The sequence below is a fragment of the Enhydra lutris genome, unplaced genomic scaffold (assembly GCF_002288905.1).
Source record: "Enhydra lutris kenyoni isolate GAN:26980312 unplaced genomic scaffold, ASM228890v2 scaffoldscaffold51, whole genome shotgun sequence".
NCBI classification, from domain to species: Eukaryota; Metazoa; Chordata; class Mammalia; order Carnivora; family Mustelidae; genus Enhydra; species Enhydra lutris.
Window position 1 is genome coordinate 9,929,796 of NW_019154135.1, and position 144,179 is coordinate 10,073,974.

General features: G+C 48.7%; 1 protein-coding gene across 5 annotated transcripts; it reads right to left on the minus strand.

Moving 5' to 3' along the window:
• Positions 1 to 25,347: 25,347 nt before the first annotated feature.
• Positions 25,348 to 118,341, minus strand: LOC111156986 (IKAROS family zinc finger 1). 5 transcript variants are annotated; one of them, XM_022518169.1, is made up of 8 exons: positions 117,967 to 118,341; positions 104,081 to 104,134; positions 97,084 to 97,203; positions 52,250 to 52,510; positions 46,678 to 46,845; positions 42,580 to 42,705; positions 38,152 to 38,256; positions 25,348 to 28,439 (listed from the first exon to the last, which is right to left on the minus strand). In XM_022518169.1, exons 2-8 carry the CDS (start codon positions 104,118 to 104,120, stop codon positions 27,733 to 27,735), a joined length of 1,527 nt encoding a protein of 508 aa, XP_022373877.1. In that variant the 5' UTR covers positions 104,121 to 104,134; positions 117,967 to 118,341; the 3' UTR covers positions 25,348 to 27,732. The 5 variants fall into 5 exon arrangements, with proteins under 5 accessions (XP_022373877.1, XP_022373876.1, XP_022373879.1 ...); XM_022518168.1 differs by having other exon boundaries at positions 38,122 to 38,256; positions 117,967 to 118,340; XM_022518171.1 differs by lacking the exon at positions 117,967 to 118,341 and adding an exon at positions 113,905 to 114,070 and having other exon boundaries at positions 38,122 to 38,256.
• Positions 118,342 to 144,179: the final 25,838 nt, after the last annotated feature.

Consider the following 144,179-nt stretch of genomic DNA (forward strand, 5'->3'; position numbering starts at 1 on the left):
CGAAGGATCGTTTTTTTCCAGCTGCTTTAGGTGGCTGTTGACTGTAGCTTGTTCGGCTTAATAGTCGTGATATTTGTCTTTGATTGCAAATCTTGTCATCTAAACTTAGGCAGTAAATCTAATTAAAAGAAAGAAATATCTTTTAGTTTTGTTTCCCTTCAAGACGTAAGAAGTTTTTGATAGATCCCAGATTACGATTTTCCACTTACTCCTCTTTAAGTCTTATTTATTGGTCTCCAGAATTTTTAAGGGACATTTATTGGTCCCCAGTGTTTTTAAGGGGCATATTAAAACCCACCTCCAGAGATCTGATTGCAAGAAGGATTCTGTTTGGGTCCATGGTAAAAGGGCAGGTCAGATAAGGATACTTTTTTTTTTTTTTTGAAGTTTTTATTTAAGTTTTAAACTTCTAGTCAGTTAACATACAGTATAGTATTAGTCTCGGTTGTACAATACAGTGATTCAACACGTCCCTACATCACAGCAGGTGCCCTCCTTCAACCCCATCACCTGTTTCCCCCATCCCCCACCCACCTCCCATCTGGTGACCAGCAGTGTGTTCTCTAGAGATCAGAGTCTGTTTTGTGGTTTATTTCTCTTGAAGATACATTTTTTAGCTCCACGGATTCCTGGCTCTTGACCTCAAATCTGGATTGGTGGTGAGCAGGCTGGTGGGACAGCTGTTTAAAGTTTGCTGCAGCCACCTGGCCGAAGGAGGGTATCTTATGTGAATACATGAATCACCACTTACAACTCCTGTCCTTAAATAAAACTTACCAGTGGGCTTTATAAACCAGCACTGATGAGTGGACAGTCTGTAGTACCACCTCAGGCGACAGCTTTCTTAGCTCTAAGAGTTAGGATGTTGTATTAGATAATCCTGAAGACACACCCCGATTTGCTATTCTGTTATCAGTTACCAAGTAGTCATCAATCTGACAAGGGCTTACAGGGTACCAGGTGCTGGCACTGTGCTAGATACAAAAAAATATATCGTTCTGTATATGTTACCTGTCTTGGTGTTACTAATTTGGCACATGATAGAGAAACGGGGAAGGAGCGCCTGGGTGGCACCATCAGTCCAGTGTCCAACTCTTGGTTCCGGCTCAGGATGTGATCTCGGGACCGTGAGGTTGAGCCTCGTTTTGGGCTCTGCGCTCAGCTTGCTGTCTGCTTGAGATCCTCTTTCCCTCTCCCTCTGTACTCCCACTTGCACTCTTCCTCTCAAAATAAATCTTTAAAAAGAAAGAAAGAAAGACACTAGAAGATATGAAGGGAGAGCTTTGGTGAGAAGTTAAGTCAGCATAAGGTACCACTGAATATATGAATCATGTAAGAAATGGGGGGAAATTTTAAAAATTAGGAATTCCACATAGGGTGGCATTTGAACTGCAGTTAAGGATGCCCCGGACCCTGGGAGCTTGGGAGTCTCAGCCACAGCAGGGAACCTGTGACTGAGGGGGCCTATCCACCTCGAGAAGGTCCTAGAGCTCTCCTCATCCATTCTTCCCAGAAAGTTACAGACTCGGGCTAAAAATTGGAGTCTCCTCTTCCTGGGACATGGTCAGAGCAGCCACCCCATACAGCAGAACCTGTCATGCCTTGTCTCCCTTCCACCCACAGCCCTGGACGGGTGACAAGTGTGCAGCCCCAGAGAGGGACTCATTCTCCTGGGGTCCCATCCTTTGGGATCAGAGTTGCTCCTTATGTATCTAAGATGTGCTACCCACTTGCTCCTAGGGGAAAAAAAAAAAAAACTATACCAGCTTCTTTTTCTCCCAGAGCAAAATATCCGCTTAAAAAAGGAAGGTCTAACACGGAACTTCCCATTTACAATAGTGGCTAAGCCGTGCATTCACCTTTTCCACATGTGCTGAATCTTCACTTAAAGGAAGAAATAAAAAGACTGACTCCATTGCAGTGGTATGGGGGAGGGGAGACACCGTTTTCAAACAAGACTTTCTTGAAGTTATAGGGCAAGTGGCGTTGGGTTGCAGGACCCCTGAGCTGAGACCAGCAATCCAACAAGGGCGTGGGAGGCCAGCGGGGCTGGTTTCCTGGTGTGCAGGTGGTTCCGGAGCTCAGATGGCAAAGCCAGCTGTGGGCCGGGCCGGGGGTTGCTGGACGGGGCAAGGATGTGGAGACCAGTGCAGAGCCATACCGTGTTCACATGGAGCTGTGGGCAAGACAGGTTCCCTGAATCAGAGAGTGATCCGTGGCCTGCCTCCTGTGGGCTCTGTGGCCTGAGTCGTGGGGCAGAGTGGCGGGTTATTTCCAGTGGCCATGTTAGGCGAAAGCACAGGAGAGAACTCCCAGCCTTCTCACCCCATCCCACTGTGAGACTTGTTGCCTCTTGATCAGTCTGTGGGCGTCGGTCCTCCTCCTTACAGACCCCAAAGCAACGCCCCTCCCTCCCACTGACCTGTGCACACGCATTAACATGCACATACACACACACTACAGGCTCTCGCAGGAGACCACACACACACCAGGCTGCCACGTCCCTTCCAGACAGGCCCCATTGCGCAGGATTGCTAGAGAAGCGTCCCCCACTCGCCATGCTGGGCAAATTTCAAGTATGAGTTAGTTTCTGCTTCACTCTCCTGTAAAAAATCCTATAACAGATTCCCACTGAAATCAAAGATCCAAATTCCCAGCTAGAGCTAAATGGCCCCCGTCTTCACTCTTTGCTTCATTGCACTGGTTCTTGAAGACTCAACAAACTTTTTCCCTGTACAGGACGTGTGGTGGGCAGAATTCTGATGGCGTCCCCCCAAGCTTCCTGTCCTCCAGTTTTCGATCAAACGTGAATCTAGGCACTTCTGGAAGGGACTTGATAGCTTCAGGATAGCTGTGGACCGAGATGGTGAGGTTATCCTGGATTAGGATATGAACATCAGACCGTAAAAGCGGAGAAGGTTCTCTGCGTGGTTAGAGAAGAAGCAGAAGTTCGCTGTAGTGTACGTGGACGTCGGAAATGCCAGGCATGGGAAGGACTCAACGTGGGTCACCATGCTCAGAGGCAGGGTCCAAGAGCCAGCAGAGAAACAGAGAGCCGGCCTTAGAACCACAAGGAACTGATTCTGCCAATGACCTGAATGAGCCTGGACCTGAGTTTCCTCACAGAGAGCCCCAGGGAGAGCCCAGACGAGCTGACACCTTGATTTTCGGGCAGAAAACCTAGCAGGGCCCACCAGACAGGCACCCACCAAACAGCAAGCCAGTAAGTGTGAGTGTTTCTGTCTGAGTTTGCGGTGCTAGGGCTGTGCTATGGCTGCCATTGGACACGCGTGCAGGGACGGAGGGCCTTTCCACTCCCTGTTCCCTGAGTCTCGAGATCTGTTCCCCATCTCCTCTCATGAGCTGCCTCATGTCCAAGGCCCTCCCTGACCACTGAGTAGGGTGCGTCCACCCATCCCTGTCCCACCACCCCGGTTTTAATTGGTGACTATTGCTAACTGGAATATATATGCTTACTGCCCTTTTGTCCCTGACACCCCTGCCTTCCTGTCACATCCACGAGGGAGTTCCTCACAGCCAGGCACTTTCTTGTTCACCTCTGAACCACGCCAAGATTCACCAGGCATCTCAGAAAACCCAACGGCTGGGGAGGTCCCCAGCGAAGAACAACTCATCTCAGAGAAAGCTGTAAGTCCCAGAGACTGAGCCCAATCCTGAAAACTCCTGATCCCAGAAGACGCCGTGGCCATGAAACCAAAATCGGCAGCGACCGTAGGAGTTACTACACTGCAGCAGCAACCTCGGCGCAGACACAGCGGCATAAAACAGTCCACGTGAATGGTCTCCAAGTGTCTGTGGGCCAGGCGTGACCAGGCTTCTGTGTCGGGGGCTCCCACAGCTGCCCCGGGGGTGTCGGCTGGAGACGAGTCTCAGCTGAGGTTCGACCGGGGAAGGGGCCACCTCCAGGCTCACATGGCCGCTGGTAGCAGGCAGGACCTCAGACCGCAGTGTCTGCTGTCCGCCACTGCTTGGCATGGAAGGCCTTCCCAAGCAGCCTCTTGCTCCCCGAAAGCCAGCAAGGGAGAATCTGCCAGCAAGACAGGTATCAGAAGTGTCCACAGCATGGTGACACAGGCCCCCCCCCCCCCCCACCTCTGCTGTATCCTGTTGGGTAACAGGCACCACGGCTATGAAATTCAGACTCAGGATGCAGGAAAGGGTCCTAACTGTCAAAATTAAAATCTCAGTGGAGGGACCGAAATATAACTGGAAATGGTCGAAACCAACTATTGATATGGAAGAATGACTTGCAGGTTGATTTCAGACCACGAAGCAGAAGGACGAAAAGAAGGAATGGGTGAGTTCAGTGGTAGGAAGGATAGATTCCAGGAACTTTATCGGTGTGGCGGGAGTCTTACAGAAAAGGAACAGGAGAGAGGAGACAATAGCCACATTAATAAGAGCGGATGATTTCCTGAGTAAATAGCTGAGAATTCACACAAAAAACAAAAAGTCCATTGAGCACCCAGCAGGAATTGAGGATGGGGAAGAAATACTGAGAAACCTCCCGGTGTATTAAGGCTCTCCGGAGAAGCAGGCCAAGAGCATACACAGTCAGAGTGCACTAGGGAAGATTATTATGGGAACTGCTTCCTGGTCAGGGAGGCCGAGACATCCCGTGACAAATGGCCAGTCTAAACATTCGTCCATGGAGAATTTTCAGTCTGCCTGTGGGGTTGTATGCTGGGGTCTGAAAGACTCAGTTGGCTGTTTGTTTATACACTGATGGGGGGGGGGGACAGCTCCAGGCACTGCTGGTCACTGACACGTGTGAACTGCCCGATAATTCACACATACAGTGTGTAAATACAGGAATGAGAAAAGGTTAGGAGAGTCAGCAGCAATTAAGAGGGCTCATCCTCAGGGCGCCTGGGTGGCTTAGTGGGTTAACCCTCTGCCTTTGGCTCAGGTCATGATCTCAGGGTCCTGGGATCGAGCCCTGCATCGGGCTGTCTGCTCAGCAGGGAGCCTGCTTCCTCCTCTCTCTGCCTGCCTCTCTGCCTACTTGTGACCTCCCTCTCTGTCAAATAAATAAATGGAATCTTAAAAAAAAAAGCTCACCCTCTGGGGGTGGGAGTTGGGGAGTGAGGGGTCTCCAGGTCTGACTTGACACACACAACACAGCTGTTCTAATTGTTTTACTCTTTCCATATTTTTAAAAACCCAGTGAAATCATATTTTTAAAGTACCAAACATAGCTTTGTCGAATAACTAAAGCTTTAAAAAAAATTTTTCCAGCAGCCATCAGGTTTGTTAGTAAGTACTGGAGAGACAAGGGAAGAGTCCTGGGACCCCTGATTGTTAATTACTCTTAGAAAATGTTTCACATTGCATGTGGAAAACAGGGCTGAAAAATATTGAATGGATTGAAAATAAGCCTTTAAAAAATAATTTGAGAGCATCGATGTTTTGCACATAGATAAGATGGTATTTAGAAGTAAACCTCTCAGGATCAGAATCCATAGAAAATAGCCATTCATTCAAATCCAAATTGAGCAAAGCTGTCAAAATTGCTTCCAAAGTAGCTATGAGGCCAAAGGAGATTTCATCTGCATTTTAAGGAACTGAATGTTCAGAAACCCATTTTATACAGAAGTCTGGGAGCAAGCAACATGTATGAATAACATTATACCTGTGCCCACAGAAGTGGATAAATTCTATTTATCAGAGTTTGGGGCGCAGATAATGTCGAGATCTCACATCTGGAAGAAATGGCATGGCCGCACGCATGCTTCTGACCCGGTGCACCACCGCAACCCCCAAGGTGTGATAGGCTTCTGGAGACATCATTTCACAAAATGCAGAAAATTGCTGTGGAGCTAGGGCATGATTGCAATTTAAGGGAAATGGTGCAGATAAATCTATTTTAATGGATAAGCTTAGTAGATACAAAATAAATATGTCAGTACTTCATTATTTATTCCTTTCAACTGGTTTAAATTAGAGTGGAAAATACACATGATATCCAATTGTATATATCTGCAATTGTATACATGAAAATGAAAAAAAATTGTTTCTCCTAAGCCACGTAAGTAGTTTGGAGAAACTTCTTCCCACTGCATAATTAATTTCAAAGACTCTTTCTGACTCTTTCAATTCCACTGCACGGCCTTCCATGCACTTCTTGGGTGTCACCCATTACCCAGGCCATCAAGGTGCTCACCACTGAATGGAGTTCACAAATTCTCTCTCTCTCTTTTTCTTTTTAATGTTATGTTAGTCACCATACAGTACGTCATTAGTTTTTGATGTAGTGTTCCAAAATTCATTGTTTACATATAACACCCAGTGCTCCATGCAATCCCTGCCCCCTCCTTAATACCCATCACTGGGCTCACCCATCCCCCCACCCCCTCTGCTCTAAAACCCTCAGTCTGTTTCTAGGAGTCCACAGTCTCTCATGGTTCATCTCCCCCTCCAATTCCTTTACCTTCATCTTTCCCTTCATTCTCCTAATGTCCTCCATGTTATTCCTTATGCTCCACAAGTAAGTGAAACCATATGATAATTGATTCTCTCTACTTGACTTATTTCACTCAGCATAATCTCCTCCAGTCCCATCCGTGTTGATGCAAAAGTTGTGTATTCATCCTTTCTGATGGCTGAGTAATATTCCAATGTATATATGAACCATATCTTCTTTATCCATTCATCTGTTGAAGGACATCTCGGCTCTTTCCATAGTTTGGTGACTGTGGACATTGCTGCTATGAACATTGGGGTATATATGGCTCTTCTTTTCCCTATATCTCTATCTTTGTGGTAAATCAAGTGGGTGTCTTTGGACTCTAAAGGCCAGTATTTCCATTCAGCAAAAAATAGGTTAGTAAGATTGGACAGGAGCGCTCTGCTGGCATCACTGCCTGACAAAAGGGAGGTTGGTGGTGGACCCAACCCAAGAGCCCCCAGAGGCTGTGACACCCCCATCTTGGTTACTCTTGGTTTATTGAGCAGTGTTATTAAGTAATGAGCAAGGCTCACTTTTCTTGCTGTCTACACCTGTGTCTACACTCTGGACCCATAGACATGGTGTTGTTTTGAGCTGCTAGGTTTGTGGTAATTTGCTAAGCAGCAGCAAATAGTAACACAGACTGTAGCATCTGGAAGTGAATGGTTGCTGTCACAGATGCCTGAAAAGGGGGGAATGGCTTTGGAAGCAGACCATGGTGGGGGGGCTGAGGGAATTTTACAATAATGCCTAAATCACCTTGAACAGACTATTGTAGGATTTATGCCCCAGACACTGCCACTGGGACTCCCACAGAGGTGAAGGGTATGTTATTATGAACCAGAAGAGGGGGGGCTATGCAGTGGCACTCAGAAAGCTGAGTGAAATCGTCTCCTGAAGTTCTACAGAAGGCAGGGCCTGTGAGCGACTGACTGCCTGTGTAGCTCAAGAGATTTCCCAGCCAAGTGTGGAAGGGGCCCTCTGGGTTCCTACTGCTGCTCGCAGTGGAATAAACACAAGGGAAGTGGGTTGAGAGAACCAGGACTTCATGATTTTGGAAATCCGCAGCCTCTCCAGACAGCAAAGGTGTTACAAGGAAGAGATTTATTGTCAGGAGAACGTGTCTTGGGACAAAGCAGAGGGTTGACCACACAACCTTTTGGGAAAACCTCAGGAGGATGGAAAGCTGAGAATATTCACTCACGCAGAAGACCCTTTGGTGTCTCACGGAACAGACCCTCTCGATTGAGCACGAGGGCCTCTGGGAGGTTTCGGGATGTGGATCTTCAACCATTCTATGGCGGCCATGGATGATCTGTGGGGACGCCTTTCATGCAACAGAGCGAACTCATGACAACCACAGAAGGCCCATAGACATTGGAGAAAACTGTTTTAGCAGAAACTATCAGCTCAAACTAAAGGGGGCAAAGGGAGTAAAATGGAGAGGTGGATCTCAGACTCCCAAAGTCCCTCCGGGAAGAACAAATGACTCACCCGCCATCACCATTCATGGAAAAGAAAGGCATGAGGGCATGAGCTCAGACGGCAGAGCTCCAAACTCAGAAGGCAAAGCCAAGAGTCAGAGGAACTTATTCTCAGGCCTTGAAACTTCAGACACTCCCAATATTTGCCTGATGGAATCTCAGGGCCACTGTGGACCAGCGACCCTGCCTGCCTCTCCTGTCTCCCTGATTTGAATGAGAATGCGAGCAGCTGCCATCCTGTGTCTATCCTGCCCTTTCTGTGGGAGGTGGTGGGGGCAGATCCCTCGCTGGTCCACACATCAAGAGAAGATGTGCCCCCGGAACTGCACTTAATGAACCATCCCCAAGGGCCTTTTCTGGACCTGGGCTTGACGTAGAAGATAAGATTTGGGACTTGAGTGGTGGCATGAATGGGATGAGGTACATGGGAGGTGAATGTTTCTTACAGGTGTCAGGATAAAACCACTGGGGCCAGAGGGCAGATGCTGGTGGACAGACACCGCATCCTGATTTGTTTTGTTCATGGTTTCCTAGAGTGTGAATTTCTTCTAATGAACCACATATAGAAGGGATGGAATGTCATGTCCACAAATGTCTCAAGGGAAAGATCACAGCTTCCAGCTTCCTCTCCTTTCCTTTTTCTCTCACTTGCTCACTCGGATGATGTCCAGCTGCTGTGTTGTGAGCTGCTCTATGGAGAAGCCACAGGGGAAGGGCAGAGGGAGGTGTCTGGTCAGTACGGAACTGGCGTCTTCCACCCAACTTCCTGAGAGTAACAAGATCTTGGTGGTCACGTGAATGAGCTTGGAAGTGCCTGCTCCCCCAGCTGAGACGTCACAGAAGACTCTGGTTCAACAAATTGAATGTGTTCTTGTGGGACACCTTGAGCCGGAAAACCCAGCTGAATTGCACCTGGATTCCTAACCCCCAGAAACTGTTGGATAACACATGTTTCCTGTGTGAGGCCGCTAGGTCTGGGGATCTGTTGTATGCAGCAATAGATAACCAAGAAGGAGAGTAAAATGACATTTCACACAGAACCTAGGCCCTTTGGGGAAATGGAAGCTACCACACTAAAAACAGCAGCAGAAGCAGCAAAATGGAGAGTAGAGGGAAGAAGGGCGACACTATTTCAGGTCAAGATGTAACAAATGTCATCTCAATGTACCCAAGGACGTCCCAGGCGTGTGACTTCCTGGGAGTATGGGTGAAGTTCTTTCCACTAAATTACGGATTTGCTCTCTCGATTCACACATCTCAGAATGGGCAAGAGCGCTTGTCTATGATTCCCAAGTTTAAAATTCCATAGGGATGTTTCATTTAAGATGAAGCTTGTAGTCAAACAAGCGCAAACCAGCTTTCGGCAAAAACGTAGACAGTGTTAACGTGGTCGAGCAAGAATGGTAGGTACCATGTAGGAATTCTGCTTGGGGGGAGAATAATGGGCTCTTTCTCCAGTATACAGACGCCATCCACATGGGGTGAATCAGCTTACAAGATGCAATGAAATAAGACATTCACTTCTTTGGTTGTGCTAGTCAGGCACTGAATAGCACCATGTCTGTGGGTTCTACTCTGGACAGGCAGAAGCAGAACATTTTCATCATCACAAAAAGTTCTGGTCTAGAGAATGCCGGAATCTGAGAGGGGTAAAGGAGAAGGGGCCGTAACACATATGTGAAATGAGATATCACGTGGTGTGGCAAACGCAGCAGGGTCCTTCCTCTCAATGTTGTTAAAGGTGACAATGGTATTTAAATGGATTTTTTCAAATAACTCACCAATTCTCTCAGCAAAATTTTTTGAACACTCCATACCACTGATATTTCTAATTCTTCCTTTATTTGTCTTGGGGGACTTTGGCCAATCCCGACCTTCTGGCACCTGAACTCCTGGCCATTCACCATGGGGGTGTTTTTCTTTCTTGAAGACCAGTTGGACCTGAAATGCTGCCCTGGGGAAGCGTGGCCCTGCAAGGTTGGGTGCTTCTCTGCACAAGAAGCATGTTGTGTAGCAAAGATAAGATAAGGTAAAATTAAAAAAAAAAATTAAGACAAAGCATGAGATGATCTTAGCTTTTCCAACCTGTTCTCCAAGAACAGAAGACTGTGCTTGCTCCCACCTCGCGATGTCCCTCTAAGTGTAGAGCAGATGGTCCAATGTTGGAAATTCCCTAGGATTTGGCCTAGTGAAACGCATGCCTAGAGGCATTCATTCGCGTCAGTCTTTGGAATCATCTGTTAAATACAGTGAAAAATGACGCTGGCCTCTCTCCAGAGGGAAGGCAGCCCACACGACCAGGTTAGCGTGGAGTTGTGCCGGATCCCTGGAGCCTCGTTCCCTGAAGACAGGTGGTCGGCAATTTGAGGAAGTGGTATTGCCCTCAGTCCCCATCTACTATGTGGGGTCAGGTCTCTCCCACAAGACCCCATGGCACATGAAGACCCAGCTGCGGAGTTTGACTGGACTTTGTGTAAAATATGGGGCCAAGAGAGGAAGTAATGAAGTAGAACGGTATATGCAATATGACTGCTCCTGGAGCTCACTGGCCACGGGCTCCATGGGGCTTTTCAGATGGCCCCTCTCCTCACACCCCGCCTGTCTCCATGGTGCAGACACTGCTGACCTCCAAACACAGGATGCTTTTCCCTTGTCCCTGGTCCAGCTGCTCCTGGCCCCCGAGAGCTCTTCCCTGTGCTGTAGAAGTTCTTCCTGCACGGCATGAGGTGGCTACGGAGGTCACTGTAGCTCCCTTCAGGGCAATTCTCCCCGCCAGGACCCTGGCCAGGCTGTGCTGAAGACTGAGGAGTGTTTTCCTGCTTCACCAATGTCAGTGTAGAAACTCTACCAGTCATCCCACTACATTAATAACAGCAATCATAACAGCTGATGAATTATTTCCTACTGTCTAAAATGCTGGCTCCCCTATCCCCTTCTTCTAGGACTTCACTCAAACATGGTGAAGTTTGAATTTTCTTTGTATTTTATTTTGCATAGTTTCTATTGTTATACTTTTAAGTCTGCTAATCCTTTCTCAGGCAATGTGTAATCTCCCTTAATCCTAGTTTGGAGTGTGTGAAACAGAATAGGGGTTGAAAAATTGTTGGAAAGGAACCCTCCCTCTCTGAGTGTCTCCTGTGTCCTGGACACCGTGCCTTTCCCATGCTGTCTTCATGACAACCTTTTAAGGCAGGGACTGTTCCCATCCTGTCTTCACAGATGAATACAGGGAGGCCTATAGAGAGCAGATAACACGCCTGAGCTACCCTAAGTCCAGAACAAGAGCCCAGAGGGGCTAACCTCAGTGTGCACTCATTCACCTACACTAAACAGGGTCCTCTCTGTCTGTGGTCAGTGGGCACTGGAGCAGTGGCAGGCAGAACCAGGGTACCCAAGACCAGAGTGCAGCACCGTCTAATACGCCACTCTGGGATAAGGATTATTTTGAGCCAAAAGCTACTGAGAAAACGTAGTTATAGGGTGAGCTCTCTGCCCTCCCCCATCCTCCCCCATCCAGTTTAAGCAGAGCATAAGTTCTCCCTGTGAAGGCATCCTTCCCCGGCCCAAGCAGAGAATCCTCATCTGCCACAAGCTTCCCATAATGTTTTTCATCTTATAAATCACTGCCCCTGAAAGTTCAGTCTCTTTTCTTTGTCTTTCACTTCTCTCTAAATATGTCTTCCTTTGTCCGAGGAGCACAAAAGCCTTCAAGCCTAGGCATTTCTTTATTTCTTCCATGTCATGCAAAACTTTTAACATCAGATAAAATCACACACCTTCTCTCCTGTTGATATGTCTATTGCCTCTTCATTCCTCAGACCCAGACATTGAACCTCGGAGGGCAGGAAGAAATGTTTCCTCCCCTGCAAGACATCAGCAATCTTGGCTCCAGGAACCTGGGGGCCAAGGAGTGGAGGGCCAGCAGTGAGAACAATCATCATCTGAGTTACATTCTTGTTGCCAGTGACCTTCTTATGCTCCTTGCCTGGCTCAGGGCAAAGTCCAGCAGAGGTCAGGGTGGCTCCCCAGGTAGACACAGATTAAGAGCATCCATCAAGGTTAGCAGGTTCTGGACCACAGCAAGGGCGAGGGCGATCCCTATTCTTGGTGTTAACAGAGTTTATGCAAAGATTGATTTCAGGAGGCATCATGGCTGAATGAGATGCAAAGGGGTCATTTGAAATCAACCCATAAGCAAATGATTCTGATATTTACCTGGCTGCAAGATGGTTTTCACCTTTACCTGGATGAGAGAGTAGGGTATGTTTTTACTGTCCCAGGGCTTAGCTTCTCCCTCCTGCAGTCGGGGAGCTGGGCTGGGTGAGGAGTGGCTCACCCCTACCCCCCAGCAGGTGCAGCACCTCCTGGAACCAGGAAGTTGGTTGTCAGCCGCACAGATCCTGTCCAAGCCCACATCTGTTCACCACTAGATGGAGAGCTTCTCCCACCTTTCCCTCAGGGCTCCAGGAAGGCCCTGGAGGCAGCAGTCTGCATCCCTTCGAATGCTGATACCATTTAAAGGAATTCCAAATCAGATGTCAGAAAATGTTCTCCTAGTTAATGTGCTAAAACCTCAAATTTTGGGTTTATTCACTTGTCTTGTTTAATGTACTGTACTTAACATTTTAAAAAATGCTTAATTAATTGGGCTTTCAACATGCTCCGGTCTGTATTTTTCAGAAGGAGATTTCCGGCAGAACCTTCACTGTGCTTGTTCCTATATAAATTGGAAGTAGCTGAATCCCTTTTAAGTAAGCTGTTCTTTCCTGGGTCAACCAGACATGCTCTCACCGAGTCTGTCTGCTTACAGTGAGCATTTTTAGCTCTGATTTGAAGAGGAGGCCGGTCAGATTGAGTTATTAACCGGCAGGTCCAACTCCAGCCCAGTACACAGAGACTGGGATTAGGAATGGTCTTGATTTCCTTCTCGTGGCCTTGAGTGTGTGACAGTCTGGTGCACACAGCCCTGTATTTTGCAGCCTGATGTCGGCTAGAACCTTCCAGAGCTGTGTCCTGGCACTGAGGCCCAGCAGGGACCAGCACACTCTACTGAAGGAAGAAGCCACTGATCTGAGTGGGCACTTGTCTTCAAGCCCAGATGCAAGGAGCGAGGATGTAGCCAGGCAAGGGGAGGGTCCCGAAATGCAAGTGCCTCCCAGAGCCCCGCTGTGTGAATGTGTGGAAACAGCCACTTTCACAAGGAACATTTCTCTAAGTGCAAAGGAAATTAGGCAAGCAGTTTATTTAGGAGAAGCAGAAGCAAGAGGAAAGTGATTTGCCTTCTTTTCCTCTTTTTCTCCTGGGAGGAGAATGATCCTGCAAGAATGTACCAGCGGCCTATAACGAGCCCTTCCCTATTTTGCTGGAAATCCCACCCTCCCGCCATGGCTCCTCAGTTTCTATTTTGCAGCTTGTGGCTTCGGGAAGGGGACTGGAGGTCACAGAAGCAGCCAGCCAGGGCTCCAACACAGCACCGGGAACAGGGAGGAAATCAGGCAGGTCCCCGAATTCCAAGGCACTGGTGGGGGAAAAGCAGTCCCCACTTAGCCAACACCTTGAAGGCCCCAGTGAGCCTGCTTTATACAAAGCGCATGTCCTCAGGCAAATGTCATGTCCCTGGCTGGCAAAGTGAAAGCCCTGGTTGTCAAAAGGGAAATGAAAGTTTCTGCATAATTTGAATATTGAAGGGAGGGTTTGGGATCCAGTACCCCAGGGCAGGCTTCAGGCGGAGCCAGCTGGGAGTGCATGGTTTACTTGGAGAGGGAATCAATGTTTGGCAGGTACCACCTTTTCTGGGCACCAGGCTGGATGCTGGGAGGCTTCTCAGAGCTATGCCCAAGAGCTTTCCACGATGTGGAGAGCTTCCAGTATCTGCGCTGTCCAGTGTGGTAGCTGTGGGCATGCGTGGCCTCCTGAACACATGGAATGTGGCTGACACCACTGAATTTTCTAGTTCTTTACATTTCAATGAATTTAAGTGTAAGTAGCCATGTGGGCCACTAAGCTACTAGTGTATGGAACAGTGATGTTCTACTTTGAGCCTCTGTTTTGGGTTCAACACAGGTAGGCCATGATGTAGGCTGTGGCATCTCCGTGCTACAGGGAAGGAAAGGGAAGCTCTGGTCCTCCACGCAAACAGTCAAGCAATCAGCTATGCTCTTTGCTTCTGAATGAGGTGACTTTTCAGCCAATCTATGTTCACATTCTCAACCCCGCCTAAATGGGGGTGTGCATGCACCCAGGGTGCCTGCCGGTGACCAAGTCATCCTAAGGGTGAGGAACTATTCTCCTTCTGTTTGCTTCAGGTGATTCTGTACACGAGGCCCAGCCCCACTCACCATGGTGTGGTGACAGTTGTGGCTCTCACCCGCTGAGGGACCTCAGATGAGCGAGGTCCAGGACTCTCTTGCACGTAATCTCTAAGATAGGAGGTGGTGGCACCTCCGTCCCAGGCTTGCTATGCACGTTGCCCCTGCCATATTCCTTGCTCTGTGCCCGACCCACCGAATATTAATTCAGTGACTATTCAGTGATGGTGTCTGTGGGCCTGCTGGGGGAGGGCTGCATTTAGCCACCCAGGGGGATGGTTGTTGTCCTCCTTCGTAGGAAGGCCTGGCATTGAGCTCCACGGGAAACGCTGGAGGAGCCTGTGGGCTCGGCATGGTGGTTTCCTCCCCCTCAGATAGCAGGGCAGAGTGGAAGGCTACACCTTTTTTTTTTTTTTCTATGTAAATTTTTTCCCAGTCAGCTTTCTACTACTTCTGATTCTCTTTCTGAATCATTAGTCTTTCTCAACACATGTCTTCATCCCATCATTCAAATTCAGGCACGCCCTATGGATGAGAATTTTTGAGTTTCTTTATTGTTTTTTCCCCAAAACTGTTTTCTGTCTGCCTGCCTCCCACCCCGAGCTCCGAACATAAAGTGTTGTAAGCAAGATTTACATCACCCAAGTGAAACCGTTTCGAGGGCTCTTCCTCATAATTGCTGGTTGGCAGAGGTGGGGGCCTGGCATAGGAAAAATGGGTGAGGGGGGTCCAAAGGTACAAACTTCCAGTTATAAAATAAATAAGTCACATGGGGGTCATATGCAGCCAGCGACCATAGTTAATACTGTATTACATAGCTGAGAGTTTCCAAGAGGGTAGGTCTTAATCGTTCCCACCACAAGAAAAGAAACTCTGTGTGTGGCGATGTATACAAAATATGACTGAGTCTGAACTGAAAAGTCCGGGTACTGAAAAACAGAAATGTGAATGATACCTAACGGCAGCCAGTCATAGGAAAATGTTTGCAAAACGAAGAATAATTTATCGGTGTAAGTGATATCTTTCCTTTTCTCTTACATGCAACATAACAGAGTAGATCCATTATTAAGAAGTTGTGTTACCTCCACACTGGTGTATTGCTTCTATTTCGCTATTGCAAATTGTGTTATCCTGGGTATCTGGGGTCTGCAAACGTTGCGTGACTTGGGGAAATGACGCATCCTGTCTGAGCTGTAAGGTAGGTGTGACGGGAGATTGCAAAGATCGCATCAGTACCGTGCCTGGTATCCGGGACCAGCTCAGCACATTTCTGTCTTTCTTTTGTTTTCCTCAAGTGTTTTATGGTTGGTCTAGTGGTGTTTTTCACCAAGGCCTGAACCAGGAAATAAATATTGAAATGGTGTGTTGCTCCTTTTCAAATGTCAACACAGGCTCACGGGACCTCACCGTGTTGGGAATCATCCAGGCCCAACATCAGGTCCTACGTCTCGAAGTTGAGTGGAACCGTAGGCTGAGAAGACGAGTGTCGTGCCTCTTTTTTTCCTGACATAAAGAGAATGAGACTCCCCCAATCTCACCTCTGAAATGCCCCAGCTATACCCCTGCTGGCGGCAGAAGACATGTCCCTGAAGCAATTCCACTCTCACAGAAACACCGACCTCCAGAAGGCAGGAGACAACTCATACAAGCACCCTCAGTTTCACAGAGGACTTGGGGGGGACACCCTCTGGGGCCGGGGCCTATGTTCCCATCCTGGCCTCACTTCTGGATGAGGACGTCAACCAAGTCATGGAACCACACCTAGGTCTTCACCCATGACCCCGGATGCTAAAGACCACCAAGCAGGGTGACAGGAAGAGTAGGAGAAGCAGGGCCTGGCCCCACACGAATAGTCTTGTTGGGCAGTGGTCCAGACCTCAGTACTGGGGCATGGCTGGAGGGCTGTTCCTGGAGCAGGGACAGGCCGCGAGCTGTTCACCACATCCTCCTACAGCAACTTGTATGTTGACAATAAAAAAGAGGTGGTGGGGATTTGGGGGCATTAAATCCATTTGTGGGAATCTGGATTAAAGAACCTATATTCCATTCTTCTTGGAGCCTTTGTTTTTAAGATTTTATTTATTTATTTGAGAGAGAGAGAGAGAGAGAGAGAGAGAGAGAGAGAGAAAGCACAAGCAAGGAGAGCAGCAGGCAGAGTGAGAAGGAGAAACAGACTCCATACTGTGCAGGGAGCCCGATGCAGGACTCGATCCCAGGATCCTGGGATCATGACCTGAGCTGAAGGCAGATGCTTCACTGACTGTGCCACATAGATGTCCCTCTTGGAACCTTTCAAATGCTACCATACAGCTTAGCTCTCTGAGAGGGGGCAGGGGTGTATGGCTTTTCCCAAAACACTCTGTTCCATTCTTCATTTTGTATTATGCATAATGGGCTTTAGGAAGTATGCTCAAGGGTGACTCTCTGTGACCTTGAAAAAGTCACTTTGCTTCCCTGGCCTTAGTTTCACTACCTGAAACTGGTGCACACACCCACCTCTGCCCTTCCTCCCCAGCAGCCTGGCAGTTCCGGAATCACAACAGGGCTCATTTTCCACTCCACTCTGGGTCCTGTTCAGCTTTGGTGCTGAGAGGATGCTTCTGGAGCTAAACATGGTTCTCCCTTCTGCTTATCCCCCACCCCACAGCAGGGCTAGCTGGAGGCCGCAGGCCCAGAAAGCCATCCCAGGACACTCTAGCCAAACTCTGGACCCAGATTTTCCTCAAACACCACTTCCACACTCAAGCCTCTTGTACCTGTATGCATGCTGTCCTTTTGCATTGAAATTTTTTGCTGTCTTTCTTCACTCCAATAACCCCTTCTGTCTTGCAGGCTCCTTGTGTCCTTGTTGACTTTCTGCCTGCTGGATCTGGCTGGTTCCGAGAGCCTCTGACTGCAAGCATGGGTTCCTCTCTTCCCCCTTGCATGTCTATCAGTTCAGCTGATACTATGATGCTCTGTTAAGCCCACACATATACAGGCTTGCTACATCTTCTTGAAGAATAGACCCCTTTATCATTAGGTAAGGCCCCTCTTTGTCCCTGATAACTGTCCTTGCTCTGAAGTCAGTTCTGTCTGAAAGCTTAATATAGCTACTCCTGCTTTCTTTGGATTAGTGCTAACATGGTGTCTTTCTCCACATTTTTCTTTTTAGCTTACATGTCTTTATATCTAAAGGGGAATTCTCGCAGACAATGTATAGTCAGGGCTTGTTTTTGGGTCCACTCCGATAATCTCTCTGCTTTAATTGGTGCCTTTGTTTATTTTTTTTAAAATATTTTATTTATTTATTTTGGGAGAGAGCCAGAGAACTCGCACATGGGGGGAGGGGCAGAGGGGGGAGACTCTCAAGCAGACTCCCTGCTGAACACAGAGCCCAAGGCAGGGCTTGATCCCAGGACCCTGAGGTCTTGACACGAGCCAAAATCAAGAGTCAGATACTTAACCAACAGCACCACCCCAGGGGCCCCTTTGATTGTTGCATTTAGACAAATGACACTTCAAGTATTGATACACTTGGATTAGTGTCCACTACATTCTTAATCTTTTCATTTGTTCACTCCTTCCTTCCTTCCATCTGTCCGTCCGTCACTTCTTTTTTGTCTTCCACTCTTTCTGTCTTCTCTGGTTTTGACTGGATACTTTGCATGACTCTGCTTCTCTTCTCTGCCTTTGTCTCTCAAGGTTTGACTGAGATGCGCTCGTTCCGGAGGATCCCGGCAGGCTGCCGTCCCTGCTTCTCAGCCCCTCTTGCTCCTCAGCAGCTTCCGCTCGGACAGTTCAGTCTGTCCCCCGGACGGTACCCCTTACAAGGGCCAAAATGCTAGGATGCAAGACAGGACCCTCCTGGAAAGACTCAGGGACCCCAGAAGCCTGGGCCCTGGGTCCCATTGCCTTGTGCCTGTCTCCAGGGAGAATGACAATGGCCCTGAAGCAAGTGGAAAGATGAGAAGAGGCTTCAGAAAGAGGAGTCATGGGGTAGGGATCAGGTCACCATCTAGGGCAAGATAAGACCTCAAGGAGCCCAGGTAGCAGAATTGAAGGCCCATTCCACATATCACACAGCATTCTTAGGACTGTGAGTGCCTGACTTTTTTGCTGTTGGAGGTTTGGGGATGATGGCAGCAGCATGTCTGCCCTCCAGAAGCTCACAATCTGATGGAGGAGGAGGACACTTGACACACAGCATCCTGAGAGCCCCCAGCATGGACTTAGCCAAGGACTCCAGGAGCACAGAGACCTGGTCTTGAGAGAGTTCTACAAACCAGCTCAGTACAATGAGCTCAGGCTTATTGAATGACTAGTTCAGCAGCAGTGAGGCTGGAGGGAACCACATGGAGTCACGTGGTGGTCCGCCTGGATGCCATTCGGGAGGAAGTGGACTTGAAGCCTAGACCAGGCTCCCTGACCTCTCAGGGTTGCAGTGGTGGTGGCAGACCTCCCAAACTCACACTGGATATAAACATGCAACTGATTTCCCACTGGGCGGCACACCCGCGGTTTTGAAATGGCATCCTCCTGCTTTCAGGGATAGGATCTGGGGGGACCCACAGCTGGTCTTGTGAGTGGCAGCACCCAGAGGGAGGAGGCCCTGAAAGGGGAGTCAGATGAGGGCCCCAAAACCACAGACCCTCCTTGCTGTGGGGCCTGGCCTGCCCTCGCCCACAGGAAGCGGGAGGGAGATGTGATGAGGAAGCTGCCACAGGTGCCGGGTGGGCTGAGATGCCCCAGAGGTGAGGCCAGCCCAGCGTAGCGGCCAGCAGGACTCTGGAGAGCCTGGGCCCACCCTGCTATGTGTAGGTGTGGGTGCATGTGCTAGGGGACATGCAGGGAGGGGACCCCTGCATAGGAGGCTCAGGGATGGGCAGCACAGAAGGGAAGCCTGGAGCTGACCCATGGAGGGACAGGCAGAACATTTTGGGACAATTCACACGCTCAATGTCACATCTAGTTGGTCTGACAAAACATGGGAAAGAAGAAGTGAAATTTGTTAGCTGTACCGAGATCCATGTAGTTCACTTCAAGGGACAGTTTTGGTACCAAATTATCCTTGTTATGCAAATTTCCTCCCCAACTGGCTGGTTCCCAGTTGTGCACAGGGACCTTGGTGGTTGCATCTGCTTCCCGTCGTGCCGATTCACTGGGTAGCCACAGCCCATCTGCTCTGTGGGCCAGCGCCCTGCTGCCGGGGAGGAGGGACACTTGGGAAGGTTCTTGAGCAGGGAGGGGACAAGCAAGGGGACTTCACCACAAGGTCTGTACCTGTGTCCATAGGAAATACTGCCCGGCACTTGCCATTTTTAAAGCAGCAAGTTGTAGCCAAGGCCTGAGGCCTGTAGTGTACAGGGTTCCTGTCTTCTCCTCTGCCAGACCCCCATGGGGGTGCTTCAGGAATGTCCCTGTGGATGTCCTGGACCCTCAGGCAGCAGCTCCTTCTCTGCCCCTTCTCATTTCCACTGCTTTCTTCGACCCAGTTGTGGCCTCTCTTTCTGCACCGAGAAAATCTGGGGTGCTGCACACAGCCGGCTTTCCTTTTGTGGGCTCTTCCTCCCCCTATCCCTCCTCAGGCACATGGCGCATCTGTCACTTTCCTTACCATCAGCCATCCACATGTTGGTGACGCTCAGGTCTCGGACCTCTCCCTATAGCTCACCTGTTCTCACCATCCTGTCGCTTAGATAAGACCAAAACCACACTCCCCACTTCGAGCCTTCTGTGGTCTTAACGGGTCCTCTAGGATCGGAGACTGTTATTCCTGCAATGAACAGTGGATTAAGTCGCCTTAAATAGAGGATAATGTAGCCTATGTCCATGGAGCTCCACCTTCACCCATGGGGCCACCGTAACAACATGGCACAAACTCCAGGAGCTTGGAAACAACAGAAACTACTTCCCAGAGTTCTGGAAGCTGCACCTGTGAGATCAGAGTTGGACTGAGGGCCCTCTTTTGGGTTGTACCTTCATGCTGTGTCCTCACGTGGGGACAGGAATATTTCTGGGCCCCTTTTATGAGGGCCCGAATCTCACTTCTGAAGGTTGGGCTGGGATTTCAGCACGAGGACTTGAGGGGACACGACCGTTCAGACCAGAGCAGGCCCCCAGCCTATTCCAGGCCCTCCTGTTGACACCGAGGATGTGGCACTTGGTACATTTAAAAAATAAATAAATAAAATCCCAGGGGCGCCTGGGTGGCTCAGTCAACGTCCTACTCTTGATTTCAGCTCAGGTCATGATCTTGAGGTGGTGGGACCGAGCCCCATATTGGGCTCCACACTCAGTGGGACGTTGACTTGAGATGCTCTTTTCCTTCCCTCTGCCTCTCCCCCAACTAACTCATGCTCTCTCCTTCTCTCTTTAAAATAAATAAATAAATAAATAAATCTTAAAAAAAAAATCCCAAACCACTCTGTTCATGGAAATCGCATCCTAGTGGCAAGAATCCAATTCCTCTCCTCTTTGCTTCCCTCTTATCTGGACTCCCCTCCAAGGTTAGTAGCTTGACCCCCACCAGGACATGCCTAGGTCCTCCTGTCCTCCCTTGTTCCCACTGCATCTCCCCTCCATGCTGTCCAATGTTTGGTCACCTCTTCACCCTCTTCTGGGGGCAAGAACTGAGCACACTTTAGCTCTGCTGGGCTGTGCTGCCTGCTGAGTCTCCTGTCCCCCGTTCCCACAGGGCCAGGGCTCAGTCTTCCTGGGAGTGCGTGAACTTAAATGCTGCCTGTGTCCAGGGGAGCACACTGGTCTAATTCGGGGCAAAGGGTTTAGCAAGACTGCTGTGGTCATGCACTGAAGTGTGTCCTCTAATCTAGGTTGTATGCGTAACATAGCAATTTATTTTGGTTTTCCACTCTCTGATTCTCTTGTCTCTGAGTTGTTTCAGACTCCAGGGGAAGAGAGAATCATGATTGTTCTTCCTCTCTTAAAAAAAAAATAAGTTTGGGCAGAGGAAGAGGGCTAAGCTGTGAATTGTGCTGGGGGGAGAAACAGGTTGGGGAATCAGCTTCATTGGTCTGGGGGAGCTGGTCCAATGCCTAGTGGGTGGACTCCATGCAGACCTCCAGTTAGAATGATCAGGACCAGGGCTCTGGAAACTGCATTTTTAATGACCACCCAGGTGATTCTGAGCTGCATTTGAAAACCAGGGTCACAGGAGATCTCTGGAAACACTGGTGCCAGGGCAGGGGGTGGAGGACAAGGAAGCCTTGAGGCAGCTGGGGATTGGGAATTTGGGTTCAGGGCAGGAGAGGCCAGTGGGAGGACAGCAGCCTGGCTGTGAGGCAGCACTGTCATCCTCAGAGCCAAGGGACTCCACTTTCTCCTGTTAGATGGTTTGAGGGCCAGGGCATTTGGAGATAGGCAGGTAAGACTGCCATGAAACAGGCAGAGCAAGGAACAGTGATGCTTTGGCAGGATCTCTGAGCAGGCGGGGTCTGTGCCACCTGATGCCGCTCTGGACTCTGGTGCAGAGAAAGCCCAGAGGCATCAAGCAGATCCTGGCCTGCAGAGGAACTCACCCCCCAACCCCCAGTCTTGTACCAATCACTGGGTCCCTTGAATTTCCTCTTGTGCTTTGCTCTGTGTTTGGAGTTGAGAAGCCATACAAAAAAAAAAAAAAAAAAAAAAAAAGCACAGGACTTTTAGAAACTGCCATGGGGATTCTGTTCCTTGAGAGTCCATGTGTTTTTGATGAAAATGCATGCTTTCACCAAGGAGTCACAAAACCTCCAAGATGTTCAATTTTGATAAAATAATATGGCTAATTAATTAGCAATGGGATCAGGGATCTTTGGCTTCTGGATCTGCAATCCTGGTCTTTAGCTCCCCCAATGTTAGTGTTTCGACCTAACATTTAAAATATAGAGTGACTTTGGGGTGTCTGGATGACTCAGTGGGTTAAGCCCCTGCCTTTGGCTCAGGTCGTGATCTCAGGGTGCTGGGATCGAGCCCCACGTCAGGATCCTCACTCAGCTCAGTGGGAGTCTGCTTGTTCCTATGCCCCTCCCCCCGTTCATGCTCGTTTGCTCTCTTTCTTAAATAAATAGAATCTTTTATATATATATACATATATATATGTGTGTGTGTGTGTGTGTGTGTGTGTGTGTTTGTGTGTGTGTGTGTATGTGTGCGTGTGTGTGTGTGTGTGTGTGTGTGTATGGACTTGTATATTTATGGCCCTCACCAGGAACAGAAGCAAAGGGTACAAGAGCAGCAGTTTCCAGCAGGAATGATAAAATCATGCAGGAAAACTCAGCAGCAGCCCTGGGGGCTCCCCGTGGAATACAAAGAGGGTGGGGGTGCTCACAGCTGCTCCAGAGGTCTAGGAACAGTGGCAGGGCACCAAGAACACATCACGTCTACTTGGCCTCCGGTCCTCTGCTCCTGCCGCCAGCTTTTCCCACCTTGCAGCATCCCACCTAAAATCCGGCGCTGTCCTCCTGGGGCCCGCCAGGCACACCTCACTGTCAGCCCACAAAGGTGGACCCCCTCCGGGGCAGCCTTCCCAGAGTGGGACTCATCATTCGGGCCCATCAGGTAGATGCACCATGGACTTGAAGGGTGTAGGGACCAGGGACGGCACAGGAACACTAAAGGTTCAGTGTCAGAAGGATGAGCTGAGATAATCATTCTTAGGATTCTTGGTGAAAACCAAGAAATGGAGTTTATCATCCTACCGATGGCTTTTGGAACTGAGATTGGAAACCTCTCTCTCACCCACTGGTCACATTTGGGGCTCCAGGATGAGACTCCAGTGTGCAACTGAGAGCCGGGGACCAGACGTCTGGGAGGGATTAGTGCCAGCGATGATTTGCCTCTCGATTCCTTCAGGTTTCATTTATTAAGCTTTGTAAGGCTGTGAGCTGCACGGATGCACACAGACACATTTGTCACTCTCACATCAAACTCATCCTTTTGAGTGACTTTCCTCCCTTCGGCTGCTCTCGGTTTATCTGTAAGTAAATGCAGATACTCCTGATTCTCCGGATCTGTGATCACCGAGAAATAACAAGGCACAGCTGTAACATGGTCGAACCGATTTCTAGTGCATCCCATCACATCAGTCCGAGCCACACGCTCCAGAAGTGAGCTCACTGGAGGAGGCTGAACATTTCCTCAAAAGATGCTGCCTTGTCAGGGGCTGGTTTTGAAAGTCTCCTTTGGGAATTGACGGCCGGGGCTGACGGGGAAGAGCGCGGTCTGCTTATTCCACTAGCGTTTCACCTTGCTCCAGTCAAATGTTGCATCATGCAGACCTGGCCTACCCCATCTTGTTCACTAGGTGTGAACCTGAAGTCTGGTTCTCTCTCCAAAAGGGACAGGAGCCTTCTGGCAGCGCCTGGCCCTGGTCTAAGAGCACAGCTTTGTAGGGTCATGACACGTGGCCACTGGGGTCAGCCACTGTCTCCCGCGCCCCCACAGCCACGGACCCGCCTCCCGTGGTATCATGCAGTGGGCTGTGAAGAGTGTGGGGCGCACCGATTATTGTTCGCCACCTCCGCCTGCCTCAAATCCACATTTTGAAGCCAAAGCCAAAGCCCCCGCCCCCAAGCCCAGCGCAGCCGCGGAAAGGTCAGTGTGCCGCCGAGCCACACTGCTGTGTTGTGAAAACCACCCATGCCCACGGTCACGTGGCTCCCCACCCAGGCTCAGCCGCCCCAAGGCCCGCCCCCTCCTCCGGCGGGGAGGAGTCTGCAGCAGGTGGCCTCGCCTCCGGGCCCCGGACTTCACGGGAAAGGAACAAAGTATTTGTTGCATTTATTTGTTCTATCACTACAGAAGAAGCATTTTCAAAATGTGTACAAAAGGATCCTCTATTCCTCCAGGGGGTACGCTACCCCTTGTTCACAGCTAAACAGAAATAATTTAACATCACCAGAGAAGGCGGTTGGGAAATACAAGTGCATTTTCTCATTTACAATCCTGTACACGTATTTTCCAGAATGGCGTTCGGAGACCTGAAGCTGCACCGGGATGCAAGCAAATTGGATCTTGAGGATCCCCACAGACAACATTGTAAAAAAGTGTATTAGAAAGTATTTGAAACAATATTGCATATTAATACCTGGTTACATCTGTTCACAGTGAAGGCGACCGTACCCACGTGTGGATGTGCTTCTTTCTTCTGAGGCCTGTCCATCTTAAATAGATCTGACTGTGGCTCATTTTAAAGTTAAACACACACACACACACACACACACACACACACACACACGCTGAGCTGAATGAAAGCTGACTGGATTTTAAGTACAGTTGACCCTTCCTTATTGCTGAAACTCAAAAAGTGCAGGTAAAGAGAAATACATTTGCTTTGTGATTTGTCTCTGCAAGTCCATCTGATTCCGCTTCTGTTTTGGCAAAAATACCACACTATGAGAGCTACATGGTAATCAAAACAACAAGAAAAAAAAAAAACCCACAGAAATAAAAAGAACCTCCCCCCAAAAAAACCCCCAAACTCACATCTCCATTAACAGTAGCTTCCTTTGTCAATAAAGATTCTAGGATTTATTTTTGTGGACGCTTCTTGATTGGAAGTGGAACATGCTGGTCTCTGAAGTGACTGGTGCGGGGATACGTCCTTTGGTGGCAAAACAATGACACCTCAAATCTTTTTAGTGATCCTTCCAATAGGACAGCCCGCGCTCTGAGGTCCATGTCACAGAAGGGACCTGGGTGAGGAGCAGGTGTCCAGGCTTTCTGTTGGGGGAAGCTCAGTGATGGGGATGGGAGGGGAAGGGCAGTGATTTCTTACTGTAATTGACACATCGACCCAAAACTAGTGACCCTCCTGTCTCTGGTGTTTATTTTGGGTGTATAAAGCCTAGGCACCCTTCAGGACACAGCGGTTCCCAAGACACACACTCACACTATCCAACAACAGAACAGACCACAGGACATAAAGAGGTGAAGTCATGCAAAACCCTACTTTAACCAGCTAGAAGAGAAAACATCAACAGCTTTTGGTACAGAATAGGACCACCTTTGTAACATAATTTAATTACTTGTTGCCATTCTATGGGACCTTACCTTAAACACAATAATCTCAAAGAAAAATGGTGTTACAATATAAAACCACAAGAAAAAGTGTGTAAATAGACTGTTATATTGGCTGGAAAAGGCAGTGGTGGGGGGAGGGGATGGGGAGCATTTTAGGAAAGAACATCTGTGGCCACTATTTACAGTTCGGGGTTCAGCTTTGTCTGAAGCCACGTGGTGGGAAAAACTAACTCCTTTCCACCAACTGGCTGTGTGGTATGGATGGAAAAGAACAAGGCAGGTTCACTGCCAGCAAACCGGCAATCTCTGAAGTCTCTCACCTTGACCATGTTCGTTTGGATGAAATATAGCTTTCTCTGTGACAGCGTGTGGAATCACAGCCGTCAGCAGCCCTGTCTCTACCTGCCTCAGCGCATCCAAGCACCTGAGTCTCAATTCCTGTGACTCTGTTTCCCATTTCAAAACACCACAACGTTTCATTAGCAAAGACACCCACACCTCAAGAATGTCGTGTGGGCTCTGTCCTTTCAACAGAACTCAAATGCACACGAGAAGATTTGCTTCTGAAGAATGAGAGGGACTATTTCATTTATAGGATTTGCAGTGAGTACAAAGGAACACAGGTCAGGAGCTAGACCCCCAGAGGGGACAATTCTTCCAGTACCCTTGCTCTTGGGAAGGGTTCCCAGACCCCTGACTGGTTTAAGTGGAGCAGGGGTTCTCAACTCGGGATGACTTGCTTCCCCAGGGGACATTCGTCAAAATCTGGAGAGATTTTTGGTTGCTACTGGTATCTGTTGGGTAGTGACCTGGATTGATGCTAAATATTGTGCAAGGCACAGGGGGTTCCCCCATCCGAAACAATGATCCAGCCCCAAATGTCAAGGGCACCATGACTAAGAAACCCAGATTTAGATTACATGCAGGGGTGCTTATAGACAATTTTTCTTCTTCTTCTTCTTCTTCTTTTTTTTTTCATGTTCACCTTGGTTCACTTTCGGCAAAGACATGTAAACATTGGAAACTGTACCGCTCTTACTTGCCTAGGTGGTTGGGATTATTATCTTTAATGATAGGATTAACCTTGAGGGCTACCCCTTCCAGTGGGGACAAGAATGGCCAAACACCTCAGCGGGGCTCCCGGCAACATGGCTCAGGAAGGTTCTAACTCCAGAACCACCTGCCTCTTTCCCGTCAGACCTCGCTGGCGGGTTTCATGGTCGCTCTGCACCTTCCAAGCCCCGGGTGAGAAAGGACGTTCCTATTTATGGGTGGGCACATAGGGGCTGCTCTGTCCTTACAGGGGAGTTTAAGACTGTTGCAAAGTTTAGTTTCTAACAAGTAGGTTCAGCATGTTAGCCACATCTCCTGGGCTTTGCTCATCACAGTTCCTTGCTCTGAAAACGACTGATCATACTGCATGCTCCTTTTATGGATTTTAGGACAAGAATAATGTAGCGTGAGAGCAGGGAAAGAAATGTACCAACAAACAAACCAGTGACATTGTTGAAATGGGGTCTAGGTTGGGCCTCGGAGGGGAAACAGGCTTCTGGCTGTCAGTGGAACCAGCCAGGGAATGAAGGAGTATGGAATCTGGAATAAAGCCTTGGTTTCTGAGGAATGTTACCATTTGAGAGGTTCAAAGGAATTAAGGTCAGCACTTCACGATGGATGTTCAAACTGCAGTGTCGGACTCTGGGTATGAGAGGCACAGATGTGAGAAGGCAGAGGGTGGAGGTCTCCAGACGGACCTCCGGGAGTGTGGAGTTGGGAGCGCCTTCCACCTGCCGGAAAGCTGGAGAAGGCTGAGAAATGCTACAGCAGTTTGGAAACTGAGATGGAGACCACCAGGTCCTCCGACCCCTCCTTGTGCCCTTTGCCCGGGGAGTTCAGCATTGCTCCAACAGTGTACTTTTTGTTCAGGCTGTGACTTACAATCACATCTTTTACAAACTGCAGGCTTCCAGACCTAGATGCACGCGATCAGATGCTCCGGCTTGGGTTTCTCGGCCCTGCTGTGTCGGGGGGCACCTGCCAGGCTGAGGACCAAGGGCTGTGCTCACTGCATCTGGGGCCTCGGCAGCCACATGGGGTACAGGGGACGCTCAGCACAGCTCATTCCTTCCCATGCCCTGACCTATTTTTACCAAACATTCTCTAAAAATGAGCAACTCTTTGGAGGAGGGGAATTCTAGGAAGCGGGGAAGGGGATTTCGGCTAACAGTCTATGAGCACATCTAGTAACATAGCAGTTTGGGGGGCGGGGGTGGGGGTGTCCATATGTAACCTTGTCTTTAACAATAGAAATCTCGGGTTCCAAAGCAAATCAAACCCCAGCCAACCAACCGACTTAAAAAAAAAAATACAAAACGAAACGAAAAACCACCTAGAAATCAAAGCACAAGGTTCTGGTCCAGTCCGGGCTGCTGGCAGGAGGGGAGGGCCTGGGCCCCGCGTGCCTCTCTCGGCCGGCTTAGCTCATGTGGAAGCGATGCTCGCCCCGCGTGATGTGGGACGAGAACTCGTAGCGGTCCTGGCTGTGGTAGCCGCACATGTTGCACTCGAAAGGGTCGCGGAAGCCGTGGCAGCCCATGTGGATGGTGTACATGACGTGGTCCAGGAAGAGCACCCGGCAGGGTTCGCACTTGTACACCTTCATGGGCTCCCCGCTCGTGCCGATCACGCGGAAGGCGTCCTGGGAGCTCTCGGAGGCCGCCCGAAGCACGTCGTAGGCTGGGTGCTCCTCCTTGATGGACAGGCCGTTGCGCGCGTGCGGGTTGATGTGGTTGGTCAGGTAGATGAGGCCCCGCTGCTCCCCGTTATTGCTCTCCGTGTCTGTCGAGTCTTGGCAGCTGTTGCTCGGGGACGCGTCCCGCTCGGAGGACACCGACTTGGCCTTGGAGAGCAGCAGCAGGTTCTCCACGGCGCTGTCCTGGGCCGAGTGGTTGGACCGCGGGGGGCCCTCCGCGTGGGGCTTATGGAGCTGGTAAATGGGGTTGATGACCGGCACCGCCTCCGAGCTGCCCGGGGGCGTCTGCACCAGCGGGCGCAGGGACTCTGCCCCCAGGTAGCTGATGGCGTTGTTGATGGCTTGGTCCATCACGTGGGTCTGCATCATCTCGTTCTCTTTCTCGTAGCTGGCGCTGCTGTCATAGGGCATGTCCGATAGGCACTTGTCCCCTGTGGGAGGTGGGTGACAGTCAGTGAGGCCAGATTAGCTCTGTGCATGACAGCGACAGCTGAAATCGACACGGGTGGGGGGAGGGGCGGGGGACACCCCACCTCAGGGCGTCCCAGTCCTCCCGCAGAGGACAAGCCTCACAATCACCTCCCAGATGGGGAAGGTGGCGACGTCCCTGCCTGTGGTCACCCAGCAGAGGGACCTGCCCAGGGTCTACACTTAAACAGAACCGACCTGACAAATGAATCCCTGAACCAGAATGAACGGGGGTCAGTATAAACAGCACAGCTTCCAACTGAATGCTCACCCACTCCCTGCGTCTCTTCCTCTGGAGGGTATAACCAGACGTTACTATATTTAACTTAAGATTAATATTTAAATGATGTATTTTCAATAGAGCATTCCAAATGATTTGCTGTAACTAGTGAATCTCTCGTAAATTTAATCAAAGTATATTAGTGTATAATTATTCACGACAGAATGCAATGTAGTTATTTAAAACAGTACTAGGCGGGGGCACCTGGGTGGTCAGTAGGTTAAGCGTCAGGCTCTTGATTTCCGCTCAGGTCACGAGCCCAGGGCTGTGGGACAGAGTCCCACGTTGGGCTCCATGGTGGATGTGCAGCCTGCTTGGGATTCTCGCTCTCCCTTTTCCTCTGCCCTCCACCCCTGCTTGCAATGTCCCCTCCCAAATAGACAGACAGACAGACAGACAGACAGATAAAATAGTATTACATGACAGAATTTTAAATTCAGGGTGCCTGGGTTAAGCCTCTGCCTTCAGCTCAGGTCATGATCTCAGGGTCCTGGGATTGAGCCTCGCATCTGGGCTCTCTGCTCAGCGGGGAGCTTGCTTCCCTCTCTCTCTCTCTCTGCCTGCCTCTCTGCCTACTTGTGATCTCTCCTCTGTCAAATAAATAAATAAATAAATAAAATCTTTAAAAAAAAGAATTTTAAATTCATAACTTTAATACTCAGAATAAAATTTAGTCAAAAGATATGATTGACAGTAAAGTTTACCGAAAGCTGAGTTTGGGCTCTGAGAGTAAAAAGATGCTCAGGGTCCACTGCCCATACCCTCCTCACTTCCCGCTCCACGGACCTTTCCATCACTGGCAGCCCCAGAGCCACGTGCCACAGAGGTATGTGTGGGGAGGCTGGAGGCAAACCAAGGAAGCTCAGGGGAGAAGGTGCCATTCATCTGATCTTTCCAAAAACTACGAGGCAGGAACGGTGCTTGAGGGACCACTGCCGAGGACTCTCAGCACATGAGCTTCACCTCAAGAAACTTCTTTCTGGTCCAGCAGCCGGGTTTGCAGCTACAGGCAAGCTTGCTGCCTGGGAATGGTGAGCCCTGAGACCAGCTCTGGCTGCTGAGTAAATATTTTCACCAAGATGCACCTTCTTGGGGCACCTGGGTGGCTCAGTCATGAAGGATCTGCCTTTGGCTCAGGTCATGATCCCAGGGTCCTGGGATCAAGCCCCACATGGGACTTCCTGCTCACTGGGGAGTCTGCTTCTCCCTCTCCCACTCCCCCTGCTTGTGTTCCTTCTCTCTCTCTCTGTGTCAAATAAATAAAATCTTTTTTTTAACTTTAATTTTTTTTTAAATTTATTTGACAGAGATCACAAGTAGGCAGAGAGGCAGGCAGAGAGAGAGAGAGAGAGGGAAGCAGGGTTCCCTGCTGAGCAGAGAGCCCGATGCGGGGCTCCATCCCAGGACCCTGGGGTCATGACCTGAGCCGAAGGCAGAGGCTTTAACCCACTGAGCCACCCAGGTGCCCCAATAAATAAAAACTTAAAAAAAAAAAAAAGATGCACCTTCTCAGAATATTGGTTATAGGTTCAGTATGAAACCACGGCTTAATTAGCAAATTCCCTAACTGTTTGCACTTTACTGTCAGGACTACTGGTTTGTTTTCCTTTCAGGGCTGGTTTATGAAACAACAAAGCCCCCGAGGCACTCATGAATTGTTTACATTTTACCCCTTACTCTGTTTCTTTTCTTCTTCTAACACATCTTCATCGAGCACTGAGTATCTCCTGGACCAGAGAGGAGGGACAGACAGGTGAGCTAGTAAAAAGCTAGCTAACAGGGGACTGATATTAAGACAGGGCTGCACAAATAGCGTGCCCCAGGCTGTGAAGTTCGATGAAGAAAACAGAAGGCTTGTGTCACATGGGCTTCTGACCTAGGAAGATTCAGCCAGGTGAGTGGGGCTTGTGTCCCACACTGGGAGAAGCAAGGGGAAAGCAAGGGCAGAAGAAGCCTGGAGCTTCGGAGGGACAGATTAAAGGTGGTGGGGCCAGAGCCTGGGTGCAGGGCCAGGTGGAAATGGCATCTAGTCAGACGATGGGACTAGACTGAGAGGAAGCTTCTGTCCAGGGGAAAATGGGGAGCCCCTGAAGAATCTGAAGGAAGTGCCCTTCTGGGTAACGGGCAGAAGAACAGGTTGAGAGACGCAGAGGTAAGTGAATTTAGGGACTCTCCCAAGACTCCAGGTAATGGCCTCTGGTGAGGGCGTGGCACTGGAGGGTCCCCACACTGCCCACATGGACACCTGACATCAAGGTCTCTTGCTAGCTCTTACCAGCAGGAGAACAAACTCCCTGGTAGTTCAAAACTTAGGAACTAACCCTTTTAGAAAAATGTTTCTGACCACTGATAATTGCCCAGGCTTTGGCCCCATCGTGCTACAAAGTATCTTTTGGTCTCACTTCTTGCTTGCAGAGATTTATCATGAAACAACTCAGCCTGCATTCAGTCTAATCTGCTGGTGGTCAGGAGGGGCACATGCCCTGATAGTGGAACAGTGTGATCCTCAGATTACAGAGAGGAAAACTTGCTGCTGGCCAGTCACACCACTGCAGAAATGGAACAGAATGGATGGAATCTCTCCACGAGGTGGACGGCAGGGAACACAGAGGTGGTGTTTCTCTCCATGGAGAGTTCAAAGAAGTAATTCGATAGCATTACTAACATCACAGAGTTCTCCTCGTGCTGGTGTTGAGGTGGTAAATATCTTGTTGCTCTAACCCCGGAACAGATGGTTTGTAGGGACCCCGGTAAGGAAAAGATGAGGCACAGACTTTGAGGCTGATTTAGGTACGTATCAAAGTGTTTATAGCCCCACCAAAAATGGTGGTTTCCCACCTAGTCATCCTGCTTCTCCTCAAAGTCGTGATTCCCTGGTTTCCCAAGTAACCATTAAAATCCATTGTTTTTAAAACTTGGTCTCAACAACAAATGGAGAAAAAAATCCATATATTGCAGATTACCGTGGCATATTGAAACCCACAGAATTTCTCTTCCCCAATACTCCACAAAGTGAGAAATATAAAAACCCACACAGTTCACTTTGGCAATCAACTAAATAAGAGAATGGGTTCTAATGAAATAGTTAAAAAAAAAAAATCAAGGACCAAGGAAAGGCAATTCTGTCCTGAGACATATGGTAAAAGGTGGCTGCAGGTCTGACCTCTAAAAACCTTAAGTATGAGTCAACAAAATCTTCAGCATTCTCCCTAATCTCCTCATATTTGTAGAGAACCAATTCAAATAAACATCTTCTTCCACTTCTGATCAAAAAAAATAGTGGAAGACATCTTGCTAGCAAGAACCAGGTGGGACAGGAGAGGTGAGCAGTGAAGTTGGCTCTCTTGATAGGAGTCATGTCCTCTATGAGGGGAAATGGCCCAAAGCGTCTGGTGTCCCCTTGTGGGGCTGGGAACCACTCCCTAGCCAAGTGCAATGAAAACCAGTTCAGGACATTTAACCAAATCTCAGAATGAGGGAGAGAGAGCAGAGAGAAAGTCTTAACAAAGACCGCACTTTGCCTCACCTGAACTCCCCCCTCCAACCCATCCTTGGCATTCTTTCAGGATTTAGAAAATTTGATAGCTCTCACAGGAAAAGAAAAAAAAGTCTCACATACAGTGGGAAGAATGTCGAAATGTCAATCAGGTTATATCAGCCCAAGCAGAATAACAAGATGAAAAGAAATGCCATGGTTACAGTGAAAATATTTTCTAGCAATACAAGGGAGGAAAGGAAGTAAAACAGACCAATAAGCCCATCCTAGGAAAAAAGCTTAACTCAAGGAAGAGAGGTATCTCATAATTACTTTGTGACATGGACTCCATAAAAACAAGTACTGAAAGACGGCATGCTAAAACAACAGAATGAGATGAAAAAAGGAGATGTCAGATCTCGGGAAACATAATGAGGTCCCCAAAAGTTTTATTACAGAATGAATCCACAGATTTAAAAGCAGTGAGTAACAGAACATAAGCTACTAAAAGTGGAATGATTGACATAGAGGAAAAACACAAGATAATAAGTGTGAATGAATGGGAAAAAGACCAAAAAAAAAAAAAAAAACTTAAGGAAATGCTAACAGATATGGAAGACAAATTATCCAACACAGGACAACTGGTATCCCTGACAGAGATTACAACAGATGGAACAAAAAATTCTCTATAAGGAAAAGAATTTATCAGAAATAGAGAGAGATAAAGGGATTCCCCAGATTAAAATGGCAGGAAATTTTTATTCAGAATACAAAATACCAAGACACATCCTAGTGAGGCTATTTAACTCTAAGGTTACAGAAAGAACCCTTCAAGCATTCAGAAAGAAAATGGAAATCACTTTTCAGAAAAAAAAAAAATATCAGATTGACCTTAGAGATCTTCACAGCAACATTCAAAAAGCAATGCCATCATGGCACCACACACTCTGTCAAGATAGAATGGCAGCAGGTAGACAACCTTGAACACAAAACAATCATGGAAATAGAACACCTATAGCACCTTCTTTTTTCTTTTTTTTTAAGATTTTTAAAAAATTTATTTGTCAGAGTGAATGAGAGCGCACAAGCAGTGGGAGTGCCAGAGGGAGGAGCAGCCTCCCCACTGAGTGCAGAGTCCAACATGGAGCTCCATCCCAGGAACCTGAGATCATGACCAGGGCCAAAGGCCGATGCTTAACTGACTGAGCCACCCAGGGGCTCCTTATAACACCTTTCATGTTAAATCCAATCAGTTATGAGATTAATCAAAATAAATAGAAATGGCAGTAAAAGGACTGAGTCTGAGCCTTGAATCTGTTTAAATATAGAATTAACAATAAGTAGCTAGACTTCTGGGAGAATTAGGATTATGCAATAGAATGTGAATATTAGGAGGCAAGACCATGTAAAAATAATGTAACTGGCCACAGGGGAATAAAATCATGTCCTTATTCCCCAAAGCTACAGGTCAGTACAAACTGCCTAAATGAAACAAATGGATTAAAACACTGATTTGAAGGTCTTCACATTTTACCTGTCATCCTTGCGCAGGGGCCATGCTAATCTTCTCTGTATCGTTCCAATTTTAGTATATGTGCTGCCGAAGCGAGCACGGTCTTCACATTTTAAATAAAGTAGTATATTTCTAATCTTGGAAAAATCCTTTAAATAATATCTTTTGTGAGAAAATATTTATTTGAAGATCAGCCATGCCTCCAGTTTTGTTTTTTGTTTACCTCTTAAATTTAAGACAGCTACAGAAGTGATACTTTCAATTTGAAAGAGCATCTGTAATACGATAGAATCTTTACATTGATTTCACACCTGTCTATCAATCCACCTGTTCATCATCTAGCCCCTCACATACATAGATATGGATAGAAAGATATTTAGAATAATGCTCAGCTACTCTTAATACTGGCAATTTCTGGATGTTGGGGTTTGGGGGTGATTCTAAAACATTCATCTTTCTATTAAAATTCCTTATATTCACCATGTGTCATTTTAATAATGCAACAGGGTTGTGTTTTTATCTCAAAAAAAAAAAAACTAAACCAAGATAATTATAATCGATAGCAAGAATATTGATCGTTGTTATTCTTCCCTATCTCCTCTTCTGTATTTAAAAAGCTTTCTCAGCGTGCTTGGGTGGCTCAGTCAGTTAAGCACCCAACTCTTAATTTCAGTACAGGTCATGATCTTAGGGTCGTGAGGTCAAGCCCCATGTTGGGCTCTGTGCTCATCATGGAATCTGCTTGAGATTATCTCCCCCCATCTCCCTCTGCCCCGCCCCTCCTCTCTAACAACAACAAGAAACACTTTCTCCCTGTAACCGCCCAGCCCAACAGACTAAGAACAATGAGTAGCATTGTTACGTAACATTATTATCCCCTTCGTGATGGGCTTCATTGATCCAGTGATCTCAGAGGATGAGATCTTTGATGACACAATTGGTGAGGAATGTTGCCGGCAGAATCAATACCTACTTATAGTCATGCCAACGTGCAAGGCAAAAATTTTAATCATAGATCATGTATGGATTAAACAAAATTATAGACCATTCTGAACAATGTACCACAGGAAAATAATGTCACCTTACATTTTTTAAGTGCTTTCTCTAGTTGAGAGCAGTGCCACACCCATTGTCCCTTTGATCTTCAGAATAGCACTGGGAGGATGCAGGGCAAGAGGCATCACATCCATTTCACAGATGGGGACACTGAGTCCAGTGACATGCTCAAGGTCACCAGTCAATCATAGCTGGAGCTGGACCTGAATTCAGGTCTCTTGAATGCAGACCTGGAGCCTTTCAAGAGCACCACCCCTGGCCTGTGTGTATGATCATGTATGAAAACAGGTGCATTCCTACACACTTTCTAAATTTATATAAAGGATAAAATTAGCATCTAGAAGTTAAGAAGGACCCTAAGAGATCCTTCTTTCCTTTTCTTTCGCTCCCTCCTTCCTTCCCTTCCTTCCTTCCTCTCTTCCTTTCTTCCCTCTTTTCTTTCTCACTGTCTCTCCCCCTCCCACCCTCCCTTCTTTTCTTTTCGTTTTTATTTATTTATTTATATTTTTAAATTTTAGCGATGGAGAAGCTGTGACAAGTCAGAAGCGGTTGACTGAAATCCTATCACAATGAAGTGAGGACAAGCTAGGCATTTGGGTGTAGAAAGAGGTATTATTTTATAAATAACTCATCAATCACCAAATTCTTGGGAAAACACCTAACAGAATATGCAGCCATTCCTGAGCCCTTTGTTCCAGTTTCTACGCTTCTCTCCTTGTCCTACTGTTCCCATCACATCTCTCCTATGTCCCCCCTCTCCCTGCAGACTTCTTTCTAACCCTGGTTTGGCTTGGTTAGAACTTTTGTCTTGTTGTTGTTGTTGTTTTGAACACAGAAGCATCTGAATCTGAAGATAATACCCAACTCGCAGCCTCCTCCCGGGTGGCTCAGGAGAGGTTCACAGGTAGTCTCATTTGGTTGGAAGCCTCCAAAAGCTGACATGAGTTGCAAAGATTCATTGATAAAATCCTCAGCAGGACTTGTACAATTTCCCGACGTGAAGGAGAAGTCGTGCCCAGCTTCTCAAAGTCAGTGACCACTAACAACCCTCGGGCGCATTTGTTACCAGGTCTTTGCTCCATCTCCGCTCCTGGTTACCCGGCTCCTCTGCCTCACCTGCCGCCTGCTGACCTCTGCACCCTGCCCACTGTGTACTGCACCCTGCACACTGCTCAGCACCTGTGAGTGCTGAGTTCTCACCTAGACCAGTGTGACTTGAAATCCTAGCACAACCGCCTGTTCTGTGCTCAGGACCTTGCTCCTACTCTGCTCAGGAAATGCAGGGCCTCCCTCATTCCCACAGTCTAAGCCTGCATATTATGTGGGTGACTCCCCACACAGTGTCTCCAGCCAGTGGCTTGCAAAAGTTTTTGAAACTGGATCCTTCTTTCCCCAAACTCTCCCACAGGTTGGATCCCCCCAACCTGTGACAAGCCTCTAAAATATGATCCAAACGGAGGCTTCAGTGCAAAAGGGAGGCTGGAGCCCCAAGAACGTGACCTCTCCTTTGTCCTCCCTGCTTCCTGCTGTCCCATCTGTCCTCTGGACCCCTACGCCTCATTAACCATTAACCCCATTATAGACCCATCCTCTCCCAACACACGTTTTCCACGCTCCCATGTGGCCTCAACCTCAGAAAGCCCTTGAAGATGAGCAGATCAAAACCAGAACTCTTTTTCCAGAAAGTGGCTTTATCATTTCTGTAAATGGCACCCTCCTCTACTAGAACTGCAGTGACTCACGGCTTCCACCCCACCATGTCCCTGCCCTGACCCCCAACGCCTGTCACCAAACTCCTCTGCTCGGCTTCCTCCTCCTTCCCTGCCACCACTGACTCTCTCCTTTTCCAGTCACCTTCTGGCACTTGTGGTCTTATTTTCTAAGATGTGGCTCCCGTTAAAATTATGCCAGTGCTTTTTCCTGCCTCTTGAGTTAAGGAGACATTTTCTACCTCAGCATCCAAAGGCCACTGATTCCGTGGTCAGAGCTTACTGGGACTTAATTTTCTTGCTTCCCTGAGGGCACATGAATTAGCTCGGAACACACCCTGCTCTTCAGTCAGATCCCACGTGACCCACCCCCACTCCAGCCCATACAACTGGTGTCACCACATCCCAGTACTTTCATGTCTGTGTAGAATCCTGTCCCTGTCTTTCACTATTAATAATGTGCTGAAATCCTAGTTCCCCATCAAGGTCACTATCAGCTTCCTGAAATTTTACTAATCAATCGTCTTTCCTGACCATGACCTTCCCCCACGGTCCTCTTTCCTGACCATGACCCACCCCCCTCCATGGTCCTCTTTCTTGACCATGACCTTCCCGAATGGTCCTCTCTCCTGACCATGACCCTCCCCCAAGATCCTCTTTCCTGATAATGACCCTCCCCCAAGGTCCTTTTTCATGCACATGACCTTTCCCCTAGCATTCTCTTTCCACATTATCCTACTGATAATAGTTGACCTTTACACTGAGGGTTTCTAAATGTTTTCACATCCTTGGTGTTAATTTATGTTCACAAAGCCACGTGAGGGACATAAAGCATGGAATCAAGGCTTGGAGAGGTCAAGTAATGTCACCCAGGTGACAGCATTAACACATGGCTGTGTGCTGACACCCTCAGGTTGGACCCCAAGTCCAGGGCATTTCCACTCTTACACCGAGCTAACTCTACACCGAGCTAATCATTCTTCCTGCATTTGCAGTGTGTGGCCTGATGAGGGCCGCTGGTGCTTCTGTGTACGGTCTACACTGGACAGCGAGCTCCTGGAGGAAAGGCCACCTTGCTCTTCCCTTCATCCCTCAAAACACCTGGCATGGGCAGAGATCCCACAGTGAGCACAGCCATCGTGGCTGTGCCCCCTCCTCCCTGGGTCTTCTCATTGGCCAGTTGCTCTGCCATCCAAGGTAGCCCACGCAGGGATTATGAACTTCTGAGCCTCTACGGCTCAGTGGGGCTGCTCAGGCAGCAGGTGAATGGGCTGTGCGGGGAGCCCCCGGCCACACCAGGCCAACACAGCGCACTGATTCGGCCACCCCTAGAAGTGCATAGTGTCCACAGGCAGATCTCCTGGGTGCCCGGGATGCTGTAAGACCATACCGAGGAAAAACTGCCCGGAGAAGACTTCTTCTGCGTAAGAAGTCTATCAGAAAAAAATCCAAAATATTTAAGAAATGTAAAGCCTACCAATTTTTGCTTTAAAAAAGAAAAAAACAAAAAAACAAGATTCTTTTTCTCTCTCCTACTCTCAACTAAGGACCAGCTGAGTCTAAAACACCCACACAGTTGTTTTTTAAGAGACAGCAAACGTTTGACTCTTACCAACAAATTTCTGAGGCATAGAGCTCTTACGTTTGGCGACGTTACTTGCTAGTCTGTCCAGCACGAGGGATCTCTCTGATCCTATCTTGCACAGATCTTCTGCCATCTCACTGTGATTAGCTTCTTCTTTAATGACTAAAGTCAAAGACAGTTAGAGAGGCCAGTTTAGAAACGCTTACAGTGAAAGGGTTGGGTCGCGTCCAGCGTTAAATCTGACATTTGTTACGTGCCGACCGGAACTGGGTCCTTCTCAGGGATTACTCCTAATCTCCCCGGCAACTCTCCCAGCAGACAGAGGCTGCCCACAGCCACCTGCTAACGACACCTGGGGACAGCACATTATCTCCCATGACCAAAGGGAACGAGCACCACCCCTGTCACCAGAAGCTGGATGTGGTGAAGCCCTTGTGTCCCTCTGACAAGTCCTCTTAAGTTTTCAAGGGCTCCCAAATCCACTACCTCAGTCAGTCCCGACATCAGCCTGCTGAGAGTCACAGACCTGTCTGAGCTGGAAACGGTCGTGGTCCGACGCCGTCGGCTGGCACCGCAAAGTGAGAGGCAGGAGTACTACACTGGATCCCGGCAACACGGGGGACAAGCCAGATCCCCCGACCCCCGAACACACAGCAAACTTGGAAGATCAGTGCTCTCTAACTGCAGAACACCTAGATGCCGCGGTAAGTGCTGACATGGGGAGCATGTCCAGCCCGTCTTTATTTCCCTACGCGATCCTTCTTCCCATGACTGGAGAGACAGCGCTGTGTCCTGCGGAGTCCGTCCGCATCCCAGACTCTGTGGCTGGGTGTCTGGATTAGAACTTTTTCTCCTGCCGGCAATTTATCCTAACGGACGAGGAGCTGAAAGTGTCAGTTCTATTCCAAAAGGCTCCTCAGTCTTTCCAGCACTGTTTCTGAAGCCTCCACCCTCAGTCCACGGCCGTCCGCCTCCTCGCCCTCCTCGCCCGGCTGCAACGGCTGATTTAGCGCAGGTGCACTCCTATTCTAAGTCAGAACTTAGCTGCATGTGAACACAGCACCAGACTCCTCCTCTTTGAAAATGCCAGCCCTCTCCTCTGTTCTTCTAGGCACCCTCACGATACTCCCCTACAACGGACAGACATATTCTACGTGAAAACCAGGCCTGGATTCAGGAAGACACGAACCTGCCGTGTCTGGTCGCCCCCCTCGTCCCTCCCACCTTTGCTTTCGGCCCCAGCACGGTGAGGTAGTTCATCACGTCCCGGGCATTGCCTGCCAAGATGATTTCTCAGTGTTTCTGGTCTTCAGATGGCCTTAGGAAGGCCATTTTGGAAACATACATTTCAAATTGGTTATTATCGCTGGTATAGGACATTTTTTAACATTGGAAATACGTGTTTGCTATTCGATGGGCAAACATAATCTTCTATACCCGATGTAGATGACGGCTACACACAAAACCCACGCGGCCCAATTCCAGACAGGTACGTGTGACCGATCGAGCTCATAGGCGTCCTCACATGTTCCTCCTTCTCCGCTAAGCAACCCCCCCCCCTGCCCCGGGGCACCTGCAGCACTTACGTCCCCACCCAGCCACAGGGCCTCCTGGGACCAGAGATGATCAGCGTCATCACAGTGAGGGACAAAACAGTCCAAAGATGGAGGGTCGGGGACGACCCTGTGTCTCCTGCTCGTCCCCCTAAGAGCCGTAGAGCAGTTTGTGCCCCTGATGGATCCTCTTCCAAACGCTCCAAAGAAACTCGTTTTTTTTCCATAAAGGGAATTATAACAGAAGACCAACAAACCTTTAACTAGGTAAAGTTATATTCAGAAAAATTAAACGTTCCCACATCCTAGCTAAGGCAGGCTTTGTTTTTACCAAATCCCAAAGAACGGCCCCAACCTAAGGACTGAGGCAGGGTGAGGCTGTCTAGGTGTCCCTCTGAGCGCCGAGGGGGCTGGTCCTGGGCACCGTGGGAGGGACAGGGCATGAGAAGGCACAGGTTCAGCCAGACCTGGCACAGCACAGCTAAGTGAGCAAGGGCCACCCCCGCACCCCTGTCCACACCCCAGCAGCCCACTGCCTGCTCTCTGAATCCCAGATGTCGGCTTGGAGGACTGGCCCTGAAGTGCTTTTATGGATTCCCTCCAAACCCCGAGTGCCTTCACTGCACACAGGAAGACTTCATCTCCCAAGCATGGGAACAGAAGGACAAACCATTGTGGTATTCCCAGCGATCTGATCACCAAAGGGAACAAATTAGCATTTCAAGACAGAAATAATCCTGGCTGGCGAGGGGGTAATACATGTGTCGCTGACATATATGCTCACTGACCCAGACAGCCAACCGAGGTGGTGTCAAGGCTTCGGTGCCTGACATTTGTATGTTCACGTGAGTATGTGATGTGTGTCTACCCTCCCTGCTGTCTCCTCTTTCACCCAGAGCCTTTCTGCGAGGTTGGCCAGGCAGGAATTACCACTCCTGCTTGAGAGCCCAGGGTCACGTTCACAAACGGATTCGGAGACGCAACTTGACCCCAGGTCTCAGGGACACAAAGCCTGCCCTCCCCTGGGTCAGCCTGGGCTGCCATCCTCGAGTGTTCCTTCAGTAATAAGATGGCAGAGAAAGCCAACGTGTGTGGTCTGTGTCTCTTGCTCATTTTGTCTTTGAAATTCCATGTGTACAGTTTTAGGGGGATATTCAGATCACTGTGCTAGAGGGCTCGGTATGGTAAGTAATAAATGGCAGCGAATATCTTGGGTAGATAAATCCTTATTGAAACATGGGTCAGTACATTTTGGAAACATATATTTCAAATAGGTTATTACCACTTTTATATGCAATTTTTCAACATTGGAAATGTGTGTTTTTCATTAAATGGGGAGACATAAAAGCAGCCCCTGATTTACATGAAGGATATACACAAAATCCATAAAAAAACAATCCTACTGGTCGTACACTTGACCTGTTAAGCTTATATGCTTCCTCCAGCGTCCCTCCTTCTCGGCAAAGTGGGGCACTGTGGCACTTACTTCCAGGATCTGTTAGTCTACTTGTGGCAGGAAAACGCAATGTCTGAATGTTCAGATTTTATTCTGAAGGATCATTATCTTCCTCTCATCCTTTGGACATCACCTTGGCGTTTGGCCACAAATGGACGACTATTACATTATCATTACTGTTTTGCTGCCTGATTTCCTCTCTTCTAGTAAGCCTTGATACCCTTCCATTCTAGAAACAGACCTCAGATTTTGAAGAAGGCTAACTGAGAATTTAATGGGATCTCCCCATTTTACAGGCAAGAAGAGTAAGGCCCAGAAAGATCAATGGTCAGGCCCCAGATCCACAACTGATGGCTGGGGAAGGCAGCCTTGGAACCACAGAGCTCTGGCCATGTAACACACAGCCCTGGTGCCAAATATATTTGGTTCTTAGAACTTAGAACTGTTCGTCTCTCCTGCTCTCACTGGTCCTTAATCTGAGTGTTCTTGTACCTACTCGGTCCCTCTCAACCATACACTCAAAAATGGTTAGGACCCTATGTGTATGTGCTACGTGTATTTCACCCTAAGAAAAATCCAGTAAGTGGTCACATAAAATTTAAAATGATACAAGTGATCTGCGTGTTCCCTGGTCCGTTTCCTTTAGGAGCCATTCATTCAAGTCAGGGAGCTTACGGAGGTTTTACAAAATTTTCAACTCTTAATTTAACTTCTGCTCCTGAGTCCAGCGACGACCCTTCCCTTGGCGGAGCCGAGCAAATGGTGTTTTGAAAGAGGTTAACTTCAGTTGATCTATTCATAAATTTCTTATGTCTTAAAAAGTTAGAGAGGGTGCCTTCTCTGCCACCGCCGGTCCCCTGAGTAAATGCAGCCTCCTGCAAATTCAGCCGTCTGCTCCCATCCTTCACTTCACATTATCTAAGATCAGAGTCAAACGCTATCTCCTGATGGGATGCCGAAAGCATCAAGGCTCATAAGAAGAAAGCACCCTTTCCTCGAACCCTCTGACAGCCGCAATCCTCTGGACTGTCAGGGTTTTCCAAGGAGCTCACCTGTTCCAGGCAGGCGATGACTGAAAACCCAGCCTGAAAGCTTTTATTCAATCAACCTCATGAAAAAAATAGTTTTTTGAACAAGACTTCATATCTTATTTTGATTACTAAACACAAAGAAGTAACCGATACTCCAAAGTTTTTAAAAAAAATCAGCAAATCCAAGAAAAAATCTCCCAAAGTTTTGGGGGTGACTATTATCTTAGATGCTTCCCCAGCTTCCAAGAGGGAGGGGCTCAAGGTCAGGCTCTCTCTGGTGAGATGGGGGCTTCGAAAGTTGGGAAGCACAGTGAGCTCTGGGTGAAATCACGCCCTGTTAGCGGCCCAAAGAGCCCGTCTGTCCTGGTGGTGGCGGCACGCACACCAGGAGCTCTGTGCCCGGGGCCCCTCTTCACCGCGAGCTGGGGAGGGAGAGCCAGCTTACCTGGGTACAGGGTGCCTGGAAGACCCATGCTTTGCAAGTAGTTGTGGCAACGCTCCTTATGTTCCTCTAAAGAGCTGCGCTGTTTATAGCTTCGGCCACAATATCCACATTTGTGAGGTTTACCAACTGCGGAAAACACAATTGAGTTCGAGACCCCAATTAAGTGCTGGCCTTATGGGTAATGGGAATGCATGCAATACAATTATTATCAAAAAGGAAAAAAAAAACCCCACAAAAAAACAAAGGACCCCTCTACTCTTGAGAGCTAAAAGCCTTATGGACTCAGTCAAACTGGCTAAACTTAACAGTGTTAATGCCCCGGGGTTTCTTTGATTGAACCAAGAGCTCCTGTGAGTCTTGCTTCATCTTGATTTGCCCATCGTCCTAGCGACTCAATTCTCTTGGGCTTCAATCACTTCTTTAACTGGAGGAAACGGGCCATGGCAGTCGGGTCGGGGGACAGAAACGTGAGGACAGCATCTTCACTGTGGGCCAGATCCAAATGCAGCCAAAGTGGATTAAATTCCAGGATGCTCAACTGGGTAACTTGAGGTCTCTAAGAAACCATAGTGGATAAGTATACACTATGTATTTCCTTGTTCTAGTTTAGAGAAAGCTCTGCATCTCCCCCAAAACTTACGGATGGCGTAGTTTCGAGATCAGCCCTGTCCAACAGAACTTCCTATGAAGGTGGAAGTGTTCACCATCTGCACTGTCCAGTGTGACAGCCACTGTGCTGTTCAATATGGCAGCCATCAGCCCCACATGACTACTGAGCGTTCAAAATATGGCTAGAGTCACCACAGAATGAAGTTTTGATTTTGTTTAAGTTCAGTCGATTAAACTTATAATTTAAGTACCATATACGGCTAGTGGCTACCATATTAAGCACTGCAGTTCTACACGATGGGTTTGGTTCTTCCCGAACTTTATTATTGAGGAGTATTTTAGGGAAAGAACACTAATGCAAATTCATATCATGCTTAAGCTTAAAGACTTTAATACACAGCACCTTCAGAGATGAAAAAATGTAAAGTATCCTTATTTATATGAGGAATATAAATTTCCATCCTCAGACCAGAATCTCCTCTTTCTTCTTATGTTGTTAAATTTCACAGATTTGAATGTATTGTATAAAAATCCATACCATCCAAATAGGAATGTTTGGTAAAATGGTTTAACCAAAGCTTATACTGCTTCAGTCTCTTCCCCAGATGAATAGAAGCAATGGTTTAAGAAGACTAAGACAAAAAACACAATCTGACTTCCGGAACATTTAACAGAGGAGGAAGGGGGTGGGTCTTTATCCGTGGGAAACATTGTATCACTAAGATCAGGGAAGTAACACCAAAATATATGTTGCCTAAAATGGCACACTTTATGGAATACTAGCTTTAGAAATTAATAGAATATAGACAACCCCTCAATGTCCTGTCCTAGAAAAGCTACCACTTAAGCAAATTCATGTATATATGACCCAGTGTCTGAACATCCATTTTTCTAAATATATGATTACTTTTAACTCTGGAACATAAGAAATATGTTCATGGTAAGAAACTAAACTGAAGTATACCTTACAGCAGAACCCAATATTCTGAAGGAAAGAATGTCTCTAGCTCAGCTCTCAACTCCCAAAGAAAGCAGTGAGGAATGTCTTCCCTACCTTGCCAGATACTTGAGTCTTCCTCTTATCAGTATGGGACACATTTTATACCTACATTATCACCACTAATGTGTTGGTCTTTGGTACTTCAGGCTACCACCAGTGGCCAGAGAAAGTTATGAGGTTGATCATGGCTTCAGTGGAATGGAGAAGTGGCCTATTTGGCTCTTCTCTAAGAGTTGTGTGTCAACGGCACTCTTAGATGCCGTTATCACCAGCAGCCCTGGGCCAATGGTACAGTGTTAGCTGCTCGCTCAGCACTGCATCCATAGCAGAGATAAGCTGTCCGAGTCTACCACTCTTGTATGACATTACTCAAGTCACTGGCCATGCTTAGAGCAGGACACCACCAACACGCCTTGAAGGAAATAGCAGGCATGGAGCCAGAGTAACCGAAAATACTGTTATTAGATGTTCCAGACTTCACAGTGGGTAGGAGAGCAGAAAGAGACATCCCTTCGAGTTTCAAGGACTGATATGCAGGAGAGATTTCTGTTGCAAATCAGAGTCACTGGGGATGACAGTGACGTGGTTGGTGTCACCTAGGGATGGTCTTTGTGTTTTCCACCTCCATGGTGCTGTGCTTCCTACCAACCCTGACACAGTCCTGTTGTCAACTGTGCTGATGTCCACTTGACCTGCATGGATGATATGTGTGAAGTTCCTTTGTCCTAGATCACCTGTCGGGCTCTGCCCACTGCTGGCATAATGGTCACATCCGAAGCCTTGCATTTAATTCACTTCTAGGGGGCAACATGCATGGTCCTCATTACTGACACACTGTAAACCCTGAGAGATGCTCACTGTCGTCCTCCCACTTTGGGGGAGCCAGCTGTTCAAACTGTCCCCTGTGGCAAAGCCTGCCCCAGCCCTCGGCATGGACCCCTGGGGGCGAAGGGGTGGCATTTGGGAACCTCCTCCTCCATGGTGACTACTGAGGAGATCAGCATGGGGAGGAGATGGCGTGGCTGGACCCGGACAGGGAACCAGCACACCCAGGGCAACTGCGACCACCCCCCTCGCCTCCCTGTGAGCTCCTGCTGGCAGGGCTCCAGGAGAAAGACCGTGTTCCCGCAACACTGGCTAAAATGCGTACCACGCCCCCTTCTGGGGTCACTCAGAGAATTACACATTCCCAATGGAACTTCTCTGAAGGTAAACTTCAGCAACTCACCTTCCAGCGTGGACTCAAGCCCCTTGTCTGTTGGAAGTCTTTCTTGAAGCCTCCCACCTCTTTGCCCCCTCTGGAGACTGACGGTCCCCTCCCTGCGCTCCCACTAGCCCCTCAGACACTTGTGTCAACACACGGGCAACACGCACTTCACTACTTCCCACCAGGCCCCTCCACAGAGAGAGGGGCCCTGGGGTGCTCCGTAATTGCTCAGTAACAAAGGAAGAGGCACAGGAAGAGGCCACTAGAACCTCGCCACGAACTACACTCATCACATTTGGGAAGGAGAAAGCCTGATTCTAGGCAGGCTTTCCCAGGGACACAGCATCCCTGCCCCCGGGGGACAGCGAGGCTCTGGGCGTGTTGGCAGGGAGCTTCCTCTCCAGCAGCGCCAAGCTCCAGAGAAGTCGCGGACCAGCCGGTGGTCCAGATGATGAGCTCTGGGAGTGCAGGGGTTAAGTGTCCCAGCTGGACGGAGGGCTCCTCTCTGTTCCTCTGTCCTGCTAGACCACGGGGCCCCTTGATAGAACAGAAGATTCCTCAGGAGGCAGAAGACGGATCCCAAAGGTGGATGTGAGCTTTGCAGGCTGGGAGAATTGGGGAACTGTCCAACGTCTGTGGTAATCACGATCCAGACTCTGGATTACTCGACATGCATTTGCTAAATTTCTGGTAAGAGCCCCAGGGTGGCCTGTCTGCTGAGGCCTGTCTGGCTTCTGGCACGAGTTAGGGTCAGGCCCAGACAGGGAGGCCTGCCTGGGGTGGGGTGACAGCCTGGTCCCCAGTCAGGACGCATGGCCGCAGACCCTACTCACCTTCTCTCTTAGCTTTGGAAAGAAACTACGCCAGACAGGTGTGGCCTGGCCAGTGTCATCAAGAAGCGTCCCTGGGAACTTCTGGGTCTTAGCAGAGCGCTGGGTGAAAGGAGAGCTGGCAGAATCCCAGAAGAGCCCCGCTGACTGAGCACCCCGGGAAGAGGAGGTCTTTCTGGAAAGAGTGTCTGTAAAGCAGGCCTGTGTGCGTGTGTGTGTGTGTGTGTGTGTGCGAGATCCCACCCGCGCCCTCCGCGCCGTGAGGGAGTCCGAACTTGGGGCACAGGGGCACTGCTGCCACACTCCCTGGGGGGTACGGGGGCCCATTGGGGGACAGTGCGTGGGCCCAGGCCCAGCCCCAGCCCACGATGGGGGGAGGGGAGGGTCCCGCGCATGCGCACACACGTGCAAGTCCGGCCTGGGCGCCCGGCACCTGCGCCCGGAGGACCTACCGGAGTGCGTCCTCAGGTGGCCCGTGAGGGCGTCCCGCCGGCGGCACGCGTAGTTGCAGAGGTGGCACTTGAAGGGCTTCTCCCCGGAGTGCAGCTTGATGTGTCGAAGCAGGTTGCCCTTCTGCGTGAACGAGGCCCCGCACTGGTTGCACTGGAAAGGCCGTTCCCCTGGGAGGGCGAGAGGGACGGGTGAGAGCAGAACTCGGCGCGGGGACGCGAGGAGCACCCGGCGAGGAACTTGTTTCCCACGGGGCCGGTGACTTCCACCGGCTGCAGGTTTGATAGAACACGAGGCTTTCAGACTAAACCTGCCAGCTCCTTAACGCTTCACTGGTTGGGTCAATTTGATCTGAAAATCTAATTTTTTTCCCCTAAATCAGAATGGCACATCACAATGCAAATTCAAACTCATTTAAATAAAGTGACTGCAACATTTTGTGATGAAGAGCCACTCTTCCTGATCAGCAGTTTTGGAATAAACCAATATCCAATTTTGCGTGTTGTGGCATTTGGTGGGGTTTTTAATGTGGCTTTTCTCAAAGGGTCTTTAAAATATGCCACTGAAGCAGCAAAATAAAAAGGAAACTCATTAAAAATGCATTTCAGGATCACAAGTTCATTTCAGCGTTACATTCTTATATTTAAATGAAAGGCACTTCATTATAACAGTTATAATAACTTCTTTTCATTTACATTTTTCCTGTATTTTGCCTTTCAATTTCTTCTCCATTACCTGTCTGTCCCTACGCGGGCAAATGAGGAAGCAGACAGACAGAGTGTGAGGCTCAGAGAGAGAGAGAGAGAAGGAGAAAGACTGAATAAAATGAGAAGTTAAGGAACTGTGAAGGATACTCCACATGGTCCAAAGAGAAGTCCCAGGGCCCCCGTGGCAGGCCGTCCGAGTCACAGGCGCTCAGAGACTTCTGGCTTTTTCCTTCTCCTGAATTCTAAAACCGCTAAGCTATCACTGGCCTATCTCCGCAGAAGATCGGGGTGATTTCAGTACGAGTCGTCTAAGAGATGCAATTCCACTGTGCTTGGGAATTCTTTTAGGGGAGCCCCGACTGTGTGGGGCAGTGCCTGTCCCCATGGGTTTGGGATCCGACAAAGGGACGTGCAGTCATCTGTGAGAAAGAAACACGCCACTGGGCAGTCCTGGGTCTTGGACTCCAAATCGGTGACCATTTTCCTTAGCTCTTGTGTAGAAAGGATGACACACTGGTCAGGTTTAAGTAAACACTAAAGCCCTTTTGAAAACAACTGCTTTTTTTTTTTTCCTTCCTTTTTTCTTTTTTCTTTTTTTTAAGAAGAGCTCTCTGTGCCCACAATATCTGGTGTTGAGATAGCATGAAAAAAAAACAAAAACAAAAACAAAAAACAACCAAAAACACACACACTTCCCGGTAACGGGTTTTTCTTAGGAAAAAAGAATGTGTGAAAATATATACTTAACAATGTTCTCAATTGCTTAATGTGGTTTTGGCGCACAAGGAGGCACTTACCAAAAGCAACTAGCAGAAGCCTGTCTGGGTCTATTCAAACCTACACCGGCTTCAGTGGAAAAACTCAGATTGGCCCCGGGATGTCATGATTATCACCCCTTGTATTTTTCAGTGGGCCGGACAAAGCTGCTATGGTAATGATGGAAACTAGCAATGATATTGAATTATAGGCCAGTTGGAGGGATCCCTATACCCATCGGGACGTTTTGGGTATTTTCCCCAGTCAGCATCTGAGGTGGACTTGGCTGGGCAAAAAGGCAGGTGGGAGGTGACAGTGATCCTGATTAGCTTGGGCTAAAATCTCAAAGAGTTGGTGGCCGAGCGGCCCCCAGGAGCCTCCACCAGGGAGAGATCATTACCTATTAGAAACACTTCTGAGCCTTCATCACACACACGGGCGTGAAGGTGCGTATTTTAACTCCAAGTAGATGCACGGGAGAAGAGAAATCATGGGTCCTCAGGGGCCAGGTGAGACCAGCAGGGTGCAATGGATCCTGGCAGTGTGGACCTCTGGCTGAACGTTCCAGAAAGGGCATCAGTCGGGAGAGCTCACACCACCCAAAATGCATACAGGGAGGGCGGAAGCCATACATGGGGAACAGGCATGTGTGGTGAGACCCGAAGCTAGCTAGCTGTGTGATGGAGCCCTTCCAGGCTGACGAGGCACTGGAGATCTGAAGGGCTGGAGGCGGAGGGGGGAACCCAGGTCGGATCCTGCCGGGGAGCACTTGTCTGTGTAGGAGCTGCAGCCCGGGACCCAGGAGGGACTGCAGAGTCAAGCCATGCCCCCTGCCCGTGAGAGAGAGCGAGGAGGAAAGCAAGGCGGCTGTTGCTTTGAGAGTGAAATCTGTCTTCTAATTTGAGTCAACAGTTCTCGTGCATCTTGCTGTGCCTGGTGTCTTAATCCTGCGGGCAAGCTTTCCTGGAAATCTATTTGTTTCTGATTGCCTCTGCTGGCACGAATATGTAACATGGGACATGGAGACTCCCGAAGACGGCGTTCTCCAAAGTGACAACCTGGGGCTCAGCTCGAGGTAGGTTCCCTCTGGAGGTGTCAGCAGAACAGGGGGCATGGCCCCGCTGCAGGGGACAGAACACAGCCCCCGTTACCTTTGCTCCCCTGGAGCTGAGGCTCCAGCATCAACTGCTTCCCTCCTCTGGTCCCTAGCTTGCTTCTTGTGGCTAAGTGACAGCAAGCTCCCCAAGGCTGGATTTCTTTTCCTTGGTGGGATGAAGGCTTCATCATCCTCATTAAGTCAACATTGAGTTTTTACTCTCAGGGTCTACAGGTGCCCGTGCCAGGGACCCTCTGTAAGAAGGTCTGAGCCCCTTGGATGTCTCCATCGTAGAACTTAAGGGAGGATATCAGAAGAAGGTAGATTACAGAATATATACCTGAGCTGGCAGAATGAACTTGGGCCCATGCCAGCCACACCTCGGAGCTGACTGCTCTCTGATGCTGGTGATGATGGGAACAGGGGGAAGCCTGAGTCTGACCAGAGTCACCATAATTCAGACACGTTTCTTGATCGTGATCATTCACAGTCCCATCACTTAGGACGACACTGCTGCATATTTGCGTGGCGGGGTTTCCCCTGCACTGTGTGGCTCTTTCGTACCACTCTCCCCTGTGATTCTCACATCAACCCCGAGGTGTTGGTGGGGAAGGCAGTGCTATTACACTTGAGTTAAAAAAAAAAAAAGTGAAACTGAGCGGCAAAACTTGGGATGGAAGTAGTGGGATCCGCACACAGGTCAGCGGGTGGAGCCCAGCGCACCTTCCCCAGTTGGGCTCTGGGCAGAGGGAAGAGGGGAGCCTGCCCCTGGGAGCCATCGGGTACCAGGGAGGGAAGCCCGGCATGATTTATATGGCCTTCGAGCGTGAGAAGAAACTGCTCTAGAAACACTGGAAACTCAGAGAATTCGGGGTGGGGACGGATGGGTAGCAAAGCATGCCTTTTCTAACATACTCTGCTTCAGATCCCAGAGAGATGGAACGGAAACGTCCCTGGCGTCATCTACTTATTCCAGCCTGGCTTGGATCCGCCTGCCGCCGTCCGCGTTTATGCCAGTGGGGACACATCATGAAGACCATCCATGAGCTCATTGTTTCGGGGCTTGTTGGTTTGTTTTAATAAAAGCCAGACCAGGAGCTGTGACATTAACAGTCTGCTGTTCCTATTTCCGGACTGTGCTTGTCCTACAAGGGCAGGAATCGGCTCCGTGCTTGGCACTTGGCCGCCGTTTGTGGGGCGAAGAGAGCAGCACGTGGCCGGGCTACTCTGCATATCTGCACCTGGAAGGTTTATTCATTAAATGCAATTATTCTTTTGATTGGGGCAGGCAGTCGTCATGTTTGGCGATTTAGCATGCCAGGATTTGATTCATTTATCAAATATTTATTTAAGCGAATTTTCACAGTACAGTCGGGCTTTACATGAATTAGCAGGGAAAGTCATTCATTTGTGAGGTCTCTTCCTCCATCAGGAATGTATTAACACGGGTCCCGGCGTGTTCTGTTACGTGTCTATCACGAAGTAACTTACCTTCGCTTTAATTTCCAAGTCATTACAAAAGGGGAGGGCCTGACTACTCTCACACAAGCTTGACGTAGGCCTCCCTATGAAGGGTCTGTTTCACGGGATAATTGGAAGATGAAGGGACGCATTAGGAAAAGCAAAGTTTGCTTAATTTTAGAAGTTACGTTTTTACTGAAAACGCACGTTTTCCGAAAGTAAACGGGTTTTAGGATTCTCCAGATGTCTTACAAGTGGAAGACATCATTTTGGAGACTGTCACGATTCAGATGGGAAAGTCACAGCTCCACCAAGGCCTGTGTGTCCTGACAAGACAGCTGTTCCGCTCAAAGGTTTTCCTGCATTCCTGCTTAATTTCTGATAGTCATGGATTTATCTGGCCCTGGGGAAGACACTCACAAGGCTGTGATTTTCAAGTCTTTTTCCTACTTCCTTAAGTTATCTTTAAAATCTGCTGTGCCCCCAGAGTAACGATTTCAGCCCTTTTTTTTTTTTTTTTAATCCCCTTGCAGACAGTGGTGGCAGCAGCGGACGTCGTGGTGACCCACCGAAGGCAGCCCCTAGGTAGCCAAGACTCAGGTTTCCTCCGTTTTATGTTTACACTTTCAGTGACCACTAGAGATGGTGACTTTATTGCGTTTTGCACACCTTCAGGGGAAAAGAGTGAAGTTCTCTTCAATGCGGGGGACACCTCCTGCATACAGCTAAAGGTAGCACGTGGCCCCATTCATGTCTTGAAGACTGTCTGAGGCCATTCGAGGTGACTCCCCAGTCCTGGTGGGAAGGTATGGGACCGATCGTCTGCCACGGCCAAGCACAAGAAGGGGCAGAACTATCCCCCCCACCTCCCCATGAGCTTGGGCACAGCCGTGGGACGCTACACTGTCCTTGTCCCTTCCTGTTTGGACACAGGAAACCTCCTTCTCTGAGGCTTCCAGACCCTCCAACAGACAGAGGCTCGGATGGGAGATTCTGTCCCCGTGGGAGGTGGACACTCAGCGGCAATCAGCAATCTTGTCCTGAGGCTCACCTGTTGGCAGGGACACCGCCGGGAAACTGAGCTGGACTTGGGGACATGTGGGACTTTTCCATGGTTCACTCACGTTTCTAAAAACTGAGCTCTGGGAGCCTGGATTTCAAAAAGGCACATTTTACTCCCAGTTTCTCGGGGGAAACCTGGAGGAGCGCACGTGAGCAGCTCCCTCTCTCCTTGTTTGGTTTCGTCTTGTTGTTGATTTTTGGGGGGAGGGGGAGGTTACAGGGACACTAACGGCACAGCTGCCGTTCGTTAGTGGGCGGCGAGATCCCGGACCCTTGATAGCACTGGGGAGGCTGTGAATGTTCCCCATCCAATGGCTTTAAGTCTAGGTTTGAACAGGTGCGTGTTTAAAGTCCCTCTCGCTGCCGCTCCTTAAGAACAAGGCTACCTGTGCTACGACTTGGAACCAGTGCGGAGAGACAGGGCATCGCTGTCTTTCTCTGCACCCGAGGACCTTTCCAGGCCACCAAAGGAGGAAATGCGCCAGGCCTTACCAGTGTGGCTTCGCTTGTGGACCATGAGCACATTGGGGCCGATGCAAATTATCCCACAGACATCACACTTTAGTTTGCCGTTAGGAAGTCGAATGCCTCCAGCTCCCGACAAAGCTCTGCTGCCTTGGCCACCGTGGGAGCCATTCATTTTCTCTCCCGCGGCATCAAGCACTCGTAAATCCTCCGCACATTCTTCCCCATTCAGCTCACAGGCACGCGCATTCTCTTCATCACTCTGAGCCTCTACTTTAACATTACTGGCTGAAAGACACAATACAGGGGCCACTCAGTGTCATCGCAAAAAAACAGAACAACACAGCAGCAAAAAGACAGCACATCGAAGCGGAGAAGGTACTCAGCGGCTTGCGGACCGGGACGGCGGCCCCGAGCTGGGTTCTTGGCAGGTGGGTACCGACCGCGAGAGGTGCCCCTGCCTGGGGCCACCTCCCTCCTAAGTGATCGTCAAGCCTGAAAAGCTTCTCCTCCTCGTCAGGCGACCTTTCCCTGTTTCATGCGTTAATACACTCTGGGACAAACTCAGCAAGAGCTTACGCTCCCGTTTCTGGCCACGGACTCCTGAAGGGTTTCCGCAGGAGTTCTGATGGTTTGTTTCTTTGGTACACGATCCTCCTATCTCCTTTTTTAGCACCCACGATAACAGAGCGTGCCCCGGAGTGGAGCCACAATTTCCTACAGGATTTCGAGCTGCTGAAGGGTGGATGGCAGCGTCTGTGGAGGTGACAGATCTCGTTAGTGTCTCAAGCGGCCTGCCCCATGCGCGAGGGCCGAGGGCTGGCATTAAGGAGCACACCGACTCCTGCTGGCTCTGCATTCCTGATTCCATTAAAGTCATATCGAGGGCAGTGACGGGTGCCATTTGCAGAGCTTTGCTGGTAAGGAGAATCAGAGACATTTCATGCGCGTCCTTCTGAAACACAGCCTGGTGATGAACTGATGAGTCCCACCCCATAACCAGAGAGACGACAACGACCCCGAGCGCCAGCACTTCTCCTATGGCCTCTATAGATTAAGGAGAACAGGGAGGTAAATTTTGCCGAGTACAAGACACAGTGACCTAGACAGTAATGGGGACTACGAGATCTCTGATCGACATTTGGAATCTGTGGGTCTCCAGGCTTGGTCCGTGGACCAGCAGCGTCAGCATCAACTGAGAACTTGTTAGAGGAGCAAATTCTCTGGGCAGCCCCGGATGCGCCGAGCTGGAAGCTCTGGGGGTGGGCCCAGTGCCCTGTGTTGTCACGAGCCTCCCTCCTGGGGATTCCGACATAGGGGCATGTCTGAGACCACGGTTTTAAATAATCAACCTAGTTAGTAACCCTCCTTTATGCAATGCTTTGATTTTAAGTCAAGAGTCCAGACTCTGAAGCCGACATTCGTGCCTGGGAATGTCCACTCCGCTCGCTCGGAGCACTGAGATCTCGGGGGCAAGTCACACACCTTCCCTGGTTTTGGTTTTCACACCTGTCAAGGCCGGAAGGAGCCGCTGTAGCCAACCAGGGGCGCTGTGGGGACACAGTGAAAGGTGGATGAGGAGTCAGCTTAGGACGGGCACTAGGTGGGCCATGTGGGGAGGGGGCCACCACCCCAGTGACATCTGAAACACGAAGTCTGTGCCAGACACACGGCACTTTACTTGCCATGGGGCACTTAGCTCTCATGGGGACCCGCAGAGGGGTGTCACGCTGTCATCTCGCGTCCCGGTGGAAGCTCGGGCACAGAGAGGTTGAGCCACACGAGAAGGTCACACATCCGGCAAGGGCAGACCTGGGAGGTCTCGCGGGCAGCCTGGCCCCAGCGCCCACATTCCTAGCTGCTGGACGGCCAAGATTTTCCTTTAGCTCTCCAGGGAGACACATAAGTAAATGGGACGGTGAGTTGGCACACGGGCCAGAGCCCAGGACGGAGTATCTCCCCTCATCAGATCCCAGTGTTACATCCAGAAAGAAGGAGTCCCCACCTGTACTTTCCTGGTAGGTCCCGAAGATCGGACCCCCCAGAGCACCCCAGAGGGGCCTGATCTCTCCCGGCTTCCAGAGAAAGGGACCAGGTCCCAGTGACACGGGGAGTACAGGACCCGAGACAGGCCAGGCGGTGGGGGTGCCATCAGGCTTTCTGACCTCGGAGCTCTCTGGAGTCCATATTCCTAGGTCCCTCTCCAGGGGCAAGCTCATTCTCCAGGGTCTCCTTAGCATGGGGCTCTGCACTAGAATGCTCTGGAAACAGGACCGTCCAGTTGCAAAGGCTTCTGAATGCCTTCAGCTGGATTATTTGTAATCATCTGGTTGGTGGCTTGTTTCTTTTATCAAACAAGACCGGGGGATGGGAGAGCAGGCGGGGCCCATGATTGTGGGTGTGAGAGGTTCTTCAGCCAGTGGCGCGGAGATACAGGTGTAGGTCCGCGCACCTGCGGCTAGAGAGGTATGGGGACATGGAGAGAACGGACCCTTGCCTGAAACCACCACAGGGATAAGGCAGGTGGGTATGGCTGTGACCCTGCCGTGTGCTGTGTGGCTGTGCACTGCTGGGGACAGTGTGGCCCCTGCCTGGTGACGGGCAGGAGGGTGGGAAAGCAGCAGGGCGACTTTAAGGGTGACAGGAGCCACAGCAGGCCACCAGCAGGGGGGCCACGCTGCATCAGAAAAGAAAGGAGGCGAGGGTGGCCTGGGGGGGGCGCACAGCACGGTGTCCCCTTATGTATGACAGAAGCCCTCAAACCAGACCTGATTCCCATCATACTCCGACTTTCTCATTGCTATGATGCCAGGCGATAGTCGAGAACTGTTGCCAGAATGAAAACGGGTCAAAAGGCACGAGAGCCTAGGAGGAGGGACCTGCGACTCTGCAGGGCCCAGGTGTGGACTGAGGTCAATCTGCTTGGTGCCGGAGGAGGCAAACCTCACGAACTGGAATTCAGGGAGCCGTGAGCGGCGGGTCTCTGAAGGAGAGAGCGCAGAGAACACCCCAGTCACGGGGGTGGGTCAGGGGACCACGACTGGCGGGAGTGCAATGGGGCCCCTGGAAGCAGCCTCCGCCCACGGCTCCAGGTCGGAGCAGGAGCGGACCCCGAGAGACGGAGGGCTGAGAGCTTGCTCGCACTTTGGGGACAGATTCCAGGCCATGTTAGGGCAGGGGAGGTCTGTAGGGACCGAGGGGAAAAGGATGACAGGGAGGGGCCCGGGATCCCAGTGGGCAGCACCGTCCCCATGGGCACGCCAGAGTCAAGCACTGGCGACAGCTCTCTCAATATGGGCAGAAATATTCTCAGCTCAATATTCTCAGCTTAGCTTTTCTTTTCTTTTTTAAAAGATTTATTTATTTGAGAGAGAGTGGGGTGAGGGGCAGAGGGAGAGGGAGAATCCCCAGCATTCCTGTCTCTGCGGACAAATGCAGAGGGGTGCTGGCCACACGGAAGATGCTGTCCGAGGGGGGTGTCCATGACAACGGGGTGTCCCCTCTGCTAAGAGGAGAACACAGGCAACAAGGTTTCAGGACACAAACGTATCCTAATAAGTCACGAACGCCGGTCTCAAAATTGTGATCTAGTGGACACAAACGTCCAGTCCCCTTAAATTAAAACATGCCTTTAAAAAAACCCACAAACTCAGGATGGGGGAGGTGTCGGCCCTGCTTATCTATGTGTGAACAAGGTTTTGGGGGTCATGGCTCAGTTAGTGATGTGGCTGGAAAAAGGAGAAGCAGAAGATGCAGAAGATGCAGTCTTAGGATCCTGCACGGGGGGATACAAGCCGCTAGCCCTGGGGCCTGGCCCTGTGTGTGCCTCCTTTAAAAGGATGAGCCCAGCCTGAACCGGTCAGAAGGAAGGAAGTCAGTGGGGGCTGAGCACACTGGGGGCTTCCATGGGGCTGGACCAGCTCAGACGAACAACTCGCGGGCAGGGAGACTGAGGCTGAACAGGAGAGCAGGCGGTCTGGGTGGTGTGGGCCCAGCAGAGGGGGTCCGGGGGTGCCTGGGTGGGGGGCTCCTTCTGTGGCCGGGCAGGCGGCCTCTCGCTCATGGAGCAGAGTGGGCACCTGGGCGGTTCACCCTCCACATGTCCATGTACACATGTGACGGAGGACTTGGGAGGCCCGTCCGACCACTGGGTTATGTTGAATTCCACAACCCGCGGAAGTCAAAGGCACCGGCAGTTGCTTCAATAAGTGAAGAGTTCAGGACAGATGACCGGCGTTGACTTAAGCTGTCCGCCTGCTGGCCAGGAGCCCAGCCAAGGAGGAGGCAAGGCTCCTACTCTGGTCCCTTGAGAAGAGTCAAATGGAATAGGACGAGTCCCCTGTCCTTCAGAATTGGTCTCCTTCCAGTCCCTTCCATGAGACAGACGGTCTCCCCTTGTTTGTGTTTATGGTTGTTTGGTCTGCCCCTTGGACACTGTCTCTGAGCTAACCGGGTTCGTGCTGACATGCTCTCCTTTCCCTGGACTCCTGAACCCCTCACCTGGCCCTCTGTGTCCGAGCCAGAATGGCTCAGGCATGCGATGCTGTCTGTGAAATGCTAGGCTCTCCCTCAGCGTGGGGATTACACTCATAAATATTTTGCAACTCCATCCCCCCACTACTTAGTAAAATGTCGAACTCAGTGCCGCCCTGGATTGAACTGATTAAATGCAGAACACGAGGTGAGACTCACGCACGTCTCTACCCCAGAGCGCGCCGGCTCAGGCCTACCCCTGCGGCTCTTCCGCTGGTTCCCGAGAACGCGTGGACAGGGGCCCGATTTTATTATTCAATAAACGTGGCCTCTATTAAGAGCAGATGTCTTCAAATCTTGAGTCCAAAGCTACTTTCCTTCTTACATTAGGAAAAATTGAAATATCATTACGTAACTTAGAGACCGTCTATGTTATTAGTAATGCAGCAGACCGAAGGCAGACCCCAGACCCTTAAGGCTGGGTGGACGTCAGCTCGTACACAAGTTGAGCACTAGACGGTCTGCAGAATCCAGGGACCTGAGTCAATGGGGCCAGGAGGGCTCTCCGACTGCCAAGCTTGCACGGACTCATGAATGATTAAAACATTTTAATGCACAGATAAAATGTGCCCTGCCAGCCCTCACCCGACAAATGGGTTGTGATTCCTCCCTGTTTTCCTTGCCCTTCTGGAATGTGTCTTTCTATTTACTGGTAAGGTAAATGTTCGGTCCGCAGACTGGGCTTTTCCACGGAGAAGAGATTCCGAAATCGTCCCTTGGTCTGAATTTAGGCCACGTGAGCCTCAAGCACTCCGTATTTTAAATGAACAACAACAACAACAAAATGGGACTGTGACTAGCCACCTGTGACTAGCAAGCAAAATGCAAAGGGAGTAAAAATATTTACAAGAGATCTTGAATGAGCGTAATTAAAATTTGAGACGAAGAGGAAATACGTATTTTTTTTTTGATGCGGACTCTAAAAGAGATTTAGGAGAACGTTTAAGGATTTTTAAGCTAAGAAAACCACTTATTATAACTTTTATCATTTAAAATATAGGGGTTTTGGAGCACTTGGGCGGCTCAGTCCATTAGGTGTCCGACTCTTGGTTTCGGCTCATATCGTGGTCTCAAGGTCATGAGTTCAAGACCCGTGTTGGGCTCCACAGCCAACAACACCACCACCTCCCCCCAAACCCCAGTAAAATGTAGTGGTATTTTTCTTGTCAAGATGCACAATTTATCCTTATTTGATACTTTAGGCCTTTAAATGAAATGAAGTCAGGGACAGAAAAGAGAAGTCTGACAGTGAAATGATTTACAAGCACATTTACATCTTCCTCAGGTAACTGGGAACACAAACTGGGATAGAGAAGGTAGTGGGGGGGGGGGTCCAACGGGTTATAGTTTTAATTTTCAAGAAAGAAAACAAAGAGGCGAGGCAGGGCAAACAGAGGCATTCTCCACCTTGCCCACCAGGTGGCGATGTTGGCCCAGGACAGCTGGGTTGCTGTCGGGGTGGGGAAGTCCTCAGGTCTTCCGCCACCTGCGCGTGGGACGGGGAGGAAGTTTACAGTCTGAGGACGTGATATGGGGCGGGGAGGAAAGAGAGAGCTACAAGTACCTTGTGATTCATTTGCATAAGTATATAGACAAGCATATATCAAAACGTGCATCATCTACCTTATGAAATCTCCAAACGGCATGGATCTTTCCACGAGCACTTCCCAACATGCTCGCCCCGGAACCTCCCTCAGATTTAGTGAAACCGTCTCAGGAAGTATTTTCTTACTCTTAAGTGCATTTGACGTCTGGACATTTCAGCAATGTGACTGTTCATCTCAACATTAACGTGACTTCTCTGTAGGATCCTAAGGCCTCCTTGTCCGCTATCATCATAGGAGTGCACACACCTCTCTATACACATGCAGAAACACATATACATACATCCGTATCTCCTGAAAATAAACCCAAGCTATTGTTTTCAAGTTGAATTGAAGGAGGATTAGTAAGAGAAAAGTCTCGATAACTTTAATATCCTGGGAAAGCAGTCCATTTCCAGTCTGGGCTGTTGCCAAATCCTTTAGATAGCAAAGAGTTTTGATGACCAGGATGTCAGGAACTTACCTTTACCATTACTGACACCTTTCGGATTGCACCTAGATCCGTAACAGTTCCAGGATTAACAAGCACGCCCTGTTGGCTGATGTTGCTTTGCCACAGGAGAGAATTTACTAATGCAGGCTTCAAAGGCTTTGCTCCTAAGGGGGCAGGGGACCAACCTGGGCTACTTTAAATATTTTTAAAGCATTTTTAAAAAGCACACTCCATTCCTTAAAATACTCCCTCAAAGTTGCTGCCCTGTTCTATCTATGCTTTATCATCTCTCAATACCTAAAAATGAAATTAACATCTGCTTTTGGTTTAACAGCTCAGAGCAGGACTGTCCTGAGGACACAGAATGCTAAGTGTGTCTGCTTGGGCAGCGAGGCTCCGCACCGCAGACTAACGGCCCCAAAGCCCTGGGATGTTTCTCTTCTCGGTTCTGAAATTAATAGTTCAGAGCAACGGAGGGAGAGGCTGTCTCTTCCTCCCACAGACTTGTAGAAGTCATCATGCACACACGTTGGGCTCTTTCATGGCGACAGGAAGTCTGGCCATTTTATCATCATACTCACTTGAAAGGAGATACTCGTCACGTTAATGGCAGAACTGTTGACTAGCATTAGTGGAGTAACAATTCTAGTGTTCCTTCTGCCCTATTACTCCACCAGAAGGCATGGTCCATGGTCTAATCTTCCAATGGTCTGAAATGTTACATATGCACCTTCTCGTATCAGTGATGCCCCAGATGACAGATGTGTAATGAACGGGATGAGCGTTATTTACGGGATGAGCGTTACAAGTATGAAGGTGGGTGATGAAGAATCATGCATTTACGATATTTGCACGATGGAAACTGAGTATGAAATGAATACATGTTTCTGTTTTCTGGAAGCAAGGCATATACTTACGAGAGAAAGATTTGGGAATTAGTGCATGAAAATCCCTAAAGCCATCGGCCCCATATACAACTGCAATAAAGAAGGAGAAAAGAAAGCTGGCTTTTGATAATGTTCATGAGACACAGTAAGCATTTAAAAGAAAGGTTATTCTTTTTTAATAAAGGAGGTATTATTGCTCAAAACCATTAGTTAACTACTAATCTGCTATGGTCAGCCTTCGTACAGGCACCTGAAAGGTAACCTGGAGATGCTCAGAAACAGGGCTGTGACTCCAGATTTCTGAGCTCCTGCACATTATCTACGACACCCACTATGCTACACATCTTGGGGGTTACAACCAGGAACACATACTAAAACCATGAGGAACTTTTCAGCAGAATCAGTACACACTGACCCCAGACCTGAGCATCATGTCCAGGAGAGCACATATCTTCACAAAAGCTGTATGTTTCTCGCTGGGCTGAACATAGCAAAAGGGCATAGCAAAGGCCCTTCATTCATCTTTTCAACTTTTCTTAGAAAGTGTTCATAGAAAATGAGAAATGTCACACAACACATCGGGCGGGGGAAAATTAGTGTTTTCCCCTACCTCAAAAAGAGCTATCAATTTCTGTGGGTATTCCTTATCAGCTGCTTTCATAAATGTTATCAGTGCCTCAAATCTTCAAGTTCTTGTTCTGTTTTTATAGGTCAGAGCTTCCCACCGTGTGTCTGTGTCTGAAGGGTTAGCAGATACCACCCACGTGCACACACGGAGCACATGTGCAGACACGTGCGGACACATACATGCAGTTTTCTCTCCAATGGCGGCATCCCAACGTCTATCGGGAGCTGTGAGCCCAGCAAAGCTGCTAGATTAAGCTTGCTGGGTCACCTGCTGGATTAGCAGAGGAAAGACCGCACGGTGTCTTGCAGGAGACAGACTTATCTGACTACAGACCCTCCCTGTTGTCCCAGGAAACATTTACTAAAATATTGGGATACTGGGCCAAGCTTTTCCTTGAAGTGACCACCTTAATTATTTCCTGGCAAACCCTCAGTCTTCCTTACTGATGCTTCCCTTGACAGTCTGAATCTAACAGAGACTGTTACTATCCTGCGTCCCATCCAACAGGCAGGTCCGCGGCGGCTTGCCCAGGCGCACCTGTGCTCAGTGTCTGCAGCCACCCTGTGAAATGATGCCAGTTTTACAGTGAGCTTTGCACTGAGCTCTGACCCTTCAGGCCAATTTTTCCAACCCCAGTCTCTCTGTGCATGGGGGTGCACCCATCTCAGATGATGGGAGAAAGGGCAATTTTAAAAATGGGGGCATTACAATATGCAATCTAAGACTCTGATTAAATTTTTAATCAGATACCACCACATGCCCTGAGATGCTGCTCAGATGGGATGGGAAGGTCAGTTTTCCTGGATGTCCCCTCAGCTCCACAGGCCACAGCTTGTGCGTCCCGTGATGGTGGTGAGAGGTGTTCACAGTCACCAGTAACTTACGGGTATAGGAGCAAAGGGACTCGAAAGATACGCTATCTACAGACTGTCTGATGGTGGAAAAGAGACTTATATAGGGCTTTGGGTCATCCAAGCCCTGAAATACAGAACTCCCTCAGAGTACCTCATTAGACATTAAGTGTTCATCGTTCTCAAGAGGATCCACTCCATGCCTACTATAATTCAAACTTTTTGAGTTTTGTCCTTCATCTTTGATTCCCTAGAATGGACAAAAAGCTTAAAAAACCAAACTCGGCCATAGCTACAGAGTTGTCCTACTTTCCCTTAAGAAAGCTGCGCTGGTGGGAATTCAGTCTTCGTTATGTCCCCACACACATTCATGCACAACCAAATTCTCAGACTGGAAGAAGAACAGGGCATTCTTACGGACGGTACTTACGCCCAACAGAAAAACGTGAAACTCACCCTCTTCTGTTCTGTCCAGTTTCATCTACTTCTGTCCTGTCTGGTTCCTTCTGGTCCTGTCCTATCCTGTCACGTCCTGTCCAGTTCTGTCTAGTCCTGTGCCATCCCAACCTATCTGGTCCTGTCCTGTCCAGTTCTGTCTATTTCTGTCCTGTCTGATCTGGTCTGGTCCTGTCCTATCTGGTCCTGTCCTGTCTGGTCCTATCCTGTCCAGTTCAGTCTGCTTCTGTCCTGTCCAGTTCTGTGGTCCTGTCCTGTCCAGCTCTGTCCGGTTCTGTCTTATCCTATCCGGTCTGGTCCTATTCCATCCTATTCTATCTGGTCCTGTCCTGGCTGGTTCTGTCTGGCCCTGTCCAGTCCTTCCTGTCTGGTCCTCCTTTTTTCTACTTTTGTCTCATGGAAGGCATTCACGGGGAGTCTGTAAATGCCAGGTATCTGCGAAGAACTTTCCATAAGCTGCCTTCAGTCTTCTCCATGGTCCCAGAGGCAGGAACAAACACCAGTTTACCAGGGAGGAGACTGGGGCTCCCAGAAAGTTCTGGAATTTGTCCTCCTGGTGGTTAGCATGGGCAGGTTCAACCTGATGGTCAGTGCTCCAAACACACACTCTCGCCGTGCAGGAAGGACCTCTGAGGAGCCGGGGTTCAGAGGCATCAGGTGGGTGTTAGTGGGGCTGTGCGCGCGCTCCCTCCCGCATGGGGGCCACGATGCGCTTCCCAACAGATGAGATGAGATGCGATGCCCCACAAGAGGGGAGGACTTAGCCGCCAGTGAGTTAGAAAGCGTGGCCCCTGGCTCTGCCCTCCGTGCGGTTATCCCTGCCCCAGCTCACGCGGGTCCCCTGGGACACTGGGTGAGCCTGCACAGTGTCTCACGAGCCCCCGTCTCGCCCTGAGCCCTCTGCTCCAGGGCTCACGCCATCTGACGCTGCTCACCTGCTTCTGGTGAGCCCTCAGGTGGGCCACAGAACCCTTCCTCATGCTCGTGTGAGGAGAGGTTTGCAGGTGCAGACCTGCCCTGTTCCTTAGCACAATCCTGCCCGTAAGCCCAAGACTGAAGGCAAAGCAGCCTCTCTCGCTGGGGCTGGATGCCGCCCCGTGGGAGCAGGGAAGTGATGCTTCCATGAGGGGCTTTCATGCTTGTGTTCCGTCCTTTAGTCCATCCCACCCCAAACTTTAGGCCATGGTTTTACGAAAGGGCACAGAGAGAAAAGGATTCAATGTATCTTAAATTTCCTGAACACCATGAAATGCGTTCTTCTTCTCAAGGACAAATTTAGCTCATTGGGTAGGAATTTTTGTGGGCCAAATTGCCACAAACATCATCAAAGAAAATGCTGTCAGCGGCTCAGATTCTGAGTTCTATTCAGACTGCCCCCTTGAAGAACACTCTGGAAAAAGGATGACATGCCCACAAACCGCACCTGTCCGTTTGCATTCGGTCATGCACGTGAGTCTCTCACGCTGTCGTCCCCTTAGGGAGACATGAAAACAGACCGGAGACTCTCAAAACAGGAGGAGGAAGTCTGCTCCACTTTCAAGTCAAAGAAGGATACTGACGGTTTTCTGGGGAGAGTCAACGTGTATAGAGTCGTGGTTAGGAGAAGTCAGAAATACGCTGGGCTCTGACTTTTATACACAGTCTTCAGATCACACGAGCCTGTTGGGCCTGGTCAGATCATTAGTGTCCTGTTAACTCCTGTAAGGATGGTCTGCAGGGATCTTTCAAGGCTTACAGATTTGGCATTTCACGACTGGCACTCGAACCCTGCCCAGAGGCCAGTGACAAGGTCCCCTGATTGGGACAGTAAAGAAAGGCCAAGGACGGGACGGGTGACCCTCACCAGAGCGCAAACCCCGTGCCTGCACTCCTGCTAGGGAACGCGTTAACCTGCATCGTTAATCTGCAAATCCAGCTTCTCTCGGAATTCTCCCAAACCTACACATTCCTGGGGTGGCTATTTGCTCTTAACCCATCCTCGACATTGCCCGGGGAGGACAGTGCCAGCAAATGTCTCCCGATGGCTCCTTCCCGGGAGGTGTTGTTGCTCCAGCCTCAAGTTTAGAGACTGACCCCCAGACACAGAGCCGGGGAGCGCTGGCGTCAGCTCTCGTACCTGGACTGAGTCAGTGCTAAGCTGCTCCTTCCAGGACACACTGAGCTTCTCACCCCAGCTCCTTTCCAGGCTCCGGGGGCCCTGGTGTGGAGGTTACGGTGTCTCCATCAGCCCAGTACTCTGCATGGCCCCAGCTGAATGCCACACACCGAGGGGCGCACAAAATGTTTGTAGAAACAGGCAGCGGACGTATGCCAGGGCCTCCAGCTGTGGGAGCTCACCTGGGCTCTGTCACCAACCGAATCACCCAGATCTGAGCTCCAGAACTTTCTGCAGACCCACCCGTCCTTCCTCCACCCTACCGGCACCAATGACACTTGTGTCTGGATTCCCGGAGCTCGAACCTGTACGGCTGTCCCCTTCCACCCTGGACTCTCCCACAGCCAATTTCTGACCCGACAGACCTTCTCAAGCTTCCTGCTTTCCAGTCACATTGCTCCCCAACACCGCCACCCAGCCGAGGCTGCCTTGGCCTGCACCACATCCTGCCAGGGCTTCCTGGCCGTCCCCGCCCCCCGGCACACTGGTGGGGACACATCCTGTGGGCCTTGCCTTTGGGCTACCTTTCATTGGTCTTGCCCCTTGCTCTAAGATGGTCATGCCAAAGGCTGTCTTCCTCAGTCCATGTCCACTCCCAAAGTTCCCACTGGCCGGCACTGTTACTGGGAGCCCCAGACCACAAGACCTGGGTCTCAGTCCTTCCAGGACTGGTCTGCGAGGACGGTGACCTTCTCAGCAGGTCATCTGGCTCAGATAATAAGTGCATGAGCTTTATGGAAGAATGTAAGAAAAAGAAAACTCACCAAGGGCACCTTATACCCTCCAGCTTTCATTCAGCTGTGCAGATCATTATTTCCTAATGAAGCCTCCGCCCCCATAGGAACATGGTCACCTCCTGGAGCCCTGGCCATCCCCACGTTCCTCAGGGCTGCATATCCCTCCTCTCTTCTCCCATCCTCATGATGCCCACCCCAAAGCCGGCTCTCTCTCGGGCCATCTCCAGCCCAGAATGGTTGCAGCACGTGCCCAGTTCTGGACTGGATGTGGTCCAGAGCCCAATTCCGCGCTCAGCTGAAGGGGCTGCATGTGCTGGCTTCCCTCTTCCCCCTTCCCCTCCTCCCGCGCATCACCCAGAACATGTGAGGTGCTCAGGATGGAACTGCTGGGTCTACAAACTTTCCTACTACTTTCCGAAGACACCTGTCAGGTCTGAACGTGTTCAGAAGCTCATTCACATCCAACGCAGAGTTGCAAAATACGCAGCAGAAAGACTCAAATTTCCTCTGTTGGCAGAGACTGAGGCTACAAGAAACGGGGGCTTGTGGGTCGGTTAGGAACGGGGAGAATCGCTCTTGCCGGTTTCCACTCGGGCGGGACCTGACTGCTGTCCGTCTACGCTGAGCACACACGGACTGCCTTTCCGTCTGAATGGGTCCCCTGGCCTGTGTCTTGTCCGCTCGCGGGAAGACAGGGGCAGCTTCTGAAGGGTGCGGCAAGGTCTGGGTCGAGGCGTGTTTGGCACTCGGCTCCACGTCCCACCAGCTCTGTGGACTGAGCGGCCCAGGGCCACCCACTCTGAGCCTGTTTCCTCCCCCGCCACGTGAGAACGAACAGTCGTCAGGTTACGTGAAGACTCAGGCCCTTGGTGTGCTGAAACTTTTTTTCCTTAATGGAAAAAGCACAGACAGATAAACACCCGCCCTGTCAACAAAGACCTCAGGGCCTATGGGCTCAGCTACAGACCGCTAACATTAACTGGATTTTCTAAATGGGGGGAAAAAAACCAGGGAGAATGCTTTGTGGGATCACGGGCTGTGACAAGCCAAGACACATCCTCGAGGAAACTGCTGTTGGCACCAAGACCCCTGGGTCCACGCAGGCTTCCCTTTGGCCCTGAATATTCCTGCTTGGCGCACCCCTCCATTTGGGATTTACGCTGATGGGGTTTCAGGCAACCCGCCAAGGACGTGCAACAATTTTGGTTGCACTTTGACAAAGATGGCTAAAGTCAACTTTGCTTTACTTCAAACTCCAGCTGTCAGATCTGCCTTCCAGAGCAGACAGGGCACAGGGCTCAGCGAGAGCCCCGGGAACAGACGACAACCCGGTTCCGACCCTCCCTTTCTCGAGGCAGCAGCTGGGCACCTACCCTATTTTTGTCTGTTTTATTAGTCCCCTTGTCACATCTCACAGTGAACTAAGGGGCAGAGCAAAAGTTCTGAGGCACAGAACTTTATTTAGAAAGGGAAATTTAGAGAGGGGATTTAGAAAGGGAAGGACAGTAAGTGAAGGGTTTCCTTCTGAAGGGTACAAGTAAGAAAACAGGTAGAAAAATGATGATTCCATTTATGGGATTATCCTTGACAGACAGAGAGCACAAGTAGACAGAGAGGCAGGCAGAGAGAGAGGAGGAAGCAGGCTCCCCGCAGAGCAGAGAGCCCGATGCGGGGCTCGATCCCAGGACCCTGAGATCATGACCTGAGCCGAAGGCAGAGGCTTTAACCACTGAGCCACCCAGGCGCCCCTATGGGATTATCCTTGAAAGTCACCACTTTGGTGTCATTCGTGGCCACCTGTAACCCCCCCGCCGCAGTTCATCACAACTTGGGGTGAGACATCCTGCAGATTAAAGAACAGGGTGAGGCACAGTTTCTGACTCTTAATGTCCTTCTTCTCTTCCATTTTTTTTTTTTTTATTAATGAAAAATTACCTTTTTTTTTGGCGGGGGGTAAAGTAACATTTGCCTGTACTACAGATGACAAGCGTACGGAAGTAGCCAGTTGGAAACGCGCCTCCCAGCTCTGTAAATCTAAAGAAGGCGTGTGAGGGAGGACACGGGGAATGGTACTGAAATCGATAATAAAAACAGAGGGACAGAGAGTAATTCAAGCTTTAAAAAGAGAGAAGGGACGTTTGCAGACACCGAATCAGGCCTGGAGGAAATGAAGTTGGCTGGAGAAACGGACAAGACAGGGCGAGGTCCCGTTAATGCCCCGGGCGGCCGGGGACAGGGGGCGGGGGGCGGACGAGCCGGGGTGAAGCCCTGGGCAGAAGGGACAGCGTGCGTGTCCTCCTCCTTTCCACATCTCGTCCCAGGGAGGGGCATTCGTGCCGGGGCACACAGGTGCCAACAGCAAAGGAGGGACATTCTACAAAGTGACGGTGGCTACGGGCAGGGGTGGCCACCCGGGTGTGTCCGTGGCCCGTGGCTGCGAGTGCAGGGCCACTTTGCCATCAGCCCCTGCAAGGGCAGCGCTGTGCTCCGCCTGCGCACAGGGCAGGGCTCACGCCCAACACCCTGAGGAGGGGACGTGGGACCCGCCGCTCGCCAGCATCCCGGGCTCCGCAGCGCGGGCAGCCGTGAAGCCAGGCAGCAGCGGCCGTTGGTGCTGCACCCCTGCCTCAGATGTGGTTTTCCCGCAACCGCGGAGCCCTTGCTGCCAGGGGCAAGGGAGTGCGGCAAAATGCGGCCGGAACAGGAAAGGAAGAACTGCAACCTGTTGTTCCACCTGCCGCTTCTGGAGAGTGGGGGCCGCAGACGCATGGGGAGGCCCGGGAGACGGTGTCCTGGAAAGTGGGGAAGGGCCGAGAATGACAAAACCAGCTCTGTCACCAGCCTCCGGGGACAGGGCGGAGCGGACACGGCTCCCGTCCAGGCTGGGCAAACGCTCTGGGCCATTCCCTCCCTTCCCCACGGCTGGCACCGTGTCAAGCCCCAAAGATTCCAGGAGCCCAGGCCCTGCTTCGGGGAGGCCACAGATAAAGTAATCTCCCCCAGGACACGCAGAGGGTGGCTCCCCGGCTGTCCCTCCCTTCCAGAAGCTCTGAGGAGTCCCTGCCAGAATTCCAAGCAAAATGTGACTCAGCAAAGGCCGAGCAGGGTCAGGAAGAGCAGCCCAGGCGCCCACCCGGGTCCCTGAGCCCAGAGGGGCCGGAGCAGGTTCTCTGGCTTCGGATGGGCACTGATCCTTGAGGGAAGTGTTCACTGAGTTCATCCGTCCTCTGAGGCCACAGCTGGCCTCCGGCTGCCTTCCCAGGCTGCAGGGGCCACGAGGCCCTCACTCCTGCCTTTCCCGACTCTCCCTGCTCCTGCCCCACAAGCACACGCGGCAGGCAGGAGCTCAGCTGGGAGCTGGGGTTCGGGGTGTGGGCAGGAAAGAGCAGGAAGCGCAAGACACCTTCCTCTTGCGCAGAGGAAGACGGGGCCGAGGGCGGGAGCAGCGGCAGGGGCGGAGGCGTGCGGGTGGGGTGGGTGCGTCTGGCCCGTGTCCCAGGGCGCACGTGCGTGTGTGTGCACGCGCGCCCACGTGTAAACGGCACAGAGGTCACTCTTGCCGTGCAGGTGTCTCCCAAGGGCAGCTCAGGAAGAGAGGCTCGAAGCTAGAGAGCCTGCCGCTCACGGTGCCTTTCACGGTCGGAGACAGCAACGTGACGGCCGGGACAGGGAGGCGGGAGCCCTCGCTCTGAGCACCAGATGAGCCCCGCATTCCTAGGGGCACCTTCCCTCCCCAGTCCAGGGAGCCAGCCCGGACAGGAGCCCAGGCGCTAGACTCCGGCCCCCACTGCTGGGAAGTCACACATCTCCTGCTTCCTCCCCTTCTCAACTGGCAAGGAACTGCGACTGATGGCAGGACCGCCCTGTCCCCAGCTGACACCGAGGCTGCGGGGACACCTGGCTACGTCAAGCTCTTCGGAACTAGCATTAATGAACTGCTCACCTCGAAATGCTCCTAAGGGATTCCTTAACCAGCCCTCCCCCCCCCTTCCTCTTCTTGCTCTCTCTCGTGATTTCCAAACTTAGCTCTGGCTTCCCAACTGCTAAGCATATGGTGTTTTGTCAACACTCATGAGGAAGCTCCGGGATCTCATTACGAGTGCTGGTTCCAGGGCTGGGGCTCGGACCACCGAACGGGGTGATGGAAGGAAGGGGCTTTGGGAAGGACCTGCCCCCGGCCTCCTTCCCCCTCCCGGAGGCTCTGGGGCTTGAGAGCCCCTCAGAGCCTCAGCAAATCTCCATCCCCTCCCAGGTGACACTGGAATCCAATGGCTGTCCTGTCCCCACGCATCTGGGTGGATGGGCAGGAAGCCCCCCGAGCAGAGCCGCCTGCCCGCTGGACCAGAGCCTCTGCTGCGGGCCCCACAGCCTCCGACTGGGACTCACTCATGACTCAACATCCTCCACTTCCCAGCACCTCTGTCAAGACTGCACATCTTTCGGGAAGAACCTTCAAATATCACGCTTTTTTTCCTGGTAGATGTCAGCGGCTTCTCAGGACTCGAGAAGCTCAGAAAGTCCTGTCCTTCTCTTCAGCACCGTTTCTTTGAAATGAGGGAGGTTCTTTTCTTCCTTTTCCCCAGTCTCTGTCGCTTTATGATTCAACTCTGTTTACTGGGAAGCACGGGAGAAGGACCAGGGCAGGCCGCGCCTCCTTCCATCCAGAATCCAGGTGACGCCAAATAAGCAAGGTCAGCGTCAAGGTCGCCCGGCCCCAGCAGCAGCTGGCCGCACGTGGCCTGTGAGGGGCTACTGGGCACCAGCCACCACAGGAAATGCTTTCCATACACCAACGCCCCATTCTTGACGGAGCCCCGTGAGGCCGCTCTGACCCCAGCTGACAAAGGAGGCAAAGACGGCTGGAGAGGTCAGCTTTTGCCCCAAGCCACCTGCTGGGACGGGGTGAAACAGGGACTTGAACCCGTGCTCTTCACCCCTTAGTTCATCTTTGTCCATCCAGGCCTGCCCTCTACGCCCATCCAATTGGAAAGACGAACAACACAGAGGTGATGGGAAGAGAATTTTGTCACAGGTGGGAGGCCCGGAATTCCTCTGGTTGTCTCGGTGGGGCAAAGCTGACCTCTGCCAGCCTCCCCATTCTAGCTGCTTGTGAGTTAGTGAAATGAGGCCCCTTGATAGAGTCACGCCGCACAGCCTCCCAGGAGTGGTTTACACTCTAGGCACCGCACACGAAACCCAGCCCTGCCTCCGGGAAGCGCAGGGTGAGAGGAAGTCCTCATTCTCGGGGGCAGCGTGGTGGGCTGGTGCCACAGGGCCCAGCTTCCTCAAAGGGCAGCATTCGCAGTGAGCAGCGGGGCAGGGGGAGATCTCTGGGACGATCAATGCAGACGAGGTGTTATGTGTGGTGGGTGGCCGTCCCCACCGCTCGGACCCTGGGGCTGCCGTGGGGGACGAGGCCTCTGGAAGCTGGAATGACATCCATGGCCCCTGCTCAGAGGGTCCCGTGGTGGGAAGAGGGGTCATGTGTTGGAATGGGGATGGCCGAGAAGACGCGGAGGACACTATTCCCACACCCCACACCCAACAGACAGAAACGGGGAAGCTGGGGGCCAGCAGGGTGGTCTGGGGGAGAGCAGGCTCACGTGCCTGGACTCGGGCCGGGACAGACAGCTGGCTCCTGTGCCCCTGCACCCCCCAGGCCCCTCCCCACAGCCCCCTGTGGCCCCTGCAGCCCTGTGGGGCTCGGGCCCTTCTGGAATTAGGCTGCAGATGGGAAACTCCAGGTTCTAAGGAAAACCATCCCAGCTCTTGCCAGCCCTTGGGTTTCCAGAGACCCCAACTTCTGCATTCCGGCCCCGCTCCACACCAGCTACCCTCCTCCTCCCGCGGCCCCATCCAGATGCTGCCAGGAGGCAGGGCCCAGAGCACGATTGTGACACGGCGGCATGTGTCATATTGTAACTGGGTGTCCACATCCTCCTGCCCGAATTGTAACAGCCTAGAAGAGGAACCAGGTCCCAGAGTGAAATACAGGAATGCGGGGAAAGAGGAAGCTGCCGTCAGACACCAGCCCAACCGAAATGCGGAGAATTATGGAGAAGTGATAGAAAGGGAAGCAAGAGTAGGGAATTGCATTTGGTGGCTTGGCCCAGTGCACACGCAGGCACAGACACACACAGACACAGACTCACACACTCACACATACTCCCCCACACTGATACATGCTCACACACACACTCACACTCACAGACCCACACTCACACACACACACAGTCCCAGACGCACAGATCCATGTCTTCACACACACGGACACATACACTTACTTATACACAGACACACAAAGACACACTCTCATATGCACAGACACATGCTCACACATATTACACACAGACATACACACGCACACTCATACTCTCACACATGCAAATACATGCTCTCACACACACACACGCAGATTCACACAAAGACACATCCTCACACACACACCTTTACACGGAGACAGACCTTCACACATAGATGGTCACATGCACACACTCACACACACAGACCCCCACCACACACACTTATACACAAGCACAGACACACACACACACACTCTCTCACACAGACAGTCACATACACACAGAGACACTCATATACACACACGCGCATACACACAGACATATACATACACACCTATGCACAGATATAAGCTCTCACATACACAGCCACTCACTACACAGACACAAACACATCACACATACACACACACAGATACCCACACTCATAGTCTCACATACACACACACTCACAACACATACACACACATACTTATGCACACACTTGGATACACACACTCACACACACATATACACTTACGCACCCACACATACACACACACATACAACATACTGTTTCACATATACACAGTCACACTCTCATACACACATGCACACTCACACACACTCACAAGCCTTTCTTGCATCTAAACTGGACTTCTACGAGACAAGGCTCTCCCAGTTCTTAGCCCCAGAGGCAAGGGACCAGTCAGGCCTGCGGTCCTGCTGTCTGAGGACGCGCAGTCCAAGCTTCCTCTGTGCGACTGTCCTAAACGGTATGAGATGCAGAAATTCCTAACAATTGTAGGAGGCTGTTCTGTCATTTTCCTCTTACATTTAAACAGTCAGAGTAAAACAGGGTAAAATGTCCTTACCTCATCATCAAAAATTTAATTTTGGAGCAGAGACAAAAAAAAATGGAATAATGAACAGAAAGCATAAGTACATTCAGGCAGATCCCCTTTGGGACAAAAAAATACCGTTTCAAGAAATGAGAACAGGCCAAGAGGAAAAAGCCTGAAATTTAGGGAAAAATGAGAAAGAAGTTGTGAATTAACCCGTTTGTGGCATCTTCTGTATGTGGAGATAACCGGCAGCAGAGCTCTGAGTCAAAGGCATTCCCACTGGAGGGGTGAGGAGGTTGCCTAGAAAAATCCTTATCTACCGTTTTCATAGGCGTGTGGCGGAGGGCGGAGGGCCCAGCCAAGGGGGCCTTGCTGCCTGTCCTGCCTCGTGAGACTAATGAATTCACAGGGGAACCTCCCTCCCGGTGCGGGCTTCCGAATGAATGCACCTTTCCTCTCCTCTTATTTTCCAAGAGAACCACAGTTACCCCAGGTGCTGTTACTGTTCCAGGAGAGAACTCCTGACAGATCTCTTGGAACTTTGCATGTGTGTGGGACCCTCCCAGGAGTGGTCCTTCTGATTCTCTCTTTGCTAGCGTGAGGAAGTTGCCATGAATTTAAGACAGGACAACCTGCCTCCCAGGAAGACTTGAGGCAAACCTTCAGCCTGTGGGCAGAGTTCGGATGCGCGGGGCGGCTCAGGACTGCCCCGTGCCCACCCCCAGGCTTCCTGGGTGAATGTTCTAGAGGACCTTCCATGCGTCACACATTGTTCCTAACCCCGCATGACGTTCTGGACCCTGCAGTGTGACACCCAGGCATGCCGCATAAAACCAAGACGCCTGACGTCTTCCTTCACAGGTAAGCCTAGGTCAACTCCACAAGCCCTTAACCAGCACTGGTGTCACCAAGGCTGTGACATCCGCCCTGTGGCCACAGGCCTGCAACCAGGGGCACTAACTGTTGACTTGTGAGACCCTTCCCAGTATTACAAAAATGAAGACCACTGCTGCTCGCAGGGCCGCACAGCCTGTGATCCCAAAATGCCCGAGTTCTTTTTTCCCTTCTGCTTTGGCAACTTGGTTTCCCATCTCTGATCCTTGTTTTTTTATTGTTGTTTTGTTTTATACTGTTTCTATTTAAAAAAAAAAAGGTGGTAGCAGAGACCTCACTGAGCACCATCCTGCCTCACCACCTTACCTGCAGCCTGTCAGCTTCTCCTTCATGCCACCATGGGCAGCTACACCCCCACACCTCGTGTCAACTGTTCTTTCTTCCCAGGGCATCAGAGGGTTCAGGGACATCTGTGCTGCTCCGAAACAGCCCCAAAGCAGGACCTGACTCTCCATAGGGCAGCCATTGGCTGGTGGGGGGCTGCCACGCTTGCCTCCTCCTGCATTGTGCCTGGGGCTGGGGTGGGATGGAAGCCTGGTCTCCCACAGCGTTGGGGAGGGGACACGTCTGCATTGCTTTTCCTCTTTTTTCTCTCCCCTGTCCCTCGGCCGGGCCTCCCCTCAGGCTGGGAGAACCACCCAGCTCTTCCAAGTGATGGAGAATTGACCAAGAGGCATTTCACAAGCACAGAAGGTGAACCTGGGGTTTTTAACCCTGAGTTATGGGTCAAGATGGGCAGAACCCATAAGCCAGTGCCACCCAAGGCAGGTGCAGGGGATGCTGCCTTCTCTGGACCCTGTCATCGAGTTTTAATGTGATTCCTGCATTCTGGCTCTGGGGCAGTCTGGTCCCCATGCAGACGGATCTCCTACCCTGTGACAGAGATGCTGGGAGAAGCACGGAAAGGATGGTTAGCCGCAGTTAACAGAGGAAAGCTTTAGTGACTTGCTAGTAGACGTCAAGATTCACTAACAAGAGATGCCCTTTGATAAAGACGACACCACTGAAGACCCACTGTGGAGCCAAGGCTGCATCTACTGGGCCCTTCGCATTCTCAGCTCTCCCAACCCCAGCCTCAGTCTCCCCATGACTGGCTCATGGTCAGTCCCTCCTTGTGACGACAATGGAGAGCCCCTAATGCCATGTCTGGGCCGACATGTGTTGGCAGGGGGAAAACTTCTTTCCTCTTGTCCCTTATAAGCCTTAGCGCAAACACTAGAGAAATGAAACTTCAAGTTTACCACCAAGGAACAGGAAAAGAGCAGGAGACGTGTGGCGGGAGAGAAGCCGACACCAGGCCTACTCTGGGGAGGCACGGTAATGCGCCAGGGTTTGGGATCCAGTCAAGAGAGAGAAATTTGGGAGACCGTAATCTTGCTTATTTAAGAGCAATGCTTATTTTCAGAACACTAAGTATTAAAAATTCTAAAACTATATGAGGGAAAAACATACAGCATGAGGAACTCCCAGAATTTTTACCCTCTTCATATTTCAGCAATTATTCCAAGGTCTGTTGCAGCAGAGGGACAAGTGAAACGAAATGTCTAGTAGGGGTACCTGCATTGCTCAGTCTGTTAAGTGTCCTAACTGCTGGTTTCAGCTGAGGTCATGATCTCAGGGTCCTGGGATCAAGCCCCGCTCGGGGCTCCACACTTAGCAGTGCGTCTGGGGGTCTCTCTTTCTCCCTCTCCCTCTGCCTTTCCCCTGTTCATGCCCTACCTCTAACAAACATGCCCTATCACAAACAAAATCTTTTTAAAAATGTCTAATAAAGTGACAAGAAGACATTATTTACACCGTAGATCAAGAATTGTCATTAGACTTTCCCATCCCGATTTGAGGCTTTGGGTTTCAGGGACAGAAGGAAGTACCACAAAAACTTAAATTGGAAGGATCTGAATAAAGATCAAAGACATTACACGTGCAATGCTTTTGCTTCGTTCTGAGCTGCTACACTGAAAAATATGGACTGGGGGAAGTCGAAAGCATCACGAGCTGACCTCATCCCGTTGACATTACACTTACTCAGAATCTGCACCAACTGGTGACAACAGACCCACAAGGAGAAAGTAAAACTTGTCTCTGAGCCCACCATCAAAAAGAGAAGTAAGAAGTCTCTCAACCAAATTCCCGCAGTTTACCCACGGGCGAGTCCCTCCGACGCTGGTAAAGCAGTGGTGCCCTCATCTTCGGCACCGCATTGAAGATGATTAAATAGTTAAATGATTAAAACACGCGTTGAAGATGATTAAATAGTTCTTTAACACCGAGAAGACTAGAAGTTGCAGTTTAGAAAGCCGAGGAAGATGCTCAAAACATCCAAACAGATAAGAGTGTTCAAAACCAGGGTCGTTTAGGGAACAGTGATAAGCTCTACATGCACATGATTTTTTGGGACGTGAAGTGCAGGACCTCTATAGGCCGACAAATGCCACTGCTCTTTCGGGCCTCAAGAGGACTACCTCTTTGCGATCTGGACTGCTTTGGACAATCTAGAAGTCAGGACCCGCTACAGCAGAGGCATGAGACGCGTCTGCCCAAGAAAGGGATGCATGCACGGGCAAGGGAAGGAGCGGATGGTGCAATCCTGCCTGCTCTCGGCGTTTACACCCGGCCAAACGCGTGCTGGCCAAACGTGTGCCGGCCAAACGCGTGCCCACAAACGACCTCTCCGCCATGCTAGGGCTGGCATTTACACTAGGAAACCTGAGCGCAGAAGAAGAGGTTCAAGTAATTTCAAGAAATACTTGAAAGAATCACAGGAGGGGTCAAGGGGGTTCTAGAAAAGTCCCTCATCCAGAAAAGTTAAAATACACCGAAAATAAAACAGGGTAGGTTTGAGTACTTTGGAAATTTTAGTCGAGAAGGAATGTTCCCTTCTTGCAAATGCCAGATGAATGAGAAGTCGGTGGAGAGGCCTCTGAACTCGAACGGGGAGCATGTGTGGCAGACCCAGTATCGAGCCCAGATCCATGGAGATCGGGGGTGCACTGACCCACCTGCTGAACGATGTCCTGTGGACTGGGACGGCGAACTCGCCTCCCATATCCATTTCTGAGCAGAGAAACTGCAGGTTTTGATTGTAACCAAGTGCCAGGTGCATAAATCTTAGGTAGGGGTAAAAGAGTTCGGTGTCAATCGCTTCCAGGGTTTCGTCGCCGGGAAAGTAGATATGGAGGAAATACAGAACATTCTGAGATTAAAAACAGGAAATGGGTGAATTCACTGCCCTTTCTGGGAAATGATGAAATGAAATGTGTTTCAACCTTAAGGTGTAATCATGCAAAACTTAGTTTATCAAGGTTGTTAAGACCTATGATTTCTCATCAAGATAATGAGTTTTTAAATTTTAAAAACCCAGCGAATGTAAGGGTTCAATCCACCCCCCTTCCCATACCATAAAACTACAAAGTGCTAGATGTTTGAGTATTTTCTATCAATAGACAATAAAAGAGAGAGGAAGCACCTCATGAACAATTGTGATGTGACTATTTTCACGATCTCAAATCAGAGCTTGTGATCAGGTTGGTCACTGGCTGTTTCTGTTCGGAGTTGGGCTACATGATGTGAATTAAACAAGGGTCCTTGTGTCAAAACGCCAACCCCTCGTGCCGAGAAGCACAACTCGCACTTTTTAAGAGCACGTCTTCAGCTGCGAGCGGGTCAACCAGAAATCCAGTCTGTTGTCTGCTCACTGATCCCTGGTGGCGCAGACAGGACCCACGGTGACGCCTCATGGGCGCCAACTGTCACCAGCCAGCACACAGGGAGGAAGCGCTACCCCCAGCTCAGTGTGCCCCCCGATCTCTTTTCACAGAACAACACACACAGCAGTTGTACCCATCACACCGAAGATCTACATGTATGAGTAACCAATGCAAATGAGAGGGAATGAAAGACCAGAAAATGATGGGAAATCTAACAGCATAAATATTTTCACACTTCAGTGACACCTTTCTAACGGTTAGGAGCGGGGCAGTTCTCCGTGTGTGATGTAAGGCCCTCGTCAGAGTCTGCTGGCGTAGCCCGCTAGCACAGCCCAACGTATCCTCCCATCTGCCCGCCTCCAAGTCCTGCTGGAGGGTTCTCTATCCAGCTGCCAAATCCACTGCAGGCCAACTCTGTCTCGGGATCGGCGGTGGGGGTGAGGGCCACGGAGTGGATCGCTGCTGGAGCCACTCATTCCCAAACACGGCACCTACATCGTGTAAGCCAACAGGGGTGAGGAGGGACGGGTTTCGCTGCCTTCTTGAGACACACAGACTGGCCTTTGTGGCCGTACCCCGCATCAAGAAGGTCTGACCCCCAGCACCTTGGGATTTCCCTCCAGGCTCCTCTGAGTAGATGGCATTGGTGTGTGACCTCATGGTCTCCGATGGTGATTTAAATCCAGGCCTGCTTGTCCCCCCAGGGCACCCCACGCACTGCCACTGCTTTGCATACCTCTGCTCAGACACTTCAACTGAACTGGGGGTCACTTCATTTGTTTCTCACATGGCTTCTTGTACCTAACTTTGGTGTTTTCAAGTCTGCAGCTTTCTAAATGAATGTGTAAAATAAGTAAGACACACTGCCTTGGTTCCAAAGCCTTGACTCAACCTTTGTATGGAGGGTCCCTATCTTCCCCCAATTTTTCTCTTACTGATCCTGTAATGTGACTTAAAATAGAAGCATGAATGCCCTAAATGTGACAAGGTTTCAGTTTGGGTGATAGGTGCTGTAAGACTTCTTGATGAAAGGCAAGTGATGGTCCAAGATGGCATTCGTTTGGGGGGAAAGTTATGCCAATGACTCCCCCTACTCCCCATCAGCACCATGACCATGATTGCCCCAGGAATACATCTACTGAAGGCCTTCTCTGAGGTCAGCTCTCCTCCCAGAATCCCTCGAGGCCCACACAGAAACAAAAGATCCCACTGTGTTTTCTGGGCCCTCGGTTGTATCCCACTCAACCTGCTCCTTTCTCCTACTCATCTCTAAAAACTCTACCCATTCTTGAAAGGACAGAATACATGTCATGTCTTCTGAAATCCTGCACACATTCCATCAAACTGATTTTGCTCCTTGCCTGTTTGTGGGTGTTGATACCTCTACTGTAGCATTTCATGTATCCTGCTCCCTGAGGAAAGCCCAGGGGGTGGGTCACTCACCCTCTGTGCTCCTCACTATTTGCCCAACAAAGTACGGCATGAATGAGCTAGACTGGCCTGTGGATATCACAACCGAATTTTCCTACCAGTTTCCCAATGCCATTTAGAATACCAGTATTTTTCAATATGTCATTCAGCTAATATTTACTTTTGGGATGGTAACAAAGATCCTGAACACACAGGCTTACTATAAAAAGTAAAAATGGCAGCAAGAGAGGGTCGGAAGAACACAAGATTTAGAATCAGAAAACTTGGATTCATACGAGTTGTGTGATCTGGAGATTGGTTAATTGACCCCATTACGTTTATAACCAACCACGGACCCTGGATGGGGGCCCGACGACTCCCAGTACTGACTGCCATCCTGGGCGGTCTGGGCCCGGGGACCATTCTCATCTGTAAAGCCGAGAGAGAGAGAGGGAGGGCGGTGTGAGGACTAAGTTAAACCATGTCCCCAAACTGTACTCGATCTCCCACCGATCAGTTCTAAGAGCAGAGGCTGTCAGCATCTGTAGCACGTGCGTCTGGTGTACTTGGGTCTACGGGGGGTACCTGGGTCTGTGGGGGGGTACCACCACAAAAGAGCCATTCCCTTGTTGGGATTGTTTTGTATACTTCTTTCCGTGTCTGTGTTTGGAAGAGTTGCGGGCTTTACACCACATCTGTGGTTCATTCCATTTGCTCATTCCCAAAACGAAATGGTGCCCAGGCTCGGTTTTCGAGTGGAGTGAGCCTCTGTAGTTGATACAAGGGACGCCCACGGTTTCGACCCCACCAGACTCTTGTTCTGATCCCGGCGCCACGGTCATGAGGAAGCAGCACCTTACAGAGGTGTTTTACCTCAAAGAATGTGCCAAAAATAACTGTTTCTCAATGTATATAACCCACTCTCATTTTTCCTTTTGAGGTGAGAATTTTGCTAACAGCCATCTGCAGAGAATCTCATGAAATCCCTTTTCAGCACTTTTTTCTCTTTTGTGGCTGGGATCACACGCCCTTTCTCATGGATTCTGAAGTCAGCCGTGTCGTTTCCAGTAACAGCCATTGAAAACTTCAGAGATTTCATTTTCTTGACAAACTAAGATAACGAATTTCTTTCCCTACTTTCTGATTCAAGATCTGTGACCCGCCGATGGGAAAGTAACAGGTACTGTCTCTCTAAAATGGGAATTCTCTTGAAAATGCCCCTGGCATATCATGGGAAAATCCTGGGATTTTCTCTGTCCTTCCTAAATAAAGAACATATTGCGTACTTTGATCACAATTAAATGTCACTCCCTTTGCTCTTGGATCTCCTGTCTCTCTGTGGATCTTGGAATGAGAGCCTTCCTGACCCCAAGAGTTGGCAAAGTGGGAAGGAAGAGGTTTTCACAGCAGCAGGACGACGTTGTCGGGCGCAACACTGGAGAACCATCCGCATCGCTGTCTTTGTAAAGCCCGCTTTCTACCAATTTCCCTTTCACTTAAACTTTCTAAGAAATCTTTCCATATCTATAATAGGCAACCTGCAACCTGAAAGATTCACGAAATTCTGACACAGCAGCGGACATTTACATGAGCTACAGAAACTCTGGATTGAGGATTTATGTTGTTTAAAGATTGGTTTGTTTAGGGACACCTGGGGCCTCAGTCAGTTAAGCATCCGCTTTCAGCTCAGGTCATGGTCCCTGGGTCCTGGGATGGAGCAACACGTCAGGCTCCCTGCTCAGTGGGGAGTCTGCTTCTCCCGCTGCCTGCCTCTCCTCCTGCTTGTGTTCCCTCTCTCTGACAAATAGATAAATAAAATCTTTAAAGACTGATTTGTTTAAAGATAACATTTCCATTTCCAGGAATAAAAATCAAACTCAATTAACAATCTGATGGACACAGCCACGTGCAATCTGGCCTCGCCTGGAGCAAAGGATTAAAGGAGCGTCCCCTGTTGGGAACCATGGCATATTTTTCTGCTTTGATGCCCGGTGTGAGTTCTGCTCCTTTTGAGGAACTTGCAAAAACTTAGTTGTCAATGGTTTAAAGAGCTTTGACCTTTGACCTGGATCACTGATAACGTATCACAAACTGCTTCCTTTTACGTGTTTAGGGGACTGCGAGGCCCGGGGTCCCAGAAGAGCCAGAGATCAGCAGCCCACCTGTGCCAATTTCATCTTTAAAAAAAAAAAAAACAGATTATCTCAACATTAAAAAGAAGAGAAAAAGGGTGATGGTTTCCACTGGGCTTCTCACAGAGTTGCTGTGGAAATGAGCACCGTAAAGGGCAGGAGTTCTCTTCTTCACCTATGACGCAATGTCTATGTCTGGGACACACAGGCATTCCAGAAAGATCTCATTCCAGAAAGATGCACGCCAGACCCGCGTCTGAGGCCCAAGTGTCAGACGCACTGGGACAGCAGAGTGAGATTTGCGTGTTCCTGGGAAACCGAGGCATGCGTTCTGGCGGACAGATGCCGTGGGCTGAGGCGTCACGGACCGACCACAACCACCTATGTGTGCCCAAAGTGCACTGGGGGCTGGCGTCCTGGGCAAGGCTCTGCCCTCCAGAAACAGAATAGTAAAGTTCACAAACATGGAAAATGGGTTTAACACCCACGTTTCTCTAGGTGAACAGCGGCGGGTTCCCCAGTTACACATCAGCCCTGGCTTGGTGGCTTCCATCACACCCCGGGGGCGAGCGTGGATCTGGACAAAGGAGAGCTTGCCAGGCGCACGGACTGCGTTTTCTCTTTCATTTGTGCTCCCTGCCAGGGCCCCCGGGGCCCTGCAGACGCTGCGTCCGGGGAGGGACTTGGGCACGCTGCCAATGGCCAGGGGTGGGTGGGGACAGTGAGAGGAAGCGAGGCGATGGAGACTCAGGTCGATTTCATCACCCTCCGAGCGCCACAGGAAACGTCAGCCGGCGGAAGGGGATGTGCGGCCGGCTTAGCGTGGCCGTCCTGATGGCCTGGAAGGGTTCTCACAGCTCAGGGAAAGTACTCACAGCGCAGCTGGCTGCCCCGTGGCTCTCAGTACAAGCAGATCTGGTTCAAGACGGCGGGTAATCACTGCCTGCCTAGCCTAGACCCAGCTGTCCCAGGGCACGTCCCGATAGCAGGCCCTAATCCAGCCGCAGTGCTGAAGGCCGCATGCGCGGGGTCCTCCGAGCTCAGTGTGCCTCCGCGAGGAGGCTCTACGGGAGGGAGACTCGCTGCACAGCCGCAGGACGGCGGTGACCACACTCTGTGCTGCTGGCCCAGCGCATGTGTGCGCAGAGGAAGGCTTAGTGTCAGCTTTCCTACGCCTTCCTTGTTGTGTTGTTGCTGTTGTTTTAAGAGGGCTCCACACTCAGCGTGTAGTCCCACGTGGGGCTTGAACTCACGACCCCAAGGTCAGGACGCAAGCTGAGATCTACAGTCAGATGCTGAACGGACGGAGCCACCCAGGCGCCCCTCCATCTTCCTGGTTTCATTCACATGCAGACAGAAGCCCTGAACCCCCTCTCCCCTGGGGGGCTGCTGATACAGCAGCGAGTGCATTTGCTCAGAGTGGCCAAGGACTTGGGGGCACCATGCTGAATATTTTCATTTAAACCTACAGATATTCAAAACCAGGCAGAACTGTCTGCAAGACATGAAGGCAGTTGATTCTGTTTGTACTTCTATATCTTCCTCCTCCTCCTCCTCCTCCTCCTCCTCCTCCTCCTCCTCCTCTTTCACTGTTTTTCTCTCTGCTCAACTGCGTCCTTTTTGGAATAGAATGTAAGCTCTTTGAGCCCCCCTGAGTCTTCTCTGTCCGGTTGCCCCTGTGCCTTGCAGGGTGCCTGGGACACAGTGGGGACTAAGGAAGCATCTGTCTCATGAACTGATGCTCAAAGTCACCCCACCCCACCTCCAGCTTGCTCCCCTGCATTCTGGGATGCTGATACCACCCGACCCACACCTGTGCTCGTCCTCTAGCTTCAATCCTACCGGAGTGTTCGGCGCCTGGGGCTCCCTGCGGGTATAGACGGTGTGTTTCACTCCTGGAGGGAGCCTGTGCTCCTATGGCCTGACACCCCATGACATCTAGCCTGGCAGTTCTGAATGCATTCAGGGATCGCACTTGGACGACACTATGGTGTGATGAACATGTCAATAACCATCCAGATTTCTTTTCAATTGCCAAGGCTGCATAAGGTGAATTATATTCATAGTACATAGCTACAAACATTTTGATATGATGATAATTCAATATAGGACAGAGTAATAACTTCTAATATCCCGAGATGCTACTGATTTGGATGATGTGTCCCCTTAAGGGTTGGGAGAAGGCCAGAGGGGGTGACCCTCGCAGTCTGTAGACTGCAAAGGAAATTCTCATCACAGCAAAACTGAAAATACTCATTTCCCTTATCTTTTCCCATCTCTATGTGACTTATTTAGATGACACATCTTCTTTTTCTCTCAGCTGTGAAGCCCTGCTCCTCTCCCTTCTGCATTAACTGTGTTCACTTGTTGGGCTCAAAAGTCAGTTCTGACTCCAGCTCCCTCCTGAGATGATTTTCGATTTCTACAGCCAGTCTCATGAAAAGACATGGTAAAGAGGCTTTTCACCGTACGCTGAATTGACTGTTTCTGTAAGGTGGGATGTTCATTCTGTTTCTGCTTTCCCCACAGTGTGTTCCGTGATGGAGAAACGAAAGAAGGAGAAATGTGACTGGCCTGGGAGGGGACACAGGGGACAGGTACATCCTGGGTGCCCCCGACCCCCACCTCCACCCTGCCCCAGGGGGCAGCTCACACTGAAACATGAGGCTAGGCACCGTGGGTGTCTCTACATTTTTTGCACTTCTTGGGCCAAAACAGTGGGAGAATTCTAGGTGTGCTCACAGATACGTGGTAAACAGCTGGGAAGTTATGAAGTATGTCTCCTAGAGGGCAAACAAGGTAAAGGTGAGCAGGACGATGGGTCCTTACGGGTTGGTCATGTGCAAAGAGAGGGAGCTTCTGCATGTGGCCCCATGACTTCATCAAGGAAAGGGCGGAGACAGGAACACAGAGGTTGGCAAAGGGTGTGGCCTGTCCATCTATCCGTCCCCGAGAGATGCATACAGTAGACACAGGGCAAATTTCCAACCTTTCTAACCCGTCAGGCAGGTTAACAGACTTTTCAGGTAGCCCTTTATTCACTGTGCATTTCAGAGGAAGGTGCGATCTATCCAGTGTGTTCTGTACAGGAAGGCCGTGGTCGGCCTCACATCACACTTGCAGCGATGCTGAGAGCCAAGACTTAACCCAGACCTTCGGCTTCAGAACCTTCTACAACCAGCATGACTCATCCGCTAGAGGCATTCTTTCAGGGCGAACATTTACGGCAGCCCCAAAAAACAATTTTCACGAGTTTACAGCTCAACCTTGTGTTGAACAAAACCATAGGATGGCCCAGGTTAATTCAACAATGTAGTCAAAATTCTAGATTCCAAACAGACTTTTGAGGATTTCTGAAAGAGAAAGGAAACCCAGCCTCAAATATCCAACAGTGTGGGCCCGGGGCTCTGTCTGCAGGAGCTGTAGAAGGGCCTGGGCGTGGGAGCAGTGTGGATGCTGGGGACGATCCCCGTCTCCGCACGGAGGCCCAGCGTCCTACCGCACGTCCACTCCGCTAAGGAGGGTGGGCCCTTCAAGCCCACAGACTGCAACCCGCCCAGCACCGTGGTCTTTTTCTGGTTCAACCCTTTTGGACAAAGCAGCAGATCTCGCGGTCAATAACTCATGCCAGGTCGTCCCTATCTAACTCATGGAACAAGCAGCAAAAAGTGAGAGCTGGTGACCTTGAGCCTCGTGGGGCTCAGACTCTAGGTGACCTGCCACACAGATGCACGGGACCCGAGGGTGTGGGCGTGGTCTTGCCTCCAGCCTCTTGCGATGGTTTAATCCTGGGCAAAAGGGTTCCGTCACTGGTCCCTGGACCTAAGTACTAGAATTCTGAGGAACCTGTATCCAGAACAGGGTTAAAAGAAAGGAGAGGGAAGCAGAGGAGAAAGAAAAGTGCTCCAAAGATGGAATGTCACAATCAGAGCCACAAGGCTGACCCTGCGAGTCTGTGAATTGGGGTGTGCTCGGGAAACACAGAAGCCACACGAGTACACGCTGTCTCCTGAAACGCAGGAAGGGCAGCAGTTAGCGGACGGGGCGCCCTCGCATAGGAAGCCTGGGGTCTGGGATGCACGCAGCTGGGTGGGGTCGAGCACCAGAGCACCCTATGCCCGGGCTCCCGGGACACGGGGACCCAGGTGGGACGCCCGGCTTGTGCTCTTGGGCTGCCCTAGGCAGGCAAGCTGCTGCTTTCCTTTTTCCTTAGTTTAAAAACAAACAAACAAACAAACAAACAAAACAAAAAAAAAAACCCAACCCTCTCCTTGACCATCTCTGCTATGGTGCTTCCTCGGGTTGTGGCAGACTGCTTTACAAAGTTACCAAGAAGCTTCATTCGACACAATTTTGCAAACCATTTCACAGATGTGATGCTATCCGCCTTCGAAGTTTGCTTCACTTAGCACCTGTCCTCAGTGATACGTTCGTGAAATGGGCTTCACATCTACAAACCGACTGCCTCATTTCAAAAAAAAAAAAAAAAAAAAAAAAGGATTTACCAACCCCACAAGACCATAAAGCGTGCACGGGAAGAGAATGAGTGGCTGAAAACCAAAACTAAAAGTACTGTATTTCTGCACCGAACTCAGCCACTCTGCTTTGGAAAACTGCTTTACATTTTGCCTTATTAATAGTTTTTACTACGAGTAACTACCTTCTCATTCTTTGGCACTTCATCAAATGCCTACAAGACGCACAGTTAAAACAGAGCTAAGTAAGATAAATCCAACTGGTGTAAAAATTGGACTGGACCTAAATGTTTTCCCTAAATCAAATGTGGCTAAAAACGGAAGAACCAAAAAAACAATCAACAAACCAATTTTCACCTTCCTTGGTGAGGACAACCGAGAAAATTTTTTGAAGAGAAAGCTGATTTAAACACTGCTTTGGAGAGGTGGTAAGTGACCAGCTTTTGGCTAAATTTCAGCAAGGGTCGAACTGAAAGGGGAAGCAGAAAAGGGAAAACTGAGGAGAAACATTTCCTCTCCAGCGCTCCATGTCCGCCCCAGCTAGCATGTGGCCCTCGGCTGAAGAGTGTTCTGAACACGTGAAGCCCCGCATGGAACTGAGACGTGCTGTGCGCGTAACCTGTTCTGGCTTCGAGGACTACACGCTCACTAATGCTTGCTTAAATTGAGCACATGTTCAAAAAATGGTACTTAGGGCATTCCCTCTTAAATAAAGTCTATTACAATTAATCTCACCTGTGCCATTTCTCTTTTTGAATGTGTCTACTAGAGAACTGAGAATTATGGTTGTGGGTCTCAGGCTGATTCCTGCATTTCTTTCTTTTCTTTTTTTTTTTTTTTTTTTAAGATTTTATTTATTTATTTCTCTCTCAGAGAGAGAGAAAACGCACACACCAGCAGGGAGAGGAAAAGAAGGAGAGGGAGAAGCAGGCTTCCCGCTTAGCAGTGGGCCTGATCCAGGACTCGATCCCAGGACCCTAGGATCATGAGCTGAGCTGAGGCAGACGCTTACCCGACTGAGCCACCCAGGTGCTCCTGATTTCCTGCATTTCACAGATATGGTCCAGGGATGCTGGTGATTACTCATCTCTGAATTCTCTGTCCCCAGACAAGGACTGAAGATCCACCCCATGTGTCATGAGGCACAGAGCCCCCACTGCCTGCCTGCCTGCCCAGGACCCTTCTGGAAAGCCCCACACACGACATCTACAGACTGTGCCTGAGTGTGCGGTGTGCGTGCACAGGGCAGCCTGACCTTAAGGATAAGTTTTTAGGACACACTCCATCAGTAATAAAAGAACAGCTACTGAGGGATGCCTGGCTGGCTCAGTAGGTAGAGCTCTTGACACTTGATCTCGGGGTTGTGAGTTCAAGCCCCACGCTGGGCATGAAGCCTACTTAAAAAACTTGTTTAAAACAAACAAACAAACAAATGGACACATACAAACCATCAACAGAATTTTTAACACCCGTAGCTCCAGAGTCAACAACAAAGTTCAGTCTATTAGTAATAATAGCACTGCTTTGAAACTGTGAGTAAATGCAGTGTTTATAATGACAAAATAACCCTGTTATCTTCTCACGAATAAAACCACTTCACTCAAAACCACAGCCTTCTCTACCGAACGCGAATTGCACTGAAGACAGGTTAAACTGTATGTCACACCAGGATGAGCGAGTTGGTGGCCACCCCAGGTAACAGTTCATGGTCTCTCTTCCCCTGATGGCGGGAACAGGAGGCCGTCGAGAGATCTGGGGGCCCTGGCAGTGGGGTCCTCTCCTTCTTGCTACCACCGCCTTCCACTGAGCAGTGTGGATGCTGTGACAGCGGGAAGATTCTGCCAGGTTCCAAGAAGTATAATAAAGATCATCATCCAGCTGCCCGCGGGGCTGTCCTAAAAGCTCTTCTCCTTCTCCCGTTTCAGCCCAGTTTCACCTCTGCTGTGACAGCCCCACGTTCTGCGAGACGGAGAGGCCGCCTCAGCCACATGCTCCGAACGGCTTCGAGGAGCCGGCTGGAGGCCTTCCATCCATCACCCCCGCCCGGTGGGGAAAGACACCGGATGTTCAGGGCTTCGCTGGAATCCTGCCTGGGTGATTTCAGTGGAAATCGACAGCCTGCAGCCACATCCCTTGTGGGGGAAGTACTGTCCGAGCAGGCAGCCTTGCAGAGACACACCCAAGACGTGTGGCTCAAAGGTCCCTGTAGCTCCCTCGCTCCCCAAAGTAGGGCACACGATGCCGCCTTGGTTAACGGGTCAAAGCAAGTGTCAGAGGCTTTGAGGCAGGAATGTTGGAAAGGACCCCTGTGGCCTGTGGCCCACTGGGGTGGCTTCTGATAGTGTCCCCAGCTGCCTTTGCTGAGAAACAGGCCCACAGAGGCCACCGTGCATGCAGGGACAGGCGGCAGGGTCACCCCCTAGATCGGTACACATACCCCATGGTTGTATTTGATCTGAGACGACACTCGGTCACTGAAACTTCCCGGAAGACCACGTCCATTCCCACACTTCAAAGGATACTGGGAAGGTCATCGTCATGATTCATTCCCAGAGAGACCATCGTCTCTGATTCATTCACGTAACACACACGGGTTGCTTCATGTGCCCAGGTTCTTCAAGCCCAAATACCAGCTGAGCCAGAAAGGAAGAGACCCGTTTCCAGCTTGGGACCCCAAGGGCAGAGCCATCTGGAATCAAGCCTCTGCTTGGATGCCCTGCGTTTCCCCTCATGGCCCCCTCCTCCCTACCCTGCTCCACAAACCCCCACTCCTGTCCACACAGCCATCCACCCAAGTGTTCCCTGTCCCCGTGAACACCAAGAAAATAGTATGGTAGACATGGTGTGCAGGTAACTCAGCTCTTAAAAGAAAAAAAAAAAAAAGCTCTAATTTGTAGCATTTGCCAGTTTCTGTGGCATCAGTCCGTCCAGCCCGGAGGACTTCAAGATCCCTCCGGCTGGTCCCCAGCGAGCCTGGGAGCTTCTCAGAGTCTGGACCCATTGGCATATTCCCACTGGCTCCAGCCGTAGATGGAAATGTGCTTTCTGAGTTCCCTACAGGTTTCTGGCACTGGCCCGCACGCCACATGCCCAAATCCTAACAGGCAAAGGGTGTGAGCAGATCTGCGGTAATGTGCTAACGTAGCTCCCGCTTGGACTGAGAAGAAGCCCGGGCTTGTGTGGTGGGTACTGTGGCCCGCCCCGACCACTGCTGAGCCGTGGAAGCAGGCAGCGAGCTGGCTTCCTGGGCCCGCGGCCTCAAGGCAAGAGCCTTTTCATCTCACCGATCGAGGTCGTGGAAACTTTGCAGCGCAATGATTTGGGCTCTGCTCTGCGCCTAAAGCTCGCTACTTTTGCATAAAAGGAGGGGAAGCTTGTTTTTTTTTTTTTTTTTTTTTTTTTCTGGGTTATATTTACACTTCCCAAATCAGAAAATGTCCTAACCAGATAGGACAGGTGGCAACTGGCAACCACAGCTCAAAGCCTTTTTTTTTTTTTTTTTTTCCATTTCTTTTCTGAAACCCCATGTAGAAGGAAAGTTAACGAAATGTCGGTTGGCTGTTTTATACTCAGAGCTAAGTATGCTTTCAGCAGAGCTGGAACAGAGCAGGACGGGAAATCGGGACTGGCGATCTAGCACCAAAAATGCTGTTTAACTATTTATTCTGGTAGAGAAGAACCCATCTTTATTTCCTTTACTAAATCCGTGAGGTACAACGTGAGCCTGGTGTTTAAGTTGTCAGTAAAAATACAAAATACTGATATCTGCGTGTACAAATAAACAACTTTTCGAAGTGAATGTGCAGCTTTGGAGTCACGAACATGGAGGGAAGGGCCAGGATCAGAGTTTCTCAACCTTCTGCGGCCCAGTTTTTCTGCACGTACTCTTTTTAAAAAAAGAAATCCATGGTCAGGTTCCAGAACACCATGACTCTGTGAATGGGCCCAAAGCTGACCATGTGAGGATAAGGTGCTTGGGCTCAATGGCAAGGCGTGAAACGTAACAGGTGGGGACGTTTGGGGTGAGGTGTGACACCCACAGCTAACATCCTCCAGTGGGAGGGACAGTGTCAACCAAGGAAGGCTTCTCTGCCCCAAATACCAACTACACCCACAGAGAAACAGTGACCTCAAATAATCTACATGATGAACCTTAATTTCAGACGCAGCCTTCGATTCCTTCCCCTTCACTTCCTCTCTCTGGGGTCCGACTTGAGAGAGCAACGCCGCCCCCATTCTGGGCTTTCATTCTGTACATGCCCTGCACGCCTACTCAGTGCACAGAAGGCCCAGGAGCTGGGGCTGCTGACTGAGCAAATCCCAGAGGAGTGCTTTCTCCCTGAGCGGTGGCAGACCCTGCTGCAAACATGGAGGGTGGGCTCAAGTATGGTCCCAAGGGCAGTGAGAGAGAGGCCATGAGGATGTCTGGGGACATGCCACAGGTCTGGACATGGCGAAGGAGGAGCCTGAGCCCAGCTCCTGGATGGCCCCTGTCTGCCTCCCTGGGCCTCCACTCGGGCTGCTATCATGTAATCCTTCCTCTCCACCTGCTCCTTCCTGTTAGCCTTCAAACACACTTTCATATTTTCCTCTTACAAGTCAACCCACGGGTGGGGCTGCCTCTTACCCTCCACCCACTCCCTGGTGCTCCCCGACATTTTCATGTGGGCCTCCGACCCTGCTGAGCTGATTCTGGGGGCCCACCACTGATCTCCCAAAGGCCCTCTTCTCCAGCACAGCTTACCATTCCCACTCTCGTTATCTACTCTCCTTATAGTGGCCTCTCCGCCATATTTCTTTCCAGAAATTCTACTTGAATCAAACAACTTATTCTCTGCCACCTTCCTTGCCTTCTCTCCTAGACCACTACACACATTTATTTCCCAAGGCCCTTGGTGTTCCGCTGTCCCTCCCGCAGATCCTAGAGCTAGAACTAGCTCTCTCTCCACCTCTCACCCATCCTGCCTTCCGGAAGGCTCCTTGGCTATGGATGGCCAACAGATGTCAAGTAGACCCCAACTCCCCATGTGTTCCCATTCCATTCGGGGGAATCACTGCCATCACCAAAGTGGAGGCTGAGCCACCTCACACATGTTCCCAGAGCGAGTAAGTGGACAAAGACGGTGGCCACAGAGGACGGACATTCCCATTGCCCTGACTCCTCCCGCCGCAGCCCCTGCACACAGGCACAAATCATGCCTCCATGCCAACTGCCACCAGTGATCTTTGAGCACACAGATCTGGCAAGGTCATGTCCCAGAGCAAGCTGCTTTGTACCTCTCGTTGCCCACCCTCCTCCCTCCCACCTAGCCACCACTGTTCCTAAAGTCCAACATGGCTCCCCTCGGCCAGCTGCTCAAATGTCAATGCTGGGAGTCCTCCCTGGCCCTCCTCTCCCCTCTGCCCAGCTCAGCCAGGAGCACCTCTTCCTTTGCTACGTCCCTTTCAGTGAGCTCTGCAGGGCATCGGGCCATCACTCCCGGGCCTTGGCATGAGGGCATCACCCTGCCACCAAGAAGGGCTCTATCTGCACAAATGTGCTCAAATAGACTTTTCCTAAGAGTCGGAGCAGCTGAGGTGGAAACAAACACTACGCCATCAGAAACGGTATCTGCACAAATCCCCACGTGAGCTTAGCCTGGGAAGTCCTCCATGGTGGCCCTGCTCCGGGTCTGACCTTGAGAACTTCTATGGTGTCATGGCCACTGGCATCCAGACACAAGCAGGCAAGGACAGGCTGGCCCTCGTGGGACAGAATGGAACCGGGCTTTGCAGGAGTCTGTCGTCCCCATGCACGCCCTCCTGATGGGTGTGTCTTCATGCTGGGGGGGGCGTGGTCACAAGAACACCGTCCAGTCTGGCTGGCCTCCTCCTCATCCCCTGCTCTCTCCTGAGACTCGGAGGGTTTTGCTACACTGACTGTGTCCTGCTCTCCTCTATGCCTCATTTCTAAGGGATGCTGTCTTTCCATGTGGCCACCGTATCAGGGCCTGTCCCTGAAGTCTGCTGCCAACACGTGTCCTGGGCACATGTCTGCCTGGGTCCCGCAGGACATCTCCCAGCGGTTACACTGCAGTAGTCCCCATGGAGGACCATTCCCGGGGAACCCCTCTGCCCTGTGCTTCCAGGTGGGCGGGTGACCCCGGTCAGCACACAGGGACAGAAATGATGGGAAGCCTCCTGCCAGGAGCAATGAGCCAGATATGACTGGAGCGAGGGACAGAACCCCAGGCCCAGAGTCACTCCTCCAAGGGAACAACTGTGATCTCTTGTCCAATACCACCCAGGACACACACACACACCACACACATGCACACACACCACACACAATACACACATACACAGCACGCAGACACATACTACATATAATATATATGCACCACATGCAAACACACATCATACACAACACACACACACACCACAGCAGAAACATCAACCACACACTGTACACATATACACACCATACATATACTACATACAATATACACACACCACATGCACACACAACAGGCACACACACCATACCGACACACATTACACATACACTACATATAATACACACACCACGTGCATAAACACATACTACATATACTGTACAGATGCACACATCACACACACTATACACACACACAGAGACACAAACACACACATATGCACCACATACTTACATACCACATAAACACACATACACACATACCACATACACGCCACATATACTATACACAAACACACATACACACCACGCACCACACGGCCACAGACAAACACTACAGACAAGATATACACAGCATGTGCAGAAACACACACACCACACACACACACACACACGCAGCAGTTTCAGTTTCCTCCAAGGAATGTTCCGAATGATGTGCTGTCCAATCCCACCCGTCCACGCCGACGCCTACAGCAAGATGGTCCTGGAGCAGCGCATGGCCTCTTGCTTTCCTGGGGGAACCCACACGCGGTGCTGCTCCGCAGGGCGCACGCCTCCCACATGCCGTGGCTGGCCACACAGTGGAGGTGCTAAAAAAATAGTAACTTTTAGATGAGAAGCAATGCACCTGCTACGTCACAGCCTTTCTTCCCAAAACCTGACAGTCTCAGGGAAAATCCTTGTTTTAAGGCTACGTCTCCTGTTTGGTGAGATGCAGGAAAATGAGAGTCTTTCCAACAGGAATCATCTTGGTTTGGAAATGTCCTGGTGACAACACGTCCCCTGTCCATGAGGCGTTCCAAGATAGGGGAACCACAAGACGAGTGATGCAGAATTTTACAAATTTCTCCACTCTTGCACAACACGTCAGCTACCAAGAGGCACGAGGAAACAGACGCAGCGAGGGGAGCCAGGATCCGAGGGATACTTGGCTTTTAGTTTTTGCTCCCAGGAAAATACAAAAACCCCAAACCCAAGACAGCCAGCCCGCTGAAGTCCGGCAAACAGTTTTCAGCTTTGTGCCCGCAAGGACGCCTACCATCCGGGCACGCTTGCGCTGGCGGCAGCAAACGCTCAGATGCTGCTAGATAATATGTCTCCCTAGCTAAAACGGGGTTTATCGGTTCAGAAGAGATGCATTTCACAGATAAAAACAACTTCCTCTAACTGCTGATTAGATAAGCAGGCTTAGCATCCGTCCTCACAGCCAGCCGCCCAATCTCCAATTAGACCAAACTGGCTTTCTCTTTCCATCTGGAAGAGCTCTCTGCACCTCCCCCACCCCCACCACCTCGGGCTGCCCAGAAGCCCTCCAGCCGCGGGTCCGCCCCTCTGCGCTGTCTTGGGATTCTGCCTGAACTTGACCAGAAGGTGACATGTGGCGCAGGAATAACCGAGCAGCCCTATGTTAGTCTTCTGAGCCGTCTGTCCTCGAACTCAGGACTCTGTGAAGCGATTTTTACTTTGGTCGAATACATAAAAAAAAATAATAATAATAAAATTAATGTTTTCACATACTTAATCACTTTCCTGGAGTCCAGGAAAAGAAAAAAAAAAAGTAGAAACAAAATCTAGATTTATTTTTCTTTCCTTTTCTGCCAAGGTGAACCTCACCCTGGACAAAAGATTGAAGAGAGAGACCCCGAGATCAAGCCCGTTTAGCTTTGAGAAGGCGACAGCGTCTTGCTGCAAACACCACACCGTGACACGCGACCTCTGAGAGTGAAGTCCTAAAACACCCCACAGGCGAGACCACGGTATCACCTCCCAGCTTGGGGGGTGGGTCCCACAAGAGAGCAGAGGCAAGGAGGAGGCGGTTCCAGAACTAAGTGGGGCCTGTAGACGAGTCTGCTCTCATCTACGTAGTAGCCCAGGGTAAATGAAGAGTAGTGAGGACCCAGGGATTAGTATTCGAACTCATCCCAATTATCCAATTATCCGCTCTGGCATGCCCTGCTCAGCCCCGGGGCGGGGGGTTGGGGGGGGGCTCCAGTCTCTGGCCTCCTGCTGGGCCAGCTGGACTATGCTTGGGGGAGCCGCGTCCCCATCGGTCCCACAGTACTATTACGTCTCTGCTCGAGGTCAGGACACGGACACCTGCACTCACAGGGAGCCCAGAAGGAGGATGGGGAGGGCACTGAAGAAAAGAAGAAAATAACAAAGCTTTTAGTTTTGCTCCCCTGCGCCCCCGGATGCCAGCCTGGCATCGTCGCTCCTCCAAAGCCGCTGGCCCACGGAAGGAACCCCAAGCCATCCTCTGCTTCCCTGGCCCGGCTGCCATGGTGGGGCGCGTCCGTGTGCAGCTGCCTTTAGAGGTCACCAAGTACACGGTCTGCGCACAGCAGTTTCACACACAACCACTTCAGAGAGGTGAGATCTCTCATTTTTACAGCGACCACTTCAGAAGCACAAGCTTCCATCCTCTTAAGTAGACTGAATCCCTCCCCGCCTGCAAGTTCTCCTCCTAGTCTAACTTCAGTGCTTCAAGCTGCACTTCCGAGCTGTTTCCTCTTCCTCGGGCCCAGAATCGACCAGAGGCCTCCCAAGGTTGCTCTGACATCTGCTCCCCATCCCTCCGTCCCTCTCTCTTTTAATCCAGGGGACCTTATTTCCACACGGTCCTCCAGCATCCCCTCAACACGGGGTGAAGTCCACCTGGGAATAGCCCACTGTCCCTATAAACACCACCACCCATCACGGGTGGCTCATTTCTACCACTCCCCGCCAGTATGCTGGAGACTAGGGTTGAGGTTCCACGTGTCTACACCCGGTCGTAAGGGCTCATGGCTTTTCTGAAGCATCCCTTGTCTCTTAAAGCAGATAGGCGAGGGGTCTGCGTTGCTAAAGATTTCCCACTGTCTGGAATCCGGCTGTTTGTCCTTCTGCTTGGGTCTGGCAATGGCCAGCACTCCTGAGCTCGCCATTCAATTTTTTTTTTAAAGATTTTATTTATTTATTTGACAGAGTGAGCAAGTGTATGTGAGAGAGGACACAAGCAGGGACAGAGAAAGAGGGAGAAGCAGGCTCCCCGCTGAGCAAGGAGCCCGATGCAGGGCTCGATCCCAGGACCCTGAGATCATGACTTGAGCCAAAGGCAGATGCTTAATTCACTGAGCCCCCCAGGCGCCCCCCAAGCTCTCTATTCTGATCCCTCTCTTGTGGTTTGCCTATCCCTGGGATCAATTTCTTGATTATTATTATTAATAAATTGCTCTTCCACATTAAGAAATGTGCTCTGCACATTATCTTTTTTTTCTCTCTCCCTTCCCTCCAGTGAAGCCCCAACAGGTGCCCTCACCCCTTATCTCCTGCATCTTTGAAAGCCCTATTTTGCACAAATTGCTTTCTTTTTCTGCCTTTTACTGTCCTTTTTACCACCTGTCTTTGCTGCTCTGTCTTCAGCAAAGTGTGTTTCTCTGTTTTCACATGACCCTGGAAGCCCTTCTGCGAGAAGAGTTTCGCTGCTGTTGCGAAAATGAGGAAACGGGCTCAGTGGCAACAGTCTGGCCAGAGGCGCCCAGCTGGGAGAGGGGCTGGGACGTGGCCCTTCTGAGTCTGAGCTGCATCTTCTCTGCGTTGCCTTCTCCCCTGCGCCACCTGCCCTCTCCATCCCTTTTCTAGGACCTGTGCTCAACAAAGGCACTTGTCTATGCGCTTGACTACTTCTGGGCAGGGAGGGGCTGCTTATGGTTTCCTGTTGTCTGTCCTCTGACGCTCCTCTGCTCTTCTGCCTTCTTTCCATGGAGCCGAGGACACATAGCTCCAAACGTGCCTCCCCGTCCTCCTGGGGGACGACTCCCCTGCCTTTCCCTACTGTCTCCCATTGCTCTGCATACCTAATTTGTTTAATGCTCCCTATGATGGGCATGGACACCATGGACACTTCCATGGACACCAACCACCGCACATTAATGCTAGCAGGTTTCCCTCGAAAATCCCCAAGAATGGTTTCTAAAACTTCATCTCCAGGAAGCACAGGTGACGTCTTGATGGCTCTTGGGACACGGGCTTGTGGGATTCTCCATTCACTGTCTGTTCCTTCAAACCCTTCTCCTCTTGCCTGCTTGACTGTCTTTGTGCTTTTGCATTTCTGGACCTCCTGGCAGAGACCCATCGCCCCTTTGGCCCCGGCCCCTCCAAGAGGGCGCTGGCTCCCCGAAACAGTGTCTTGCCACCCACTTCAGATGGCTTTCCTCGCCTGCTCTACTGCGTGGCCACGGCTCTTTACAAACTCAGCAAAGAGGTTTGTCAGGTGTTTTAAATTTTGTAATTCTGGAATTTGTCACAAACGTCATCCTACAAGGAGAAGTGGAATGCAAATCCTACCCCATCGCAGGCAGGGGCGAGGGAGCACCGGCAGGAATCCGCAGGGAGTCACGGACAAGCACACCCCCCTGTCCCCAGCTCCATACCACACCTGCCCCGGGCTCGCTGGCACCTAGAGCTCAAGCCTCAGCCAAGAGAGCCAGCCCGGGAAGCAGTCAGCAGTGCCCGCCAGGGGCCTGGTGACCTTATCCCAGCCGAACCTTCCAGGCCATGGTGGCTGACAAGGGACGGTGTACCTAGAATATTCTGAAGGCAGCTACAGGGAGCACGTACTGACCGCCACCAAGCGCCCTGCGTGCTGTCCTCTGCTCTCCAGGAATCAGGCGACTTTCAGTTCTCTAAAGGACACCCATCACCACCAGGGCTCACGGGCTGCAGGGCAGCTCTGGGGATGTTGGGGAGCGCTCCCTGGTTTCCCCCACAATGAACCCAGAGTCCTAATGCTGATGGCTGGGTTCTCGGATCACTTGAGAGCTTAAGTGAGCATATATTCACCTAATTTCTTCTGAGCCCCGCCCCCGCCCCATGTCCCAGGTGGGTCATGAGCCCGTGCTTGTTGCCGCCCAAAGTGCAGAGAACAGTACCCACGTCACTGGTGGTTTCAAGGTCGGATGAAGGAGACAAAGCAGGACCTCCTGACATTAGCCATTCATGCACCACCTTTGCAAGCTTTTATCATCTATGTACACCCTCACTGCCTTAATAGTTTTACTGAAACTGACTTTCTACTTTATGTAAATGTGTCTTGAGAGGCAGTGTAACAGTAGCACAGTATATGATATACCAGAAACACTTGCAACAAACGCAAGACAGTCTTAAAAATAAATGCATCGATGAAAAAGAAGCACGCTCTTGTGTATCCCAACTCTGGGGACCCCTGAAATGACATGTGGAGAGCAAAGTGGAAAATCCAGAAGTGTGTGTGTGTCTGTGTGTGTATTTTATATATATATATATATATATATATAAAATGTATGTGTATATATGTATGTATATAGATATATATATATAGATATATATATATATATAAAACCCTTATACCCAAAGTTTCACTGGTTTCTAAGACGTGAAAACACAGAAAATGCATTTCTTAGTTACTACATCAGGATGTCCTATAGAGAGACAGCTGTGATGGTCTTCATAATGAACCCTAAGAACTTCACACACGTCGCCCTCCTTGGCTGTGGGGGCTCACACCTGCCCCACACAGGATCCATCCCACCTCGTGACCTCTGCTCACCCTTCATGATACTCTTTTGTGCATATAGGTGGCTCTCAGTGTCACCTTTGTTTTTTTTTTTTTAAAGAAAGAGAAAATAGGTATTCTAAGGAATTGCTAACTCATTATCTCATGAGAACATGGTTTAAACGTGTGAAAACTAGTCTTTGAGTTAGAAATCAAGTCTCACGTTGACTCTGTGACCTTGGACATTTGGCTGAACTTCTTGGGGAGTCCGTGATAAAGACAGCAGACCAGGTTTTGCAGACATGACCTGTGCTGTGCACATTAACCCTGGGGAGAGGCTGCAGGAATGTATGTACCTACCTCTGTATGGAAAAGGGGTACGCAAAAAGGCATTTTGACATTTAACCATTTCTATCCCTCGAATTTCATACTTGTAGCTGCATTTGGCATTTGAAAAACACGGCTGAGTGGGATAACATAAAATGGACAGATCTGGCTTTTTCTAAACCGAAGCTCTAAAACTAACTTGTTTTGCCATAGCACATAAAATGTATCATTTTCACTACCTACAATCCATAATACCACATGTTCCTGCAGCACCGAGGGGATGGGAGACATTCTAGGGACGTGCCCCCACAGCGGGGAGTTCTTCCCCTCTGCCACGTGGGGGAGTCACTCCTCGGTGACTCCTCTCTAAGCCCCTGCACACCGGGGCCCCACCCTGCTGATCTTTATCCCGCATCTTCTTAACATGGCGGTTGAGGAGAAACAGCAGGTCCGATGATCTCACCCCCCAACCACTGACTTTGGAAGGATATGAAGGGACCGAGGTGTTAATGGACACAGAGCGTGCGACAGCCCGCCAACGGGACACCCGGATGGCCGACTCACCCACTCCTCTCTCACTCTTGGAGCTCTGCTGTCCTCCAGACGTGGTGGAAAGGTCTTCAGGGACCGGCATGGGCTCGTCCCCATCATCGGGAGTGTCACTCACTGGAGGGCTTTCCTTCCCTGAGGAAACAAGTAGTAGCTTGAATTTCTAAGGCTGTGGTCGCCTACAGCACGGGCAGCAGGGACCCTGCGCACAGATGCATTTAGTTATATGTTACGTGTAATACGCAGTGATCTATTTAATCAGAATGAACAGTGGTCGTCAGACATTATCACGGTCACTTTTCCATGCCAAGTGACCAAACTCCCACAATTTTATTTATGACGTCTGACCCATTGCATGGCTACTCCAGGATTTATTTAAATCCTTTTTTAATTTTTGAATTTATGTTGTTTCCAATCTCTTTCCCTGTTAAGCAATACTGTGGGAAACATCCTAGTGGCCAACCTCTGCCCGTGTTCTTAGTCAGGTGTTCCAGAAGTCTCAAGAGTGGGTCAAAAGGCACCTATGTTATTTTTTTTTTAAAGATTTTATTTATTTATCTATTTATTTATTTGTCAGAGAGAGAACACAAGACGGGGGGAGAAGCAGGCAGAGGGACAAGCAGTCTCCCTGCTGAGCAAGGAGCCTGATGAGGGACTTGATCCCAGGACCCTGAGACCATGACCTGAGCAGAAGGCAGAGGTTTTAACCCACAGAGCCACCCAGGCGCCCCAAGCATCTGCCCTTGTAAGGCTTACCACCCGTTACCCCACATTTTTTCCTCCAAGATGGTCCAATCTACCCCCCGTAAGTAGGCTTTGTTCCACCTTCAGACTCATTGTCATTCCAGGTCACCTGACCGGTTGTCTTGCTCAGAGCTCTACATTCTGGCTCTGCTCACTGCCCTTTAAAGACCCAGAGAATATTCTGCTAGTGGCCCACTTTGACCCAACCAGGCGGGGAAAGCGAGCTTGCAAAGAGCAGGAATATGGAATCTGAGGCCTCCTGGGGCCACGATTCCTTCTGTGGAATTCTTGTCTTTAAAACTCGAAAATCGGTCCACCCAGCTACCCAGCGGCTCATCCTGCACAAAGTGAGATTGACCGAAGGAACGTGCTTCCCGGGACGGCCGTAGCAACTGCGACTGCATCGGAGGCTCCAGCAACGGGGAACCCACCCCTCCCCACTCCCACCCCACTCCCAGAAATCCAGAACTGGGAAGCCACAACTGGCAGAAAACGTGCTGTTTTTCCTTTGAAACTGAAACACCTGTATCTCCCAACCTAGACATTACTTAAAATTGGGTTAGCAGACACAAACACATGCAAGGAACGGATGGTAAGGCCCAAAGCTGATGCGAAATAACCCATCAGAGCCACTCCAGAAGACCAGGGGAGACGCCGGCCCTAAATGAGGCCAACAGAGAAGTGGAAGGCGGGGGTCACACGCCTGCAGGCTGGGCTGGTGACCTGGCTTCCAGGCAGAGGACATCCCTGCACAGACGAGCCCAGACTTTGGCGAGGACTGTGCTGAAAACTAGAAAACCTGGCCAGGAAGATCGAAGTGTGCTCACACGTTTGAATAACCGTCTGGAAGAGCAACACCCACACTTCAGGGTACAGAGAAGATGTGCTCAAGTGTCCCCGGGAGAGGACGTGACCTCATGGGCAGGCACTGAGGCAATGCTTTCAGGGACAGCCGTGCATTCTCTGGGAACAAGACACTGTAGCAGAATATTTCAGCTTAGCTGCAGCTGCCACAAGTAGGTTTTCAGAAAGAGCATTATTGGGTCTATCTGGACAGCGAACGAGAGACGTGTCATTAAAGGCAGGGTGGGATTATAAGGATTTCACAAGAAAAAAAACAAAAGCTGGAGAGGAACTGATGGAAAGCCTCGTTGATATGCATTAGGTCAGTGATATTTCCAGGACTCTAAACAGTGAGAAGTAACAGTGGCTAAAAGTCTCGTTGTGCTCAATTCCACAAATGTGGAACCGCTGAACGGGAGAATGTAGGAGGCAAATGGACCATCTGATAACTGGATTTTCCTTACCTGTGCCTCGAGCAATGGTTTTCAGACTTAGAGGACTTCAGGGAGGTGGTCAGAGGAATCTTTTTTACTCAGAACTTCAGTACATAAGACTAGACTTCAGTGTCAAGTGGAGGCTATCGCGGGGTGGGGGGCGGTGGGAGACTGGAGACCCAGGCCACCTGCCTTCTCAAAGACCTCCTGAGGACTCCCCATCCCCCAAAACAGACAATGGAGACCCCCGGATGAGCCAACTGACTCAAGATTAGAGGTGTATAGAGCAAGGTGGTGTGCATGTGCGTCTTGGTGACTAACCAGGTGTCATTATTACGGGGTGGGCGTGGGAGGCTGAGCAACAAAACTTTATGGGGATGTTTTATCTTCCCTGTGACACTTCCTTTTGGAATACTCCATGATCCCCCTGGTTAAAGAATTAGGACCTATCCAATGGAGGTACATGGGTCTCTGCTCTACTTAGCTAAAGCATGTACACGTAACTCTGATTACTCTTCTCGTAATTTAACTGCTCTGTGGGTTACAGAATAAGGCTAATCACACCGTATTGAGGATGGTTATATCTTAGAAGTGCCTGCTAAGGGTTCTGTGGGTCTGGACGGGCTCCTGCACTGAATGAAATGCCAGCTCTCCAGCACCAAACAGCCCGTGCCTCAGTCCTCCCACTGCTTCCTGCACGGGGAGAAAGAGGAAGAAGAAAGCAGCAGGGAGGGTGAGTCCAAGATGCATGGGTCAGACCGAGCAACGGGAGCTCCCTGTGTGGGAGAAACACATGGGCAGAAGGGAGCGTAAACAGTCGTCCCCGGCGTAGACCTAGAGGAGAGGAGAGTGAGGTAACAGTCACCTTCTCTCCACCACCTCCAAAGGCCCTGCTGTCACACAGTCTCCGCTCACCTTCGCTCGGTGAGAGATTTTAGGAGGCGGCCTGATTTGCCTGAAAGCCCTAAAGTCTGGGTGGTGCTGAGGCTGACTTACTCCCATGAGCCCTGGTGCCCCATGGCCCCATTCGCTCATGGTTGGAGATTTCTACAGTGAATATGGACCCCTTTGGGAAAATGTTCCGGTCAAGCGAAGATTGTTCGTGTGTTGATTTTAAACAAATTCGCCTCATGAACCACTGAAAAGGCCAAGCCGTGGAAAGATCATAAGAGATACAAAAGTAAGGTTGTTAGATCAAGTCAAAGCATCCCAAACACCAACACACAGTCGACCTGGGATACAGTTTGGACAGAAACATGGAGGAAGTCATCTCTCTAAGAGAGTTTCCTCAACAGACAAATGAAGCTAAAAACCGTGATGTTGGTCTAACTCACAGGGCTCCTGTGAAGATAAAATAACAATGTGTGTGAGTGTGTATATGCTGAAGAAGCCTATGGGCCCATTTCTACATGGCAGCCGACCACGGAACCATGAGGTTTGTGTGCACCAAGTGCTCTCATCTCCCCCAAGTTCACGTACAAAGACAGACAACACGTGGGGCCGTAGACAGCGAGAGATCAAGCGCTCCTCCTGGAATAATTTAGGAAGTGCAATGTAATCTCACTTAGAAAAAAGAAGGAAACTTCTCAGCAATTATTTAATCTTACTACTTGCTTTTGCTTCCAATAAAGCATTACCTGTGAGAAGTGTTTGGGGCAAAGCAGATGAGAAAATGGTATAATGAGCTTATCAAAAGCAAGCAAGTTAATTTCTCAAGTAGATTATAATTCATCCAACAAAGTTCTGTGAGTCCCCATCTCCCAAGTGCAGGAGTGGCTTTTATATGCAATTACCCAGGGGAACATAATTCCTGGGGGTAAAGAACAAGTCAGAATACAGACTCCCAACTCTAGAATAGTGGAAAAGCTTGCATCCCAGCGTCCTGTCTGGCTCCCTGTGGGACTTCTGGTCCATTCCTGAAATTTCCCCAATCTCAGCTCCCTGCAAATGGAAAATGGTACCTGTATCTTCTTCACTGGGTGCTTGTAAAGTTGAAGAGAGACAACACCCAGGGCAGTGTTTGGTAAACGTAAGCATTCAATCAAGCGATTTCCTAGGATGACCCTTTCCGCTTCCATTTCAGTAGAAACTAGCTTCGTTTCTCTGAGCAGACTATGCTGCCTACAGAGCATACTTCTTGCTTCTGTGTCCCAACAAACATCACAAATACCATTGAGAACACTTCCTGTACTGCTCTCAGGAGTCAGAGGATCCTTAAAAATCCACTGGCTCACATCCCTCATTTTGCAGTGACATGATAGCGGTCTGTCCAGGAGGCAGAAAACCTCTCTCAGATACTATAGTTGGGGACAAAGATGGACATAGATACTGGCCTCATTATCCCCCATGAGCTGTCTCTCCCCTTAGAAATCCAAACAAAAAATAATGCACAGGCATAAAAATATTTTGGAAAGACTGACAAAGAAGAAAGAGACAAAACAAAAACAACAAAAACAAAAACAAACAACCATACACACACACAAACTTTACCCAAAGAATGAATAAGATATGCCCTAAAGGAAAAACCACCAGAAAAAAAGGATCAGGTGATTTGGGAAAATTAAAAAAAAAAAGTCAGATACTAAGTATTTCTTTCTTTTTCAGGTGAATATTTCTCAGATACTGATGGAACTGTTGCTCCTGGAGCATTTGAACCCAGGAAACTGGCAACTTCCTGGTTCACCTTAGAAAGTTTGTTGTTTTCTTTCCTAGGGGCAGAACATGACAGTGAAGAATTTTCTGGGGGAAAGACAGAGATTGAATAACATATGCCTCCACAGATCAAGAAAGTCAACTCCTATTTGACTAAATGATTGTCCTCCTTCTTCTTTTTTTTTTTTTTCCTAAGATTTTATTTATTTATTTGAGAGAGCGGGAGAGCATGGGAGCACAAGCAGGGGGCAGGGGCAGAGGGAGAAGAAGATACTCCCCATTGACCAGGAAGCCTGATGCGGGACTCGATCCCAGGACCTTACTAAGCTGAAGGCAAACACTCAACCAACTGAGCCACCCCTGTACATCCTTATTCTAGAACTGACAGTACTCTCAATTTTCAGAAATGGAAAAGACAAAGCGATGTGACTAGCTTTGAGTTGGAGAAGCAGCAAGAAGTAGAAGAATCCTTCAGATCTTTAGGAAAAATGGCAGGACCCTTCAGATGCCCCATGGGCTGTGCAGGTCACTTCAAATTTCATCGGCCAAGAACGCTATTAGTGTTTTGGAAGTACCATCTCCCTTGCATACAAACTAAATTTCAGACCACGTCTTGAACCTTTTTGACCACAAAAGAGTTTCATTTTTCAGGCAGTCTTGGGCCATGGGTGTTACAGGCAAACAATGGATCATGGAATACTCCATCATAAACTAATGATGTACCAAATGGTGATGAATGTAAAATAATAATAAAAATTTAAAAAAGTAAGATGTTTTAAAAAAAGAAACCCCCTAAGCCAAAAGCAACACCTATACCCAAAGCAAAAAATAACCCAAACAAACAAACCAAAAAAATAAATAAATAAATAAAATAAAAGAATCTGTTCAAGGAAAACAAATATTCAAATAGAACTTAAAGCTAGTAGATACTACCTGTAAAGCAAAGGGCAACCCCTCTTCCACAGCCCGTCCCTCTCTCCCGTCACCAAGCTGCCTAGGGGAAGTCTAGGTTAGTAAGTCTCTCTCCAGAATCTTCTCCAGCATGCATGCAAGTGTGTAGGAATTGTGAGTGTGTGCGTGCGTGTGAGATGCGTGTTTATTTTACAGAATGGATCACACCTTGCGTGCCATCCCGAAATTGGCCTGCCTGTCAGCATAGGTCTCGGACGTGTTCCGCTTGCTATAAAGGTATTCACACCAACCTCGTTTGGAAGAGTTGGACAAACAAGTGTGTAGAAATGCCCTGGTTTTTTGGATGTCAGAGCCAATGCTGCTCCAACACTCTTTGTGCTTACGGGTGCATCTCTAGGGAGAACTCCTTCGTAGCCCCAAGAGTTCAAGTCCACACTTGCCGAATGACCGGAGTCGCTGGCCCAAAGGAGGCAGGGGACGTCTGGGACCGTGGCAAGAACTTGACTGTCTCCCCTGCACATGCGTCAGTGAGCGGGCAGCCACCAGGTTGGGCAGCAGCCACTTAGACCGAGGGGCAGAATTCAATACAAACTTGGAAACGGGTGGGGGACAGGTCAGCCGGGCCCAGATGACAAGGCCAGGCCATCCTCCCACAGACGCCCACCCGGGACTGGCCATGAGCCTGGGCGGCCCTAAAAGGTAAAATAATGAAAACCCACAGCCCACAGGGGCTGCTCTTGCAGTGGACACCTCGGGGTTCAGGGCCAGACAGCAGGTGGGCTCCCTATGCCTAGGAACACGGGAGCCATGGAGGCTTTGCTGGACGGTCTGGTGGTGGGTCACCCTGCTCAGCACCGACTAGTGGGATAGTCTGTGACCCGCCCCTTAGGCTTTATGTCCCATTCCCAACTGCTCCACTTCCTGGTCTCCCAAGATGACAAGAGCCACATCAAATATGGCTTGAAAAAAGACATATGTGGGAGGGGAGCAATGCTGCTTCCAAGCTTACCAGATATTCGAGTTGTGCCTCAAAACTATGCTTTTCAATTTCTTTCTCCCGCTCTTCCTCCTCCCACCCACCTTCCTCCATCTCCCACTTAAACACCACCATTGGCACCTGCCTGGGTTCCAGAGCAGACTCATCAGTTTCTCCTCCCTCCACAAGAGAATCAACATATATTGGACCTTTTCCGGGGTGCTTTCAGATTTCCCAGCAGAACTCATTTTATGCTTGGAGATTTTTCTATTCAGGTTCTCCAACAGGGATGAACTCTAAGACTTGACATAAAACATTGACATGACTTCCATCTTGGTCTTCCCTTCTGCAGGACAGCCTGTCTTCCTCCCTCAGGAACACAGTGAGTGCCTTGGCCCCAGCACCCTGGAGAGGGGACCTCATGGGCCCCCCATATCCCACAGGGTCTCACCTGAAACTCGGGACATGTCTTGACCCTCATCAGCGTCCATTGTCCTCGGGTTATCTGAGAAAGAGAGGAAGGGATTTTAGTTTAAAGCAAATTACTAATAAGATAGAGAGAGAGAGACGTTCTATGTATATAACAACAAGGTTATCTATCAAGAATAATGCATTTTCCTCCTCACATACTTGCTGGAGTATCAGACTGGCACAGACCTTGATCCTTTTAAAAACAGCATTACAAAGATTTATAAAAATATCATTACAAGCACAGGAGGACCAAATTTGTTATTTATTGTTAATTTCCTACTGCATAATAACCCAAAATGCAAACTGACTGCAACAAAATTAAGCAGAAAATTAAATGGCCCTGGGTCATTGTAGGCACAGAATTCATTCTCTTGGCTGATCCATAGTTATGTTCTTTCTAATTTACTGAGCATGCATCGATGAACCTTGAGTCAGCTTGGTGACACGCGTACAATCAGCAATCAAAAAACGAAGCAATTTGCTGAAGAATGTCTCATTTACCCAGGCAGGGCTGCATCTGCGAGCAGCTCTCGCACTCCCTCCATCAATAATGAATACACCTCCAGCCTGGCAGATGGGCAACGCAGGCGCGTCCGTCTTTGTCCGCCACTCGCTCAGGGACCCTGCCTCCGACGTCGCCCGTGCGCTCACGCAGGGAGAAGGGAAGCTCACGCAGCAGCAGAGCCAAGCGGGGAGAGCACCCACACCTTCCTGTTTGCTGACACATGGCTCGGCTCCTCACATCGGTTTAAAAAACAGAAAACCAACTGGGAAGAGCCGCCTTTGGTGGTGACAACCAATGTCCTGCCTTGAGGGGCGAGCCGCCGCACGTGCTGGTGGGGGCCGTCAGGGCCCTGGCCTGGCCTTGGAGATCATGGGTGCCCTAGGGGATGACCCCTGGGAGCCCTGTGGACAGGGAGATCTGTGGCCAGCGGCAGATGACCTCACCCAAATCTGCTTGTGTGTGCTCTGTTGGACAACCGACAGGACAGACCCTTCTCGAAGCAACACACTGAGTCCATCTGTTGACTCTAACTCAGGTCACCTCTGTTTCTTGGGGGGGGGGGGTGCCTCTGCCTCTTTGGTTCAGGTGTGTGGATCTGAGTGTGGGGCCAGTTTGCAGCAGACCCGGCCACGGGTCGGGGGTTCAGGGGACTGAACTACACAGGCAGGGGTGGATACGTGCGTGTATAGAACAGCCTTTCTGGTCCCCGTGGAGCCCATATTTTCAATTTCTGTAGTATCAGTACGAGTCACGAAGAAGACACGAATGACTGTCACTTTTTCTGGATGGGGAGGGGTTTTCATCTATTTCTGAAAGTCACTGAACGGGTCTGAAGCGTGACCCGTTTTCCAGGCTGCTGTGGGGCACAGGGGAACGGCTGCTGGCCACAGAGGGGGAAGAAGGCCCGTGACCTCATGTGGGTTCTGCCGCAAGACTGAGGGTCCACGAGCCAGCTGAAGCCAGACAAACCAGCCCTGGGAACCAGCTCGAAACTGCCCGTGCGCCCAATGTCTCATGGACCCCTCTGTGAAAATCTATGATTCTTCTGAAACCATCCAAACAATTATAAAGAGACAGGATGGGCTCCAATGAGAAAAATCTTTGTCATCTTTGGGTGGCATGAATGTGAGGTTCTACTCAGTGAAGGCGGGCACAGTGTTTGACTGCCGCGTCACAGACCTGTCTTCAAACACCCTGTGTTGAGTGGCGAGACAGACGGCATTACTCGAATCTTGTTGTGACAAATCCTGGGCTAACACAGAATCTGTAAAATGTTGACCTGGACTCTTCTCACCATGCAAGTGACACATTTTTTACAACTTTTTTTTTTTTTTTTACAAAGACAAGAAAATGCCCTTAACTTCCACACACACAGAGCTTTTTACAAAAACAGGATACTAAACATATTCCAAATGGCCTCTTGTAAAGTGTTTTTTCATTAAATCTGTCACGTGTCTTTTTATTTTGCAAATCTACATCAATGTCCTCATTTCAGTGGCTACACACTTCTCAGCTGAAGGACTGATTTATCCGGTACCCCAGTGTAGATCCAAGCTAAGTGCAAGTAGAGAACTACTGTTTCCTAAGGCCCCCATCTTGGCTCTAAGGGAGAAGGTGTCCTCCCTCGAGGCACAGTGGGGACCCTCTGCATTTGAGGCCAGGACACAATCCATTCTCACCAGGTTCCCCATCATGCATCTGCTGGTTCACGTGGGACATGTGACAAGTGCCACAAACAGAACACAGATGGTCCGAGGCCCAGACCAAGCTCTTCTGGGCGGGAGAGTCCTTGTCCTGGGCAGTCACCTGGCTTGTGTGTCCTATGTATTCTTCCCTGGAAGGAGGCCCCCCAGTACCCCCCTCCCCAGCAGCCTCCTGGACACTCAGGACAGTATTGTGCTAGGGGTCAGCCACACCGAGCAACTGCCTATTCCCATTCTCAATGAAGGTCCACCCCCCACCCCTCACCCCCCACCCCCCATGCGGAACTCCACTGGGTGATCAGCACTACTGAGATTTCCAATCATACTCCCAAATGACCCTACTGCCTGTGGTGTGTGGCCGTGCTGAGAGGGTCCCCTTACTTGGGGTAACAGTTGCTTGTCACCACTGTGCTGACCTTGATAATCTGGGTGTAGGGCCCACCTTCCCAGGCTGCGCTGGGCCCTGTGAATGCTGTGGCCTGTCCTGTCTGCCATCACGCAGGAGGTGTGGGACTTGACAAGCTCCCAAATTTTCATCTCTTGGGATGGAACAGTCATGACTTTATGGTAAAAGTGATGGCTTTTAGGCAAAGACCAAAGGAATAATTTGGCAACGGGAAACTAATTGAAGGAGAGGAAATTCTACCCCCTCCAAGACCCAAGGTTATAGAGAGACATCTGTGGGCATCTGGGAAGGGACAGCAGGATGCCACACCGTCCTGGCCACCACGTGCACGACCCAGGCTCAGTGCTTATTTTCAGGCAGTGTTTACCGAGCTCTCGTCTCCCACGTGGAGTTGTGTCCAGAGCCGAGTGGAAAACACTGTGTGGGCTGGATATCATCTCCACGATCAGAAAGATGAGTTCATCACACAAGTGGATTCATAATCATTACGAAAACCGGCCCTTAAACAAAAACCAGGACCACAGAGATGCCAGAGGCAAGGAATATTTCACAGAGGTGAACTGTGATTTTCTCCCCTGCACGGGAAAGACACAAACAACTGAAGGCCAGAGTTCCACTGATCAACAGGGCAGAAAACACAACATCAGCAAACACCTGTCACCTGGGCAGTTCCCACAGCCCTGAAAGCTCTTATTGTTTCTCTGGAGCAAGCAGTTCTGCATCTCACACACGGGAAACAGATGCAGAGATAAGTGAAGGCCAACGTGACAGTGGCTGTCGCTGGCCGCCCCTCTACGGGAGCACACTGTCACAAGCTGCTGCCCGCTCATCTCCCACTCTGGAGCAGGCATGGAATGGAACATCTCTTCCCATCTTTCCTTCTGTCTCCTTCATCCCTCCTCCCTCCCTCTCTGTTTCTGTCTCTGTGTCTGTCTGGTCCTTCTGCTCCAACAGGACTTTCCTAGTGTGAGATCAGTGGGGTTGGCACATCAGTGACTCCAGAAAGTGGGGGATGCAGAAGATTGAGCAAAAAAAGTGAGAGACAGGAACAAAGCTAACCCAGAGCCTCTGTGCTTCTCCAGCAGCCCTGCCAGAGAAAAGGGGTCTTACTGCCAGTGCTATCCCCAGTGAGCTTCCCTCAGTGAGAGGAAGACTCTGGAAAATATGCCACCTCCCTGACCCTGTCCTTCTTTCCTTCTTCCACACCCACGAGGGACTAGGATCTGGCTCTCTCCTGGGAAGAACTGCCCTGGGCAGTCATGGTTCCCAAGTCAGGGGCTGGGCAAGTCTCCAGGAGCATCTTCACTTGTACTTGCGAGAAAGCAGGTAGCCCCAAGAACAGCCCCGAGAGCCAAAGGAAGACCCAACGGCCACTGGCAGGTGCACGGGGCTGGCAGCGGTCCTCGGCCCTCCTTACGAGACCCCACTTTGCCCTGAGATGAACACCGCTCTTCACAGCACTTGCTATGAGACAGCAGCGCTTTCCCATACTTCTGAAAAGGTGTTGGAATTAATGAAGTCTAAATAAAAAGCCAGACGCCTGTCAAGAACCACACCTTGATTCCTTTCCAAGCGGTCCAACGTCATGGCTATTCCAGCACCGCCAAGTGCAGGGCGGGCTAACTGGCTGTGAGCCATTCCCTGGGAGCACCCAGACCTCCATAAGATTTACAGATCTCAGCTCTCTGTGGTTTAAACAACACACACGAACTTAAAAAAAAAAAAAAAAAAAAAAAGCCATGTTTGTACAGCGGGATGCTGGTAAGATGCTGTCCCGCCTGTTCGAAAGTTGCTAACAGAGTCAATCTTAAAAGTACGCCTCACACACAGGTTTTTGTGACTCTGAGTGGTGACAGCTATTAGTGAGGCTCCTCGTGGGCATCACTGTGCAACGTACACAAGTATCGCATCATCGTGCCGTATGCCTGACACTAATAAAATTATGCTTCCATCAAAACAAATACATAAATACTGAAAAACAATGCCTTTCCTCTCCCCTGAGACACATGGTCACCTTCTGTCCAGCGCTATCTCATTTCTTAAGAACTTTGTATGTGCCAGAAAGAGATGGTGAAGGAATGGATACTGGTCTTGGCTGGCTTTGTTTAAACAACCGACCACGGCATTTAACAGGCAAACTGCAGAGAACCACAAGACCGTCCACGCTGTCCCCCTCACCCACTGCTCTGTGTGAGGGCCTGAGACAGTGCCTGGCATGGATCTAGTATTCAAGACTCATTTGCTAAGTGTGTACCTTTAATCTTCACGATGAAGCCATAGGAGTACGGTTATTGTACATAATCTGTACATTATTTCCATTCGGTGGATGAGAACGATGGAGGCTAACCACACATCAGCCCCGCCAAGGGCGCGAACTAGACAACAACGGAGTGAACTTGAACCCACAAGCGTTCAACGGAGACGCTCTCTTCACTCTACCACTCCAGCCTGTGTGAACCCCTCAGCCCAGTGCCATGGTCCCAGATTTCAAATGGGCAATGGACAAGGAGTATGAACAAGTTACCTGTGTCCTAACAGAAAAGGAGTGTGTCCTTGGTAATCCTATACAAGTAAGGCAACTTTCATCACAAAACTTCTCCAATAAAGTTAAAGTCTCCTTATTTGATAAGGTGCATGCTATTGATTTTTTTTTTCCTCCCCAACAAGTGAGGTTGCACTAGAGTTCCATTTTGGGGTTTTTCCCTTATACACTCAAGGATGCTTGTTTTGAAGGGGCTGGGCACAGGGGGAAAACACAGGCCAAGCCTATAATCTATTTAAAATGCCTTAGGTCACAGACCTCTTTAATGAAACCCATTATTCCTGCCCAGAGAGAGCTCTTCCATTTTGCAGATTGGTAGATTTTATTTTTGCAAATCTATCATATCGCTGTGAATTACACGGTATCTTAAAAAAAAGAAATGTTCCAAGAGAAAGCTGAAGCAATTGGCCAGGTCTTTGTGTCCGGTGAGGGTGACCTTACAGATTTTCCTAACAACTTGACAGAACAGGTCGGGAGAACATAGAAACTTCTGGGCACTCTTATTTCATTTCTGATTCTTTTCATTTTTCAAAAATTAGCTGCCAATCTACACATTTTCATGATTATTCCACAGAGCGTTGCTGGCGCAAATAACAATGAAAAACAAGATTTCAACAGGACAGCAGGGAATCCAATTTGGCTTTCAGACGGCTCCCCCTCCCCCATATTTAACTGAGCCACAGAAGATGCCTCCAGTGGTCTGTTCTACAGCGAACCTGCTTTCTGAGGGCAAATTAACTCAGATGTGCAATTCTGTCCTCACAATTTTTTTCCCCCCTAGGGGCAGGAACTGATATGCAAAAGAGGAAGGGTCCGGGGAACTGAGGAAGACTTCTCAAAATACAGCTAAAAACTGAGCTGTTTGAAAACGGTCTGAGCCAAGAGATATTTAGTACAGAAGGGAAAGAACACACGGATATCACTAAATGGCATCACGGAGCCCCCGTCTCAAAGTGAGGTATAAGAAAGATGGGAGATACTGAATTCGACATTTCTTTCTTCCTTCCTTCCTTCCTTTCTTTCTTTCTTTTTCTTTTTTTCTTTCAACAGAAAAGGCAGAGTTAGAGACATTTACCCCAGCACAGTCCAGGAAAGGATTTCCATGGGCCTGGGAAGGTACTGGTACCATGCATTTCTCTTATGCAGAGAAGAGACCTCTCAGTAAAGACCACCTTGCTCCTAGACCACAGGCTCTCAACATACCCTCAAGGTCTGTGTATGCAGCCACCATAGAAGAGACATGCAGAGTCAAAGATTTACATACGCGCTTATAGGACTTTTCCTGATTTTGACTGTCATCATGGGCCACTTCCTAAGCAGCTTCCTCAAATATAAATGGCTTTTTACACTTCGTTTCATCACTTAAGTCAAAAAATCTAAGTTTAGAATCATTTCCTTCTACCCTCTTCCCGGTTTTAGAAGACCTTCATGCATGGTCAGCAGCCATGCAACAAAAATGAGACTTAAACATCTTGAAAAAAAAAATGTATATATATATAAACTGTCCCCAAATAATGACGGTCCCAAAAGTGCTGATGGTTTTGTCATTTATTATGATAAAGTGAGGAGACTGCAGAGCCCAGGCATAATTTTGTATTCCAATTTGTGTGAAGTGTCGTTTTCACTTTTTAAAAAAAAATGCATAAATACAAAGTTACAATATTCACAAAGTGTTTTACTCAGCAAGACAATGGGCTGTTTTCACAAAGAATACAGTATATTATCCTGCCTTCTCAGCAGTGATTTCACTTAACATATTAGCAGATCCTTTAGTGGGGACGTGTGAAAGCTCAAAATTAAAGCTGAACATGCAAATCCACTCATAACATGCCAAATACATACATATATTCCATACACACACACACACACACACACACACACACACACACACACTTGTAATTCTGGGCCTTCTATAAGGTCATTGGGATATTTTCTTTCTTTCTTTCTTTCTTTTTTTTTTTTTTAAATTTCAGGGCTTGTGTGAGTTTCTTTGGTGAAAGATCTAATTTATTTAGACCCAAGAAGTACAATTCTCCAAGTCTTGATAGGAACGTCCAGTTGTCGACAAATCCATACAAATATGTTTATTTCCAATAACTGAAAAGTCATTGCTGATTCGACCGACCACCAAGAACAATCTGCTAGTTACTATTAACCTTTTTATTTATTTTTTATTTTTTCCATTTTGGATAAGTCTCTGTTGTCTGGTTGGTAGTGAGACAAGATCTATAAAATCTAGATACACACAGAGAAAATGTGCTCCGGAGCAAACATGCCCCAGGATTCATCGTTACCCTGTTTATCTACCTCTTATTCCTTGCAATGGAAAAGTCTGAGTGGGGGGGTGCACCAGTAAGAAGGGAGGTTTCATCTTGGCTCCAGAGATGGGGCCGCAGACAGACACCCTGATGACCAGCTGCCCCCCAACCCCCACGATGAGCACATGGCTTCCGGGGCAAACAGGAAATTCTCCCTGTAATAAGTGTGTTCTGAGCTCCCCAGTTCTACCAGCAACACTCATAGATCATCACCTAAAATCACTTGAAATAAGGTAACCTCATGAAAATGACGAAAAATCCTATGTCACAGTTTTAAACTAGGTTCACAGAACACAGAAATGTGGATTCGCAAATCAGGTTGTCCGAATCCCAGCCCGAGCTCGTAGCAGAACTCTGGAATTCACCTTGTTCACCTCAAAGGATCCCACTGAAGTCAAACCAAGCTGTTTTGAGAAGAGTAAAAGGGAGAAGACATGCATTCGGTAAGTTATCTGGTAAGAATGATTCCTCTGGGAATATACCAAATAATCATAGGAGAGAACACTATTTGATAGTCTTAGCTGGCTGTTTAAGTTGGAGCAAATTAGCAAGACAAGTTCTAGATTTCCATTTTATTCTGAGAGAGAGAGCTCAGTCTCTCTGTGCTACAGCCCCAACCTGGAGGGCTCCCGAAGAGAAAACACCCAAAACCACAGAACGAAGGACATGGTCCACATGAATGCAACATCCTGGTGGGTTTGGGGGCCCCACCCCACCCAACATTTAGCCTACAAGGTCTTCATGCAGACCCGGTGGGAGGGGGGGTGCGTGGGGGAGAAAGCTTACAACTTCCTCATTTGAGGGGCCACAGAAATCGGCGTGTGTTTATTTGTAACCTGGCAGAGAAATGCTCCTGTCCGTCAGAGGGCAAAAGAGAGGAAAACTCATTTTAAACACTACCATTCGATTCCCTGGCAGCCCTTAAAGGAGCCTAAATTATTTATTTTCAATGCTTTGCTTTAAGTATTTCGCCGTTGCTGTTCAGCAAGTTCTATTTCTTTCACAAGAGCCCAGGCTGCTCTAAACAGAGCTGGAAATTCTTTAAATGCAGGGAAATACAGACAACTCCCGGCAGAAGCAGGAACACACGTGCAGAAAAGCACTAGAAATTTCCAAACCATTTTTAAATGGTAATTAATGGCCTTATCTCTAACAACCTCAGATAATTAGCAGGGTGATTTTGGTTGAATGAAGTGGGATACACAATTTATCAATATGTTTTCACTGTGGATCTCTTTGAATATCATTTTAATTTTCCGCCCTCCACAAAACTCGCCACAAAAGAGAAGGAAAAGGTCACTTTTTCAGGCTGGAAAGTGGGGCTCGCACCAGGGGGTCGCAGGCTTGCTCTCTCTCTTTGCCTTAAAAGCACAGGGAGGGGAGGATGTTTCGAGTGTCTCCCAAGCAAGCTCATAAAAGATCAATTCCTCATTTTCATTTCTCCTAAAGATTCTAAAGCAAACATTCCCCCCCCCGCCCCGGGGGCCAAGGAGGGGTCTTTTGTGCTGTTTCATGGGCTCTAGCCTGACTAGTGAAAATCAGATTCCACAAGAGAAATTCACCCCAAACAGGCGAATCAATATTCCTAACAGAACTCTGCGCTTCAGAAAAGGACTCTGAGCCATAGTGTTCCATTTTAAATAGTTTCAAACTAACAGAAAACGCTTTAGAGGGCTGCTATCAGGATGATCTCCAAAATGGAGCCTGAAACTCTCTGTCGGGATGTGTATGAGCACTTAAAATGTACTTGATGCCTTTCTTAGTTGTTTCCATGGACTCCCAAGGCAACCTCCCCTCCCCCCCACCCCACCCAGAGAAAGGAGGAAGAGGGAGAGAGACCCGGAGGGAGAAGGAAGAGCTGGGAAGGGGGACAGAGGTCCAATGCTGGGTGCCCCCTCCTCACCCCGCTGCGCCCCCCCTCCCTCCCCCCAGCCGGGAAGCGCTGCACCGAGTCCGCGACTGCTAACTTTTGGCGCGAAAATGGCAGGAAGAGAGTCAGATTGCCTTCAGCAGTGAGCTGATTGCTGGAGAAAAATGAATCATTGCACACTTGAGTGAGAAAATATGAAGAAGGCACTTTTCCACTAATTAGGCCCCATTTTAGGCAATCCGTTAAGCCGTGGCCCCGTGCCACCAGCCATCAGGAGGTGGGGCACGGGACAACCCGAAAGCAGCGCATGCCAATGGTGTATAATGATGCTCTCCATCACCCAGACAGGCTGCGGAGGGGAGCAGGGCCGGGCCGGGCAGGCGCAGGCCACCAGGAAGAGAGGCCACACGGGCTGTCCCCGTCTAGTAAGCGCGGCAGAGAAAGTGTGAGTGGCACTCACCCGTCAACCCGTGCCTCCCAGAGACTGCGGGGGTGCTGCCTTCCCACACCAATGCCGCTTTTGGAGGATGGGGGTCTTCGGACCCTGGGTCACGCACGCGGAGTCCCTGCCACTCAGCCACCTGGGAAGGACCCTGCTGCCCCGGGTGGCAGGCCGGTAGGCCCTGTCCTCCGCCACCGCCTTCGCACTCCCCTGGGGCGGAGAGAAAGGTGGAACCATTTGCCAAATATGCAAAAAAGGAGGGAAGATAGTTTTCTCTCAGGAAAACACGGGCAGGAAGGGAGCCTGGGCTTCCTGTGCCGACCAAAACGGGTTCCGAGATTACTAGGATGTCTCATTTGACAGGCCTGTGGTGGGGCTGGAGCTCTTTTAGTCAGCAGGAATTGTGAGTTCCCCAAAGGCCGACGTGGCCGTGGCCGTGGCCGTGGCCGTGGCCGTGGCCATGGGAGAAGGGAAATAGGGCCAGGCCTGCACCGGGGAAAGACAGCGGGCCCCCCACCTGTGACTCTGGGTTTTCACCACTTTTAACAGTTTGTCGCCAGGCGGGTCCCTGAAGACACCTGTGGGTCCCGCCTGTGGCTCGCAGTCTACTCTGAGAAGGACACAAAGCCAATGGAAGTGAGAAGGACGTGGCCTCTAGGGGCGCGGCCACCACTGGTGCTCTGTGGGCCCCTCTCAGGAGTGACCTGCAGCGACACACACACACACACACACACACACACACACAGAAGCGGGGGGGGGGGAACCTGCCCCACCCCCCACTCAGGAGCGTGTGCACTGCGTCCTTTGTCTGGCTGTGTTTCATGCTGCACGTCTTGTCACATCTGAGAGATAGTTGTCAGAGGAGCATCGCACGTTTAAAAAAATGACATCAAACAAAAGCCATCCCTGGAAGGGCGCAGAAGGGGGAAGGATGGGAGCATGTATCCCAGGAACGGCAGACAGAGACCCCTGGGTGTGAGGTCGGTTCTTAAACTGCCAAGAACGCAGTAAAACCTTGGGTCTCCAAGAAGAAGCTGCTGGAGTCGGGTCTGGCGCACGCTGGCCCCATTCCTATTTCCCTCCCCATCTGAACTTTAAACGTACGCGTGTGTATGTGTCTCACACCCATATGCTGCAACACAAACTCTCTACCATCTAGATCACATGTGCCCCTGTGCCTGGTGTGAGCCGAACGATGACCCATCTCGAGGTGCACACGAGATCGAAGATCTTCTGAAAGCCTGAGACGACGGGTCACTTGTTGCTTCTACATCTTGTGTTTTGAGGACCTGGAACGATTGCACGCACCCACGCCTGAGGGTTCCCCAAAGAATAACCTACCCACCCAGGGCAGGGAGAAACCTTCACGGCCAGGCCGAGAGGTACAGCATCTCGTGGCCGGAAGCAGGAGTCACAGTCCCCAAAAAGGCCAGTCAGGCTGACAAGTTCCAAAGGTTCCCACAGAACATAAAGGGGGCTCTGTGTGCTCTCTGTGAGCGGCTCCTCGAATGGATCTCCATCAAGATAAGTCGACAAAAACCAATACTTATCTCATAGTGAAATTGTTTCAGAATTACAAAGATTAGAGGGGCAGGAAAACACACACATGGCACACACACACACACACACACACACGCCACGAAATGGTGCTATCCTTGACAGATTCTGGGTTAACAGTGTTAGGCAAACACCCAAAGTACTCGTATCATTTACGTCTACACTCAACAGTATAAAAAGGAAACCCATCCTGCTTTAGTGAAAGGTAAAAACCAACCAAACACACAGAACCTAAATGGCGATACTTTATTACTCAGGTTAGGTTTGTGCGATATGAAGACTCTTTCTCACCCTGCCCCCCGCACCTCTCTCTCTGTGCCCTGTGCATGCTGTGTGACTGTGTGTGTGTGTGTGTGTGTGTGTGTGTGTGTGCACGCGCGCACAGACTCAATGCATTTCTTTATTTCCTATATCTGTCAATGCACACATAATCTTGACGTATACACAGAACACCTGTACACGTGGGGGGCGGGGGCGTTTCGTCGCAGGGCACTCTGTAGGACAGTGTTGCGTCAAATTTGCAAAGTCTGACATTTATGTTGCCAATGTGCTGCCCTAGGACCCAAACATGAAATACAGCAATCCAAATGAAGGGAGGGAAAAAAAAAACCCCAAAAAACAACAAATAAAGAACCATCATCCATTCTCAAACTCTTAAGTCCCTAGCCGAGTGACAAGGCTCGGTGGACCCCAGCACCCTGGGGCTTCAGACGTCCTGGCCAGGAAATTCACCAGGATCTCAATTTTTCAACAAAGAAAATGGTGCCAAGGACAGCCTCAGTGTATCCTCTCTCAAGAGACCACGGACCAAGTTCTCAAAAGAATACGCAAGCATGCTTTTTTATTTTAGGGACCCACAAGAATAGGACAAAACCCACTTTTATTTAGGGACCCACAAGCTCACCCCGTGAGACCCAGCGGATGAGCTCCTCTTGCTACCATGTTTCTGATTTCCTAGGATGTGTAAGGATGTAGCCTTTCCATTAAAATGCTGGTGAATTATACCAACAAGCAAGCATGCTGGAGTTTTTAGAACTCCTGCCTTTAACTATCACCATGAAACAAAAGGGGAAGAAGCATGACCCTTTAACTCAAGCATCTGCTCTGGCCTCCGCTCTGGGGGACTCCAAGACCAGGAAGCACATTTTTTTGGCCACGTAAAAAAAGGTATAAACACGTATGTTCCTGGAAAGTTTTGAAATCAGATGCATTCCATCAAACCAGGAGTGTACAGGATTTTAAAATGTGCCATCATTATCCACATCTGTTCATACAAGTTATTTTTTTAACATGTTCTGCATATTCTATGATGGAAGCAGGTAATCCTTTCACGGATATTTGGCACTGTTTAAATTTCTTGCCACATATCAAATAACCTCATTTGCCACTAAAACAATTCTGACATTTAATATGAAAAAAAAAACTGGCACTTTTAAAATTCCACGTAAAAGATGGGTCCAAGGAGCCTCACCAAACATCCTCAAACAAAGAAACAAATTCACAAGTCTCCCACCATTTCCTGCAGTTTCCTGTCTCCTCTCAACTCAGAACCAAGTGAACCAATCCTTGCAACCATTTCAATTTCTATGAAACTTTAAATATTGTCCAGATTAAATATTTTCAACCTCCATACGTTTTTCTCCCTTAACAGAAGTTGATTTGGCTCGCAAGCAAGTATTCGTTCAACAACAGTTTGTGTCTCCAAGTTTAAAACAAGGTACCTGGGAGCTAAGATGCACAGTCGGAAGCAGGGTGGGAAATGAGCGGCAGGCAAGCTTGCCTTGAATTCGCTCTGGGCCGGCTGCAGCGCAGAGCGACGACGGGGGGACTGCTTTGGAAAGCTGTGCATGTCCGCTTTCTACACGCCATACTCTGTGCCTCCTAATTAGAAGGGAAAAAACCCATCTCCCCTTCCCCACAATTCCTTAAGAACCACGGAGGACCCTTGGCGATTTTTTTTTTTAAACATACATTGCAAATCCAGTCGCTAGTAACCTGATGCCTCATTACCAGGGAGTTTAGAAACCCGATAGCCAAAATCGCAGTCTGCAGAAGTCCTAGTAACTTTTCAAACCGGGGTAATTCTTCATCTTGCAGAAAGCGAGTTCAGGCACGATCTAATTATTTTACCGTATAAGCAAAATGCTCTCACCCCAGAAATAAGGAAAGCTCTGTACGAACGACTTTATAAAGCCTGACTTCCGTGAGCTAGAGGGAGGTCTAGACAGTGTAATGTAAGTGGGGCTAGAACGTCCCCCTCACGGTGACAGCAGGGCGCCGCACAAGCGCCCCACTGCCGGCCCGGCCCTGCGCCTGCGGTCGCAGCACAAGTTGGCGGAGGCTCTGGCAAACTGGGCGCTCTTGCCGTCCGCAGAACCGAGAGGCCGACCTGAGCGAAACCAGGGCTTCCGAATCTGACTGCCCCGTCTTCTCATTCTTTCCTTCTCTCTCTCTCCCTCCTCTCTCCCTAATCCACCGGCTACCCGGAGTTTTCCTATTGAAATTCAATTCGAAAACACTCACGTGGATGTGTGCGTCGCACTTTGGGGGCCAAGACTGATCCTCAGGCGCGGAGAGCAACCTCGGGGTCGGGGCTCCCTCTGCCCTGCCGGGCTCGCCCGGCCGGCCGCCTCGCCACCTCCAAGGTCCCGCCCGGGCTCGGCGGTGCTCCGCGGGGACCCAGGGACTGTCGCCGCAGTCGCCGCCCCGGGCGCGGGCCGCGCATGCACTTGTTAGAATGCCCTGCTAAGTTGGCCGCCGAGCTCTTCCCAGCTTTCTTTCACAATGACTTCCTGAAGTTGCTCACTCGCATTGTTCCCCATTTCTCCGCCACCCTCCCCACCCCCCGCCGGCTCCGACCCGGCTTTCGCGCTCGCTGCCGGCCGGCTCGCCCCGAGCGCACAGCGCCGCCCACGGGCCGCGCACCTGGGCCCCTCCGCGCCGCGCCCCGCGGGCCGGCGCCTCGACACCTGCGGCCGCCCAGATTGGCGGCGGCCGGAGCGCGCGCCCGCCGCTCGCGCTCCGCAAACTTTGGGGAGGTGCACTCCTCGGGCCGCGGCGCGACCGGCCCGCAGCCGCCCCGCCCCGCGCGCACGGCCCTGCCCTCGCCCGGCTCGCCGCTCCGGAACACGGAGGGGGACCCGAGCGCGGCGCGGGGCGGCGCGGGACTCGGAGAGGGCGGCGCGGGGCGCCGGGCGCGGAGGGGGACTCGGAGCGGGGCGTAGAGATGGGCGCGGGACGGGACAGGGACCCGGGCGCGGAGCGGGCCGCGGAACGGGACGCGCCGCCTCCGTCCCCGCCCCGCCGCCGGATGGCCGCTTCCCGCGGTGCCGTCCGACCGCAACTCCGGGACCGCGTGCACAAACTTTGCCAGGGCGCGAGGCTGGCTCCCGGCCCCCAGGGCCGCCCGGGCGGCGGCCGGCGCGGGCCGTACCTGCTGGCACCGCACCTGCTGGCACCGCCGCCGGCTGCAGCCCGCTCGCCCGCGCCAGGCCCGCTCGGCGCGCCGCCGCCACCCCCGCGCGCAGCGCGCCCGGGCCCTCCCCTCGCCGCCGCGCTTCCTCATTCCAGCGCCGCATCGCTCCGCGGCTCCGCGCGGCAGGTGGCCGCCGGCTCTCTGCGCCCCGGACCCGGTGGCGGGATCGGCCGCGGCGCCGCGGGGCCTGCGCTTAACCCTTGGGGGCCCGGCGCGGGCGGCGCGTGCGGGGCAGCTGGAGGCGGGAGCCGCGGTGCCGGGGCTGCTCGCCCCGGCGCGGGGACCCTCGGGACGCGGGACATCGTGAAGCACTTTCCCCCGGTGACTGGGGGCGTCCACTGCGCACCCAGCTCTACTTCCCTCGAACTGGGGCCACTGGGCTCCCAGGTTCTGGCTGCGACCCCGGGTGATGAGTGCCCACCCGAGGGGGTGGGAAAAGTTGATCCTCCGCAAGTGAGGGGAAGGTGCAATTCATTTTCCCAGACAACCAATGGAATACCTCTCGTCTCTCTTCCCTCCCACCTGCTCAGGCAGCCGTTAGCATCGCGCCTTCCATCCGGCCTGTGTGCACACGCAAGTGTGAAGGGACGGCTGCGGGAGGAGGTGACACCAAAGGCAATCCTGCAGCCTGGTACCGCGGCTCTTGGCACCTCAGACCCCTCCCTCCCTGAGCCCTGAAGCGCGCGTGTTGAGGCGCCCTGTGGGTCTCCGCTGAAGAAGAACGCCGTGCAGACGGAGAACCTCTCCACACTCTGCAAGGAGCCCATCATCATTCTCATGAGCCGGGCCCCACCCCAGCAGGAGCCGGGCGACAGTGTTCAATGTGAGCAGAAGTGGGAGAACTGTGAATTCCGTAGATTTGCCCTGATCCCCCTTGGGCGTTAAGGGAGGGACAGGGGTGAGTGAGCCGCTTCAACACTCGGGCAGGCCTTCCAGGTGGAGACAGGTAACATGTGGAAAATGTCATTTCAGGCCCTTGAGTGTGGCAAGGAATGGCAGCCACCGGGGAAGGCTGTGGCCTGGCCCAGGAGGCTGCTGGTGGCAGCACCCAGGCACTCTTGGGGACTGGCTTTGCCTGGTGCCATCCTGGAGAAGTCTCTCCTACCTTCCGAGAACCACAGACAGCATCTGGACGAGTTCTTCCTGGACCACTTATGCAACACCTGCTACTCAATTCGTGCTGACAGACATTTTGATGTTCTGAGCCCTGAGCCCATTGACTCCCCCTGTTTGGAGTCCAGAGGAAGAGGAACTAGTGAAAGGTTCATTGCTTTAATCCTTAGTCCACCCCTTGCCTGTATGTCCTTAGGCAAGATACTGAACCTCTTTGAGCCTCACTGTCCTTACCTGCAAAAGAAGCCAGTGCTACTTCGTTCATCCTAAAAGTCCTTGTCAGGACTAAACAAAGCAACAAACGCAAGATTCAAGGCCTTGGGGCCAAAAATATTGTAGTGGAGGGGTTATGGGACACCTCTGGTTCTTGGGTGCACACAGCACTCTTTGCTCCCCGATGTGTCTTTTTAAATGTATGCCATGGTCCCTAGGAGTGGGACTCAAGGACCCAGATGTAGTCTCCAGGCCAAGGCATTTCCTCCTGAGGCGGAGGAATAGGAGGTAAAGGACCCTGAGAGTTTATGCTGTGTGTTCCTAACCAAGTTTCTAAACCTCTCTGAGACAGCAACTTTCCCATCTAGAGATTGGTGGTAATAATGTAAGCTACCTCCTGGGGTTGTTTGAGGATTGCGTATTTTACATATGAAAGCTCTTGCCCTCTGCCCACCAAGAAGAGGACTCTGTGAGTGGCAACTAGTGTTTGTTATGAACCTTGCTAACTACCTGTGTCCTCTTGCGATGGGGAACAAGCAGAGAAAACCAGGCTTCATGGTCCTCTCCCCCTCCCACACCCAAACAGGCAGAGCACAAGATTGTAACCTGGGGTCTGTGGGTGAACACCATGGCCCTAGAGAGGATGCTTACATCAACAATTAAAGCACATTGGAGGGGAAAATCTATCAGGATAAATTGAAACATGTGATACTTTTTAAAAAAAAATATAGGTGTAAAGTAATTTTGTTTCTTTAGAATATATACATAATAATATTGCACTGTTTAATGAAGGACGGCTTCGTTTATTCAGACGGTAACTGTCAAATTATCAGTTTTTCTTCTTTTGAGATATTATCAAAATCACAAAGAACCCCTATAGAATGAATCACAAAGTACTGATTCAGAGCTTGCTGTAATAAGGGATGCAGCTATTGGCACTTTTATGCTGGGAGAGACTGGAGAAGATCTCAAAGGGGAGTCAGTTTTACAGAGTGAAAGGATGCTTGAGGTGATAGGATATGATCCATTGTTTCCTTTCTTACTCCTTGTGTGAGTCTTGGAACGTTACTTAACCTCTCTGGGCTTCCCTTGCTTGTCATCTGCAGAGCACACCTACTTTACAAGGGTGTTGATAGGATTAGGGGAAATTAAATGAGCTGAAGGAAGTAATTTCCTATGATTATAACTGTATCCTTCTTCAGTTTAAAGATGTCTGCTAAAGGGCAACAAATGAGCCCCCCCCCCCCGCCCCCCAGCAGTTGGGAAACAGCAGGAATCATTTTTAAGTAACAGGAAGAGATTTTTGTAAAAGAAAAAAAAATTCTATTGTCCTTCTACAGTGTTAAAGGAATACAGAACTCAGGCAGTTTCCTCTGAAAAGGAACAGGAACAGGGGGGAAAAGACTAGGACATGGATGAAACTTTTGCAACAAGGACTCTGCTTCTTTGGTTTCTTTTCCCCAGTTTTCAAGATCTCTAGCTTTTGTTTCTTCTGGTTTTGAAAACTAAGGGTTGCTGGCAGGGGCAAGGTTCTTGACCATCCCACCCCCCCCCCTCCGCCCCCAGTCTCATTCCTTCAGGGTTGACTTTTTCTTTCTTTTTTTAAATTATTATTATTTTTGTGTGTGTGTTATGTTAGTCACCATACAGTACATCATTAGTTTTTGATGTAGTGTTCCCTGATTCATTGTTTACATATAACACCCAGTGCTCCATGCAATCCATGCCTTCCTGAATACCCATCACCGGCTCACCCATCCCTGTACCCCTCACCTCTCTAAAACCCTCAGTTTGTTTCTCAGAGTCCACAGTCTCTCATGGTTCGCCTTCCTTTCTGATCCCCACCCCCTTCATTTTTCCCTTCCTTCTCCTAATGTTCTCCATGCTATTCCTTACGCTCCACAAGTAAGTGAAACCATATGATAATTGACTCTCTCTCTGCTTGACTTATTTCACTCAGCATAATCTCTTCCAGTCCCATCCATGTTGATACAAAAGTTGGGTATTCATCCTTTCTGATGGAGACATAAAATTCCATTGTATATATGGACCACATCTCCTTTATCCATTCATCTGTTGAAGGGCATCTGGGCTCTTTCCACAGTTTGGTGATTATGGATATTTTTTCTAAGCACTTTTTCTAAGTCACTATATCTAGAAGGGAAGGAACATGACATGGGGGAGGAGCAGGGGGAGCTTCCAAGGAGTTAGGAGTGCCCAGTGGGCAGGGCTGGGTGGGAAATGCCCAGCCAACAGCAAGGAGACCCTCAGGATGTTCCCTTTCCTGCAGTGTTTCCAAGGCTCTGTGGAGGCTCAGTTGTTCCTGGTTTTGAAACTCATAGAAATTCCAACATTCTGTTCATCATTCATGTTTCCACCTCTAGATTTGAATTGAGCATGTGCCACCACCGACAACCAAATTCTTCCCATTTTATGACAGTTTGTTCAATTTATTCCCCTTGGATTTTGTCAGAATACACTTAGATTCTAAAAAATGGCGACCTTTTATCAGTATCATTTGGTTGGAAGAGATTGAAAAGCAAACCAGGTCAGTTATAATGACTTGAAGAAGATAGATTTACCTAGAGAGCTTTCTGATGAGAATTTTTTGAACATTTTTTGGTTGAGTAAGGGAAAAGTAGATCTTGATCTAACTTAAACAGATCAGACTAAGGACAAACAGGGTGGGGGGTCGTCCTCCAGTTGCTGTCACTGGATAGGAACAAGATTAGAACGTGACTTATAGAACTGTAAGTCTTCTGGTGGCATGGTTCAGTGACAACCTCCCCTTGCAGGTGGTATATGAGAGACAGGAAGTCCCAATAAGGCATAACATGTGATCTTACAGGAAGGTGATCCAACCTAGGAAAGTAGAAACATTGTATTTCCATGCAAAACATGTCCTGGTAAATTCCAGTGCAAAGCCTGTGGATACACAAAAGGGTGAAGCCACTAAGTGGTTGCTAGATTTGGGAAGGGATTTGTGGAGGCATGGAAAGAAGAGGGGGAAATAGAGAAGGTGTAAGGAAATGTTTGTCTTCCCCACATGGTGGGGGTACTTGAAAAATTCTCCTCCAAAGGGAATTAACAAAAGACTGGAGGTAATATTCTAGTGACTGCTCTACTGAGCCCAGCTCTGTGAAGGACATTTCCAGACATTATTTCCCACCTAAGAATACAGCAAGGCCATCCTGGCTGTCCTTATCCCACATAAGGACACAAAGCTCAGAAATGGTGACTCGCCTGGGGTCAAAGATTAAGTGACAGACTGGAGACCAATCATTTGGGTTTCATAGGTTGGGAAGTCACTAGGCCTCTCTGTACCTCAGTCTCCATTTCTGAAAAATGGGAATAATGGCAAAGCAGCAACAATAATATGAGTTCCTAAGGAAGGTTCATGATCTGAAGGAGTTCGTGTGTGGTAAGCATAGTTAGATGGATTCCTGACACATAGTCAGCACTGAGTATTTACTGATATTTTGATGTACCTGCTTTCTTCTTCTTCCTTTTTTTTTTTTTTTTTAGATAGAGAGCAAGGGGAGGGACAGAGGGAGATAGAAAGAGAATCCCAAGCAGGCCCCATGCTCAGCATGGAGCTAGACATTAGGCTCCATCTCACAACCCCGAGATCTTGACCTGAGCTGAAATCAAGAGTCAGATACTCAACAGATTGAGCCACCCAGGCACCACCGGTGTACTCAATTTCTAAGTGGTTGGTATAGGATACACATCTTGGTCAGGTTTCTTAGCTATGCCCCATACCTCTCCCTCCAAGGACCAATTCCTTTAAGACATCCTTCTCCAATTGGAGGGATGTGTTTCTTTCCCTCTGGTCCTCTTTCAATTTTTTTATTTCCCATATGGCCAAAGCACCTGTCCTGACAGCACAAGCCTTGACAAAGGGATCAGATGGGCACATCCAGGAAAGATTAAGGTTTACAAATGGACTTTCTGATCTGTAAAGTACACAGACACGGAGTCTAGTTATTTCTGTGTTTTCATAGCAACTTTCTCTTTTTGGCATTAACAAATCACAAATCTTTCCTGTCTAGTCTTGAAAGGAAGTGGGATAGTTTTGGATAGGGGGTTGAGAGGGGATACTCTACTGTGGAAAATGTCCTAAAACTCTCAGTGTCTCTCCTCTCCACACACAAAGTCGCTGTGGGAACTTATCTGAGTCACCCTACTTCTCTGAGTATTGCATTGTCTTCTCCACAACAGGAAAAATAAATCCCGCTGCATGGAGCTGGCATGAAGTTTGACTGAGAGCATGAATGTAGATCTTTCATCATAGTACCTGGTAATGAGTGTTAGTTCCCCCTCCTGCATTTCCGTGAAGGTCCTTAAGGTGACATCAAGCTGAAAGCAGGTGAGGGAAAAGGCAGAATATCTGAAAGATAGTCCCACATTCACAATTGGGACAGACCTTAATCCGGTTGCAAATAGATTGTTCCTTTACCTGAAAAGAGCTGCAAAGAATTATTTCACAGTGGTTGGTGCCCAAGTCTGGCTGGTTTCAGAAGCAGTAAGTGAGGATATCTGGCACTCTCAAGTTTACACAAATTTTCACAAGCATTTCATTTGAACTTGTTGCTATCAGTGAAGTAGACATTCAGGGGGCCACGTTTGCCTGGGTTTTCCCTGTGTCATTGGTTTCTCAGTCTCTTGCCTAAAATGGGGGAACTCCCTGGGCATAGTTTTTAATGTTATTCTGTACTGATATCTGCAGTTCCAACTGTCCCCTGAAATCAAGACTAATGCATCTACGCCTCCTCGACACCTTTACCTGGACATCTAGCTGGCATCTAATATTTACCATGTCCCTACACACGTCCCTGATCTTTCCCCTCAAACCTGTGTCCTTACAGCCTTCTTCACCTAATCAAATAACAACTGGAAATTGCTGAGACCAGGAGATCTGGAGGCATTCTTGATGGCTCCCTTCCTTCTATGATCCCTTCATCAGGACTTTCTGCTGGCTCTGCCTCCAACAAACATCCATCATTCAACCTTCTCCCATCTCCATTGCAACCACACTGGTCCAAACTCTGTCACCTTTTGTTTGGGGGCTCTTAATGGCTGTCTGCTCCTGTCCTTGTCCCTCACAGCATTCAGGGAGGGTCTGATGAAAAGCTCATCAGATCACACTGTTCTTCTCTGGAGAGCGCGCTAGATCTCTGGGGACAATAGTTGAAGCTCAAAGGTCAGGTGATTCTCTTCTCCTCCACCATCCTTCTCCTCTACCTCTCATGTCCAGCCACTTACTGTCCCTCTTGCTCACTGCTCTCCAGCCGTTTAGCTCTGATTTACTGTTCCTCAAGTACTGGAGGCAGCTCATTGCACCTACGCTTTTCAGGATACCTGCCTGCCTGCCTTCGTACCTGCTTCAAGTCTCTGCTCAAATGTCATCTCAGCTTTGGGATAGTCATGGCCCATCCTCCAAGAAGTGCAACAACACCTACTCCCACCCAAGCTTCTCCTAATTTCTCTTCTTTACATTTTTACACAATGCTTATCTTCCAACATGTTGTATAATTAACATTTATTTTGCTTACTCTCTATGAAGATAGAGGGGTTTCTTTGCTATGTGTTGTTTCCTCAATGCCTAGAACCAGAACACACAATGGGTATTTCCATTTGTTGTCACTACTTTTGAAGCATTCATCTGACTTTTTTCTAACTCAGGTGGAATGATTTCCTTTAAATTATATGATGAGGAGTTGTCATATTGTTTTTCTACTCTGCAAAGGAACTGTGTTTTCCTAGTCTTACAGCTGGAAGAAGCCACCTTCTCTTTCTGTCCTTCTGTATGTCTGAGGCTCTCAGCTCATGCATGTAGTCAGGTTTCTTATTGACTTATTGAATGCTGTCTTGGCAGTGATGAGTTCAGAACAGAATGTTCTGCATTTCATTCCTTCCTTGGTCTGTAGAAGAGTTGACAGTGTAGCTCACCCTATCCTCATTTATGCACTCTTCTGTAGACTTTCAAGTAATTTTTCAGAAGGAAGCAAGGAATAATTTAAAAATATAACCCTTCGGCTTCATAAGGAAATTTCTGTAATCCTGTTCTGTTTGTATGAAGCAATTATCCTGAGAGAGTTGATGCCTCTTTATTTCTGTAGGATAAGAACACAGATGATAATTTAGTAGGGACAGGAGTTTGTTTGTTTTTTTCCCTAAATGGGTGATTTAGAAATTATTTAAAGATATAATGCATTCTGTACCTACTCACAGCCTAATGGCTATGTATTCTTTTAATATTTACTCATAATATTCTTATTACTTGCAGATATGTTTTTCTAATGAAGAAAAAGAACTCATTTTTCTATAATAGGCATCTCAGAAACTGGCAACTTTATTTCCACTTCAGAGCTCAAATACACAATTTCCTTTAGTTTAAACAGTGTTTTGCAATTAAACCAAAGGGTTGCCTTCACATTATAATATCCCTTTATTTTCTGTGATGATACCTCATGAGCATATTCTGGCAAGCAGCATGTTTTCAATGTGTTGTACCCAATGATCCTGCATTTCGGGAGAAGGAATCTTGTTGTCTTAATTTACAGATGATAGCAAACCTGTGTTAGAAAGAGAATACAGAAAATGAAGACCTCATCCTTTACTACAAGTCGAGGGTTGGGATTTGTGTATGTCTGTGAGACAGTTGACTATGTCTGGGGACACACTGTATGGCCATCAAAGTGTAATAAGCTAAGTGATTAACCCGGCAGTAGAACCAAGGAATTTGGCTTCCCTGGCCAAGTGTAGAGTGCAGATGTGCACTTATTGATCATTCGATCAATATTATAGATCAGAAGAACCTGTATGCTAGTTTAATTACCTTAATATTAGATTCTAATTGGCAAAGGAAAAGACAGTTCTGTCTGCTCTTACTCCTTCTGTCCTTGTTGGCTTCTCAGGGCAGCCTTTGGCCCTCTGGATTCCAATGCCATTAAGCTTGCAAGACAGAGTGTTGTGCCACATGATTGATGCCCTTTGAGCAAGGCTACCTGACAGAGCAGAGTTCTTAGAGCAGATCCAAATGCAGCGATCGATAATCATACACTTAGCAGTTGCCACTCCACTAAACAGCGCTCCAGTAATCATCACCAAAATACCCCAGACCCATCTCTCCCAGCATATATTTCTTATATACTCTTGGAACCCCTGTTGATTTCAGCAAGAGCTCCAGGCGCCCTGGGTAGCAACATAGTGGTATATGCAGTACTGGGTGATTTATATTTGCATGGCTTTTGAGCTAATCAGCAAAAAGCACTCATCAATCTTCTCCTCCTTAGGAAGTTGGATCATCCTATTGTTCTGGTTTTTTGGGTGAGGACACTGAGGGATAGGAGCCTCCCAAAGTGAGGAGATTGGGGGAAAAAAGACATAAAGCTGCTTCTTGATGACCCAAAAGTCATGTTTGACGTCTGATCTACCTACCAGAAGGTACTGAGCATTTGGATTACTCAACAAAATGGCGTTTCATAAAGACACCCATGCCAGGGAAAACACTGCTGCTCCACTATGAAGTTCTATTTTACTTTATGAAAAAAAAAAACAAAAAATGTTTTTTTCAGGTAAGGCTTGATCAGCTAATCGATGTGGAAAGGCCAATGGGACAATTTGTTGCTCGGTGCCCTCTTGATTAAGTCAGAGATGTGCCCAAGGTCATTGCCCATAGGGTGGCCAAGACTCAGCCTCCATAGCCTTGTAGTAATAACTGGCATTGCATGTACAAGAGTGCAGTGCATGCCTTGCTTCTTTGCTTCTTCCAGGGTACGTTTGTGCTAGAATCATTTCCTAGGTATAATAAATTTAGGAGCCTCCCACAGTGGAACTGACAGCAAAGGCAAAAACTGTCAACCCACCTCCCCCCCGTGATGGAAAACGTTTCAAGGTTTTCCCAGCAGTGCATTAGGCAGCTCTGTAAGAACCCACTGTTGTGCGCGTTTTGAGATTTCACGTCTTCCATTAACCAATTCTGAGACAGAAGACCAGTGTCTGTATTTCCCATGTTGTTGAAGTACCTTTACATAGACTTTAACCCAGTTGCTAAATTGCTTGAATTTGTTAAATGTACAAAAGGGCCCACTCCCCGTTGATGGAGTAAAAGTAGATGTTTGATTAAGTAGATAGCTAGATGTGCTTTTTTTTCTCCCCATCTGGATGTGTTAAGGGGGTATGTTTGAAACTTAGCACTCAGTTCATGCCTTTCATAAGGGGAGGGAATAGGGTATTTAACAAGGTTAATAATGACAGAGAGAGGAATTGACACCACAAAAGAAAAAGAATCATTCTAGCATTTCATGACAGTTCAAAGACAGATGTCGTTGGCTAAGTGAGCACCTCGTAGACGTGGGGGTAATACACACCTTACATGCATATGCATTAGTGCAAGCAGACTGTCAAGTCGGTGGTGTAAGGTTGTCAAATAGGAGACACAGCTGCAGAAAACCTGGGGAACCACTTACTATTTATTTCTTCTCTTAAAGACCCAATCCTGTTGTCTTTTCCCAGACAAAAGACCAAGTCCTTTAGAAACTGAGGACCAAGGCAGGTCAAGGGTAGGATGGGATGGAAGACTTGGATTGGGGCCTCCTGCGGACAGCAGGGTTGGCACTCTATTATCTTTGGAAGTCTGTTTTTTTATCTTAATTATATGCACACTGTTCTCTTTTGTTTCTGTAGACTTTAGTTCACACAACTGTGCCACATTGAATTCCATCTTCCTGGTATTCATGACAAGAAATTCTAGAATAGCAATTGATGAGACCGCAGATTGAGCAAGTTACCTTCCAGGTCCCTTAGAATTAATTTAATAATGGCAGTCAACCACGTGGAGGTGATTTTTGCCTCTGCCCTAGCACAAGATGCTTCTGAGAGACATCCCTGGCCTTCTGAGCTTTGGTAGAGGTTGGGTAGATGCAGAGTGTCACTAGCCATAGATGGATTGGCTTGGTTGGGTTGGGTAGATGAAAGATGTCACTAGTATGAGTCAGGAGACCTGGATTGGGTCATGCATCTCTCTCTAAGCTAGGGCAAATTGATCAGTCCACCCCCCTAAGCTTTGGTATCTCTATTCCTGAGATGAGAATGGTTGATGAAATGATCTCTATGACTTCTCCTAACTGATATCTCATGCCTTGCCTTTGGCTCTGGCAGAGTGTTTCTGTGGGCTGGCAGGGAGCTGGGAATAGCCTTGGGGAAAAGTTTTGCTGGCTACTTCCCCATTGTCTCTACGTTGACCCTACCTCTGTATTTTGGTGCCATGCCATCCCAGAATTCCCCAAGCACTGAGGAACAGCTCTGCTAATGGTGGTCACAACTTCTTACAGCCTCAAACACCCACAAACACAACCATTAACTCCATCACTTACTAACCTGTGGTGACTAACCCACTTTGGCCAAACCTGGGGTCTGACCTCAGGACTCTGCTAATGGGATGAAGAAGTTAAGGATTCACCTAACCTGAAGCAAGAATCAAACAGATGTGTGCTACAGAGAAAGGCCCACCCCACTGATGTGTATGGAGAAGCGGTCTGCTTCTTGCCAGTGCCAGGATTGTTCTTGGAAAGGCCTTCTGAGTAAAAAAAAGACAGGTGCCTGGTAAAGACCGGGACTCTTGGGAAAGGCTCCTCACTATATAATCAAGGGAGAATTGGGGAAGGTGAGTTAATATAGACTAAAATAAGTGTATTGATCTGGGGGAAATCCTGAACTCTGTTGTTAGATGATGTGGTAAGTGGGAAATGCTTTGGGGAAAAACCCATGACTTCCCCAAATGCCTATGTAAATGCCTATAACATGGAAAATTAGCAGGAAGACCTTGGGGTTTCAGCTCACACTGTCACTTACATTGGAAATATTGAGCTGCTCCTTAGGAGACCATGAAAAATAAGAATCACAGCCCCTTTTAGGTTCAGAGGTCTCCCACCAACAGATGCTCAGAAAGGAGAGTGTGAGATGTTCAAAGGGAACAGCTGAGTGATGCAAAAATCTTCTGTAGGAAAAGAGAATCTGATAAGAATTACAGAAATGTGGTCAGGATGCAATGCAAAGTAAACAGATGAAATTGTCTCTGGTTGAACAGGCAAAAAGGCCTAAAGAAAATGACCTGGGGGGAGGGTCTATTTTGAAATGGTTATATATTATCCAAAGGAGTTTTACGTGGTGAGTGACATTTTATTAGTGTTAAATGTGGGTATATTAGAAAATAGTAAGTAGTTCTGTGTCAGAATGTCCTCAGTAATAGAGATGCATTCAGATGTGTTATGGGTAAAATGAGCTTTGCTTTAAAATATTCCAGCAAAAATAAATAAATAAATAAATAAATAAATACATAAATAAATAAAATATTCCAGCAAGGAGTGCCTGGGTGGCTTGGTTGGTTGAGCATCCAACCCTTGGTTTCAGCTCAGGGTCATGATTTCAGGGCCGCGAGATCAAGTCCCAAGTTGGGCTCCAAGCTCAGCATGGAGTCTGCTTGTGGATTCTCTCTCTCCCTCTCCTTCTGCCCCTCCCCCCACCCCTCTGCGCTCTCTCTCTCTCTCTTTCTCTCTCAAAAAATAAATAAATAACTCTTAAAAAAAAAAACAAAAGATAAACTACTCCAGGAAAATAACAACAAAACAATTATATAAATAAAAAGAACAGTTGAGAGATGGAAGCCGGTTGACAATATCTTTAATACTTATTGGCTCTGGGTGGTGTCTTTATGGGGATTTGTCATATGATTGTCTCTGCTTTCATACATATTCAAAAATGTCTGTGATTGTGTTTTTTGAGAAAGAAAGAAGACAAAGACCATCATCTTAATATCAGTGATATTTTGAGATAATATTTGCAATGACCATGAAAGAAGGGTTGCATTTGCTCATATACAAAGAGCTTTACAAATTTATAAAAAAATAAAAAGAAATAACTCAGTAATGGGCAATGCACAAAGGACCCCATTATATGATTTACAAAAGAAATACAAGAGGCCACTGAATGCAAGGAAAGTATCCAACTTCAGTAATAGTTATGAGCTGAAAATTAAAATAAACTGTGTGAAGGGAGTGGAGAACTTGGGGCCCATCGACAGCATTCAGAGGGCAGTTCTGAAAACAGTTAAGCCTTACATGTTGATATAAATCAAAGTGTAAATGTACCAATTTTCCAGTGTAACTTCAAAGAATACATACTCAAGCAAGAGGGGTGTGTGTGTTGGGGGGGGTATATCGTTATTCAAGGTGTTTAGAAACAAGTATTAAAGACAAACTAAATGTTCATCACAAGATAAAACAATATTTGGCATATTCATAAAAATGAGTATTTGGCCGCTGTAAGAGTTGATGACGTCTGTTTATTCTCTGAGATGAAAAGTTATCAGCTACGCACAGTGGAGTGACAGTCCAAGCTGCAGGGATGTTGCAAGCATTTTGCAGGTATTTGGAAGGGGAAGAAAATATTTAAGCAAAGACTATTTTGAAAATTCATTGAAATCTAAGAGAGCAGTGAATCTAAAAGTGCTGGATACAGATATGTTGAAAGCCTGATTTTTAACTGCATAGGGAAAGTGAAAGACTGGGTTTGTTGCACACTGGGAAACAAAACCCAGAGCTCGAGTCTAAGAGTTTCGCAAGGCCTATGGATATGTCTCCAAAGGCATTTGTGAAAAATCTATCACACTCATCTCGAGCCCCAAGATGTACCACACATGTGTGGAAACCAAATTAACTGAAAAACAAAGTAGGTGTACTCTCCAACCACTATAACAAACAGAATGTTTTTCCATAACACGAGATAGGAGATGAGGAACGTCGTAACTTCCTGCTCCCATACAGAAGCTTAAAACACAGAATGATTCTATTTTCAAACAATGAAAGCTCTAGTTTCAGAAGTATAATTGACCCATGCAACAAATTTAAATTATGCTTTTGAAGCATTTTTCCTTTTTATTGTTGTAAAGGATGCAAAACATAAAATTTACGATGTAACCAATTTGAAGTGTACAACTCAGTGGCATTAACTACATCACAGCATTGGGCAGCGATCAGCGCCGCCATCTACTTCCAGAACGTTTTCATCCTCCCAGTGGAATCCCACACCCATTAAGCAGTGGCTCCCATGCTCCTTCCCCAGACCAGTAAGTAGAGAGGATCACTAATCTGCTTTCTATCTCTAATGATTTGCTGATTCTAGATATTCCCTATAAAGGGGATCAGACATTTTGTGCCTGGTTTCTTTCACTTAGCACAATGTTTTTGAGTATGATGGTCGCCCGTGTTACAGTATGTATCAGTGTTTCATTGCTTTTTTAGTGCTGAACAACATTCTATCAAATGGATGTTTTGTTTACCCCTTCATCTATTGGTGAGCATTTGGGTCATACCTGTATTTTAGCTAATGTGGACAGAGTTATAGTGGCTCTGTGTTTGTGTACAAGTTTCCATTTGAACACCTGTTCTGAATTCTTTTGGGTAGATTCCTCCATGTGGAATTGCTAAGTTATATGGTAATTCTTTGTTTAATTTTTTGAGGAACAGCTAACCCATTTTCCATAGCAGCTCCACCATTTTAAATTCCCACCAGCAATGTACGAGTGTTCCGATTTTTCCACATCTCACCAATACTCATTATTTGCCATTTTTTGGCTTACAACTATTCTAGGGGTTGTAAGATGATACGTCATTATCATTTTAATTTGTATTTCCCTGATGACTAATAATTTAAACATCTTTTCGTGTTTGTTGGCCACTTGGATGCCTTCTTTGGAGAAAGGTCTATTCAAGTCATTTACTCATTTTTTAATTGGGTTGTGTGTCTTTTTGTTGTTGAGTTGTTAGTATTTTTATATATTCTGGATACTTTGTATATTCTGGGTATATACTAGACTTTTTATATTCCTCCAGAATTTTTTCAGATGCATGATTTGCAAATATTTTGGCCCATTCTGTGGTTGTCTTTTCACTCTCTGGGTAGTATTCTTGATGCATAAAAGTCTTAATTTTGGTGAAATATAATTTACAAATATAGTTTACAAAGTTTGTTGTGCTTTGATGTAATATCTTAATGACATTTTTTACATTTTGTGATATTCAAATTTATCCATAAGAGTAATGCTTTATAATCCATAATTAATTATTTAAATTTTTTTAATTTTCCCCAAACAATTTCATATTAAATGTTTGTTTCTATTTTGTTGTCATTGTTTTAAAAAATACATGCTTTTCAAAAAAATTCATGCTTTTCATCCATTTGGTGAAAATAGAAATTTAGTGTAAAATTAAGACATTGGGAACTTCTCATTAGTTTTTATTTTTTTCCTTAAAAAAACTGAGCTAAAACTAAAGGTTTCTATGTTGGGAAGATGAAACATGGGCTAGAATTGGAAGGAAAGTGACTAAAAGTGCTTTCGAAAGTGGACATTGATTTTATTCAGTGCAATTAGATCTGATGGTTTGTATTCTGTGATATTTAAGGAATTGGAAAGGGTTACATGATGCACCATTACTTATTTGTTGAGGAAAAGAAATAAAAACATAGTCTCCAACTTTTAAAATGGATTCAAGATGATTCTAAAAATGATTACATGTTGACCAATACCAATTCTTGGGCTAGAAGAATGGTGACTAGCTGTATCACTAAGGGCAAGTCAAATATTTGAGATCATTTTATTGTTAGTTTTATAAAATGGGGATGCAATTTTAGTTTTGGAAAAAGTTGATCTGAAGTTAAAAACTAACAAAGAAGCAATGCAATAATTTCATGCAGAAACATGCTGACACTGTTTGCTGCCAGAAACCTCATTACCAGTAGTATAAAAAGGATGGAAGTAACATGAAGAGATGTGGACAGATACTCAACATCACATGTCATTAAGGAAATGCAAATTAAAACAACAGTAAGATACCCCTCCACACCTATATTTGAATGACCAAAATCCAAAACACTGACAACACCCAGTGCTGGTGAAGACGCACAGAAACAGGAATGCTCCTTGGCTGATGGCAGGAATGCAAAATGGTGCAGCCGCTTTGGAAAACAGTTTGGAAGTTTTTTGTAAAACTAAACACTCTTACCATAGGATCTAACAAACATAATCCTTGGAATTTACCCAAATACTTTGGAAACTTAGCTCCACACAAAAACCTGCACATGGGTATATATGACATCTTTATTCATACTTGCCAAAATTTGGAAGCAACTAAAATGTCTTTTAGTAGGTGAGTGTTGAGATAAGGTGTGCTCCATCCAGACAATGAAATATTATTCAGCACTAAAAAGAGAGGAACTGTCAAGCCATGAAAAGACGTGGGGGAAGCCAATCTGAAAAGGCCACATACCGTATGCTTCCAAAACCACGACCCTCTGGAAAAGGCAAAACTATGGAGACATTAAAACAATCAGCTTGCCAAGAGTTAGGGAGAAGGGAGGGATGACTAGGCAGAGTATAGAGGATTTTAGGGCAGTGAAACTACTCTGTATGATACTGTAATGGTGGATACATGTTATTACACGTTTGTCAAAATCCATAGAATATACAACACCAAGAGTGAACCCTAATGTAGACCATGGACTTTGGGTGATGACCATATATCAACATAGGTTCATGGACTGTAACAAATGTATCACTCTGATGGGAGATGTTAATAGTGGGAGAGATTGTATATTCATGGGAACAAGAGGTTAAAAAAAAATCTCTGTACCTTCTAATCAGTTTTTCTGTGAACCTAAAAGTACTCTAAACAATAACATCTATAAAAAAGCATACAAGAGGTAGGTCTGTTTAGAATGTCACACAGCAGGATTATTCTAGAAAACTGGGTTAAAAGACTGATAGATTTGGAATTCCCAGAGAAGGTGACAAAATGCCATGTTAAGGCAGTTTGGGCTCCCTATCTTCAAATTAAACCTGATAAAATTACAGGTATTAAGGCAGAATTAACAAGAAAGAACAAAAGCATGTGAATCGCTTCAGGATTCTGAGGGCTATCCTGAACTCAGTGGGTAAGGAAGGCGGGTAGTTGTAGCTGGTGGAGAGAAGGGTCGGGGATTACAGCAGTTGTAGCTGGTGGAGAGAAGGGTCGGGGATTACAGCAGTTGTAGCTGGTGGAGAGAAGGGTCGGGGATTACAGCAGTTGTAGCTGGTGGAGAGAAGGGTCAGGGATTACAGCAGTTGTAGCTGGTGGAGAGAAGGTCAGGGATTACAGCAGGGTGACAAACTAGCAGAGAGACATTTGACTACTCCTTTTGCCTATGCCTACAAGGCAATTTCTGCTTTTTTTCTGTACTTCATCGCTCTTCAGCAAAGGTCCAGACCACTGCTGCCACTACCTGTTGGGGCCGTCAGGGCGGAGAAGAAGCTGATTGGTGTGAGATGTCGAAGGCAGTGGATGGACAGCTGGGATGAGCAGCGATTCTTAGGCATTCAACTCCCTACTGCTCTGATTCTGAACCCCCAAGGTTAGATCACTGTACATCCAAGCCTATCCCTCTAGTACTGCTACACTGTCTAGGAGTGGTTCTCAGATTTGAGCAAATATGCACAACACTTGGAAGGTTTGCTGAACCACAGGCTGCTGATGCCCGCTCCAGAATTTCTGCTGCACTAGGTCTAAGGGGAGGACAGTAATTTGCATGTCTAACAAGTTCCCAGGTGCTGCTGATGTTGACGTTCTTGGTGAACCACTCACTATGGGTTTACCAGGTAAACCCTAACTGAAGAGTCTTCTGGAGTATCAGAAAATAGGTGTTTGGTTCCACTGCTCTGGACTCTCTCCCCTCCCCTTAAACTTGTGGGACTCATGCAGACCAGAAATGGCCTTTTCCTCAATACACATGACTAGAGTAGCTGGTGTCCCTCCAGGAAAATAAACTCACCAGATTAGACATCCGAAGGTGAAGTATGACTACTTCAGCTGGCCACAACAACAAACCAGATTGCAACATCATCTGAAAACTGTGGTTATGTGCTCACGAAATAATGTAAAATTTTCAAACTACACACCTTATTATGCTCCGAATGTTCAGGTCTCCCCACATTCATATGTTGAAGCCCTCCCCTCCCTGCTGTGATGATATTTGGAGGTGGAGCCTTTGGGAAATAATACGATTTCCATGAGGACATGGGTGTGGTCCTCATGATAGGATTAGCGCCCTTAGGAGAACAGGAAGAACAGCTCCCTCTTTCCTCTGTGGGAGGACACCCTAAGAAGGCAGCTGTTTACAAAGTCAGGAAGCCAGTCCTCTGCAAGAATTAAATTGCAACAACACCAGCAACAACAACAAAACATTGAGTGAAATGATCGTGTCAAGTAGCCCTTGATCAGAGATCTCAGGGCCATGAACCCAGAAACTGCCTGCAACACTGTCTGAATTTGTGTATTTTACTGAGCTCTCTTCAGATGTCAGGGCAGGCCTGGGGTGCATCCAGCCAAATGTTCCTCCAGTAAAGGTCAAGAACTCACTGGCCCAAGTTGATGAAACACAATCACACTAAAGTGTGTCCCTCACGAAAGCAAAAGACCAGCAGCAGCGTCTTTACTATAGGACTGGGAGAGGATGCCACTGGAGACATCAGGCCTGAGTAGAGGGCAGGAATATACAAGAGGAACAGAGAACTCTCTGAACCAACATGGCATTTGGAACTTTTGGCCTTGGGTCAAGCTTATTACAGCTGGGAGAAAGGCCTGCATTCCACCGTCCTGGCACCCGATCTTGGACTTCCAGCCCCCAAATCTGGGAGAAATGGATTTACATTTTTTATTAGTGACCAGGTCTACAGTATTATTATAGAAGCCTCAAGGGACTAAGAAAATGCATGTGCTGAATTCAGACATTATTGAAATCTGGACATAATTATGGCTTGATATTCTACTGTCCTCCATCATCCATGTGATAATGTACTTTTTAATTTCAAAGGAAGGTGATACAGTGTTTGGGCTTTGTAATTTTCTTCCAAATGGCAGATGGGGTTGACTGTCCCCACTGTCTTACACACATATTTTTGTGGTCACCAGCACACATTGGGTATGGATTTAGTACTGGTGGTTTCTCTATACCAAAGGACCATGCTACTATTACTAAGTGACCCATCAGTGAACTAACCCATGATCTCTCACCACACCAATCTGCCCAGCTGACAGATGTGAAACACCACTGATCATACCCAGAGAAGACTCAGACACACCCAATATTTTCTCACTTACTGAGATGTATTCCTAACCAAAGTAAAGAATGCCCAGGAAGAATGTAGGTGCATCTCTCTCCTCCAAGTTTCCAGAGCTGCCTTTTCCTCATATATAGGGGCATGGAAAAGCTTATTAATTACTATAAGCCTATGAAGGTTATAGCTCGTCTCTATAGTAGATAGGTCTTAGGAGCCCACATAGGTCTCACTCACATAAGGTGGGTAGGCATTGCTATTTCAACCATATTTCAACCATCCCCTTCTGAGCACAGTGTATTGAACTAAGTTTTATCTCTAAAATGGACCAATTTCATTTTCACTCCCAGGAATTTGGACTTGTTCCCTAAGATGTTAGGTGTTATGCAAGAAAGGCAGTGAGGCTGAAGTTAGGGTAGTTATATTTGGTCATCTATGTGCCTCAACAGGGAAATGCATTTTGCAGACTTACAAGAATGAGAGACAGCCAGGGAGGAAGAGAGAAGACCCTGTAAGACCTGATGGAGATGAGAGAGGAACCTAGGAGTCTGGCTGGGTTCATCTTGGACTTTCCTGTTCTTTGTTCCAATTTATGATAAGCCCTGCGCTACCTCTCTCCCCTTGGATGCCACAAAGCATCCTCTATTCCTTATTAGGAAAGAAACAAAGAAAGAGAAGAAAATGAAAACAAATTTCTAGTTAAGGCAGCTTGAGTTGTCTCTGTTGCTTATAATCCGAAGAACTTGACTAACTGTCCTAAGAGAGAATTTCTCACCAGCATGAGGTATTCTCACCATTGCTGATTTTAGGCAGTTGAATTTCTTGAGATAGTCCTTTTAAAAAGAGATTACTATGATTAAATGACAGATAAATAGAATCTTCATGTCCATCTGCCTGGTTCTGTAACCTTAGAATATAATGGAAGCATCTGGAGAGAATGAGGAACTGTGTGAAAACAGACTGGGTCACCCTGAGGGAAATTAGCATAAGTGTTCTAAAAGAGAGGAACTAGCTATCAGGGGAAGCAGGAATGTCCCCATCCTGGAGATTTTCAGAAATAAGATAACCAGTTGCTTATCTGGGATAGCTTGAAACATTCAGATGACTAAACTACCTTCAGTTGTCCCTCTTCTTTTGACCCCTTGAGTCTACGCTCTGGGCTTCATGGCCATGTTTTGTGTTTGGGGTTGGTGTCCTGCATGATGGGAATTTGTCTATCTGGCTCTGTGGGCATGTACTCTGATTTTAGGATCTTTGCCACAGATTTTATAAGCAGGCCTTTGAAAATTCCCTACTCTGCAATCCCCCGGATTCTGGTTTTCCAGTAGGCTCACTGGTAATGCCTTTAAGATGATAGGAGAAACAAATGATTCAGAGAAAACCAGTGAACCCAAATAGGAAGTTGGAAAAAGTGAAATTTTACAATGCATTTTCCTGCCCTTCACTTGTCTCTCTTTCCCGGACGGGATTCATCCTGAGAGTCTATTTTTACCCTGTTCCTGACCCAGCGAAACCTTGAGGTTCTGCAAATCTTACCAGATTTAGATTCCATTTGTGTTTTCTCTGTAACCTCTTATTTCTGGGAAAGAGAGGCAATCAGAAGGGACTGCTTTAGCTTATACTCATTTCTCTCCTACCACCCTGAGTGGACCCTGGATCTCTGTTAGGGGCACCATGTGTAGGGCCTTAGACTGCCCCACTGGGAAAGAAAAGGTTTACAAACTGAAGAAATCAAGGAAGAACAAATTCTCCAAGGATAGCCCTTCTCCAAAAGGGCTCAGGGAGTAGAACACTCCACAGTTTCTCAGTTCTTTGAGGCCTTAACCTTGGGATATCAGAGCTGGGTGAGAGGCAAGTCAAAAGTATGCCTTCTCACTGTGGTTTCCAAAACCTGACACCATTTCAGAGCAGTTCCTTCTGCAGATCTAGATGCATGCTGGTATCCTCAGGAGGAAAAAGCCTGCTGTGGCCAGCTCCTGAAGTGTTGAAGAAAGAACTCTCCAATGCAGAATTTTCCCACACTCAGCACACAGGGCAAGGAGAAACCAAGAGGCACAGGCTGAGCCCTGCGGAAATCACAAGACGTGGTCTGCAGCTGGGGGAAGAGAGACTACATTTCTTGCCGTTCAGGGTTTCTTCTGGCTGGAATATTCCCAAACCTAAACCCAATTAACAGAGGATTTTCAGGTGGGCTTGAGTGGAAAGAGCAAAGAATATGGCTATCGAATCTTTCTGTGTCTGTCTTTCTGTCTCTGTCTATCTCTCAGCATCAAAGCAGAACATGCTGCCTTGTCTAACTGAGAGTGAGACCTGAAATCTATTTCTGGTTCTGCCAACTGACTCCCTGGTGACCTCAGTCACTTCCTCTCATAGAGCCTCAGAGTTCCCTTCTCTGAAGAGGACTTTAGAATATTCCTACAACTAGACAGAGCCCCTAAACCTAGAAGATGCCTGTAGACCCAAGTTTTGATGGCTACACTCTGAGCCCCTGTGGATTTGATTTATCCAGGGGCAGGTGAGGTCCAAGGAGAATATTCTCTGGTCATGGTCATCCTGGAAACGAGGCATTCAGGTGAAGTAGTTTCCTCCTGTTACTTTCTCTGGTTTCACAAAACTCTGTGGATTAACTCTTGGATTCTATCCAAAGCTGGGACAGAAGATCCTGGGAGAACAGAAGTGGGGCTGAGGAAAATATTGGAAAGGAACTTCAGCTTCAGGAAAATACTGCCCAAATGAATTCTAGGGCATCGGCCACAGTCTTTGTTGGGCTGCAGCTATAACAAAAGTGCATAAGTCAGAAGGATGAGGACTGGGCTTGAGGTGTTCTCAGGTCCTAACATAATCTGGATCAAAATAAAAAACATTAGGTAACATTATGCATTAAGTGTGCATATTAAAGCTTTTGTGGTGACCACTAAAAATACCAAGAAGACATACAACTTTTAAAATAGGAGTGAAGAAAAACACACTGAATTCAAAAGGAGAAAAGAAAATAGTATAACAATAAAAAGCAGAACAAACAAAATGCAAAATGATAGAAATAAGTCAGAACATGTTATTACTTAAATATTCATAGGCTAAATTCTCTAGTTGTGATTGAATTGGATTTTGAGTGGATTTTAAAAACAACCCCAACTATATGCTTTTTTATAATGGACATATAGCACAGAAGATTTCAGAAGGATTGAACACAGAACTGTGGGAGAACATATAGTAGCCAAATAAAGACTAAAACAAACAAACAAACAAACAAACAAACCAACAAATAGGTGCAACTATGTTCCAACTAAACAAAAGAGATTCTATCATAAAGGGAATTATAAAAGAACAAGAGGGCTACTATGTCAGTGTCATAAAAATACAACAATTTTAAATTTGTAAAATAAGAAATAGCCTCATAATATAGAAAAATACACACACAAGAGTAGAAGGGAAACATAGATGAATCACCTTCATAGTCTTAAGTACCTAGGGAGATAACCATGTTCATGGATTGAATGGCACACTATTGTAAAGATGTTAATTTTCCAGATTGATTGAGGAACTCATTTCCAAATGAATTTCCACCTATTTAAATAACTCAAAAAGATGATTCTGATGTTCATGTGAAAGAGACGTAGGACTTAAGAATAGCTAAGGAAATCCTGAGCCAAAATGTGGAACCGTATGCTTTATCAACTAGCGAGAATTATGAATAACACAGTGACGAAGATGGTCTGTTGCTGGGGCAGAAATAGACAGATTGCTCAGTGGGCCAGAAAAGAGAACCTAGATACAGATTCATACACATGTGGAAACTTAATTTATAGTGAAGGTAAAATCGCAAGTAATGGAGAAGAAAAGCTTTTTCAGTAAGTTATAGTTGGAGAATAGTTTGTTATCCAAAAAGGAAAAACAAATAAATACAAAGCCTTTTTGCAATCCATTCCTCTAAAATCAAATCATTAAAAGCCAAACTGTGAAGCACTAAACTTTTACTTTCAAAGAAAATATAGAGAAATCTCCTCACAATCTCAAGGTTAGAAATATTTGGCACAAAAAGCATATTTTAAAAAGATGAAGATTAGGTGGAGCACAGAAGATTTTTAGGCCAGTGAAAATATCTGCATGATAAAATGATGTTTTTTATTGTACATTTGTCCAAATCCATAGAATATATATCACCAAGAGTGCACCCAAACATAAACCGTGGACTTTGAGGGAAATTAATGATGTGTCATTGTAGGTTCTTCCTTGGTAAACAAATGAACAAACAAATGAACAAACAAACAAACAAACAACACTCACCAAGGGAGAGCAATAGTGATGATGGGGAGGTCTGTGCATGTGTGGTGGTAGGGCCTGGAAGGGAAATGTCAGAATCTCCCTCAAAATTTTGTTGTAAACTTAAAACCCCTCTAAAAATTAAGACTTAGGGGCGCCTGGGTGGCTCGGTGGGTTAAGCCGCTGCCTTCGGCTCAGGTCATGATCTCAGGGTCCTGGGAGTGAGCCCCGCATCGGGCTCTCTGCTCAGCGGGGAGCCTGCTTCCCTCTCTCTCTCTCTGCCTGCCTCTCTGCCTACTTGTGATCTCTCTCTGTCAAATAAACAAGTAAAATCTTTTTAAAAATTAAGACTTAAAAAACTAAATAAAATAATAATAATAATAAAAAATTTAAAAATAGAAAAATATTAAAAACTACAAAGTAAATGAAAAGTAAACCCCAAACTGGGAGATTCTTTCACTAATACATATAGTAATCATTTTCAGAATACATAAGAAACCCTTATGCATGGGATATTTAAAGTCACTCATAAAACATCAGCAAAATGGTGGATGGTTTGAATAGGCACTTAGAAAAGAGAACATGATGACTTAGGAGCACTTGAAAAGATGTTCATCTCCATCAGTCCTCAGGTAGATGCAAATTACAACTACATTACCAGGTCACCAGGTCCAAAGGAAAATTAAAATATAGAAAGAGCAGTAGCACTTCTTGTAATAACAAAGACTGTAAGGAACCAGAAGGCCCACTGGTGAGTATCTGTAAAAAGTGTGGTATATGCTTGCAATGGGATACACACAGAAGTTCAAATGAACCAGCTATACACTTTCATGCATACAGATAGATGTCACAAACTGATTTTTGAGTAGACTTCTGGGGCACCTGGCTGGCTTAGAAGAACCTACGACCCTTGATTTCAGGATCGTGAGTTTGGGTTCCACGTTAAGTGTAGAGTTTACTCTTAGAAGTGTGTATTTCATTCCTGTGAAGTCCAAACACATAAAAAACAATCTATTTATGAGTGGTGGAAAAATAGGAATTATTTTCTGAAGAATATAGGGAAATAAACTCAAAATCCCAGAGAGTGATTTACTCTGAGCAGGGAGATGAGATTAGGAAGGACCTCAAAGTAATGCTAATTGTTGGTTTTCCTAAAATTCTAAGTGAGTTCATGGCTGCTGGATGGTTATTCCTTATACTTCATGTATGTTTATGGTACTGTATCTACTCAATACTCAGCTAAAAAGAATTAAAAATGCTGTGAACAATTTTCTGATGTCAAGCGGTCAGTTCTACTTCATTCTTTTTAGAAATATGTAATATTCTATAATATGGACACATCATTTCGCCTTAATCATTTCCCTATTGATGTAAATTTAAGGATTTTGTTTCCTAAATTTTGGCTTTTCTCATATAACAAAATCTAAAAAAGGGATCTTAACAGTTAGTAATTTTTTTTTTAAAGGAAGCATTTTTGTTTAACAAAACAAACACACCCACGCTTTCGAATTCCTCCAAGTAGAAGATTTGATGACCAGGACATCGGAGAAGAAGGAAGAGAGAACGCAGAGGGCGGGAGTAGGAGAGGGAATGAGTCACTGTGTGAGGTATGGCTGATCCTGGCTGCCAAGCTGAGTCATATTCTGTGATGTTGACCCATTACAAAGAACTTTGTCCTCCTTTTTCTCCGCAGTGGTGGACTGGACCATTCACTTTACTGGAACTTCTTTGCCCTCTCTGCCAACCAAATGCATGATTCTCTGACAAGGAAGTCTCTTATCTGCACATTGGGCATGTTTTCTTTTTCCCTGCAAACTTCAGAAATGGCATTTGCAATATGAGTATCAGGGAAATTTAGAAGACGCGAGAACCAGGATCGGGCTGCATAAAGACATGACAAGGAAAAGGCATCAGAAGTGTAAAGCTCTTTTTAAATGAACTTTTGCAAAGAGACCTAGATCAAGTCAATCCTGGACATATGATGGTGCTATGATGCTTCGTGAATGGTTGTCGATTCCTTCAGTTGTTGACCATCTAAAAATGAAGAAGAATTTATTCAATTTACAGCTGTTAATAGATGCATTCCCTTATTATAGATGACTTGGTTATTTTTTTAATAGGTAGTTGAAAAGATGGCCCAAGATGCCATTTAAATAAAGATGTTACAGAATGTAATGGGTCACAGAAACCACGAAAACAATATCCAAGTAATTTAATAACAGTTAGGAATAAGATTTCCATTAGACATGCCTGGAATTGGAGCGTACTACTTTACTGCTTTCTATCAAGAAGACCTCTAAATTCCCAATTTAAAACTGATACGTTTCAAGCTCGTGAATTAGAGTGGGTATCTGAGTAAGAGAATAAATTGGGCCAGAGACTTAGCCATTGTGCTGCTGTGCAAACCTGATTGCTCCTGCGAGGTTATTAAAAATTCTGGGCTAATGTTCTGGAAAGAATGAATTTGCTATTATAGCAATCTTCCTGCATCATGGTACCTCTGCAGTTGAAGAGCTATCT

Coding starts and splice junctions, on each gene's coding strand:
- LOC111156986 (XM_022518168.1), bottom strand. CDS start 104,120: ATGGACGCTGATGAGGGTCAAGACATGTCCCGAGTTTCAG. Junction 97,204..104,080: donor AGACATGTCCCGAGTTTCAG/GTGAGACCCTGT, acceptor TTGTTTCCTCAG/GGAAGGAAAGCCCTCCAGTG. Junction 38,257..42,579: donor TCCAGGCACCCTGTACCCAG/GTAAGCTGGCTC, acceptor CTTTGACTTTAG/TCATTAAAGAAGAAGCTAAT.